We start from the raw sequence: 144,179 nt of genomic DNA on the forward strand, positions 1-144,179 counted from the left end.
CTTTACATGTTCTGTCCAATCAAAAATTTCGTCAAAAATCAGACCAAGATTTTTAGCAGTGTTATTCCTGGTAATGGGCAAATTGTTTATTTTGAGCTCGAACTTAGTATTTTTAATTAACGACCTTGAATAATTAGAACCAATGATTATGAAAGTGGATTTTTCTGGATTTATTTTAAGACCGTTAGATACACACCAGTTACTGACGCTGTTCAAGTCAGAATTTAGTGACTGAAGCTTATGTTCCAACGAAGCGTAATGATCTGAGAAATATAACTGGGTATCGTCTGCGTAAAAATGTGGAGTGAAGAATTTTATAACTTGCTGCAAATCTGCAGTGTAAAGGGTGAAGAGGAGGGGGCCTAATATCGATCCTTGCGGCACGCCTGCTTTCAGCGTTATAGGTTGAGACACGTGAGATGGTGAATTATGTAATACGACCCTTTGACGTCTGTTAAATAGATATGTTTGAAACCAGTTTAATGTTGAAGGAGAAAACTTGTAATATTTAAGTTTGGCTAATAATAAGTCATGCTGCACAGTGTCAAAAGCCTTACTGAGATCCAGAAGTACTAAAATAGTGACTTGCTGTTTATCAATGGCATAGAGAATATCATCCACAACTTTAGGAAGAGCAGTGGCTGTGCTGTGTTTCTCACGAAATCCGGATTGCAGCGGGGGCAGTAAATTATTCGTGTTAACGTAGTTTAACGTCTGCGAATGCACTATTTTCTCGAGTACTTTAGATAGCACAGGCAAAAGACTGATAGGCCTAAAGTCATTGTAAGAAGTGGCGATCTGCTTTTTCTGAAGTGGCAGGATTCGTGCTTCTTTCCACATTTCAGGAAAGACGCCACTGGAAAGAGAGGAGTTAATGACATGCGTTAGTGTAACCTGGCCGTGGAAACCTACAGCAACAACCACACATCACCCTGTGCCTGATTGAATGATCTCCCACTTCGGAAGATGGGAGTGAAGTCGGTAGGTAGACCCAGGCCCTCACAGGCTGTTGCTCCACAGTTACAGGAGAGCGAGCGGGAAATAAGCTCACAGACATCTATTTATTAACATTTATTGTTCATATATAAATTATAATTACCTCACCAACATTTCTCAGTTACACACGATGATTGTGAATATATGTTCATATCCCCTCTCTCCCCAATTCCTAAAGTTCATTTGTTATTTACATGATCGACAAAATATACATATCCACTTTGGTTCAAGTTTGCAGTTAGCATATCTCCACTCAAGTTTACAGAAAAGTTTTCATAACATATAGTTCAGAAATATTCAGCTTACATAGGAATCAATTACTCAAAATATAAAAAATTCTTTCTTAGGATACATATAAAATTGAAAGGATTTTTTTTTATGAATAGCAGGTACTTACTCGATTATCAAGCCATAATATGAAGATATTTACAAGAATTTTTCAAGTTTTAACTGTCTTCCTTCAAAATTATTAATTTGAAATATTCCTACTTTCGTTTAAGCCTTTATGTAAATTGCTAATGTAAACGATTACATGGTTTTTTTAACACATGAAATGGTTGTACATTTAAAAAAAATCATCCTATTGCTGTAATGCATTTCTAACTATCTACACTTTACTTTTCCTGAAAAATAGTTTTTCTACATAACACCCTAACCACAGCTACTGTCACAACTGAATGAATATTTTGTTAAAAGTCATGGAAAAGAAAATCAAGTTACAGAATAACATAAAACCTGAGAGAATACTGTAGTAAACTATCAGCTCAACTTCTAAAATACCAAATCTTTACACAACTGTCTCAGTTGCTTCTGGAATTATCTTCAGTTTTTATCTACACAGTATTATGTGAAAACAATTTTCTATTAATTTATATACTGAATGTGGTAACACAGACATTTGTAAAGAATTTATTATGGAAATAACAGAAAAACACTACAAATGGTACAACAAAGACAATATAATGCAAATCTGAATTCGTCACATCTGAATGTTCAACATTTTTCAACTTCCAACAAATACATTATTTTTAGAAACAAAAGGAAAGAGTTAATTTACTATTTAAAAACTTGAGGCGTCAGTACAAATATTTATCTTGAAAATAAACACAACGTTTATTTTTGTATGTTTAAGTTCACTGTCACTTGCCTGTTTATTAAACTGTCTCCATTGTGTACACCCAACGGCGAAAGAAACAGAGGCGAATTGTCCACCACCATTTTTATTCGGTCTGAATTACACAATGTGATGACAATGAATTGAAATAGAGACGTCAATAAGTAGAGAACAATGTCTGCTTCGGACCAACATAGTTTCATTCCTTAAAACAACACAGAATGTGGACAATTTGCCTACCATTATTTTTGCCGTTGACTGTACAATAATACCTTTCTCACTTTCATACATTTTTACAATAAATCTACCCATATTTTTAGAATTTTTCACTTTTGGAAACCTACTTCCTTGGGTATTACTTCATGTTGTACAGTAACTATTTCTTTCCAAGTTTACTATTCCACCCTCAGAGAGTCTACCGGAGAAGAGGGGGGGTCAAAGGGCTCCAATTGGATCCTTCAAGATAAACGAAAACTTTGGGAATGAAATTAACTTTTACATCAAATGCAGATTCTACATTTGCTACATGTAGGTGTAATAAAATGACTGACCTAGGGTTACCAGACACACATCATCTGCAGTAAATAATGCACGCTATTAGAACATGTTAGGAAATAATGTACAATTGACACATTTGCAGGTTTAAAAATTTAAGTAAAAAAAAAAGGAAAATGCTCCCATGCGTTTTGCACCACACCATGAAGGTGTATAGGGAGTGTGGAGTTAGGGCCCCACACTTTCTTGATCACGGCTTAAGGTGGGGGTGATGTGATCAGCACCATGCCCCTGGCTGTCTTTACCCTCCAGGTACCCACTTTATAATTAACATAACTTGAAATAATGTGAAACAATATATCCGTAACATAACGAAGTGGTTACAGAGGTTTTGTTACGACCTGCTTCATACTCAAAAGATTGATTGATTTGGTGTTTTAAGTCCACTTTATGCACAGTAAGGCTATCGGAACTGGACCTACAGTTTAAAGTTGGATCGGAACCACTTGTACCTCCACCGGGTATCGAACCCGGGACCCCTTCATTACAAGGCGACGATGCTACCACTGTGCCATGGAGGCTCAAGATATTGAATCAAGAATACTTTCATCGGTTTAAACCCCAAAACAAGAAATTCTGCTCAGGCACTGAACAGTTGCATCAACAGAATGTGGCCCAAAACTGAGTTCATTAATAACATGTTTTTGCAATGTCTGAATCGAAATAAATTTCACTTTTGAGTTTGCAAGTACAGTCCATAGACTTGTAACATCCATGATGAATTGCTGTTCTTTGTTCAACTGAATATTTTCTTAATTGAAATTATGTGATGGTCAAAATGTACGATATTTACAATTTATCAAATTCCTTCTGCATGCCGGACATAAGGCTAAAATGTAGGACATGTCTGAAAAAAAAAAAAGAACATCTTGTAACCCTAGACTGACCCATCTTCATCCCGAATCATTCTTTGCTGGCGACATTACTATCCATTCGTCCATTAAATTCACTGATATAACCCAAGTTTATCTACATGTTTTTGGTAGCATACTGGCAAAGTAAATTAACTTGCTGATAAGCCTTAGCATAAATTGGTTTCAGCTTGAAAAGTACAAGGATAACATTTGAAAAAAGTTATATTGTGTAAAACGCAATCTATGAATGTAGGAGGACCTGAATTCTTTAGCAGGATTCTTGAGATTATACATACTTAGAATTACTCGTGTAAAAATTTAAATCATATTTTATTAAAAACAATAATCAGTGTCTATAATTCCTTAAATTCTACCCATGCATCTTAATAAGTCTAAGAGATTTAATAGATATACTACATGCTACAACAAGTTAGTTCAAAAAATACTTTTTTTGTTTTTCAAGCTTCCGTTATAAATATTCAGCACATATTTTGGCACTCAGTGGTGTCCCTTCTATGAAACAACCTCTCTGCAGATTTCCACACAATTTTTAGTTTTAACTTTTGCTCCTAGGTGGTATAGGGCAAAAGGTTTAACCTGGCACGGCTCCCACCAAAACCTTCTCAGTCGTCTGCCACTGATTTCGGCACAAGCAAGCAAACATAGCGACAGGCCGGACTGCGAGCAGTCATTTGCGGGTGCAATTACAGATGTCTCCACCACCAGAACATTCACGCCCTTGACAACATGGCAACAAAGGACATGCGATGGAATCGGCGACCCCTGATAGGCAGAGGTCAAAGAACGTGCTGTCTCCAAGGCTTCTGCCAATGGTTGAAAACACTCACGTGACGCCCGGGAAAGTCTGCTAGCAGAAGGAAATCTATGGTTTGGCGCAAACTGTGCCAGCTTAAACCTTCTGCCCTACAAGCAATGACAACACTACCCCTTTTTAACCTATTAGCCACGTTATTTCTCCTTGTTTAAAAGAAATTGAAAAAAAAAATGTTAACGTGGAAGCAAAGGACATACATTTAACAAAACAATAATTTTTTACATTTAAATTACTACTGGGCATATTTAAACCTGAAAAAAAAAACTACACAATTTCGTTCTTTAAGCTGACTTACTGGAATGAAATATTTAAATCATTTTGGGAAGTGAATAGTACATTTATGCTATCAGTACAAAAGTTGATTTCAAATTGCATAAAATTCTGATTCTCTGCATTATTAGAAACAATCATTTTTTTTTTATTTAGAAATTACACTGTAACAGTTGGGCTGAAAAGTTCGTAGGCTGACTCATAGATGGCGTTACTAGAATTAAATCCATGTGATTTTTACTTAGTACTAACCTTCAAAAGATACGTGTATAAATTTCACAGCTGCCGGATAATTAGTTCGTGAGATATAGCATTGTGAGTGAAGCAGCTTTTGTTATTGTGAAAAAATGGATAAAAAAGAATTTCGTGTGTTAATAAAGCATTGCTTTTTGGCGAAAAAAATACTGTTGAAGCCAAGGCTTGGCTTGATAAACATTATTCGGACTCTGCACCAGGAAAATCAACCGTTGAGAAGTGGTTTGCTACATTTAAACGAGGTGAAATGAGCATCGAAGACGATGCACGCAGTGGATGCCCCAAAGAGAGTCCAATCGACAGTCAATCGACAGTCAGCCGAGTGGACTGCACATGATGAACCGAATCCAAAGGGTGGAAAGATGCAACAGTCGGCTGGCAAGGTTATGGCATCAGTATTCTGGGATGCGCACGGTATTATATTCATCGATTACCTCAAAAAGGGCCAGACCATCAACAGCGATTATTACATAGCGTTGTTGGAGCGTTTAAAGGATGAAATCACGAAAAAACGGCCCCATTTTTGAAGAAGAAAAAAGTGCTGTTTCATCAAGACAATGCACCGTGTCACAAATCAATGAAAACGATGGCAAAATTATATGAATTAGACTACGAATTGCTTCCCCATCCACCATATTCTCCAGATCTGGCCCCCAGTGACTTTTTCCTGTTTGCAGACCTTAAAAGAATGCTCGCTGGAAAGAAATTTAGCACTGATGAAGAGGTAATCGCCGAAACTGAGGCCTATTTTGAGGCTAACGAGAAATCGTACTATAAAAATGGCATCGAAAAATTGTATGACCGCTATAATCGTTGTATCGCCCTCGAAGGCAACTATATTGAATAATAAAATCGAATTTTGTCAAAAAAATATTTTTTACTATGTTAGCCTACGAACTTTTCAGCCCAACTGTTATATAGCAACAGAACATCTTTACATTAAATTTATTATGGGGTTTCTTTAAAAGATATAAAGAGGAGACATGCGACACTTCATAAGTTTAATACGTTTTTCACAAGTTCTTTTTAATGGGTTTGAATTAATTTTATCTTCTGTTGCTGTTGTATCTTTTTCGAGTTGCTATTTCACTTTATATCTCATGGAGCCGATTGCTGACTATTATTCCCTGGTTACATTCTGTTTTCTCTTCACACATGTTTTCATTCTTGCCTTCAACTATTTAATCCTTTGAGCACACCACTGATGATTGTTTGCATGGCTGTATAGTCCTAATGGCTCACTGACACGCATGTGTGTAAAACATAGTACATAATGTGGTGGAAAATTATTGGAGCTTTCACATTTAGTGCATATGAGATGTAGGAATGGAAAGAAAAAAATATCCAGAGTATTAATTTACAGTGGGCCTTCAATTATACAGGGTGTCCAGATTCAAATGCCATAATTTGATTTTTTAGAATGAACATACGAGACCATTTTGTTTCATATGCCAGGTGGTAGATGGTAGCATAACTGAAAATTTGAAATAGTTACAGGAAAGGAAGGTGACTTCTTTTTGTATTGCAGGTGGTGAAAGAATTCAAAGTAATAATTTGTCTCTATGTCTTAAGTTAGCAACCAATGCTGTGGGGGGTATGTAAAGACATAGTGTATTCATCCAAAGTGACAACTATGGCAGCGGTTCCCACAGTGTGCCATGTAATGTTCTAATATTTTCACTGAAATGACATAATATGTGTATTTAGTACTTTTTACACATAAAATGTTTCTGAATTTGAAATATGTGTTTACTTTTTTAACTTAAGGCAAGCAACCTAACCACGCTAACTGAGCGTTGCAACTGTTAGATAGACCTACATTCTGACTTGGGCACCACAGAAAAAATCTTGAAACACTAAGGGCATCGGGAAACTAAAAAGTTTAGGGACCCTTGAACTATGGAACAGTTTCGTGAAACGATTACAGTAGCCATTGGGACAGTCACACCACACATGCTACAGGCAACCTGACGGGAAATTGAGTACCGGCTGGACATCCTCCGTGCGACTCATGGGGTGCATGTAGAAATGTACTAATTACTACTTTGCTCACAGAAACTTTATGACTATATATTCATTGATGTATAATTCATTTGGATACATCAAATACATGTGGAGTTTAAGACAGTTGCCATTAGGGCATCTCAATTTGGACACCCTGTATGTTCTTCAGGGGACTGTAGATAAAGTGCTAGAAATGCAAGAAAAATCTAAAAACAGGATTCTCCTGTATTTATGTTTCCACTGAAGTTAATCTGGATGATACACATTGTTTGTAATGTTGAGTTTCGATCATATTTACTGGCATACTTGCGTGACATTCTTGGCCAAAAGAACTAATGGTGAATGGTAACAGAAAGTTATTAAAATAAAGCATTGTGAAAGTTTTGATATACATGGATGGATCAGAAGAAAAGGTTACAACAACAAATGATAAAAACAGTATGACCTGGTATGAATTGATGATGTATTCTAAGAAGGCTATACACACATGCACGTAATCGCCAAGGTGATCGAGACATTTATCAGACTGCTGGACCAAGTTGTTGATGTCGTCTTGGTTGAAATCATGTCCCTGCTCACTAAACCACTTTGTGGCAGCTGGCTGGACGTCATCATCGGACGACAACCGTGTTCCGGACAAGTGTGCTTTCAGCTGGGGAAAAGGAAAAGTGTCACTAGGGGCCAAGTCTGGGTTGTATGGGGGGTGATTCCACACTTCCCACCTCAAACATTGCAGCAACTGTGTGCAGTATGGCCAGTCAAATGACCTACACCATTTGCAACATGTCTACTGATAACAGTCTCACCATACACTTCCACGAATTGACGATAAATATCCGCTGCCGGAACATTCCTCGCCCACAAGAAGCGTATGCGCCACTTCCATGGCAGACCAATTCTGCAACCTTCTCGCCATTGCATCGGCTTTACGCCACTAACGGTAAACTTAAAGTTGGCCCTTTTGGGGCCAGAACTGTCCCTTTTGAGTACGTACTCAGCCCCAAAATTTAGCAAAAGCCCAAAGGGCTTTTTAGCCCTACAGAGGGAAATCTTGCTACAAATCTAGCCCTTTCAGTAATGAAATGTTTTTGGGTATTTTCAGTAAAGTAAACTCATAAGCCTAATAAGAAACATTGCAACACTGCGAAGAAGAATTCACTTAACCGACCCTCCTCTGCACCTGCAAGCTCGTCCTGCGACCCCTCCTGGGGAGCAGGTAGCAAGTGCACATTGTCACTTTATCTCCTTGTTTCTGGTTTTGGTATGCTGTGTAGTCCGATACGGATAACGTCGATTCCTGGAAATGCGAATCTTTGTTCAGTTGCCTTGAAAGTTCACAGAAATGCGGTGCGGAATCGACGAAGCGTTCATAACAGTGAGGTTCGACCAGAGACTAGTTCGTGCGTGCTTGAGTTTCAGAAATTTTGCACCAAAACACCGAAGAATTAAGAACCAGATTTTTTTTTAGTACGCAGCCGCACCTTTGTGAATCTAGCCCCTTCGATGTGAATTTTAGCTCCATTTTGGGTGCGATTTAGCGCGTTTGTCTCTCGTGCTGTTGGCAACACTGAAAGTTGTCGAAACTCGCCACGTGTATATGATGCCATCTGTTCCACCTCCGGGTAAACCAATTACTTACCTCCTATTTTGTGCATTCACAGAATACTTGTTGGAACCTTTTTTTCCGATCCATCCACGTATAAGGATAAAAATGAACGGATTAATGTAACATCTTGTTCTATTTAAAGTAACAAAAAATGTGAATATTATAAACATTAACGTAACTAGTTTATTTTCAGGAAAAGGGTGCAAATTGATTTATGTATACGTGAAATCAGAATTACCTGGGCAGGGGTTCAGACCACTAATTATGCCTATGAACTGGTTGCCTTATTTCTTCGCTTTCCATTTTGGGCTTTGAAAAACATACAAACTGTGGAAAATCCAACAATTTTCCTACTACAGTCAAGTAAAAAGACCACCCATACGTATGTGAACATCCTTCTATAGGGTGCACCCATTAAAATTGACTCACAGTAACAAGTTAAAAATATTCCATCACACATATATATATTGCCAAATGTTGTTATAAAGATCAATCACACATGAATGCTTGGACAAGCTACACAATTGCATCACATTATCTCGCGTGTGCCACATTAGTGTATGAAACGCCAATACTGGTATTGCAGAATAAAATTCAGGCCCTAATGAACAGTCAGGAACCTTCAAATGGTCATGTATTAAAAAAATAATAATTCTGTGGTTGTGTCTGCAATTTCTTACAAGGGCCAGTTCTAATTTGACATATCGTCGTGCCAATGCCAAAACCATGAATGTGCACATTTCAACTCTTTCACGTAGCATCACTACTTTTTGTTGATAGATTTATGTGATAACTTACATGTGAAGTTTTCGTTTAAAATAAAGTGTTTAAAATGTATTTGGGAAGGTTAAGGACGTAAGTTTTCGGTGTTTCGGAATTGCAAAATAACTCTAATTATGCCATTTTTCAGAATAACAACGAATTTTGCACTTTAACGCGAAAAATGCCACGAAATATGCAATATAAACTAGGGATAACACTTCTTTTGTTCAACAAGAACTATCTGAAGCGCTATTAGATTTGTCATTTCTAGTCAATTGAAATGAGACTGTCACGCTCGATTGCAATTTGGAGCAGACATGACTGAGAAGTGTTTAACCTCGTCCTGAAATAGAATTCTCTGCGGGATCTTCCCAGAGGGGAAATTTCAAGGAACGGGAAAATTTTCAGGGAGAAGCTTCTGTTTGTTTTGGGGAGTGGGGGGAAGAAGCATGCATGTGTGTGTGTGTGTACACAAAACGGTATTTTGAGGTTGCAGAGAATTTTTTAGGCATTGTCAGGGAAACGTAATGAGCATGATTGTGTTCAAAGATCTGGGTGTTATCATTCAAAAAATATTTCATATTTAGTGGCTGATGAGATGAAATAATTATCCAATTAGGTCATTTATTACAAAGCCATCTATTTTTTTTTGTCATTAAAACTAAAATTTGTCTCAATTTTCCAGAACCAAAACAATGTAAAAATAATTCAGATTATTTTAAATTAATAACACCGAATTGTGCCCTAAACTGCGAAAAATAACATCAAATTGCAGAAAAAAATAACACAAATTTAGGGGAAAATAAAACGAAAACTTCACGCCCCTACTCATATGGCCTACTAGGGACATATTTCACTGATGACATTTATTCAAACGTAAAACCTGTTTTTTCTTGCTGAGAACTATAATATTGCTTTTATCTGAAAAGTAAGATTACCAAATTCATAGTTTTGGCATTTGTGCGACGATATGCAATAGCAATTAATTCTGGAAATAACAGTGTACAGAGAGATTTTCACAATGCCAGGACATCCTGATCATCATTCCTTATCTTATTTTACTTCCCGCACACAATTATCAAAGGGTTTAAAAAGTAAAGTAGGGAATATACAGGAAAAAATAACTTTTACGATATAAATTAAACTTATCGCAATTAGAGAAAAAATTAATTGGGCATTTGTAATGTAGAATAGATTTCAAAGTACTGTTTACTATGTCCAATTTAACTTTAAAAAAAGTTCACATGTTTTATTCATTACAGCAACTACACCATATCTTCCCCATCTAAATTATTTAGAATTAATTCAAATATTAACATTAAAGATCTTAAGTACATCATTCCTAGCATACTTTGAATACAAAACACATGACCAGCTAAATTGTACTCGTCTCATTGCTACAAAAGTATATTTGCAATGTTCCTATTTAAATTAATAAACTTCAACAAATCCTCCTTCACAATTCTGAACTACATAAACACTTGACTAGTAAGAAACTTTTCTACTTAAATTATATTATCAAATGTATTTGATCAAATAAATGATGGTTTACAAAATTAGTTATTTATTGATTCTACCTAAAAGCATACTGGAGATTTTGCGACATGGAAATACTAGATTTACAAAGCCTATTTATTTTTTTTACAAAGCTAAGCAAGTGTATAATTAGTTCAAGAAATCGAACGTGGCATCTTCTCATAACCAAGCAACAATAATCATATCCATGCAGTTACCACAGAACACGCTAACATATAATAATTTGCAGAATAACTGTAATCTAATCACTACAACTACACAAGCATAGTACTATCCGATTGAAAATTACATGCTTCGTTGCCCTTTAATGTAGGAACTGGAATCACATTACTTAAAGCATGGCCATGAAAATAGGTGGCTCGGTGCTGGTGATACGTTTGGGAAAAGCAAAGAGCGAGCGAGACAAAAAGTCGCTGACTCCCGCACACAAGCTGCGTTGTTTAGTTCGAGTGTCAAACTGACCTATCTCCAGGGCACTTTTGTGTCATCCCTGATCTTTAGAGCAAATACTGTCAGTTTGTATTACATGGATTACAGAAACCAATTCTACAATGAGATCTTTCATTCTCTTAAACCTCTGAACACACCGTGGCAACAGTGCAAACTAATTTCATGGCCGTGCATTCAAGTGATCATTTTTTTGTTCTCGTCCTTACGGAATAGTGGCCATAGATGTTTTTGGGTCAATATATGAGTATGCTTGAAGGAAACTATGGAGATTATGAAATATTAGTGAAGATGCTACGAAAATGCATAAGACCCTGAGAGATTCCTTTTATGATCTGGTTTTGCCAAACATTTCATTTTCCATACACTCTTGCTCTGGGCACAAGTAGTCTGCAACCGATTCATTTAGAGCAGTGAAAGGTGATGTCGAAGATTATAAAATAATGGTTGAGCAAAGGGGCGACACAGCTTGCATTTTACTTTCTACACCGGTGCATCTAACTGGTAACCAAAGACAACAATATGCAACCACTTGGGTCTTCCCTGGGTAATGAACTTGGGTTGACTGACACCATAGCAAGCAGCTGACATATAGTTAGCATTCTCAAGTTCCAGGTGTGATACCAAGTGAAAGGCAAAGTTCCCCATGCATATAGCACCGTGCCACAAAGGCACATTTAAGGGATGTGAGGGTAAGACCCTACGCATTCTTGATCTATGACATTTTGGAGGTGGTGTGGTCAGCACCATGCTCCACCTGCCTTTACCTCCTCCTCCTTTTACGTAGAAAAGTAGCTAAGAGACGTAGTTGTATTTTCTGTGCAATATATGTTTCATATTCATTCTTACCTTAATGAAGATGAAGAAAAAAGCTCTGGTACACCCAACTGTCCATCGACATTTTCATTCGGTCTATATTACACAATATGGTGATGAATTGAAATAATGATGTCAATAAGCAGAGGGTATTTCTCGCTTCGAACCAACATAGTTTCATTCCTTAAAACAACACATGATGCAGAATGGAAAAGTAATGAAAAATGCGATGGACAATTTGGTTACCATTACCTTTGCCGTTGACTGTACATAAAAATACTAAGTGATTTTACACTAAGATAAGGCAATTTAGGGATATATACGGGCAGAAGTGGGCAAATACAGGGTGACAGTCGCCATGGTGCCTGAATTTTCAAATTCAGTTTTGCTAACTAAATTTTAAAATTGCAGTAATATAGTCGTTGAAGGGGGGAGGGGGGGGCACGGCGCCACCTGGAAAATAAATGTTTACCTAAAAATTATAATTTCACACACAATTTCATTTCAGTCACAGTAATTTATGTTAATTACTCTAGGGACGTTGAAGGAATATGTTTATTTCAGACTGAAGCAGTGTTTGAGAGGAGGCATCACTATTATGGTGAAAAAAAGTCTCCTTTGCCCCCCCCCTGGAAAAATTACCTTGCTTGCCCCTCCCTGGAATACTGTGGACGTTCATGGATATGACAGTCACAATATATTAGAATGTATTGCATAGTTACTCATGCCGTTAAGCCTTCTTCAGAAAGGCCACTCCAGCTCATAAATTAATTATGTCTAAGGTCACATTCCAAAATGTGTAGCGTTATCTTGGTTGGGTTCTTGGCTTTCTTAACCCGTATTTGATAAAAAAAATAAAAGAAAGGCTCCGGAGAAAAAATGGGAGCACCTGAATTATTTTTAGTTTTGTATACTCCAGCATTGGTGATTTGACCAAGAAATTGATACGAGGATGTGTCCCTATTGGCTGATACTGGAGTACTGATTAACCAGTTCCATCCCTAAATCTCTATATACGAGGTGTGGCTAGAAAGAAAACAGATTGATGTTGCTGTCGACAAACGGCAAGCACGTCCAAGGTCAAGCGATGAATGAGGGTATAACGTGATATCCTGCCTATCGACTGTGTGATTTCCCAGGGTGCGTGGCAATCAGTTCCGCTGTTGCTTGTGGATGAAGTGAACCGTACATCTGTGCTCCTTCGGAAAAATATTAAGTGTGAAAGTAGAACAGTGTATCGATGTGAAGTTTCTTATGAAACTCGGAAAATCCGCCATAGAAACTTATGGTTTGTTGGAGGAAGTATGCGGAGATGAGTGTTTATCATGCACGCAAGTGTTTGAGTGGTTTCATAGGTTTAAAGAGGGACGAGAAGTGATCGCGGACGACTCGCGTCCTGTACGGCCTTGCACGTCAAAAACGGAGTCAAACATTGCAAATGTCGATGAATTGATTTGAAAAGATAGTCGCTTGAGTATTCGAGATATTGCAAAACAACCAACATTATTACATTACCGTGCTGACGACTCTTTTTGAGCGACTAAGAAGATGACGACCTGATTTGTGGAAAAGCAAGGCGTGGATTCTTCATCAGGACAATGCTCCTGTCCACACGGCATTGTCAGTCAAGGCTTTCTTGGCCAAGCATGGGATCCCAGTGTTACAACCTCCACCCTATTTGCCGGATATCACCCCGTGCTACTTTTTTTTATTCCCAGAAGTCAAATCAGCACTGAAAGGAACCAGATTTACGACCGTAGAATGTGTGAAAACAAAAGCGACGGAGGTCATGAACATGGTTTCGGAAAATGATTTCCAGCACTGCTTCCAGCAATGGAAGATTTGTATGGAGCGATGTATCGATAGTGCAGGAGAGTACTTTGAAGAGGATAATGTTCGTATTGTACAAAATAACTAATAAAAGATTTTATAGCAACAGTCCGGTTTCTTTCTAGCCACACCTCATATATAAAAATGGATGTATGTGGGTGTGTATATATGTTTGTTCCGGCATAACTCTCGAATGCCTGGAGCAATTTCAACCAAACCTTTTACACGTATCACTTGCAATCTGGAAATAATATTTAGGGAGTAAGACACCCCTATGGGTAGGGTGGGAAGGGGTGACATGTAAAAATAATCCAAAACGACCAATAATAAATTCTGCACAAACAGACATCCGTGACTATGCAATCCCGCACAACGATAGTGTATCAGCATGGGGGGTGAGAGGGGGTGAAAAACCAAATGCCACAAATGACCTAGATTAGTGTCGAATCCATAGTTTTCAGAGTCGCTAAGCTAATTGGTGACATTCACGATCACATTTAAAATTAGTTACATTTTACACTATAGTTAGAATTCATTATTTTCCTGTCTGATACAAGATTGGGATAAATAAATACCCGGGCAATGCCGGGTAATCAGCCAGTATTAAATAAAAAGGGGAGATCTACAGGGTGTTCATAAAGTCCCGGTACCATTACACCGCACTCTCCTGATATCACACCCTTGGATTTTTTCTTCTGGGTGTATGTCAAATATTGTGTTTACCGCACTCCAAATCCAGATGTTGCTACTCTTCGAAGCATAACGGAGAGTATCCTAACTGTTGCCAGTGATATGCTGGGGCTTGTATGGGCAGAAGTGGATTACTGCCTTGATGTTTTGAGAGCAACTAGAGGGGCGCACATTGAGGTGTATGGCATATAAACGTGGAGAGTTGTTGCTCATTTTGCAATCAACAGCATTGTTGTATTGCATGTAGTTTCCGAGCAATGTTATTTTTGTAATGGTACCGGGACTTTATGAAAACCCTGTAGTTCTAACTGAAAGATATATAAAACAAGAATTATGGATCATTCAGCCAGTATTAATACCTTGCATACATTTGCAACTCTCACAAAAATTCCTTTTACTAATGCACCATTCTTGCCATCTATCAGGCAATAACATATTACAGCATACAAATTAGCTGATAAACAATACACAGATTATCAGCTGACAGCTTGAGCAAAGCAAAGCAATAGACAGTATAGAAGTAGTCATGCAAATATATGTGGAATTAGCTGAAATAATATTTGTGAAGGAATAAAAGTAGCAAGTCCTCATTATTACTTATTTGATCAAATAGACCTGATAAAAAATACATGATTAGTAATATCATTTACGGCAAGTTTAACTTCACACATGAGAAATTTTACAAAAGTTTTATGGACTACATTATTGAATATATACATATGTAATTTGTTCTTTTTGTGATTATCTGTCTGGCTTCCATGCAGAAAGAATGGAATAAAATAAATCTAATCTTAAAATTATCTGTGTGAAATAATTTTAAACATTATCGCTTCAACAATGTTGCTTTTTTAAAGAGACAGAGATAGCTCAAACCGTATGAAATTTTTATCTGTGTGAAAAAAAGCAGGGCGGCGTGAGTATAGGAATATTGTATGCATGTCACACGGGAAAATGGACTTCAGTTATGAAATAAATCTTTGGTACGGAACAAGAACATGCCATCGAGATTCCTGACATTTGTACAATCATGATGAGTTTCTACTTTTGTGGGAAATTTATTTACGATTATTGTTTCTAAGGGTCCTCCTCCACGGCCGTGTGGTCTAAGGTGCTGTGCTTTGGACTTTGACTGCGGAATGGCATGGGTTCGAGTCCACCAGGGTTTTTGGCCTGTGTATAGGACCGGTGGCAACCCACCATCGTGAGGAAATTGGGGAGCTACGAGTGAGCGACATAACCCGGTCTGGAAAATCTCCTACAGCGGCCGAGGGTTCGACGTGCTGACCCCACGTCACTCCATTACCGGTTAAAGATCTCCACTTCTCTATGTAAGATTGTGGGAGGGAGACTGGCAGTCGGGAGATACACGAAAGCCCTTCTAGGGCTGTAGAGCCACAAGCTTTATTGTTTCTAAGGGGAAAAAAAAGCTTATGACTGCATGAAAAACATTTCCTGATTAACACCTCCTGCCAAGAAAAGTCTGTTTAAGTCCACTTTTATGCAGATAGGGTAACTGGGATGGGACGCAAAGCTTAAAGTGTGACCCAAACTGCAAAGTGCCTCCACCAGGTTTCAAACATGGATTCCCTTGATTACAAGGTGGCAACATTAGCACTATGGGAGTGATAGGAGACTGCAACCATCTTTTTTACTGCAAAAATTGTTCTTTAATTACTTCTCTCTATTGCACAGGGCTCCATTCAGTAACATGTGGCAGGAACAGAACAGATTAACCACAGCCCATCAGTATGGGCCAATATATGCATATTGGTAGCATCACATAAAATTTTATCAATAGGATATATTTAAAAATAGCACGTTCCTCAACAAATAACAAAATTCCAACACTTTGATGTTATTTATGAACATAAAAGAATAATTCATATGTTCTGGTTTTGTAAAGTAAATGTCTAAATGCTCAGTTTCTTTATCATACCAATTCTAATCACACTGTTATGTACATTATTGTACATATGTACATCTTAATGAATCATTCATGTTCTTCAAGGAGCAGTCTGAATGTACTGATTACTGGATGTACAGTGGCGAAAAGAAATATTTCCGTCCACCATTGTACAACTAAGTATGTTTCTTAATGTAAAATTCTTGTGTTCTATAGATTTTGTGGAGATCTAAATAGCCAAAATCCTGCAGTAAGCTGGTACGCGGAAAGAATGGATTTCTTACCAAAAGTCTTGTATAACAGGATTCAAATATTGAAGATGTTCTCCGACATAATCTCACTCCTTTTTTGTTTGTTTGTTGTTTTTAAGTGATGCAGATAAACAAGGAGTACTGTATGTTTTTTAAAAGCTACAGATCTAAACCGCATTTGGTGCAACCTGCCACGCTTATCAATCATTGTAATTTCTAGCAGAGACCACGTGGCATTGTCCCTGTAGACCGACTGAACCCAGCTGTAGGTAAAGCTGAAACCAGGCTGCTCGTAAGATGTGCGGGAATGCACGAATTCAACACCATGCTTACAAGAAGACACAAACGAAACACATGGGAATTGGATCACAACGGCAACAACATCTGCGTAAGTGACTCTCTTTTGGATCCCATCTCCTCCTCGCTGCCTAGCAGACAGCTTTTTCCTCGTTCCTCATTAACACAGAAACTGTCGCTAGCGTGCGAAACGTGACAGGATGTAACAAACGCTGTTTAACGTTATGCGTTTTCATTTTCTTTTGTACCATGTAATGTGGTATGAAACTAAATTATATCTATAAATTTTAGGAACGAACATATGCCAAATAATGTATGAGCTATCTCTGTATAATACAACCTCTGCATGTTCACTTTCTGAATAAAAAAAACAGAAACAAAAAATATAACCAAACAACAAAATGTATCACAGTAATCCTCAAAGAAAAAACTTTGGCATAACACTAACATTACTAAAAAAAAAAAAAAGACAGAAATAAACCCTTAAGTAAAATATCTACTTCACAACTTTCAATATCTTACTTTTTTTCACTTCTCTGCGACTCCACCACTTTTGTAAAAATATATATTATTTAATTATCCATTCCGTTTACATAAGCACAAAAAAAATTGGTCATGAATCATTGATTTTGGCTGCACACTTCATCGCTTACAATTAGCAGAATTATACAAATATACACTTAATTGCTTCATAAAATAATATAATAATATTTGTCTCACCTGTGAGCTAAGTTAATGGACCTTATATATATATTTGTATACATAACAAAGTATTGTCCTTATATATACAAGTTTCTTCTTGACGCCATGGTAACTTTCACTCAATCACGCACAAAAATTGAATAAGACAAAATCTTATTATAGCAGCTTAAATTTCACTATCACATCCAACGTGCACATTTTCTCATGGCTGCTGGGGAGGGTAAATTTGTTGGTACCCGTGTCCAGTCTCCAGACTCTGGGTGCTATCCATGCTGTATCCCGTAATACTGTCGGGGCTTTGCAACGATGCAGCGTAAAGAGGATTCACGGGGGTGGTACCACTGTCAAACTGAGTACTGTCATATACACTATTGTTCTGCAAAAGGGAAAAGTTTTCAAGATTACATTAATTTTACATTAAAAAAGAGAGACAGATAATATCAGGGTTCTTATCAATATTGCATAACTGCCCTTCAAAATAAGACTTTCCCTGATGGTAACTCCAAGATGACGTCGAAAGCTTTGACAAACTTTTAAAGCTTTTCATATTATGCTCGCTTTGTGTGGGTTTTAACAAAAAAATATTTTCTCTCATTTTCAGTTGACAAGAGAATTTACTGAGGCTACGAAAGTAAAAACGACAAAGGAAGTGTCCCATCATTACAAAACGAATCAATATTTTCTCTGTTCCTGTACCAATGAAAAACTAATCATACACACGCTTTCTCTAAATACTTTGAACTTACCAGGAAAGTTATTAAAGTGTAAATCACCAACCCTGAGACCTTCTGTAAACAAACCGTCTCACCAATTTGATGTACCACTCCACGTCAGCTGATTAATGACCGCAATCATCTGCAGTTACACTCATAGTTCGCCGCAAATATTCATTTTATACCGTGCGTTCATTTCGATCTTCAGCCGAGAGATCGGGAGAAGCGTGGCGGGCGGCACTGACGGAGATGCCGACATTTGCGCCCTGTAATGCCCACTTATTTTTATGGACATATGCAGACATTTATATAAATATTGCAAAATGAGCACTAACCTGTGTTATAAGAGTATGGTTTTAATTTTAGTAGCTTAGTGGCTGTATGTGCTGATGATTTTGACACGCCCACCTCTTGTGAAACACGGCGTAGAGGTTTGTTTGGAGAACGTTCTAACGCTGCACCAATATCATCGAGTTTTGCTTCGGTTAGAATCCGTCGTTTTTGCTTAGGTGTTTTAAAATTTAACGATCTAGTTTCTCGTAATTTAAGGACAAGATGTCTAACCGTATCTCTGTGTGGAGGTGAAACGCCTGGGAATTTCTGTACAAATTGCCTACACACGTCTCGACACGAGTATTTTCACGTAAGTGTCATACATAAGAATTCTTTGTTCTAACGTGAACCTTGCAGCTGGCATTGCAATCGTTTCACTGACACAACACAAATACACACTGCAATAACACAAACAAGTAACGACAAGTAACCAATAATATCAATCTTGTGCACAGTACGAATCTAACACGCTCTTGGTTTACATCTGCTCGCCACTATATTCACAGCTCTGTCTCCATCTAGTCGCCAAGGAACAAAAAAACTCTAGCTCGGAGATTTCAGATTGCAAGGAAGCTCACGAAAACCATTGACTTTTAACGGTTTCGTCTGCAGCGTAATCTTGATACAGTGTTGCACATTCGAAACCTCCAAACGATCCCCATCGACACAAAACTCTTTCAAGGATATAAACTTAAGCAGGACGTTACTGGTCAAAACTATGATTAAAATGTTTTATTATCTGTGGCTCTTAAGATCGTTTCTAAAGCGTATTTATTTGTGTATATAAGAGCAGAACTTGGAATTACAGAATAACTTTTGCATGTTATAACACAGGTTAGTGCTCGTTTCTTGCAATATTTATATAAATGTCTGCATATGTCCATAAACATAAGTGGGCATTACAGGCCGCAAATGTCGACATCTCTGTCAGCGCCGCCCGCCATGCTTCTCCCGATCTCTCGGCTGAAGATTGAAATGAACGCATGGTATAAGAGCCTCTGAATGTGAGAACCCGTTCTCAAAACATCAGACAAATATGCAGCCGCATACATTGTTACTTTCCTCGTCATTCTCTCTTTCATAACTATTAAATCTGCAGACACTGACACACCACTGCACTGGGATACCAACTTAACCACTTCATTTACTGGTTTCTCAGGATACCACTGACAGAACGTTACATAAATATTGAGTAGAATCTGTTTCTCGCCCCTTTTCAAATTAAAACCAATACGTTGCTGACCAAGGCAGTTTATTAAGATAAAACACTTAACACGTAACGTTTCGACCCTGTATCAGGGTCTTCCTAAGACGAAGAACTCTGTGAGCCCTGTGCTGGCGGAATTAGTTATGAATGAATGGGAGAAGGAAGTGATAGTGAAAGGAGGAGATAAGTTAAGTCTGTTTTGTAGATATGTGGATGATTGTTTTGGGATATGGAAGGGAACAAAAAGGCAGCTGAGTAAGCTTGTTAAAGATGTAGAAGATGAGAAAGCAGGGATATTCCTTGAGCTCGAAACGGAACAGGAAGGAGCATTAAACTTCTTGGATATTGAGATGAAAAAGAAGAGAGGAATGGGGATTGTGGCTACATGGTATCAAAAGAAGTGTTCGGCAGGAGTGTTCTGCCACAAAAGAAGTGATGTGGGTGATGGAACTAAACGTAATTTTATAAGGAACATGGAAGACCGAATAAAGAAGATATGCACAGAGAAAGGGGAAGAAGAAACCAAGATTAATAGCCTGTGGGAACAACTAGAAGAGAATGGCTATGAAAAGAAAGACAGACACAACATCAACAGAAGAAGGAAAGAGATAAAAGAGAGAGGACTGGAAGAGAAGGAAGAAAAAGAAAAAGAGAGATAAAAAAAAAAAAATAAATAAAAAAAAAAAAAAAAGAGTTCTTCGTCTGAGGAAGACCCTGATACAGGGTCGAAACGTTACGTGTTAAGTGTTTTATCTTAATAAACTGCCTTGGTCAGCAACGTATTGGTTTTAATATGGAAAAAACAAGGCTTAATTATATTACCCTTTTCAAAGACTGTCCTTGCTGGTGCTTTGAAAACAAGCTCGGAGAACACGGGAGACCTTCCTGCATGCATAGAACTCTCAATGTTATATTTCTAAGGACAAGTCAGGCAATATTACTAAGTGGCACTACTTCGTTGCTGTTCACATGATTATTTTTAGAAAATAACCACTGTTATAAAATATCATTATGTACACAAATCTCTAAGCTCATTGAAAGTTACAATGCATATTCCTACAAAATGTGCACACTTATCTTGCCTTGCCATGTCACCAAGTTATTTTACGAAGTGCACTATATTTGGCGGAACAAAAATCGTTATTAGGATGCTTGTCAAAGTTTCCAACCGCAATAAATTTACGAACTTTCTTTGTCTTGTTTTGATCATCATCATCAATATATTTATTGGACTTACAGCATTGCATATGGCTGTTTATGCCCATTATATATTTTATTTACATAAGATAAATACAAAAGAAGAGCAATTGGGTAAACTGAGACGTCATTTGCGGCAGCGTATCCCATACTACAAATTGGCCGTTGTTTTACCTTACATAATGAATCCTGTAACTGCTGGATTTTCGTGAGTTTGCAATGCTTTCTGCATGCACGTGGTTTTGTTTACAGAAGGTCTCAGGGTTGGTGATTTGAACTTTAGAACTAGATTTTAAAAAATGAATAAATATCACTTCCTTGAAAAAATGAAGAGCGCTGTTTAGTTTCAAAAACCTTCAAAACAGAGATGAGGTTCTTGAAGATTAGGCACACACAGGAGATGTATTTTGTAGAATTTTCAGTGAAAAATGCAGGCTCAACCAGGACTCTAATCCGGGTCTGGCATACCGTGCCATTGCTCTGCCACTGAGCTACTGAGCCGGCCTGGCATCGCCAGGTACGAGGGACATTCCAAAAGTAAGTTTCGTCATTTATTTTCACAGGGAAGCTGTATTACAAAGTGAGAAAACACACTGCCATAATAAAAGACAATCTTTCCTGAATTCACAACGGGAGGAGCGAGAGCAGAGGAGCGATGGCGCATGCGCAGAATGCCGAACAATAGACATAAGCAGCAGACCGATGTGCCCGAGCTCATTCGAGTGCAAACCAGTATGGCAGAAAGACGTGTGCTGGCTCTTGAGTCGAGGGGTTTTGTTCTTGGACGACCTCACACAGAAAGAGTCACTGCAGAACACATTTGTCATCTGGGATGGGAGAGATTGAATCACCCGGCCTACAGCCCCGATCTTGCCCCATCAGACTTCCACCATTTTTTTCGGGACGTCACTTCGGAAGCAACGAATAGGTGCAACAGGCTGTGAAGTACTTCCTTAAATTGTTGGGCACAGAGAAGGGTTTCTTGAAATTGATTTCACAGTACGACAAATGTATCACTGTTGGTGGCGACTATGTGGAGAAATAGCCAATAGATTGTATTTTGTTATGACATCGTATTCTTCTGTTTGTAATGAAGCTTCCATGTAAAAAAACAAATGACGAAACTTACTTTCGGAAAGTCCCTCATAGAACAACGGCACAGTATGCCAGAACCGGACTTTACTACTGGTTGAGCCTTAATTTTTCGCTGAATATTCTACGAAGAGATGAGGCTGTAAATTGATTGGGTTTATTTTACTTCGCTTTTCTGCCACTTTTGGTTGAGGATGAGTGATGATATGATGAAGGGACACTCACAAAGAACACTGATGCCCAGGCAGGGATTTGAACCCACGATCCTTGTTATCATAAGGGAACGGAAGTTTAGGTAAATAAATGTTTTTTCTGCGATAAGACAGAGACCCTCGTTTTTGCCAAAATTCTGATCATAGCCTTATATGTCAACACAGCAAATTTTATTTTACATAAAAACACATTATTTTCCAGTTTTCCGTATGTAAATACATATTTTGCGAATTTTTATTTTACATACATAAAATCGCTCATTGACTTCAGCTACCTCGAAATCCTCCAAGGAAAAATGTTTATTCTCCGCACCTCTTTCATATCGAGAGTGCTAGGTTTGTTTTGTCTTTAAACACGCTCGCTGGCAGACTTTTGGCGCCTCGTCTACGATCCTACTGGGGGAAAATATTACCCAGATGAGGCAAACGCACAACGTAATGCAGAGCTTCGAGAGTGTTTCTGCTTTTGTCATGTTCTGATTCGGTGCTTGTGCAGCAGTAGGTGTTTTCTCGTACGATATGCCAAAAGTTAAGGCAAGTGTTTCATCTCGTTTGCAACAGTTCTGTAAAGAATATAAGGATGTGTTTTCAACTGATGGCAAAGTGTTATTTTGCCAACCGTGTGGTAAATCTATCGCAGCTGACCAACGTTCGCAAATTACGCAGCATTTAGGTAGCAACAAGCATGTTGTTGCTTCTTCACGTTTGAGCGGCAGACAGGCACTTATCGGGCAACAAACTCCATCTACTTCTGGGGAACCGTCGAAATTGTCCGCGTTTTCAATGGACTTGTGCAGAGCTTTTGTGTCCGCAGATATTCCACTGTTCAAATTAAAGAACCCTGATTTACGAAACTTTCTCTCGAAATATACGAACTTCGAACCGCCTGACGAATCAACGTTGCGAAAAACGTATCTGCACAGGTGTTACGAGCAAACCTTACAACATATTCGCTCACAATGTGCGAATCAAAATATTTGGGTATGTATTGACGAAACTACAGACTCCACCGGTAGAAAAGTGGGAAATGTGATTGTGGGAGTGCTACATAATGATGTAAATGTCTCAACGATAAATTATTTGCTAGTGTGTAGAGAGCTAGCTGGGGCTACACATGTAACGATAGCAAGGCTTTTTAACGAAGCAATGCAGCTATTGTGGCCGGAAGGCATAAAATTTGACAATGTTCTTCTCCTAGTGACAGATGCTGCAGCTTACATGACAAAAGCTGCAGTAGGCCTTGCCGTTAGCTACCCCAAAATGGTGCACGTTACATGTGTGGCTCATGCGTTGCATAGAATATGTGAAAAGATAAGAGCTCTTTATCCCAACGTCGATAAACTGGTTTCAAATGGGAAGAAAGTTTTTATCAAGTCGCCTAGAAGAATAGACATTTTTAAACAAAAATGTCCTGAGGTTCCCCTTCCCCCTACACCTGTAGTTACGCGGTGGGGCACTTGGTTGGATGCAGCTGTATATTATGCCCAGAACTTTGAAAATTTTGTATCTGTTGTAAACGATCTCGACAAAGAAGACACATCGTCTATAGAAATTCTGCAAGAACTGTTGAAGGATCCCTCCTTAAAAGTCGAATTGACATACATCTCAACAAACCTATCCTTTCTCTCTAATTCCATACGAAAGCTTGAATCGTCCGTGAACACTTTGGCAGCTTCCGTGGGTGAAGTCCGTATAGTAGAAACGAAACTGGAAGAACTCACTGGATCTAACTCACAAGTGCTAATGTCTAAATGTACGGAAATTTTTGGGAAAAACCAAGATTTTCAAACTTTGTGCCAAATTGCACGTGGTTTGGAAGGTGAAGTAGAGGAAGAAGAAGCTTTGGAAAACTTCAGCGTTAGTGACATTTCGTGCTTCAAATATGCAAGAATTGTTTCTTGTGACGTGGAGCGATCTTTCTCACAATATAAGATGCTGTTTAGAGATAATCGCCACAGATTTACAATGGAGAATTTGGAGAAAACTATGGTGATTCACTGCAACTCTTCCAAAAAATAGCTCGCTAAGAGGTAAGCATTTAGAAACTGATTTTAGATGTTTAAAATGCATGTAATATTTTGTTTTTGTTACCAAATGTTTTTCATTTTTGTCACATATTTTCCTGTTTTTATCACATATTTTCAACATTTATGACACATAAAAAATAAATATTTCTGAGTTTTTTAGCACATAAAGTTCCGTTCCCTAGTTATCATAGTATGCTGTGCTAACCACTCCACCACACAGGTCGGCATGATGTTGTAGAGATGGCTGTTGTTCCTTTAAGGGGGAGAGAGACAATTTCCCCTACGTCCTTCTCGCTGTGCCAGCTGCCAATCGCTGTTGCCAACTTCGCTCTTTTGGAGCCAGATCTGGCTTTTTTGTGCACTCGTTTGACTGTGAACTGTGGCACCACTGGCATTATAGTGGAGCACAAAGACCAACTTTTGCCATGAGTGTACATTTTGCATGTGACGTGATATTGTTTATTGGCTCTGTCACCCACCCCCCTCTTACCTCCCCAGCTACTTTTATATAGTGCCGTGGCCAAGGTGAAGATGACAATATTGTTATCCGGGAATCCTTTATTTTCGATTTCATATGAGCATCAGTGGATTAGTGAGATGGGTTATGCCACCAAATCTAGGCGGTTAAAATTAAGAATAAATTGCCATCGCTTTAAAGCTAACAGTAATAGCAGTGCCCCCACCCCTCTCACACCTAAAATTACCCTAGGAGGCACTTTATGCAGCCTTCGTTAATCTAGCTCCTTGAAAGTCATATTTAGCTCTATTAATGGTGACATTTAGCTGTTTTATGCACATCAGGTTTGGCAACACTGTCAGGATGGCCGTAGGAGGCAAGGAGAAATGCATTAGGCTTATGGGACCATTATTTTATTTGTTCTCTCGGGATTATCAAACATCCGATGACATAGACAAGTACATGAATGGAAAAAGGACACGTTGAACTATGTCATAGTAGAAGGAAAAGTCGAAACTCCGATTTGATTAGCCGTAACTTGAAGTTGATTTCCCATAAGGAATACATGGGATTCTGTAAATACTTATTAATCATATTTTTCAAACATCGTGTCTAGCTTACATGGATAGAAATTCTTACTCTCTTGCATACTAATCCCTTTTTTAAATAGCAGTGCCCAATCCGAGTATATTGAAATAAATCCACAACTGGTGCGTAATTATCCCTCTTCGCCTTAAAGAGATTTTCATGACTGGAACTGTATTATTGTAGCAGCCACTCTTCGAAACAACATTCGAATCCAGATTTCACTGTGATAAAAATGTATGACACACAGCTCTATATCTACATCCTTTTATATTTCATTCACAAATAAAATGTATCAGACCTTTTCTAGACACTCTGTATATATCAGCACATATTATTTCTGTGCAGTATCAACTTTGAACCATTTCTAACTTAATAAAAAAATCAGTTTGCATTGATACTGAAATACTAAATACAATTATTCACATCAATTTTTAATTAAGACAGCCGTAAATTGCTAATTACCTGGTAAATATAATCAGAGTCAGTCTTCAATGACGAAAATGACTGTTGATGTGGTAGTGACACGGTATCATCTTCCATGGTATCATCAACTTGGGTTTTATATGAAAACATTATGCTGGGCTGTGACACGCTACGGAGAAACAAACAAACACATGTTGTAAACATTTTAAACATGGGGAAAAAAACAGTCGCTTATTCTCCCATGATGCCTTGTTTACCGCTGATAAACAAACTTTTTCATGTATCGGGTTGTTACAATTAAAGTTACTCAACTCAGAGTCCTCTGTAGCCTGTTTGAGGCATCGTAGAACTCTGAAATTTGGTGAATCACCTATGCAGACCATGGTGAAGAGAATGGCGATGAAAAAAGTTCCATTTTTCGCCACCAGGTGAAAATGTGGTGCTACTGTATGTAGAAATTGCCAGACTTCTGTTTTTTTTTTACTTTAATACTTGCATTAGTTTTTTATTTCTATTATATCTAATAATATGTAATAAATATATATAAGATTTGTTGCGGCCAATTTTCAGAATACGCCACTGTAGGAACATTTTTTGAAAAGCTTCTTCTTCCCGACAATACTATTTAGACATTCTGTTAATAAGAGCTTCTACACTGTTACATGGCATTCTAAGCAATATGTGTCACAAATAATATACATGACATATGTATAATATACGAGGAGGTATCAAAAAGTTTTGCCTGTTGAGGTATAATTTTTTTAATAATGGAAACATTGAAACAATGAACATACATATAGTTTGATTGTAGTGTCCTCTACTCAGAGTTATCCTCCACACAGTTGCCATCATGTTCGATGCATTTGTGCCAGCGTTTTATCCAGCCCTCAACACCAGTGTGGAAAAATTCCACAGAATACTCCCTGCCCCACCGTTGAGAGCTGTTTTAACCTCCTGTAGGTCATCGAATCTCATGCCACGAAGCACAGATTTAGCTTAGACTTTATGCTATCCCAAACTCTCAATCATTGCATGTGCTGACCCATAGGACATGTGCACTGCATCAGAAATTTCCTGGATGATAATGCGTCTATCCTCTCGAATGAGCTCATCATCCCTGTGACGGTTGTCGTCGGTCAACAACGTTGATGGCCTGCCACTCCTTGTCATGTCCACACTTTCGGTTTCTCAAACTATGAACTTAACTACTTAAGTTTGAGCTAAGCCTGTGCTTCGTGGCATGAGATTCGATGACCTACAGGAGGTTAAAACAGCTCTCAACGGTGGGGCAGGGAGTATTCTGTGGAATTTTTCCACACTGGTGTTGAGGGCTGGATAAAACGCTGGCACAAATGCATCGAACGTGATGGCAACTGTGTGGAGGATAACTCTGAGTAGAGGACACTACAATCAAACTATATGTATGTTCATTGTTTCAATGTTTCCATTATTAAACAAATTATACCTCAACAGGCAAAACTTTTTGATACCCCCTCGTACAATATATATCTTTCATTAGGGACTGCTGATAGCAATATTCAATTAAATAACTTATTGGTTCATTATTTTCACGTAGTTTACAGTTATTACAAGCATAAGAAAACAGTTTTTCAGTGTGACGTTTCAGGAGAACACACGCTCCCTTCATCAGGACATTTATTTTCATTTTGACTAAAGATACAGTTATAACAATGGTTAGCAATTTTTTACAACAAAAAGAATCCGTTATATAATGGATGTTGTCAAAGTTACATTGTTGTAATATAGCAACTTAACTGTGAAAAGAAGCAGTCTGTTTTATTTTTATTTCAGATAAAAAAAAAAATATTTATTATTCACATTATTTTTTTATTCAAAATTATGAATCCCAAATATCATCAGGTAATTCAAAGTCATCATTGCTAACCATTGTTATAACTGTATCTTTAGTCAAAATGAAAAAAAAATGTCTGATACATACAAGAAAAACTCTTATTGGTTCATCTATGTTATTGTTAATTGATAGAGGCACATATTTTTGGTAAATAAAAAAGCAAAATTTTGGTACAAAAACCTAGTCAATTTAGAGTTCAAAAGCAGTAAATAAAATAAAATTTCAGTTATACCAGTGAAAATTTGGCATATAAAATGACATTTTGGTATTAAAAACATGAATATAATCCCAAATTTGATAAAAAACAACTGCACTTACTACACTATATCCCTTCTAATAACACATGTATGTCGTTATGATAATATTAAGTTTATTCCTGTATAAAGGGGTCCATTTTTGCTTCTCAAATATTTACAGCAGAATTAATCAATTTTCCGTGGACTGCATAACTCACAGGATAATTGTGACTTCAGAAAGTGTCGTGTCTGTAAATAACTCTAGAAATAAACTCTTAAATTTCGTGTTTAAGAGTCTATTTCGCATTTTGCAGTTCATTTCGCATCATTTCATGACAAAACAGGGTAGGAAAATGCACCTCACACCTTTCACAAACATGAAAAATCAACATTACAATGTGTCATTTCACATTTCGTGTTTTCGTCAAACATGCCTCTATTAATTGATATAAACATGTGACTGCAATGCATTTTGTCTTGGAAACAAAAATCTGTATTTAGACTCTTAGATTACAAAACTGAAGTCCATGAATTATAAATAATGTTTATATAGTTAGTAATAAAAGGAGACAATTGTGTACTAAGCTACAGGCTATTTATAGAAATATTGGATCAGTAATATTATCAACAAATTTACCATCAGTAATTTTCCAACAACATGTCCTACACATGCTACAGGATATTTCATATGGGTAACCCTTACCAGACAAGGACGGTCTATACCAGTTGTACAATTTCTGTTCAATAAGACGGGCGATGGGCATATCCTGCTGTTCACTATAAAATCCTATTGTGAATGAACGACAGGCTGATGTCTCTTGTGCACGTGTGCTGCAACCACCTCCCACAAATTCCAACCACTAGAGTCGTTTTCACGTTCAGAAGAGACAACGGCGCTTATGGAGAAACCGCACAGTGTTGCCAATACAGCGCTAGCTCATGTCGCCGGGAAATGATGACCTTCCTTCACAATGAAGGTGTTACATATTTTATATATATGATGATAATTATATGTAATTATTAATATTAATATTATACTGTGAACGTTACAGTTACCCTTTTTACTATGATCCATTGCGATCACTACACACGCGAGTGTAATGCACGAATATGACACTTCAGAAATCACTTAAAAAAGTAAAAATCACTGAGAGCTCACACAACTGAAAACACTTTTTCGGGAGAGGGAAAAAGTCTACAGACCAAAGCAGATCTCTCACTCAAGTAAGGAGACGCTGGCACATGGGTTAGATTCGAGTTGCAACCCAAACAAACAAATGAGTTATGGCCCACGTGAACTGATAAGGCGCGAATGACTCAAGCAAGGCATGTCATATTTCTATCTTCAAGCCCCATATTTTGTCACGTGTTGGAAAGCCTTTCAAAGGTTAATATGGTGTCTATGAATTTATGTGTACGTTGGAAACTGAAAGGTGATCTTCATTTCAGCATTAATGTCGACAGTAATCTAAACGAAAACAACGTGTATTTGCGACAGCACTAATGTTGCTCACAACAGCAGCATTGGAAATAATTGTCAATTATTAAATTTAAGTAATTTCAATTCTATTATAACAAACTGCATGAAGTTCATATTTTTACTGAATGGAAATAAAATAACAACTGGAAAACTTTGCGGTGATAGCCGGAATGCTGCGGTGAGTCGGCTCAAGATGGCCAGACAACGTCTCCTTACTTCGCGCGCGGTTCGGGTTAAAAAGAAACTCCAAATGCATGGAAGTAATATTTCTGGGAACCTTTGAGTTGTTATAAAAAATAATTTCATTATTTTCTCCACAACTTTGTCGATGGAAGTTTTTACTTGGAATTACAGAACAAAAAATGGCCAGCGACGACATTTTCTACTGCACGAATATAAAAAATCTCCACATACTTTATTTGAATATTTTTTAATGCAAATATGCTTTAAAGTATTGATAAATTCTGAGTACCACCGTCACCTATGACAATTAAAAAACAGTGTCAATTTTTTTCATAATTAAAGCTTCAATTTTACGGCATGTTTCAACGTTAGGAATGAAAACAATGTAAAAATTGTGTTTTCACAAAATTTGTGTTTTTAATTTATCTAAAATTATGTAAGCAAGTTACCAGTTTTTTGTGTTCACCATCGTATTCTCTACAAAATTTCCTGCAAAACTGCAGGTACCGATTTTACGTAAGCTAAATTTGTAAATCCAGAAATCTGACAACAGCGCGCTCGTATTTCCCATAAGAAAAGCATTGCCCATAAGAGTCCATTGTGTCTTCTGAACGTGAAAACGACTCTAGATGTCTTGTAGGGGCTTCAATCCTGAATTTTACTTGCACTTATGTCGAATTATGTGGTGCTTTTGTTTATACTTCACAGGGATTCTGCTTTAGATTTCCCATTTAGTAACGATTTCAAACCCAAGAGGAAGTCCCTTGTTTGTTTTTTCATCAATTATTTCTGTAGTTTCTTGTTTGTTTTTCATTAATTATTTCTGTATTATGTATTGAAATGTTTTCAGTAACTTTTATTACAATTTTCTCTTACTTCCAAAAAAAATTGTTTCAGAAAAATATCATAAATGTGAGAAAATTTATATGAAATGTAACATATTATACAGGGTGATCCATTTGGGTATGGATAAAATACAATGGATGTGAATTTTTTTGGTCAAATGTAATTACCTGAAAGGTGGGAGCTTTTAATTTTATACACTACTAACAGTTTGGTACAGTTTTCGGTTTTCTACATGACCTCCATTGCGAACTCTGCACAACTCATACCGGTGATTTAAGTCATTCCACGCCTGGTGATTCTGTTGAAAGCATGTGTGATTCTAAGTTTCAAATCATCAATGTCTGTGGGTTTCTGTGAATAGACAAGTGTCTTTAACAAAACCCCAGACGAAGAAGTCTGGAGGGGTTACATCTGGGGAGTTGGGAGGCCAAGCAATTGGTCCCCCATGGCCACACCAACGACGATTGAAATGTTTGTCAAGAAAATCACGAATCAGTTCAAACTTCATTGTTGCCAACACACTACAGCAAAACTCCAATGTTTCACTCACGAAAACACCAACATGAAAATTTCCCTACTATCACATTTACGTTTCTATTAATGTTTTATTTTATCCATACCCAAATGGATAACACTGTATATGTGTGGAAAAAGCATGTGATGTAGATTTCACAAAAAAATGTTAAATAATAACACAATTAGCACCTTATTTTCTGTGATTTTTTTTAAAATCCTGGGTAAAACTCTGCATTTTCAGGCTCCTCCAGAAAGGATTAAGTCAGTTGATTAACACACCCTGTTCCACTATTCCAATGGTCGCAAAGACAATATTGCCACCTCAATGACAACTTCCAATCTTTATAAAATCTTAATCAGAAACCAATTAAGTCTACAGCAATTAGAGCATATCCAACAATGCTTCAACACTGGATTTCTACTTACCTAAAAAACTCGCTGAGGAATGTATGGTACACAAGTGGAGTTAACAGTGTAAAGTACACACATGTTGTGATATCAACAACACAAAGGCCTCCTATGTAACCATAATTGAGCAGGCCACTGCCTATTGACTGTGTCAAGTCAAGTAGAACGAGGAACAGTATATACACGTAGAAGGAGCGTTTTGCTGGAATAAAAAATAAATGTAATGAAATAACTGTAGAAGGCAAAACTGTAAATAATATACAGGGTGTTCAGAAAATATTGTACCTATTTCTTCCCTTTCGTTAAAAGTGTTTTATTGTAAAATATGTGATGATCACAGTTCAAAACAGCTTACAGCATCAGTTTGGGTTTGATCCGCCAGAAAAGAACTTCATTAAGGAGAGAAGTTACAGTTACACACCAATTTATTTCAATATCACCCAAATGGACACTGCTACTAAAAACAAAAACCCTGGGTGTATCCAAGAGGATGAATTTCTCTCCATGTTGCAAATAGAAGTGTTTTTTTTTTAATGTTGATTATTAAGCTGGACACGATGTTTGAAAAATATGATGAATAAGAATTTTCGGAATCCCATGTATTCCTTACGGGGCATCAACTTCAACATCAAGTTACGGCTAATCAAATTGAAGTTTCGACTTTACGGCTGGTGAAATGCATCTTCAAACTGCCCTCTTCCTGTTGACATATTTTTCTATTCCATCGGAAGTTTTATGTTCCCAAGAGAACGAATCAAATCATTCTCCCATATCAAGACTTTTCTCCTTGCCTCCTGGCAGTGTTGCCAAACCTGATGCACATAAAAGAACTAAATTTCACATTAAATGGAGTTAAAACTCCCTTTTAAGGAGCTAGATTTACGAAGTCTGGATAAAGTGCCTCCTAGGGCAATCTTAGTTGTCAAGCTATTATCGTTAACTCTTAATTGATGACAATTTATTCTTAGTTTTCAACATCTAGATACGGCAGCATCGCCCATGGCAATAAGCCACCGATGGTCGTATGAAATTGAAAATAAAGAATTCCCTCATAACAATATTAAGATTTAAGATGGTGGACGCACCAGTCAGCTAAGAAAACTACTCCGACTCAATCTCTGAACCACCTGGGTACAACGCAAACATGTTTAGCAAAAAGTTTACCTAGACGTTATGTGTTTGCTCCTGTTCGTGGTGTGAACGTTGAAGTGGGATTACAAGTGTAGAAAGCGCAGATATAGAAGAAAACATGCCGAGTGGAAAAGGATCCCAACGAGGTGCGTCGAGCCACGCTGCGAGACGGGAAGGAGGCACACTTGTTCCCGACAGCAAGCTGCAGGTAAGCCCGAGGAAATTAACCGGTGCCGTGTGCGCTGGTGACCTTTCGGACACCATCAAACAGTGCGTCGAGGCTCAGATCAGTAGTGAATATCTTCAAAAATGTCTTGCTGACTTAATAGTCGAACGGGTAACTACTGCAGTGATCAAAGCGTTGAGTGACACAATCGAGTTTAATTCTGAAGCTGTCCATGACCTCCAAAAAAAATTCAACGCCCTTGAAAAGAACTGTCAGGAAATAAAGAAAGAACACGCCAAGGTAATAAATGACATGGAAAGTAAATTATCAAACTATGAGAAAAAGCTTCAAAGCCTTGCCAACAACCTGACGCTGAAGACAACTGAGCTGGAACAATATCAGAGAAGACAATCTCTCAGAATCTTTGGCATCAAGGAAAAAGAAGGGGAGAATACCGACTCAATCGCGGTTAATCTCTTCAAAGAAACTTTACAATTGAACATCACAGAGGAGCATATTTGCAGGGCCCACAGGGTGGGACGTCCATCCAAGAATCCAAGGACCATCATAGTAAAGTTCGTGAGTTTCACTGGTACTGAAAAACCGAAGGAAGCTAGCAGGAACGCCCATTGCCATTGCTGAGGAGCTCTGCAAGGAACGACTCGACCTGTTACAGAAAGCTAAGGACAAGTACGGGAATCGAAATGTTTGGACTGAGGACGGGAAGATCGTCATACAAACAGAGACGGAAAGGAAATACATAACAAGGTCCAAAGAACTCTAATGAGTGTTGCTGCAAGAGTGTGTGATAAGTTATGTGTATCTCAAGTGTGTTCCAGAGCGAGTAGTGAAAAACATATCCCATTCATTATTTCTTATTACTATTTCCTAATTATTATATTATAATCATTATTATTATTATTATTACACTATTAGATATATTAAGCCACCTGCAAGTTCGCTTTTCTTATAAAGTAGCTCTTATTTGCCACAATATTATTATATTTTTTTCTTTTCTTTTTATCTTCTTAAAAAACCTAATTTACGTAGCTTCAGTCTCCAAAGTACTTAAACCAGTTGCTATATCTCACGATCTAAAAATGTTCACTTTCTCCCAACCCTTGCTCGTGACAGTCCGCTGTCCACTTGCCGATGCTAGAAGCCTCCTCCCCCTCCCCCCCTTCAATGACAATAGCTTACCATTACGCGGAAAGGAGTGACCTGGAGGAGGGTGGGCGAGTTGAGGCCGCATTCCAAGAATTGGCCCCCTCTACAGCCAGCGCAGATGGCTTCGCAGACAACATTCACGCCTTCAGCAGAGGTTTACAAATATGCCACCTAAATACTCAAGGGCTACTGAACTCGTTCGATGAATTTAAGCATATCATGTCACCTGCTAATTTCGATGTAATAGGTATCACCGAATCGTGGCTAAAGCCCGGGATAAGTAATAACGTTGTGGAACTTCATGGTTACGAAATAGTAAGGAAAGATCGAACTCGATGCAACAGGGGTGGAATCTGCTTTTATATCAAAGAAAAGATTCGATGGAAAATAGAAATTGACAATTTTTAAAAACTAGACGAACAAATGGAAATATTAGTAGTCGAAATTTGTTGCAATAAAGAGAAAGTAGCTGTTGTGTTGGTGTACAGGCCGCCAAACATATCTTATACCACATTTAATAATTTGCATGATGTATTACAATTTACATTCGTAAACTACGACCATTATATTTGTATCCGCGATGTAAACGCAGATTTTTTAAAACCTAAAGAACCGGATACAAAATTACTGTCGGGTATAATTAAAGAACTAAACGGCATTCAAATTGTAAAAAAGCCAACGTGGAAAACTGCCACGTCGGAGTCCCTAATAGACGTTATAATCTGTTGTAAAAAGACAAAGGTTTTATACGTAAATCAACAGTCATTGCCAGGTATATCTGATCATGATACAGTGTATGCAGTATTTGAAGTTTATAATAGTGTAAAATAAATCGAAAACGAAATTTGTCCGTTACCGTGACTTCAAACAACTAGATATCAGCAAGTTCAATGAGGATCCAAAAAATTCAGCCTGGGAGGATATAGAGGGATGTGAGGACGTAAACAGCCAGGTCGAAATGATAAATGATGAAATACTATTGCTGGCGAACAAACACATCCCTGTTAAAAAGCGCAGAGTGACAAAGCCTCCCGCGCCATGGATAAACAATACCGTTCGTGAATTTTGGAAGTTTAGGGACTACTATCATTTGAAATACGTAAACACCGGGGATAACGATAGCCTTCTTAGCTGCAAATACTTTAAAAACAGAGGTAAAAAGATAGTGCGAAATAGCAAGTTTCACTATTATAAATCTGCAATCGATAAGAACATAAATAATGCCAAAGAAATGTGGGCGAAACTGCGTAAACATGGACTAATAGGTAGCAAATATGTCAGTCAATATATTCCCGAAAAAATACTAGATCCAAATAGCATTAATGACTATTTTATACAAGCTTCGCAAAGTGAAGTGGATCAGGATAGCCTGGAAAAAATTTGCAAAACATTTTTGACCCTCAAACCCCTAAATTCATGTACTAGAGTGACATCTCAAGACATACGGAAGGCATTCAGCAGGATACGTAGTAAAAAGCATGTGGAGACGATGGCATAAACTTAACCATTTTAAATTTATTACTTCCATTTTGCCTAAAGCATCCATCTGCTTTTCGGCCAAATCACAGCACCACAACAGCCATTCTGAAAGTTGCTGTACAAAAAGCCATCGATGAAAGCAAAATCACCTTACTTGTATGCCTTGATTTCTCAAAAGCATTCGATTGCGTGAACCATGAAGTTCTACTCGCTAAATTACACAGCATTGGGGTTAACGGCATATCCCATGATTGGTTTGCATCGTACCTTTCTGGCAGGAAGCAGCGTGTACAAATCAGAGGCAAAAATAACTGTTCCTGTGGGTGGTTAAACATTCGAAATGGAGTTCCCCAAGGAAGCATTCTTGGACCTCTCCTTTTCTCCATTTATGTAATGGACTTACATAAGAGCCTCTCGCATGCGCAGTATCACCAATATGCTGATGATACTTAGATATACGTACATACAAGGATAGAAGAGTTCTCAAATGCAGCATCACAACTACAAAATGACCTGAACGCCATAAGTGAATGGGCACAAACTAACTTACTAAAATTAAACCCAACCAAGTCAAAAGTTGTCATAATGGGAACGAAATTTCTGGTAAAAAAGCTTAGCCAAAACACAGATAACATGATTCTCCCCAAATTGAATAGCCATCCGTTAAACTTAGAAAATACAGTAAATACCCTTGGCGTTGTCATGGATACCCACATAGAATGGTCAGGTCATATTACAGAGCAGATGAAAAAAGCCAACAAATCTCTTCGAGCATTACATCACTTGAAAAATATTGTAGGCATAGAGGTTAAAAAAAAATTGTGCGAGAGTCTAGTTTTATCACGATTAATCTACGGAGCCACGGTTGCTTACAATGCAAGCAGCTCCATATCTAATAAACTACAAAAGCTACAAAATGCATGCATAAGATTCATTTACAAGCTGAAAATTTCGAAATACTTATTCAATTTGAATTGGCTTAACACCAAGAATCTCGCGAAATACCAATTATTAACTTTAACACACAAAGTACTAGGCAACAAACAGCATATCTCTTTGAAAAACTGAACACAAATTCGAGCAGACATGAACATGTAACACGACAAAAAAAATTATTGTCAGTCCCGGTACATAACACGACCACCTACGGAAAATCATTTACCGTAACTGCCACTAAAGAATGGAATTCCCTCCCAACCTCCCTAACATCCATAAGCTGTATCAAACAGTATCTACTGGCAAGGCAGCGAAATACTTAATCATGAGCAACTTTTCATTCATAAAAATACTCACTGTAACATTTGGCAACTCTGTGCATATAAATCTTATAATTTCATTATTTTATTTCACTTCATTATTATTATTATTAAATTTTTCATTGTTCCAGATTACTGAATATATATGTATATGTACTAAAACAAAAGCAAGAAACATTAGATACCTATGTTCAACAATTTATAGGCAAATCTTGTTTTCTTTTTCGTTATTATACATATACGCGTATATACCTATATATTTAATTCTACTTATTTGTATTGATATGTAATCCTTTTCATGTTTTTATTTTTTTCTCAATGTATACTCCTTATTCCATTGTATTAATCTTCCAGACAAGGGTCTGTTGCAAGAACGGCCCTAGAGGCCAGAACACGCCCTCTTCAATAAAGGCGATTTTATTATTATTATTATGTCAATTTCATGTCAAACACGGTGCTATAAAGAATTAGCTGGGGAGATAAGAGGGAATGAGGCGACGCAGCCAATATAACATCACGTTCAAAATGTATAATTATGACAAAAATTGGTCTATGTGGGCCGGAACCAGTGATGGCATCATAGTGGGGCAAGGAGGTGGGAGTCCCAGTTCACAGCCGAACGAGTGCACCAAAGAGCCAGATCTGGCTCCAAGGGAGCTAAGTTGGCACACTGCCACGGACGGAAGAGCTTGGGAAGGGTCCCATGGAGACTGTATCACATGCCCTTAAGCATTTACAATAACCCATGCTGCAAAAGCCCATTGAGAGGCCGGGCCTACCTACTGTAGATGGCAGGGATGCGGGTACAGAAATTTTGCTTCCTGGTGTACTTCACATCCAGTTTCCTTCATTTCCTGGAGTACTCCGACTTGCATAGGAGAATTCCACAGGAAACGGAGGTTGCAGAACTGGCTACTATACAGGGTGTCGCAAAACTCTTTCAACAACGCTTCGGTGCTGGTAGATATCATAAAAACAAGTAACTTTTCCCTATAAAGTTTACCTCGAAAGCGCTTAGTTTCTGCGCTATAAGCGCTTAAAATCTATCCTGTACGTATGCAACCCAAGCAGCAAATGCTTGCTCTGACATAACTACCAGGGGCGCATGGCAGGGTTGCCACTAGCTTTCCTCGTTAAGAGAGACGACTTGAAAACAACAACTTAAGAGTCTTGCCTGAGGAAAATCCAAAACATTAATGATACTTGCGATGTTGTAAGAAGCATTGACAGTATTTATAAGCTGACCAAGACAAATAATGGGCAGACTGAAATTCAAGATTGCTCATTCTAAAATATCTCCATAATTGATCGATTGATTTGGTTTATTTTAATTCGTTTTTCTGCCACCTTTGGCTAATCACGAAGATGAGGATGATATGATGAAGTAACAAATGACACCAATGTCTAGACCAGGATTTAACTCGAGATACCTGGTGCCGTAGCGAGCTGTGCTAACCACATCACCACGGAGTGTTTCGTGTATCATGCGATATCAACAATTGCAAAGGACACGTAAGGTAGGGGAAATCCACGAACGAACAAATGTAAACATGATGTGTTTGCTGCCTCGTTTCGAACACGCAGAGCTGCCCCCCGTGCCGGAGTGGTTAGCACATCGCGCTACAACGCCAAGGGTCCCGGGTTCGAATCCTAGCCTGGGCATGGATGTTTGTGAGTGTCCATTCATCAAATTCATCATATCATCACTCATCCCCATCTTTGCAAATTAACCTAAAGTGGCACAAGAAGCGAAGTAAAATAAAGCAAATCAATCAATCATTAAATTAAAAGAGCATTGCAATTATTTCCTTATGAGACGAACACGATTAGCAATAACACAGATAGGAATAAGTTTCTAATAAATAAATTGTAATAACATTACAGTCTACGTGTTCGAGACGAGGCAGCAAACACATCATGTTTACATTTGTTCGTTCGTGGATTTCCCCTATCTCATGTGTCCCTTGCAATTGTTGATATTCCATGATACACGAAACACTCTGTGGTGATGTGGTTAGCACAGCTCGTTACGGTGCCAGGTATCTCGGGTTTAAATCCTGGTCTAGACATTGGTGTCATTTGTTATTTCACCATATCATCCTCAGCTTTGCGATTAGCCAAAGGTGGCAGAAAAACGAATTAAAATAAACCAAATCAATCAATCAATTATGGAGATATTTTAGAATGAGTAATCTTGAATTACAGTCTGCCCATTATTTGTCTTGGTCAGCTTATAAATACTGTCAATGCTTCTTACAACATCGCAAGTATCATTAATGTTTTGGATTTTGCTCAGGCAAGACTCTCAAGTTGTTGTTCTCAAGTCGTCTCTCTTAACGAGGAAAGCTAGTGGCAACCCTGCCACGTGCCCGTGGCAGTTATGTCAGAGCAAGCATTTGCTGCGTTGGGTTGCATACATACAGGATAGATTTTAAGTGCTTATAGCGCAGAAACTAAGCGCTTTCGAGGTAAACTTTATAGGGAAAAGTTACTTGTTTTTATGATATCTACCAGCACCCAAGCGTTGTTGAAAGAGTTTTGTGACACCCTGTATAAGTCAAGGGTGCCCTGTAGCAGCCCTTTTTTTAGTTACATATCTTTGAGCATCATTGAGAGTAGCAACCAGTGCCGGCCCCAGGAAGCAAAGGTAAGTGGTGTGGCATCACTCAGCCACCTATCCTTCTCCTCCTATTATTATTATTCATCTATCTCTAGTAAACAGTCAACGTAATCTGCCTTCTTATTTCTCTTGAAGTGTAAGTGCCCTTTCGACGATGTAAGCTAAGCGATTTAAGCTACCGACTGCCGGCCTCACTCCCACCTGCTGAGGTGGGATATCCAACCAGTTACGAGGTGATGTGTGGTCAGCACGACGACCCCAGTCGTTGAATGTTTTGATGACCGAGTTACGCTACTCATTCATAGCTCTCCAATTTCCTCACGATGGTGGGTGGCCACCGGTCCCATACACAGGCCGAAAACTCAAGATAGATTCCCCCAGGAGACTTGAACCTGCGCAAGTCCCATAGTCGGAGCCCAAAGAATGACACCTTAGACCGCACAGCCACGCTGCGGGACACCATCACCCTTTACTCGTATTTTGGTTGATATTTCGACCATGCAGCTGATTACAAAATTCCTGTTTTTTTTTATTATCTTGATACTTTTCTGTTCGGTCTGGAACACTTACAGTTGGTTAAACGAAGCTTTGGCACATCATGTGGATGTAGCCCTCTCCCCTCGAGTCCAAAGTTACGTATGTAAGTTGGCGCGAATTTTAAATTCGTACACTTATTTGACAAAAGATGTTATAACTGGTAGACTATTTGACCAATCTACTTCAGGTAACTTTTGTTTTGCCGCTAAAACATCAGGGTATGCAACCGTGCAGAAATCAAAACACCAAAGCCAATAAGAGAGGTTGGGTGGGCCGCGGCCCCCAACTTTCAATGAAAAAAATCATAAAAATGGAGGTTGCCCCCCTTCCCCTGCTATTTTGGGAAGGGGACGCAAACTTTAGCCTTATTTTCAAAGAATGGTTCTTTATTAACCGAATCAAAGTCATTTCATTGTCCTGGGTGCATTACATTATCAAATATGTGAAACAAAATCCCCATTTTTATGATTTTTCCATTGAAAGTTGGGGGGCTATGGCCCGCCCAACCCCTCTTATTGGTTTGGCGTTTTGATTTCTGCACGGTTGCATGCCCTGATATTCTAGCTGCAAAACGAAAGTTACCGGAAGAAGATTGGTCAAATAGTCTACGAGATATAACATTTTTTGTCAAGTAAGTGTACGAATTTAAAATTCACGCCAAAGGCCTCGGCGAAACAGGGGTTACTTCCTGACGACCCCCTCGGCAGAGTAAAGGTTAAGCGTTGGTATACACAATTTCTGGAGAAAGGTGGCCTGTGTAATGGCATAACCAGTGGCCACCCATCATGTTTGGTGGAGGCAGTGGATAGAGTTCAGCAAGACTTCCAGTGCAGTCCCAAGAACGTGGTTCAAAAAGTGAGCCACGAGTTGTAGAACTCCCCTACTATACAGTATGGAATTTGCTCGGTCTTCAGTGTGAACATGCGGGAATAACGACTCCACGGACGTCAGCTGAAAGTAAACTTGTAACAAATGTTAACAAAACTTGGCATTTATTTATCTTCCTTTCATTGCAGAAAGCACACTGTATGGTGCTGAGAATAAAACTTTTGAAAAAGGTACACTCTTTCCTGGACACCCTGTACTTCAAAGTAATAAAAGCAAATATACAAAATTTTAACAAGAACGCTATTTATGTTTCAGGTTTTTAACGTGCTGCTTTCATATTTCTTGTTTTTTAGAAAAGAACACATGACATACTACTATGCCGACCCAGCCAGAGGCAGGAAATGGCAAAAGATGATGATGACATGAAAAACTACTACAGTAGGATAATTTCAGCTTCATCTAATTGTATATTAGAATATTAAGATTACTTACTTGGCAGGGCTAATCTCTCCCTCAATGAGGTCCACGGCAATATTAATATAGTAAGGTACACCTGGAAGGTAACGAGGATAATTATAGAAATAAAAACACAAAATGCAAAAATAACAGTATGTTAAGAATGGACTGAGATGAAATTTTTGCAGACTGTGACAAAGTGCAGATATAAAATATTGGGGATTCTACCAAAATGATGCAAAAATTGCAAATGTTCCATTAAAAATGGTAACCTCAAGTAATGTATGTAATCATGGGAATGCAATGGGTTTTGTCTTTAAAAAAGGAAAATGTAATTCACGACAGTTACTAAAAAAGTATACAAAATATACCGTCATGTATTCATAAAAATGCCAAATTGGTAGAACTTTGCATTAACCTATGGGCTATTTACAACTGAGTAACATCATATGTAATTTTAGATACGCAAAGTTGTCAAAAAACCAGGATGTTCAGAAAGTCACTGTGCACTTTCAACAGGTACTTGAAGTGAGGTAACAGTTGGGCTGAAAAGTTCGTAGGCTGACTCATAGATGGCGTTACTAGAATTAAATCCATGTGATTTTTACTTAGTACTAACCTTCAAAAGATACGTGTATAAATTTCACAGCTGCCGGATAATTAGTTCGTGAGATATAGCATTGTGAGTGAAGCAGCTTTTGTTATTGTGAAAAAATGGATAAAAAAGAATTTCGTGTGTTAATAAAGCATTGCCTTTTGGCGAAAAAAAATACTGTTGAAGCCAAGGCTTGGCTTGATAAACATTATTCGGACTCTGCACCAGGAAAATCAACCGTTGAGAAGTGGTTTGCTAAATTTAAACGAGGCGAAATGAGCATCGAAGACAATGCACGCAGTGGACGCCCCAAAGAGGCTGTTACCGACGAAAACATCAAAAAAGTCCACAAAATAATTTTAAATGATCGTAAAGTGAAGTTGGTCGAGATAGCTGAGACTTTAAAAATATCAAAGGAACGTGTTGGACATATTATGCATGAATATTTGAACATGCGAAAGCTGTGTGCAAAATGGGTGCCGCGCGTGCTCACAATCGATCAAAAGCAACAACGTTTTGATGATTCGGAGCAATGTTTAGCGATATTCAACCGTAATAAAATTGCTTCCCCATTCACCATATTCTCCAGATCTGGCCCCCAGTGACTTTTTCCTGTTTGCAGACCTTAAAAGAATGCTCGCTGGAAAGAAATTTAGCACTGATGAAGAGGTAATCGCCGAAACTCAGGCCTATTTTGAGGCTAAAGAGAAATCGTACTATAAAAATGGCATCGAAAAATTGTATGACCGCTATAATCGTTGTATCGCCCTCGATGGCAACTATATTGAATAATAAAATCGAATTTTGTCAAAAAAATATTTTTTACTATGTTAGCCTACGAACTTTTCAGCCCAACTGTTATCTACTGTCTTCACGGAAGGTGTATTCAACAAGAAACAATTGTTCATCAACTAAAAGAATCATATTGACCAAAAACTGAGCACTTCAACTACTGTAAAATGTTGCTCAACAGTGCAATTCAACTTTGATACTGACAACCAAGCTGCACCAGCACAGAGCTGTCTCTGTTAATCTGTGAATCTTAGTGTTGGAACCCATGCTTATGAGTTCTCGAGAGCAAATATAACTTGCAGAGTCCATTTTATGGAGTTTAGATGGTAAACTTCTATTGAGATAAAGCAGCACATACTTCAACTTTATACTGGTTCCTGGATCAGTTGCCATCCTTATACGAGGGTCATTCGGAAAGTAACTTCCGTTTGGGTATAAAAGAAACACCAGGACATTGTGAGAGTTGTTATTATATACAAACTGAAAGATACAACTCTAAGCTATTTTTCTACACAAGCACAATTTCTGTTGAGACACTTATCATATCAGCGAACAAGGTTTACAATACCCATGTCAAAGAAATCTGCCGCCTGTGCAGTCTGCAGTAACACTGTCCTTGAGCTCCTGGTCATTGTTGAAGTGCTGTGCCCCTAGCCACTTCTTCATTTGTGGAAAAAGGCGATAATCGCTAGGGGCCAAATCTGGGCTATAAGGAGGGTGGTCAAACAATTCCCACTGAAAATGTTGGAGAAGGTCCTTGGTTCGAGCAGAAGTATGAGGGTGAGTGTTATCATGCACGAGAACAATGCCAGAACTCAACATGCCACGTCGCCTGTTTTGAATTGCTCGTTGCAATTTCCTTCAAGGTTTCACAAAACACTTGGGCATTGATTGTTGTGCCTCGTTCCAGGAACTCCACCAACAGTATCCCTTTTCTGTCCCAAAACACAGTTGCCATGAGTTTTTTTCGTGGAAAATGTTTGTCTACACTTCACAGGCTTCCGCGGCGAAGAGGTGTGGCCCCACTCCATTGATTGTTTCTTTGTTTCCACATTCACGTAAGACACTCACGTCTCATCACCCCTGACAATGTGATCAAGAACTTCCTCACTGTCTTTACGGTAACGCGTAAGGAAGGTGAGCTCAAGGACAGTTTTACTGCATGGCTGAATGCACAGGCGGCAGATTTCTTTGACAAGGGTATTGTAAACCTTGTTCGCTGATATGATAAGTATCTCAACAGAAACGGTGCTTATGTAGAAAAATAGCTTAGAGTTGTCTCTTTCAGTTGTATATAATAAAAACTCTCACAATGTCCTGGTGTTTCTTTAATACCCAACAGAAATTACTTTCCAAATGACCCTCGTATGTAGCAGGAAGCAGTGCCAGGGCACCCCACATTGTCTTTTATCTTCAATTTTAACCTTTTTAACCCAACTTACCTTCCCATGTTTTAAACTTTGACTATTCTTGTCTTAACTCCTGAAGAAGCCACATGGTGGGGCAAAAGACAGAGTAAAATAAGTAAGTACATGACAAAACTGGACTTCAGCTAATTAATGATGATGATACTTACCAAAGTAAATACAACAGAACTTATGAACCAAAAGAGCATCCCCCCATGGCCAAAGAGATCATAATCCTTGGCATCAACGTGGAAACTATCGTCAGGCGACACGATTTCCAACACTCCTTGGGTGGTAGAAAAGGCCAACGAAATGAAGGAAGTGGCAAGCAGAACGTGGCGAATGCTGCTTCGACTATCTAGGTGGCCTGAAAGACAATACGATTGTGGTGAAGACAAGCATCACTATGTAATGAAACTACTACAGGGTGTTTCACTCACTCACGGACCCTGATTTTTACTTATATAAAGTAAACTATTGGTCACAATGCAATTAAATTTGCTTCAGACATCACAGCGGGTGTTGGAAGTCGCCATTAGCATCAATGCATGCCTGCACACGCTGTTTCCAGTTTCTATACCAAATATTGATGGAAGACTTAGCAGGAGGTTTCCGGACACCAAACTGTGCAATAAATTGTTGCTGGCACACCTTTATGGATTCCGTTTTCCAGTCCATGTGAACGATAAACACACCCAGTTCCACTGAGTATTGACTCATAACTGTAATGCATTGTTACTGTACTGTAATCACAAACCACTGATTGTAAGCACAAACTTTCAACCGAACCTGAACCACAAAGGTGCATCAACAATTAGCAGAATCAGCCAGACGCACACAAACACCCACGCAAGGACTAAACTCCGTACCAGCTAACTGTGGACCAGGCAACCGAGAACAAGTCTCTACGCAAGAAGTGATGTGAGACGACTCCACCAATGAACAGTGAGAGACACGCGATTGCGTAATGGGCAACGGGAGTTACCCAACTTCCTCCTTCTTACTGTAAGCGTTGCAAACTTTTGAAAACGATAATACTGAATGCACATTGCAAACGAACCGTACTTTTGTGTCCAGGTCCGTGCGATTGGTTTAAGAATTTCTTAGGGAATTAATAGGGATAAAACTGCAAGGGCAAATTTTGACAAGCTGTGCATTTAGCGTAAGGTATAAGGTCTGGTCCGTACATGTACGGTTAGGACCGCACGGTTGACAACGTTGTGCTTTCACCACTCGATTTTCTTCCTCCTCCTCTGCCGATATGCACGGCCCTGCTCCACAGTTAGCTGGGACAGGGTATAGAGACTGTGGTGCAATCTCCAATGACATCACTATGCTTCTCGCACACAAAGGTATGTCCATCGCAAATTTCATTACATTATAACCAATAGTTTGATTTTTATAAGCGAAAATCAGAGGCCAAGAGCAAGTAAAACACCGCGTACCACTGCATGCACACACTAACGCCTTTTGTTGTGTGATATTTGTTCTTTTACAACTGCCACCAAATAGCTCATTTAAGGTGCAGAGTTGATATATCATCCACTGAGGATGTAAATGTTCTACATCCATTTTTTACGACAGACCATTTAAAGTTTGACTTTGCATCGTGCTGAAACTTTGCATCATTGCAAAGGCTGATATGTTGAAGCCTCTCTAAAAAGAAGCAGTTACTTATTGAAATTTCAGATACGAGTGGGGTTCAACAAGTTTCCATATTCGTACAGAAATAATTCACGTAGGAACACAAACTTGTGTAAGTTGAATAGGTACAACCTTGTGTATGTTATATGCCAAATATGACTGCAGTTGAATAATTACTGTTTCCGTACCAGGTGCTTCAATGAATGAAGGTGTGACAGTGGACAAATTGGAATACAGAGCCGTGACCCAATTCCTCTATCTGCAAGGCAAAGCTTCCAAACAAATCCATGAGGAAATGTTTGCTGTATATGGTGAAGAGTGTCCATCCTGTAGTGTTGTTGCTGAAAGCAAAGAAAGTTCAAAACAGTGATTGCCCCCTTCCTAAAACAGCAAAGGTCAACAAAGTGTCTGCCAAGATGGTGATGTTATCAGTTTTTGAGATGAATGTGGTGTTATCCTAACGGATTACCTCCCGAAAGGCCACACAATTACTGGGGACTATTATGCAGACCTTCTGGCCAAATTGCATGAGAAATCCTCCATATTCCCCAGATATTGCACCTTTGGATTTCTTCCTCTTCCCTAATATGACGTTTTTGCGGGGCAAGCATTTTCAAGATGACAATGACGTCACATCTGTGTGGCTAAATGCCTATCTCCAGCATTTTACAAAGATGGTATTCGCAAATGTTTGCAATGCTGGGGAAAATGTGTAACATTGGGTGGTGACTGACATAATCTTTCTGCCCAGTTTCAACTTTCTTCGACATTTTGAACTAGGTGAATATGGAAACTTTTTGAACTCCCCTCGTAGAAGAATTGCAGACAACGGTAACTTTGATTCGAGAGTGCCAGTGCTATATCTGCCAGACAGAACACTGTAGATGTTCTGAAATGGAAATGAAACAATTTCATTATAAATTTGTCAAAGTGAAATAAATAAATTCAATCAATGAACTACTTTGATTCCACTATTATTCAAAAATTTTGTCTGTCAACAACAAAAGTAAGAACCAAAGTCCAGTACTACTTCTAAGCAGCTCTCACAAGTGACTGTGGTTGGTTGACGGAAATTGTCGTAAGGTTTCATTGGCTGTGGAAGTTTTCATTCTCGTGGCTGCTTCCAAATTTTGCTGATGATCCAAAAACACACTCAATATATCAATACTGGTTCTATGCAGGCATTAGACAATAGCAGGAATGAAACAATTACATCCTAAATAGACCACAGCCATAATATATTGATTTGTTTACAATTTGGAGATAACACATTTACATTCTCAATGGACGATATCAAAAGAATCCTATGTTTTGCACCAAAAACATGGGGGCACTTGACTTGTGTAATCACTTGTCCTTGCCACGTACCACACTACCAGGAACAACTGCCCATTGCGTGAAACAAGTGCTAACAGCTCCCAGATCAACTCTAGCAGGCAATAACATTGTTTTCCACCTGCACAATGCCATGTAAAAATAGCACAGCCAGTCTCAATCAATTTTGAGTGCCCCAAGTAGATACGAAGGTTGGGTCACAAGTCATGGCAATTACTTTTTTTTTAGCAAGAATGCAGGACCAGCACGAAGATTTGAAATATACAAATGGAAGAGGTCACTTTATGGAATTGAACAATGTATGAACAAGGAAGGACTTGTGTACCAAGGATTGGTGGTAGTGAAGTGTCAAATAAACCATTAAAGTAGTTCCGTTCTACATGTGTGTATTAGTCACAAGGCTACATTGTCAGTACGACAACAAAAGAGGTGCAACAAAGCAACCTACCAACCCTCAAAGTGCTCTCTGAGAGAGTCCACAACACGCTGCCAACGATGTGGAAGACTGTCTCACACTGAGAGGAAATTGTCATTGCCATGAAACGTGAGATGTCCCTACTCACACCTGATGAGGCAGATAGTATTCGATGCCACCCATATCATTGGCAGCATGTTGTGGGCACTCTTGGGGGACTACTTTGAGGGTTCATAGGATGCTCTGTTTGTGCATTTTTTGTTTTTGTACTGACAATGTAGCATTGTGACTAATACACACGTGTAGAATGAAACATTTTGAATGTGTTTTCTTTGGCACTGCATTACCAGCACTTGGTACAATGACCTGCCTTATTCAATTCCATAAAGTGTTCTCTTTCATTTGCATATTTCAATTTCTTGTGCCGGTCCTGCATTCTTGCGAAAAAAAAAATGTTGCCATGACTTATACCCCAGCCCTCATATATCAGAAAATTTTACTGAATAACTGATATGTCTATGCTGATCAAGTACTGATCGTTCCACCCCAAACATTGATTTTTAGACATTCCTCTAAATTATGGAATGGCAAAGTAAAAATAATACAAGCTATTATGTAACAGCTTAAATGTTATTAACAGGGAACAGATATATATTTAAATACATATTTATGTATGAAACTGAAATAAAGTTGAACCTGCTCCATATTTTTACATATTTTAGAACATTTCTCAACATATACTCCATATCCGCGCAATAACTACACGTCCCCATGTGACCGAAAGAGTTGGGAGAATTTCTTGCGAAAATCTGACAAATTTGAAATGCACTCACAACACTACTTACGATATTGAATGCAGTCTTAGTCAATATAAATCCATCTTAAGTGACAACAGAAGGAAATTCACATTCCTACACTTGTACAACAAAATTTTGTTATTAATTGATTTGGTATTTTAAGTCCACTTGATGCACAGTATGGGTAATCGGTCCTGGACCTACAGTTTCAAGTGGGATCCGAACCATTATGTGCCTCCACCAGGTATCGAACCCGGGACCCTTTGGGAAACAGAAAATGAAAACAGTTTTACAATTAATGTCAATGCAAGAAAACTGTATTTTATGTAACTTGTAGTGTCTTATATTATTTTAAAAAGTTCTTTTTCAATTTTAAGTCCATACATAACTCCATATTTTGGCAAAAATAGCTAAATCAGGAGTGTATATTCTAAGCTATCTGTGAAGCCTTGTAACCAATCTTGACGCACCCCTTATAAAAGTTGGCCCACCCTTGCTGGGGCAAAAAAGGGCGGCAAGAGACGTTAATGTCTTTTCTGGGGAACAGTTGATGAGTGTTGCAGAGAAGACAGTCCGAGTCAAGCATTGATATGGTTAGGATCCGTGTTACGTTGGTTATTGGTTTCGCGGGCTGTGAAAAACTGTGAGTGAACTATCGGCCTGTGCAGTATCTCCACCAGAACATGAGAAAAGGTTACTAAAGAAGAGAGGCTACATGTTTATTATGAACCAACGACAGGAGGATTAGAAGATTGAAGATGTCGAACTCTGTATCAGCAAGATTTGTACTTTCCCCCCAACTCCCCCTAAGTGTTCACCATTAGTGTTTTTCAGTGTGTTTATCGCCAAGTGAATTGAATACCTAAGTTGTTACATCAAAGACTTAAGTACTCAGTGAAGTAACCACTACGTTTGGTCTAATATCTCAACAAATTCACACCGGAAGCTGACTAATCTGTGTATTCCGGAATCGTTTGTAAACCACAGACGTCAGGTACCTGGGCCTTTAATAAATATTTCTAATACTGTACTTTGTGGTGTATGAATACTTAGATTCTTAAATATAAAAATTCACTGCTAATCTCCTTTTGTGTTATTGACGTTGTTCGGTGGCAGAATGAAACTTGCACTAGTAAAACCAAAGAAAAAACGATATAGCCTGAAGTCTAGAGAATAAAATACAAGAGAAAATCAATCAGAAATGGTAAATAAAACTATTCATATCAGTGAGATGATGATGGTGATTCTGGAGTTGGCAACCTGATTTCTTGTGAGTCGGCAACCTGATTTCCTATCAGTTGGCAACCTCATTTCCTATGAGTTGGCAACCTCATTTCCTATGAGTTGGCAACCTGATTACTTATGAGTTGGCAACCTGATTACTTACGAGTTGGCAACCTGATTACTTACGAGTTGGCAACCTGATTACTTACGAGTTGGCAACCTGATTACTTACGAGTTGGCAACCTGATTACTTACGAGTTGGCAACCTGATTACTTACGAGTTGGCAACCTGATTACTTACGAGTTGGCAACCTGATTACTTACGAGTTGGCAACCGGATTACTTACGAGTTGGCAACCTGATTACTTATGAGTTGGCAACCTGATTACTTAGAAGTTGGTAAACTTATTTCTATTCATAGCCCAGACCTTTGATTCAGTATACACCACTGAGCTAAATATGTATGTATGTACATATTTAGCACATTTTAACTACATATGAATCCATTCCCTGATTGTTCAAGCTTCAAATCAGTGTCTGTAATCAGACCTTGAGATATCTTGATATAAAGCGACGTAAACAATTTTTACGATCAGAAAATTAAGCTGCAAACTAGATTAACGGTGGGGAAAGTTAAAATACTTACCAAAAGCTAGGCCAAATATTACCACGCTCATTTCAGTTGCTAATAGGAAGAACCGCACTGTGACCCACAGCACTTTATCAGCATAATCTCCAACTGTGGTTGCAGCATTCACTGTCATGGACACAACACAACGAATAACACTTATCATGGCATTCGACAGCACCTGGAAACGATATTAAAAATCTGTTAGGAAAAAAAACTGAAGTCTTTGTTTGCCATGCTTCTGATTTTGCTGTTCGGAATTTCAAATGAACGAGACCTCTTGATTACAAGGGAATAAGTGGACTAAACTTGATACAACAATGTAGCATCTGGTTAAGCCAGCCCCTGTTGCTGTCCCAAGTCCCCTTTAGAAAAAGCTTTGATTATGTGGATATTTCCATATTGAATAATTGATGCCCAAAAGAAGGAGTGAAGGCGTAAGGAAACACATTTGTAATGAACGGAATATCATTTAAGCTGAGGGCAGGCCCGCAGAGATAGTTATGCTAACTCTGCGATAAAGGAAGTGCCGATGGTTATGCCATAGGTGCGCAATTATATTCATTTAGAGATTTGGTAATTTGGTCTATGCAGACACACATGGAAACGCTATGTAAAATATGTATATATATAACTACGTATAAAAAACCAATATATCCTACTAGAATGTTATGATTTAAAGAACAACGGTACTGTCCATTTAACCAGTTGTATATTCACTTGCTGTATATGTGTAAACGAACCAGGGACATAAAAATATAAATTATTATGGAAACCCTCCCCCCTTTTGTAATTCCGGCGAATATAATCTGCTCGCTTGGCACCCAATTTCAAACGAACATGAGAAATCTTGATTACAAGGGAATGACACGACAATAATGAAAGAACACTGGAAAAATGAAATTTTATTTGCAAAACGTTACTGGCAGGCCTCAGCCAATGTATCAGTATCGGGAAGTATCGGTTGAAATGTATCTACCGATACCAGCCGATATATTTCCGGCATATTAGTCTTTCACGGGGTCCACTAAAATGTAGAAACGACACTTCACAGTGTCAAAGTATCCTGGAAACTATGCAAATTTCAAACTTCACTTTTATTTTGCGCTAATTTGGCACAAAAAGCTGATTTTCTGATTACATAACATCTATTTAAATATTCTGATATAATTCTTTAATATTCTAAAGCAACTTTCTTGGTAAATTGATGCCAGGGTGCGAAATCGTGGCCTCAAAAATCCCCCCCAAAAAAATTCCAGGGGTGAGGGGGAGAGTTTTTGTTACAACAAACAAAAGAAAAGCAATTATTTTTAATTTCAAATAAACTGTACTAATAAGAATATCGAAAACATACACAAAATAGTTTAGTAGTGAGTGTTCAATGCTTTTTCTCTCAAGAGATCATTAACATATCTACATCAATACACACAATAAAAGTAAAACAATAATAACTATGAAATCTAACTGATTTATATTAACATAAAGCAAAAAATAATTAAAAACTTACCATAATAAAACCACATAAACTAATTCATTCATAAGTTATTAACATCTTTAACCAGTTAGTAAAGGAAGTATATTTTTAATTTAGTAATTTACTTTTAATGACATTATAAATATGTATATCGTATAATTTATATGTATGTTTGTGGGGGGGAAGGGGGTTTGTAGATTAAGATATTTCTCCCCCGTCCACTCTTAAATGATTTCGCACCCTGATTGATGCATATAATTGGAAAATAACATTTTCACACCAATATTGATCAATATTTTGAACATCTTGTTATCATTTCAATTTTTAAGTATTGGTATCAGTTCAAATCGGTAAGAGAATCAGCATTGGTTCAAAGTGATATGTGCTCAACCCTAGTTAACAGACATGCAAGTGAAAAGCTACGAATTCAAATGCATGAAACGATGGCTCAGCAATGACTCTTCATCTTGGATCAAATAACACAACTCATAACAGGAAATTGACTTATCTTGTTTTTTCCCTAAGATGATCAGATATTTAAAAACAACAAAACAGGACATTTTTATATTTATCTGAAGGGAAAATATACATATTTTAATATAAAAATGGTTTCGTCACAACTGTATGTTTGAGAAGTAACTAAATATATTAATACTGTGTAAATAACTTATATAATAATGGTGCTATGCATTGCACTCCAATAAAGCAGTCTTTTAGAATTAGAAGTCAATGAATGGATCTTCTTCAGTAGTTCCTTCTTTTCAAATAACATTTTGCACAAGTTTACACATGTGTGATTAAATTGATTGATTGAACTGCTTTATTTTACTTCGCTTCTTGTGCCAGGTTTGGCTAATTTGCAAAGATGAGGATGAGTAATGATATGATGAAATTGATGAATGGACACTCACAAACATCCATGTCCAGGCTGGGATTCGTAATCACGACGTGTGATTCAAGTTCACCTTATTAATCAACATAGCTTTCAAAGTTTGTACTGAAAGAGCGTTCCATGTAAACAAAGAAACTCCAATATGGCACACCGTTGACATTGATATGTGAAATAATTTATACCCAACAATCGCTAGGTGATATTTTTTCCAGCTTTTCCTAATATTTCTGGCTTTACATACTACATTTCGACAAGCCATTTTACGTTAAAAAAATTGAAACAGACTCAAAAAAAGGATCCGGTCACCTTAACCCCAACCCTTCATTTCTTTTCGTGCTCCTGGATCATAACTGTGCCTCCCCCATATCCTGCATTTAACCCCTTTCCTGTGTTTGGCATAATATTACACCCTTGTTCACTATAGCTTATTCTGTGTTTGGTGTAATATTACACCCGCGAACATCTCTCACTGAAGTAACCTGTGTTGAACGGAATAATAAGTTTTTTGTTGGTGAAAAATACGTTTTGCTATTAAAAAAAGAATGACCTCTTATTTAGTCACGATTTTCAGTCTCCACAAAGAAGAAGAAGAAGTAATAGTTCAGAGGAAAGTAAACTAATTTTGTGTTATGCTGACAAAGTGCAAACACGAGTTCGTTTGTCTGCCACGTTTACTCAGTTGCTATATGTACATTTGTTTTCGTGTTGGGTTATTTGAACTGTTGGTGATTTATTTTTGGCTTTTGAGTCTGAGAGTTTCTAATAGTATTGTCAAACAAGATTGCGAAATATTATTTTCCCTCATGCCTATTGAAGATATTGCAATGAAACTTGGCAGATAGGCGTATAGACCATACAGGGTGGCTCAATAAGTCACTTAACACCCCCAGTACAAGGCCACTGCGGCATGGAACGTGAAAATGGCGATGACCAATCGTTGCCTGGCCAAGGGGGAACCACATTGACGTCACCCGCATGGTTGGCAGCCATCTTGATGTCCGCCATCTTGAATTCAACTTCAGAAATTTAAATAGGAAGGGGGTCATGCGACATATCAAAATGGGCTAGAATTTCACCAGGAAAACAACTGTGACATTTGTTTTCACCTAACTTTAATTGTTGCAGAGTTAACAATACCACAAAGTTATGGCTCAATAAGTCACTTAACACCCCCAGTACAAGGCCACTGCGGCATGGAACGTGAAAATGGCGATGACCAATCGTTGCCTAGCCAAGGGGGAACCACACTGACGTCACCCGCATGGTCGGCAGCCATCTTGAATTCAACTTCAGAAATTTAAATGGGAAGGGGGTCGTGCGACATATCAAAATGGGCTAGAATTTCACCAGGAAAACAACTGTGACATTTGTTTTCACCTAACTTTAATTGTTGCAGAGTTAACAATACCACAAAGTTATGGCTCAATAAGTCACTTAACACCCCCAGTACAAGGCCACTGCGGCATGGAACGTGAAAATGGCGATGACCAATTGTTGCCTGGCCAAGGGGGAAACACACTGACGTCACCCGCATGGTCGGCAGCCATCTTGATGTCCGCCATCTTGAATTCAACTTCAGAAATTTAAATGGGAAGGGGGTCGTGCGACATATCAAAATGGGCTAGAATTTCACCAGGAAAACAACTGTGACATTTGTTTTCACCTAACTTTAAATTTAAGGGCGATTTCCTCATGGGAGAGTGACACGTCCTTTCCTTTTTGCTTAAATGTTTATTGTTCAAATAATTGTTAGTATGTGATTATGTGGTATTTATTGTTAGACCAATCACTGAAAATGTCCGGATATTGACTTACCGGTATGTACATATCTTGTAGTATTGGTTGGCATGGGAATTACGATTGTGTTTTGTCTTTACATAAAAGTTTAAAAGAGAGATGATGTGCATTGATCGTGTCAAGAGTAGCATATTTCCTTTTTCACTGATCTGAACGAAAATGCCACTAACACGTGAGGAACGGATTGCCATCATATTGATGTCAGGGGAGAGACATTGCCGCAGACTTCAATAACCGCAATCCTGGAAGACAACCGGTGTCACATGTGGCCGCCAGCCAGTTGCTGGCAAAGTTCCAAGATACTGGATCTGTGGATGACAAGCCGCGACATGGACGTCCGAAAACAGCCACGGATGAGGGTACTGCTGTAGCGGTGTTGGCATCATTTGCAAAGTCCCCAACCCGTAGCACACGGAGACTGGCGCTGGAAAGCGGTGTCAGCAGGGGTTCAATTCAAAGGATTGTACGTGACCACCACTGGCATCCGTATAAGATACAGCTGCAGCAGCACCTTAGTGAGGACGATCCAGACAGGCGTTTGTAGTTTTGTGAGTGGGCTATAGCACAACTGCAACGTGACCCTGCCGTCGGTAGCAAGATTCTGTTCAGTGACCAGGCTAATTTTTATGTGTTGGGAGAGGTGAATAAGCAAAATCTGCGGTACTGGTCACCCGAAAATCCACATTGGACAGATCCCAGCAAGGTGACGGGAGGCGGGAAGCTAATGGTGTGGTGTGATACTTGGGGTTCCCGACTTGTTGGTCCCTTTTTCATTGAGGGCAACTTAAATGCAGAGGGCTACTTGCTTCTGCTACGGGAGCAGATCTTACCATCCTTACTGTCCGAGGATGGGAGCTATCCTGAATGGTTCCAGCAAGATGGTGCTCCACCGCACTATGGGATGATAGTCCGTCAGTACCTGGATCAACAATTCCCTCACCACTGGATTGGTCGCCGAGGGACTGTGGAATGGCCTGCACGCTCACCTGACCTGACACCATTGGACTTTTACCTCTGGGGACACCTGAAAGCCATGGTGTATGCTACGAAAATCAGGGATCTGGCCCACTTGCGCACACGCATTGTGGATGCCTGTACTGCAATAACTCCTGAGGTTCTTCAGAATGTGGTAAGGTCATGGGAGAGACGATTACACGTGTGTGTTGCGCAAGAGGGACCTCATATTGAGCATATGTTATAACTTTGTGGTATTGTTAACTCTGCAACAATTAAAGTTGGGTGAAAACAAATGTCACAATTGTTTTCCTGGTGAAATTCTAGCCCATTTTGATATGTCGCACGACCCCCTTCCCATTTAAATTTCTGAAGTTGAATTCAACATGGCAGGCATCAAGATGGATGCCGACCATGCGGGTGACGTCAGTGTGGTTCCCCCTTGGCCAGGCAATGATTGGTCATCGCCATTTTCACGTTCCATGCCGCAGTGGCCTTGTACTGGGGGTGTTAAGTGACTTATTGAACCATAACTTTGTGGTATTGTTAACTCTGCAACAATTAAAGTTAGGTGAAAACAAATGTCACAGTTGTTTTCCTGGTGAAATTCTAGCCCATTTTGATATGTCGCACGACCATCTTACCCATTTAAATTTCTGAAGTTGAATTCAAGATGGCGGGCATCAAGATGGCTGCCGACCATGCGGGTGACGTCAATGTGGTTCCCCCTTGGCCTGATAACGATTGGTCATCGCCATTTTCACGTCCCATGCTGCAGTGGCCTTGTACTGGGGGTGTTAAGTGACTTACTGAGCCACCCTGTAGTATTTTTCAAGGTAGATTATAATTGGGTACCTATAACCAGGGCCGGTCCAAGGGGCCCCAAAGTTACCAAAGGGATTTTTCGGAGGAAAATTTCCAGAATTATCCCCGATTTCCCTTTCCTCATACATGATGTACACATGTGCATGGTACCATTTGAAAGCCTGTTCTATTCTGAAGAGAATGATATTCGGATGAATTGTACTGAAGCAGTAGCTACTTAAAAATATTAGTACGCAAACTCAGAAAAAAATACACAGAACGGGAAAATATTTTGTCAGAAAATTTCACAGGGAAGGGGTTAATTATACAGTGTGTCCCAAAATAATGTTTACACTCTTTGAAGTTTAACAGAGAAACTATTAAAAATAACTTGACTGGACATTTTGCATTTGAACCTGCACTGTCTATGTTGAGCATGTGATAGCACATAGGCCTTCTTTTGTTCTTAGTCCTGTCACACACTGCCAAGCGGTAGTCATTAGTGTACACAAAATAGCAGGTGAGAAATAGTTCTTTCGAGAAACGTAAGAAGAGTCGAATACCCATCCAGATCTCCTGATTTAACACAGTTAAATAAAACCTGTTGGGAAATGTGATGAATACTGTGTACGCCACTAAGCCAGAGACACTGAGTGATGTGGGGCATGCAGTTGAGACAACCTACGCTTCTCTTCCCGCAGAAACCGTAACTTCTGTTTATCGATCTGGGAACGACTTAAAATGACCTGACCCCCCTCCGATTTTCTTCATATTTGGCATACTCACTAATTGAGGCTTCCTAATCACGAATCTGAAGTTAAAAGTTGTTGGAAACGTCTAGAAATTGCAAAATAAGCAAAAATAAGAAGTTAGTTTTCGGAATGGAAACTGTCGATTTTCGCGAAATCTTTTGATTTACAAGGAAATATATATATTCCTGATACTACCGCGACACCAAATTTTAACTATGTTTGCCTAACCTAACCGAAACTAACCACACGTCAATGGTTTGCAATTTCTAGACGTTTCCTACAAATTTTAACTTCAGATTCGTCATTAGCAGGTGTCAATTAGTAAGTATGTCAAATATGAAGAAAATCGGAGAGGGGTTCGGTCATCTTAAGTAATACCTCGATCTGTTCAGATTGCATATAACATGCCAATGGTGGTCATTTTGAACATCTGCAACTTTAAGGAAAATGACACCACAAAACATTCGTGCTTGCTGTTATTAGTGTTCAAACACTATTTTGGGACAATCTGTATAGTAGATAATATGTACAGAATTAGAACTAAGAAGTGTTACATTAAAGATCATAAATAGCTATAAAAGACATATTACTTACAATTCCATAGAAGGTGAGGAATATTGGACTGCTCGTAGCCCTCAATTTCAGTCTTGCTCTGTTGAAACGAATGGCCAGGAAAAGAAGGAATAAAATATTCGGAACCAAGATTATCAAATCCCATATTCGTACCCTGAAAACAAAAAAAAAGCCTCGTTAAAAAGCATTTTAGGCACCTGTACTTTTGCACACCATAAGCTGACAGATCATTAACAATTCGCCACAGAACTATCTAAATTATCAATGTGTCTATGATACTAAGTATTTTCTAACCACTTTATGTTATAACATATTTTTAATTTGGCATTGGATCGTGTACTGGGGTGAGATCTTTACATATCTGATGAAAATAAAGCGTATTTTCACATATTTTACCAATTTCACGTTTTTACAACATTTTTCTTCAATTTTCTCGTAATAAGACTTATTTCTGTATAATTTCGTAATTGACTTGCATATACTCTGTTATTTTATAATTTTTCTTCATATATTTAGCGCAACTGATAGTTCATATTATCGATACCAGGATTAGGAAATTACAAATGAAGAATTTAAAAGCAGATGCAGTCTTTTCTTACCAACTAAAAATAGAACAATAATACCCCCCTTTTTTATCCCACCGACAATTAATAGTAATGCAAACATTATTGAGGGTAAATGTTCTCTCATTGTTGTGCAGGATTCTGGCTTCATTTAATACTGTACCCCACCCTAGTCGATCTTCCTTGGAAGATACTGAATCCCGTATTATGAGAAATTCGAAAGTATTGATGTGCATATTTTTGGATTTACTGGGAATATTTCTACCTTTTTCTGACATATTTTTCAATTTTATGACATTATCACATACATACAGGGTGACAAGAAATAACCCATACAAAGTTTGGCGTATCCTGCCAAGAATGTAGTGTACCGTAGCCAAATAATTGTTGTGTTATTGGATTCGCCATAGTCTTTTGTAACTGTACCTGTTGTTTCGGCTTCATAACGATCACTTTCTTTGTGTTTCATAATGTCAACCAAACGCAGTGCAATTTTGGAACTGTGACGTCAAGGAAAGCGTCAATGTGAAATTGTTCGTTTGCTGGGTGTGACAGTCTCAGGCACAGTTCGGCGATTCAAGGAGCTCGGCTATGAAGGCGACTGTCCCAGAAGAGGAAGAAAGCTTACCGTCAACACATCCCAGAACCGCAAAATCATCAAAAAGCGAGTTTAGCGAAATCTAAGGGTCTCCAAGAGAAAAGTCGCCCGTGAGATCGGGATCAACCGCGAATCGGTGCGGCAAATTGCGAAAAAGAACCTCAACCTCAAGGCGTACAAGCTCCGAAAAGTTCAGCTTCTCACGGACGAAAACAAGCGTCTGCGACTCAAAAGATGCCGCTCTCTGAAGCGCCGGGCCGCAGGTCAGCGATGGGAGCGCATTCTCTTCACAGATGAGAAGCTGTTCACCGTGCAGCAGGCGCACAACCACCGAAACGACAGGACCTGGTCTGCAGAACACCGCCAAAATCTGCAGTCGGTCATGGTGTGGGGCGGAATTTGCGCAAGCGGCAAGATTCCCATGGTTTTCGTGGATCAAGGGGTCAAAATCAACCGAGAAGTGTACCGCCGCGACATTCTCGAGAACATCGTCCTTCCTTGGGACCAGTAGCACTTCGGCGATATTCAATGGACATTCCAGCAAGACTCCGCTCCGGCCCACAGGGCGAAAATGATGCAAGCGTAGTGCAGAACCCATTTTCCGGACTTTATCGCATCGACGGAATGGCTGCCCTACTCGCCGGATCTCAACCCAATGGACTACAGTGTCTGGTCGATTTTAAAGCCAGGGTATGTGCTAAACGCCACCACAGTTTGGAGTCGCTGAAGCAATCGCTGCGTCATGAGTGGAACCGATTGTCGCCCGAGGACCTGCGGCCCATCGCCCAAAATTTCAAAGCCCGTTTGGATCTCTGTATCGCCGCCCAGAGAGGCCACTTCGAAACCGGCTGAACATCTTGTTCCTAAGGTCCCATGTCATTGTTCTTCAGTGTTTTGCTCAATTGTTTCGGTTTAATAAATTTATAATCACAAACATTAGTACGGGTTATTTCTTGTCACCCTGTATTTTACAGTTTTATGGGACAGAAAGTTCCGGGCCCTAGTCATAAGTACTAGGCCTGGACACAAAATTTGGATAATGGATATTAGTATTTCAAATTATCATTATCATTCCGGATGCAACGGATATTTCGAATATGGATATCAGATAGAAAATTATCCAGATTTGGCCACCCCTAATCTCAAAATTTATTGAAATCGTGTTTTAAGTTCACTTTATGCAGAGTAAGGCTAATTGGGAGTGGACCTACAGTTTAAAGTGGGATCCTGCCTCCACCAGGAATCGAACATGGGACCCCCTGATTACAAAGCAACAACGCTGACATTTCACCATTGGGGATGTTCACATCATTAATCGGAGCGAATTTACAATCCCGGGAGTATCTCCAATTTGTTTGAGATTCGGCATACTCACTAAATTTGGCCTCCAAATCACGAATCTGCAGTTAAAATTTGGCGGCCACGTCTAGAAATTGCAAAATAAGACAAAATAAGTGGGCCAACGGAGTAAACACCCTTGATTTATGAAGAAAACAACTATTTTTTGCAAGGATTACAATTACCCTTAATTTTTACTATGCTTGCCTAACTTAACCTAACCTTACCGTGAATGGTTTGTGGGGCAAACATTTTTTCCACCTTATGCAAGATGTCATTTTCTCAAATGAAAATCAACGCTCCATGCAATGGGTAGCGAACTTCACTTGTTCACATCATCTAACATGGCTACCATAATAGTGTATCGACAATAATAACATTAATATGTTCACGTAATTTCTGGAAGTGACCGCAGATTCTTGATTACAAGGCCAAAATTAGTGAGTATGCGTAATTTCAAAGCAATCGGAGGGAGATACTTCCGGTATTGTAAATATATAGCCTACCCATAAATCTAGAGAGCTTGGAATAATAGTTCATGTTGTGTTTGTTTTAAGACCACTTTATGCAGAGAAAGGCTAATAGGGACTGGACCTACAGTTTCAAGTGAGATCCAAACCGCTATGTGTGTCCAATGTGTATCGAATCCGAGACCCCTTGATTACAAGGCAACAATGTTACGAAAAGTGGCAGAAAAGCAAAGTAAAATAAATAAACAATAAACCATTATCTGAGCCACAGTATGTTACCAAAGTCCACTTCAAAATAAAAACGTGTAAATTACTGGGATTTCCATGTGGTCTTTAAGGGTTAATTAAAGAAAATTGTAAATATTTACTATCACCCCAACAGATTTCTTCATTTTTACAAAAGAAACTACTTACTGTAATAAGTTCCTGTAGCATTGTCTAACATCTGGAAGGTGTTTTCTGTCATGGGGGAATGTATCATAGCGAAAATTCATGTTCTTTTGATGAAAATTAATTCTCAGATCCCACAATAGCCCTTGGCATATACACCTTCGTAGATCATCACACGTCATGCTTGTGTTATGTTTATGTTCATTGGGGATGCAGTTTCCAACCTAGTGTGTTTCCAACCAAAAATCCGTTGAACCATTCATGATAACCCCAAGAAACATTACGTAAGGTTAGGCAAACATAGATAAACAAATTTTAACTATGTTTGCCTATCCTAACTAAACCTAACCTAACTAAATCTAATGTTACATAATGTGCCTTTGGGCTATTGTCAATGGTTCACCGCATTTTAACTATGTTTGTATTTTTTGGGTTAAGAATGTTGGAACCAGTGCATACCCAATGAAAATCAACAAAACACAAGCACGATAATCTACGAAGGTGTACGTGCCATATTGTGTCTTATGGAAGCGAAAAAACGAAAAGAAAAAGTACTCGTAATGTAAAAAATTGAAATTGCTTTCATCAAGAAAAAATTGAATACACCTTAAAGAATGTTCCGCGAAGCAGATAGGTAAGTACAAATGTTAAAAATGACGAAACAAAGAAGTTACATGTGTTTGTGGAATAGTAAATTTTTACCAAGAAAATCGGTAACGGTTCCGATTATTTTATGATTTCTCCTAGCACAAAGACGAATTATCGTAGAATTTTGGAAATCATTGTCACACGAAAGTTAAACCTTCCTTAAAGTAATGAGCACTCGAAAAAAGTTATTTACGTTGAAAGAAACAACTTGGAAATTACCTTACGCACTTTCGACAAACAACAGTAAATATCGTAGAAGCGTGGGAATGAATGTAGAAGTAAATGGGAACCTTAGTAGAATGCATTTAGGGACTTTATTTTAATGCTAAGGGAACCTAACCACGAAAGTATATATTGAACAAAACCTTAAGTAATCGCTAAAACTCCGCAGTATGTGTTAACAGACGTACATCGAAATTGAACCATGTAAAAATTGCATTCCTAGCATGATGAAATCGCAATAAAACAAAACAAACTTGGGCCAGAAAATCAATTACATTACCTTGAATTAGCTATCTCTATATACAAAATCCACTTGCAGAAAGATTCCTCTTCGATGGGTATGGCTGGCTGGGTAGAGTTTGGGTCAATTGGAGCTGGTGGCACATCAGTGGCCTCCGACATGTCGCTATCCCCCACCCCCAACATCAGCGTGGTGCACGATTACACTGATCCCTTCTGAAGCACAAACTGTATCCCAGTATCAAATGTCTAACAGTTACACTTCGGCACAATTGAAAATTCAGTCTCGGACATCCCTGCATTTGGAGATTCAGCAGAATACATAATCATGATCAATGTAGACAGGAACGCAATAACACATTTCCTTGCATGATGGACAGCCGTTAATTGATGAAATTCACTGAAAGAAAAAAACGCAAACCTTACAAATGAAATGGCAACTTATCATAAGATGTGTTGTGTTGTCCATTACATGTATGTGGTAAACATTTCAGGACCCTGAATAACCCAGATCACTCTGTATTTAATATGTTCGTTTGATTGTACTGTTGTAGTAAGTCCACTTTATGCACAGATAGGCTAATCGCAACTGGACATCCAGCTGAAAAAGTAAAACGGGTGTACAAAAATAGGTATTCATTTGCTTGCTTCCATTACGTTCGACTACGTGAACCAAATGTTGCATGATGTAACCCCCGGTCAATGTTTCCAAACCCGCCATTGTTTTGCCAGAACATAACAATTTTAACTATGTTTGCCTAACCTAACAGAACCTTGAATGCATGGTTCGTGGGCCTATCCGTGAATGGTTTGTGGGGCTATCTGTACATGGTTCGTAGGGTTATTGAACCCAGAAAAAAATACAAAATAGTAACATGAAAGTTGGTATTTTTCAGTGAAGAAGGTTGCAACACTGCAAACCCACTGATCATCGACAATGCTAGTCAAGATTTCTCAGCCATATCGTGTGTGAGAGGAACGAACAATTACTCGACATGTGGAAAAATGAAGCTATTTTCATGAAAGAAGCAAAAATCCCACCTTAAACAATGTTTCGCAATGCATAATAGGTAAGTACGAATGTAAAAAATGACGAAATGAACGAGTGAAATGTGCTTTCCCTATACCATACTGTTACCGAACGATTTACTAAAGAAGTTCTGATACCAAGCTCAGCATGTAAATTTCATTTTTTGACTTAATGCTGCATTATTTGTAAATTATTTGGTAACAGTTCGTTATATCGGAGACACATTAAAATCGGATATTTTGTGTTTTGCATGGTTCATACTTACCAATTGTGTATTGCAGAACATAGTTAAAGGTGCCATTATGCTTTTTACACGAAAGCAAACACAATTCTTCACATAGATAGTGGTTTGTGTTATTCCTTTTTCCGCTTACGTAACAAATAATATGGCGGGCAGAGGTTGACTAGTGTTGTAGGTATGCAGTGTTTCCAACCTTCTTCACCGAAAAATACCTACTATCGTGTTCGTCATGTATGCAAATTGTACATTATGCACGGGTAGCTGATGGATAGCCCCACGAACCATTTCCGATAAGGTTAGGTTAGGAAAGCATAGTATTTTAAAAAAAAGGGGGGTTGGAAACACTGACAGGGAGTTACGTCATCAAACGTATGCAGCATCCGGTTCACGTAGCAAAAGCAATGGCACTTGTGCGTCGGTGAGATATTTCTCTTAAAAAATACATGATTGCCGGGTCAAAGAGATTGCACGATGAAAGAAAATAACTCGACGAACGTTGGAAACCTTAGAGAAACTCATTTCCGTCAGTAGTTTCTTCTGTAAAAATGAAGAAATGTGTATCCGATATAACGAACCAATTATTTTATGTTGTAATTATATTTGTAAATTATTTTATGTTGTAATTACATCTCGATGATATTATTTCTACAAGTGCATTCACAACATGTGCAAACAAACAAGTTTTGTGAGTGTCAAACTTATACGAACGACTGATTGAATGCTAAATAGTTGTTTTTAACTTGAATACTAAATATTCTACATAATAATCTATATTCACATGGAGTAGCTTTATTGCTAGTGTTGGGAAATTCTGAAGTGTGTTTATAAATTATTAGCATAATTTTATTGCTTAATACCAGAAAAGTGTATGTCATATCCTACTTTTAAAAATAACTTGTAAGCAACGCATTTTCTCAAATGATTTCAACATGCAAAGATGATTAACATAATGTTTGAGTCCAACGATACAACCTGTTCCAAGAATCAAGTATATATACGCACCTCTGATCAAAATCTACATCCGTTTCAAGGGATCAACAATTCTCCAATACCTTGAAGGGCTCACATAAACTTACTAAATGACAATCACTGCTTTATAGTGTTTGGAAATAGTAAAATAAACCTATAAATAAACAAAAAGCTTTCCTAAGCGCTTCACAAAACTTCCATATACACTTGTACAACCTTCGATTTCCAGCTGTCAGATGTCGCTGTTATGAAAAGAGAAAGCTCAAATGCGAACAGTCACGTGAAGCAAGTGACGATCGGGGTGCGTCACGACAAATTCGTCTGCTGGTAGCAACTGTATCCATCAAGTTCAACGAAAACAAACAAGCAAGAAACTGAATCAAACACGAACGAGATCCATTCCCCATTTTATTTTCAATATCTGTCGGCGTCAAGGATGATTTTATTATCCTTCCTCCCCCATAAAAAAACAAGTATAGTAGCGAAGGGTTTCACTCACACCGAAGATTTTCAGAAAGGTTATGATCCCCAGCAACCCTCACTTGCACACGCCACTGGTCTTGTTTGCAGGGTTACCATGCATTCTCCTTTCAGATAATAAAAAAGAGCGTCCTGGAGGATTTTATTTTCAGCGTAAAAATGTCCGGGCTTTCTACAAATCCTTAACAATAACCCTCTCGATTCTTTCAATGACTTGGTTTATTTTACCTCGCTTATCTGCCACTTTTGGCTAATCGTGAAGATGAGGATATGTGATGATATGATGAAATTGATGAAGGGACATTTGGAAAGAACACCCATGACCTCAGGTCAGGATTCGAACCTGAGAAGCTGGCTTCCGAGGCGGAGTGGTTATCACAAAGTGCTACGACGCTAGAGGTCTCGGGTTCGAATCCCGGCCTGAGCATGGGTTTTCTTTGTGAGTGTCCCTTCATTAATTTCATCATATCATCACTCATCCTAATCTTCGCGATTAGCCACAAGTACCAGAAAAGCGAAGTAAAATCAAACAAATCAATCGAACCCGTGAACCCTTGGTCGTGCTAACCATTCTGCCACGGAGGCCGGCAATTGAACCTTCGGGATCTAAATGTGAGTTACAAATAATGTGCATAGGTATTTCAAGACATTAGCTCAGTGTTTAACTTATAACTAGAAACACTGTCCTTCCTTGTATGATTAAGACATTTCTTATCAACCATTCTTCTCAGAAAATATGGCTTCTTGACATGTTTCAAACGTTTAAGAGTCAAGCAATACATTATTTCCTCTATTCTGTACATTTTATGAATTGGAGTTGAGTCCGTCTGGTTCTCACAGGACGATATAATCCTTAAAGATTAAGATTAACAGTATTTCGATATTTGTTCATTCATAATCGTAAAAATGAAAACTTCATGTTTCGAACGAATGCTTTAGTGTTACGATCAATAATTGAAAAGCGTTTCTTTAACCTTAAAGTTAAAAACAATCTTCGAATTTGCAGTAGAACGTTTTCACACGAAACTCAACAGAGAACTTCCATTTCGTCATTGTATATTTCGAAAGAAGAGGAACTGTTTTTTGTGTAATTGTTTTTCGGATGTTCTTCCATTCACGCACGAATAACAACAGCTCACACGGCGTGAAACATCGAGATGTTTCGCTTTTTCGCTCTGTTTCTTGGATGGCTTCAGTCCTTCAAGCAGCGCCAACTCGGAAGTTTTCCTAAACCCGTATTTTCCTCGACTTCGCATTGGAGGAAAACACAGCTCTGACTCGGACGAGAAAATCAAGATTGAATGTGTCGAACAATGGCCATCAATAAATAAAGATGGCCGTGGTCGAAGTCATGTGGTAGGCTAGGCTTGGTTTTTAGACGCGACCACATGGAAAAAAACCTTCCGTCAAAAGCGTTCGCGCATCTTCCCTGCTGTTATCGGTGCTCGGGGCAGTGTTGCCAGGTCACACTTGAAAAATCGGGAGATTGTTCCTTGGGAAACCAGATCATCTGCTACAAAATCCGATGATCTAATAGTAGCGGATGAACAACGTTCTCGGGGGCGGCATAGGCGTGAGCACTGGGCGCAAGGGGACGTCCAAAGATTTTTTCCAGCGAGGATGAAACAATGTATTTTTAACAGGCGGGTAAACGAGGCATATTACCCCGTAATAATGTTGCCCTCTCAGAAAACACCACTTGAGTTTCAAATTATCACGTTCCTACATCCCTATTATAATAATTGATGTAAATTACTGTGACTGAAATCAACTCATACCTGTGAAATAATAGGTACTTTTATGTCAACATTCATTTTCCACAATCTTTCAAGTCGAATGCTAACAATAACAAATTAATTTGCCTTCTGCTGGTGATCGGTGTACAGCTATCGTTAGGGGTGGGCACGTGTCCTGCACCATAATGAGAAAATACATTACGTATGTGAAATATATTTGGTGAATTAGACAGCATGTCTTCCTCAATAATTCAAGATAGCAACGCTTATGCTAGGGTGCCACCTATCTTCCCCATCTGCTAGAAATACACACACACACACACACACACACACACACACACACATATACATACATGTATAAAATAATTTGCCCACGGTACGAAGTCAGTGTTCCTACCTAGTAAAGCAAGGCCGTTTCACTTTATTTGTGTCACTTCATCCTTGTCATCACTTCTTCATTCATCCTTGTTGTCGTACTTACCCGTAGATGCACAAAAGCGACGTAAAATAACTAAAATAGAAATAGATTTTCGGGTGGGATAAAATACAACCATATAAAAATAGTAATGTAGTAATAGTAATAAAATAATAATAATGTCCTAGCACAATTGAGTATCATTTGGCATAATTTCACAGTTCAAACAGCACTTTTCATGGCTGAGTGGAATTCCACTCTACATCTCCCTTCCATGTTCAAGTAGGATGAGCAGGAAACGTGTTTTTGAGCGGGCCGTTGGAGGTTCCATAGCAATAGTTTATTAAGGAATACTCCCGAGAAATCAATAGGTCTGGCAACACTGACGTGATGCGCGTTGAAGGCTTCTTCCCCCTTGTCCTTTCCCCCACCCGCCAGCGCGGTGAGGTTCTGCGCAGGTTCCTTTCCTTGTGGTTCCACTATACAAACATGTGTTTTATGAAACCGAACACTAGCGTACCCAGGATTTTTTTTTACGAGGGGAGGCTAGAATGTAAAGGTGGATAGGCTATTACATAGCTGCGTTCTGGAGGGACAGGATACATAACAACATATTTCATAACTAGTAATTTTAACTTTCGTCTTAAAGGTTGTTCAAGGACAAACATGAGCCGACTCTGTCCCGGGTTCGAATCCCGGACTGGGCATGGGCGTTCTCTTTGAGTATCCTTTCATTAATTTAATCATATCATCACTCATCCTCATCTCCGTGATTAGCCAAAAGCGGCAGAAGAGCGAAGTAAAATAAGCCAAATCAATTAGTCAATCAAAGACAACAATGGTAGTTGGAGTATATTTTAAGGGGGTTGCAATTATTACTGATTTTCTCAAATCTCTTTACTGCTTTCATTTGGAAATTGTCATTTCCTCAAAATTTCTTAAAGGGCTGTAGCCCCATCAGCTCCGCCCTGTGTACGCCAGTGGAACCGAATGTAGGTAAAATTATTCTACGCCGACCGCTTAAAAATTCAAACATTTCTAAGAAAGATGAGTTGAAACTTATTGGCACTAACAGTTTTTCTATTTTGTCTACTTTAGCTTGAATCTCTATTTAAAACGAATTGTGTATTATTATTATAAATTAAATTAAATTAAATTAAGATTAAATACAGCCCTTTCGTGCAATAGTGTGTGTTCCGTGTGTTCTTTTTATTTTAAATAATGTCACTCTCGAAACCTGGCACCAGTAGTACAGGTACCAAGGGGACAATAATACATTCACAAGGGAGAAATATTATTTTTAAAGTGTATTCGTACTTCAATTAGTCAATCAAAGACAACAATGGTAGTTGGAGTATATTTTAAGGGGGTTGCAATTATTACTGATTTTCTCAAATCTCTTTACTGCTTTCATTTGGAAATTGTCATTTCCTCAAAATTTCTTAAAGGGCTGTAGCCCCATCAGCTCCGCCCTGTGTACGCCAGTGGAACCGAATGTAGGTAAAATTATTCTACGCCGACCGCTTAAAAATTCAAACATTTCTAAGAAAGATGAGTTGAAACTTATTGGCACTAACAGTTTTTCTATTTTGTCTACTTTAGCTTGAATCTCTATTTAAAACGAATTGTGTATTATTATTATAAATTAAATTAAATTAAATTAAGATTAAATACAGCCCTTTCGTGCAATAGTGTGTGTTCCGTGTGTTCTTTTTATTTTAAATAATGTCACTCTCGAAACCTGGCACCAGTAGTACAGGTACCAAGGGGACAATAATACATCGGTGGCTCAGTCGGTAACGCGTCTGACTACCATGCTCAAGGTCCCGGGTTCGATCCCCGGCCGGTTCAAATCCGGGAACTTTTCTAAGGTTGGAAGCGGCCCCGGCGCCCACCCAGCGTCGAATAACATGGGTACCTGGGGGAAACCCTGGGGGGTAAAGGCGGTCAGGGGCGTGATGCTGATCACATCACCCCCCACTCATGACCGGATCAAGAAAGTGTGGGGCGTTACCCCCACACCCCCTATACGCCTTCATGGCGTGGTGCTATGCACAGGGGAGCACTTTACCTTTTTTTTACCTTTTATTCGTACTTCAAGGAATTGGCGTCGGAAGGAGTGCGTGCTGAAACAGTGTTTTAACATACTAGAGAACTTACGGTTAAAGCGTGTGGTGTAAGTGTTCATGCTGTGTCGCGTATTGTAAAACAGGGTAAAACATCTACCACATAAATCGGTAAACCCCTATTTAAATCTCGTGGGGAAACATGCCAGAAAACAGAAAAATATTACTAGCTTAGATGACTGTGCGTCATGAGGGAAAGAATTAATTACACTGGTTCCTCTACTTCTATGAGGTTAATAAAACGGTTGGGCTTCAAATATAAAAAAAAACAACGATGGGCGTAAATTTCTGTTAGAAAGGGCTATAGTTGCCTCGAGAATTAAATTTTTGAGAACAATGCACAACCTGAGAGCGGCTGGTGATAATCTTCGCACGTCGAAAAGCTTCAGGAAGAGGATTTTCACAATGAAGTGGCCCGAGACAGCATAGTGTAAAATCTAATCATTATCCTCCAGGAGAGTAACTCGGAAATGAGTGAAATCAGTGACTCGGAGACAGAGGATGACGAGGAGAGCGGTGATGAATAAATACCTTCAAGTTTCTTTCAGGTATGGGTTTCTCGTATATGCTACAGTGATATGATATTATAATCCTGTGTAGAAATATTCACTATATTATGTCACTGTACTCATAGTCATATATACTGTGCATGCATTATCAAAATTATGGACACATCGCGAATTTTCTGTCCTAGCCTTGCGCTAGCGCAGTAGCACTGGCTGGGTATTGGCCGAACTCATGTTCCTTCTAAAAGCGTACGCCGTATAGTATGAAAAATTATCACATGGGGTGTCACTTCTGATCACGCACGCAAGACCCTAAGGGTTGATCGTTGACTAACATAGCATTCTCGCTTGACAATTGACGTGTGTTGCACATGTCAGCACAGCTGTGACTCATTCTTCATCGGCACCAGTTTTGGCCCAGCTCTTGGCTTATTGTCAGCTAATCCAGTTTTTCATAACTTTAAAGCAACTGTACAACTGCAACATGCGACACAGGCACTAGGGAAGTCATTTTTTCCCCGCGGAGGGCCGAAATTATAAAAGTGGGTATCGCATATCTGCGTTCTAGCTAGAGGCGGAATACACCATAATATATTTCGTAATTACCTTCGTTTTAAAAGTTGTTCAAAGACAAAACTAGTAATGGGGATTATTTTAAGGATAGTTTGCATTTACCACTGTTTTCTCCGAGTTCTTTACTGCTGTCATTTGTATTTTTTTTTATTTTCTCAAAATTTCGGGACGGGCTGTAGCCCCATCAGCCCCACCCCTGCGTACGCCAGTGAACACAGTTTCTCTATGGTGTTGATTACGCACGTGACTTTTTCTTCGTTTCTCAAGCCTTCGAGGAGGTATTCGAGCAAAGTTTTCTCGCACCTAAGAAGGGGAATTCTCTCATAACTATCTTCGCAATTAGCCAAAACGGACAGAAGATCGAAGTAAAATAAATAAAATCAGCAACAAACAATAATCTTTCATATCTTTTCATAGGTTAAAGTTAGGTCCAATGCAAGTTCACCAGCGCATTACTTATGTAATTCTAACCTTTGTTCATTCATGGGAATGTTAAGGATGGATATTTACAAGAAAACAGTGTCGGAGGGCACGTGACCCATCGTTAAACCCTCTCCTCTCCCCCTCCCCAGGGATACACCACTGTAGGGCCATTCCACGAAAAGTGGTCCTACTCCATATTAATAACAAAATTAATTAATATGAAAATTATTATTGTTTTTAATTGTATTAAAGTTTAGATGTATGTGAATGCATATAATTTGCACATTTCACGAACAAAAGTTACTAGCATCTGCAGCCTATACGCTTCACCGACAAATGAAGTCAAAATTTGCTACGTGTCACGCATGCATTCACGCTTATCATCATACTCAAGTTTTTTTTTTCCATTTGTTAGTAGACTCGATAAAGTAGTTCATAATTCTATGGAATCAATTCGTTATGAATATTTTAATTCAATCTCTTGCCTAGAACCTTAAAATTTGCGTGTAAAATGTCACACACATAACGCTGGAATGCCCCTATAGGGAACACAGCAAACTTAGAATTTCGCTGTTGGCAACCTCTCAAAGTGAAGACGGGCCCTTGCTGGCAGCTTGCAACACCAATCCGGTTTTAAAAACCTTTATTTTTCTCAATCTTGACTTTCCAGAAACGAAATTGGTGATAAGCAGAGAGTATTACTGGTGGAAACACTGTTTCCTGATTAAATCTTTTCCGCAAAGCTTACCATCATTATAGAGCGAGAAAACCACTGAACTGAAACGGTTTATTCTGCCTGCCTCAAATCACACATTACATGATCCACGTTATTTCATTCCTCACATAAAAACGACAAATGTTCTCATGTTACGTTGACTGTTCCGTAGGTTTTATACGAGAGAGAGAAAAACAAGGAACAAGAATTATCCTCGAGTAGAATATAATTACTCTTGGCGCCTGTTAAAAAAGAGATTAAAGATTTCACGATTAACTGAGAATATTGCCTGTGCTCAGTGGCGTCTAAACGGAATTCTCGTTGGGCAAGACTTTCGTTAGCCGTGTTCATATGAAGATTTACTGTTAGTTTAGACGTCCGCAGCAAGGGAGGGGGGGTTGTAACTAGGCTACCCTAGGGCAGTAGCGGCTCGTGCCTAAAATAACAGGTGAAGAAGTATATTTATAGGCAATGAAAACAAATAGTAAGTGCCAGTGCCCCCCCCCCCAATTTAAAACGCCTTTTTTGTCTTCATCCGTCCATCTGGAAAATGGTGTCTGCAACAAATTACACACTAAGTCATTTACTGGGTTCATTGTAGAAACCACAGCTCAACACATGAACACAACACACGATAGGAAACGCGAAACACACACGCGGAACAAGATCTCGCGAGAACGCGAAGATTTTGCCACAAGCACTGGATGCGATGTTTTCTCCGACGAGAGAACTGATTCACGTAGAGGGCGACACCATGTTCAAGGCCAACGCTAGGTGACGTCACCGTTGCCATGACAACCGGCTAAGTCTTCCGCAACCTAGCGGTGTTTGCTCTTGGGTTGGGACGAACACAATACGTGCGTAGCGCCGAGCGGCGTGTTATTTGAGTATTATCGTGTGCGTTCTGCTGGGAAATAGTTTAATTTAATAAGCAAATGAAAAATGTCAATATTAATTTGAAAATTAGGTGAAAACATCTGCACTTGTTGCACTTGGCCAGCCGCCACTGCCCTAGGGGCCTAAAGTTCAGGGAGCGCACAAAAATGAAACGTTATGAAAGCAAGAAGGAAACAGTTGTAGGTGTGTCTCCTCTTGTTAAATCTAAGTGCATCGTTTTATCGAAGTTTAGTGAATAAATAATAATCAGATGTGTCTAGATTTTAAAGTTTACAAATGTTATTAATACAGAACATGCAATTAGTAGAAGTGAAGTACCATTTTAACGAAACTGTTAATAATAATATCGGCAGGGCCGAAAACAAAGGATAGCGTGGGGGGTGGGGGATGGGCAAATTTTACAAATCCCCGTTTCCCAGGATTGGTGATCGATAGGGCTCGGATAGTTATGCACTAAAAAGTGTAAAATATGCACTTTAAAAACCAGTTTAATTTATAAATGCTGTATATTACAAACTATGAAAGATTACATGCCAAGCAATGAATATGCATTATTCTGAATGCTCATTCGCTACACAGATTTTTTAAAAAAATTAATATGGTTCTGCGTTAAATGAAACACAATACATTACAGATCAAGATCATGATTGCATTTGATAACAACATGATGTCTCAAATTTTCGAACTTGAATCTCCTTCTGTTTTCAGCAAGAATAGTCTTATATTCAGAAAACACACGTTGCACTTCGCAAGATACAAGTGGACTGTATTCTAGGACAACAGAGTCGGACACATCAAGTTCCAGATAATCCACACGTTGTCCAGTAGCGAAGCGTAGTCTTACGAAGGAGGCAAGCAATGTTTCAGTACAACAAAACATGTAGTACAACGACATGCCGAGGGGAAAGATTCAAGGTTTATAGCCTCATTTACCCAGTCGCTGGATTTGTCAAAATATCGTAATAAAGTGACTGTACTAAAAATAAACCATATGATCCGCAAACGTCACATTTACTTTTTAAAAAAAATCCAGGTAACGTTATTCATATGATATTAAACGTTTTGCATATGCGAACTTTCCGCATACGACTAAAGGGAGACGGAATTTCTTACTTACTTATTAGTACCTTTATTTGTTCATTATTATTTAATATGGTCAAACGGTGACCAAACCGATTTAGATAAAAAAAATGGGAATCATTTGTTTATTTTACGCTGCATGATGTAATTTAGTATTTTTGGGCACCCTAAAAACCGCATTGGAGTAACTTAAACACTAAATAAAAAGTTAAACACAAACAATAAAAAATTCATTTCAAAGCAAAGAAACACATGCATAGACGATGTACTCACCACAATAAATTTCAAACTCTTGGTTCATTGGATGCCACCCTTTGGAAATGTCGCACAAAGCCCCTTGGGCTAACTTGTTTTTAAGTCCGGTAAATGCGGTGTTGGTATCTCTCTCGAGCTAAACGAAGCAATTTTCAATTGCTCAATAATACACCCGCACTTCACATCAACCGTTCCTAAATACGCGTTCATTCCGATAAATTCACAGCACAAAACACGAAGCAACAAACACTCACACTATCCCACGCGCTTTCCACAACTGCAAGCATCCACACAAGATCACTTTGAAAATCTCTGAAACAACAGAAAGTGATACCAACCTATTTCCTTAATTTTTTTTTATCCGTCACAAAAGATATATCAGTTTGGAGATAAAAATTACGCGGAGGAATCAGAATCATTTCAGCAGAACGAGTATGTACATTAATATTTACGTAATAAAGTGTCATTCAATGGCGTGCCCGGGGCGAAGGGGGGGGGGTGGATGGTAGACATAACCCCCTTTTGGCCCAGTATATCTAAGAAAAAACGTCAAAGGAAGGAAAAGATGACAAAATGGGGACCGTAAAAAGACCCTGGGAACACCACTTGCGTCATAATAATAGAACTTAAAACATATTCGGGCCTCCCCGATGGCGCAGTGGTAGTGTCGTCGCCTTGTAATCAAGGGGTTCCGGGTTCGATACCCGGTGGAGGCACAAGTGTTTCAGATACCATTTTAAACTGTAGGTCCAGTCCCGATTAGCCTTACTGTGCATAAAGTGGACTTAAAACAACAAATCAATCAATCAATCATTAAAACATATTCTTGTGCTCATAATATGCAGAATGTATACGATTTACTTCTATGCCATGTACAAATATCAGTAGATAGTTCTTTCTCAGATAGCTTTATTTTCACCCCAAGTTTTATTCAAAAGCAGTCAATTTATTGATTGTAAAATTTGTGAAAGAGCTCACTTGAATTACTGCGTAAATAATTTGGCAGTTGCAAACACTGGTAGCGGTCAACACTTCTGGCGTAATTTGAGCTGGACCGACCAGGAAGCAGGGTGCAGGACCAAGGTCCGTCCAATCTTCCCTCCCTCCCTGAGAAAACTCTTCACGGGGGTGCAGAAATTCCACTGCCCCAACTCCCAATGTCAACTTTTTTTTACGCGTTTTACATTTCGCGAAATCTAAATTAATTTGTAATATAATATGATATATATGGAATTTAGAACAGTGATAATAACTTCTTTTAGTTATTTTATGACTAACAATTATTATTATATTTGCGATCTTGTTTACGTGTTCATGAAGACAAATATTCGTTACTAGTTTTTGCTGGCTGGCAACGTACCCATAGATGAATCCTTCTGCTTTCGGTTGAACTCGGCTATTTTCGGGAATCACGCAAGCTCGGAAAGCACAGCTTTTTGTAGAAGCTTTGTGGACGGGTTCCACCAGAATTTCACGCTTCGCCATGTGACTCCTTCGGAGGCCTTATTTCCCCGCAGAACGGCTGCAAGCATTGAGGCTGGTGCTTGCTACAGAGCTGCTGGGGGAGTTTGCGGCCGAAATCGAGTGCGATGGAAACTAAATACGGTTAGAACATTAAGTACATTAAATGATATTCGAATTATGCAAGCAGTGCTTGCATTGCTTGTACTATATCTTCGCCTCTGACGTTGTCCATTTGTATGCGGAATCTTGCAAACTTTCAGCATTGTTGCATACCCATTACCCACTGTTCTTTTTCAATACTGCATCCAATTTCTGTACATACACAGGATCTTCAACCTGGGCGAGGGCCTCTTTAACATCTTCTATAATTATGATGCTTGTTTGAAGTTGTAACTTGTTTGAAGTTGTTGAAAGAAGAAAGACAGAGAAAAGATAAAGAAAAAAGAAGAGAAGCGTGGAGAAGAACAGTGTATGCTCGGCGTTGGTTGTGGGTTCAAAAATATGCACATCAACTTATTTTCATACAAATATGCACCTGCATATGAAATATGCATTTTAGTTAAAAATCCTTAAATATGCATTTGCATAAGCAATATGCAAAATGCATAATTATCCGAGCCCATAGTGATCGATATAATTTAGACGTCAAGGGGAAAGGCGGTGGTGACGTCAGTGTTATATTTGCAGTGTGGCAAACTCACTTCTCCAAATAATTAATATCGAATTAGGGAGAGAAATTAATAATTTTCTGGACTTCAAATTTACCTACTCATTCCATTCCCTTCGATGGCATAGTTCTGTACTATTTGTGAATTCGAAAATGACTTTAACATTCGTGGCTTTGTTCCTCTTGATGAAATCACAATGGTGGGGGCCGTGAAGCGAAAAGTTGATAAATGGGTCTGGTCAAAGCAAACTATTGTAGGTGGCCGCACCCCTGTTGTGTCCCCACGCTTTTGATGGGTAGTTGTTCTCCCATTTAAATACATGGGGAATTTGAAGCTGAACGTGTGCTATTACATTAAATTGCAAGTTTAATTTCATATTAACATCAGAAATTATGTCGGAACATGATAGATAAATAATCAGTGCTGTGAAACTAAGAATTTCAATAAGACGATCGTCAACAAAAGAAAAGATATCGGAACTCAAAAAAGCCTTAAAATTTGCACAGCACTTGTTTAGGTCACTTGCAATTTTCACAATTTAAGAGCTTTATTCTTCTGAAGCTGGTAAAAAATAATACATAATAATTCCACGCGACTATATTTATTTTTATAGTTGTTATTAATAATTGACTCCTTTTTTTACGTGATACGAGGGTGGATTGAAAAGTTCGTGGCCTGAGTAGGAAGGAAGCTTTTAATTTTAAGTTTCATACATTAGTTGCATAGCTATATCCTTTGGTAGTCACTGTGTAAAATTTCATTTCATTTAATTGCTCTATTGTTTCAGGTGAGGACTTTTAGTGGGCAGAAGTGACGGAAATTTGTGACATGGAGAAAATAGAACATCGCGCTGTCATTAAGTACCTGCATAAAAAGGGCTTAACACCACAGCAAATTCATACGGACATGGTAGAGACGCTTGGAGACTCCGCTCCCTCGTATTCCATGGTGAAAAAGTTGGTGGCTGAATTTAAGCGTGGAAGAAACAGCATTGAAGATGACCCCCGCAGTGGCAGGCCTGCAACGTCGACCACAACAGAAAATGTCAATAAAATTTGTGACCTGATTTTGAGTGACCGCAGAATCAAAATCCGTGAGTTAGCCGAGACTGTGGGTATTTCCTATGAGCGAGAACAAAACATTATCGTGAACGATTTAGGGTTTTCTAAGGTGTCTGCGAGATGGGTACCCAAGTTGCTTTCAGTTGAACACAAACGCACTCGACTCACCCTTTCCCGTGATTGTTTGGAACTGTTTGAAAGTGATCCGGAGGAGTTTATTGGCAGATTTGTGACTATGGACGAGACATGGGTGCACCATCATACACCGGAATCAAAACAACAATCAAAGCAATGGAAACGACAAGGATCTCCTACCCCAAAGAAATCCAAACAGGTTTTGTCAGCAAACAAGGTTATGGCATCAATTTTCTGGGATGCTAGGGGCGTTATCTTAATCGATTTCTTGGAAAAAGGAAAGACTATCAATTCTGAATACTACTGCACCCTGCTGCGACGTTTACGCGAGGAAATTAAAATTAAGAGGCCAGGAATGCTGCGAAGAAAGGTGTTGTTTCACCAGGATAATGCGCGCGTTCACACGTCCCTTGCATCCATGGCAGAAATTCATTCCTGTGGGTTCGAACTGTTGCCGCACCCATCCTATTCACCTGATCTGGCTCCTCGGACTTTCACCTGTTTGGAAACCTGAAAAAGTTTTTGGGGGGTCAGCGATTTTCTTCGGATGAAGAGATGAAAAGTGCTGTACTGGGGTATTTTGCAGACCTTGAGGAATCATTTTTTAAAAGTGGTATAGCAACGTTACCGGAGAGGTGGCGTAAATATATCTCCCTCGAGGGGGATTACGTGGAAAAATAAAACATAACTTATCCAAATATCTTCTCATTTTCTAGGTCAGGCCACGAACATTTCAATCCACCCTCGTATCATACTTTTCCTCATGGCTAGTAAATACACAGGTTCTCTATTTTATACATACACATTTATCGAGGAGTGTAGTTATTACAAAAAATATATATATATTCTGTTTCATGTCTCGCAACCTCTGGCTTTTTTATTTACAGGAATTATAATTTTAAAATTGTTGTAACCCAAAATAAAAAGAACGAGAATACGGGTGGCAAATGTCTGCTTAATACAAAGAAAACATATGTTAATATTAAGTTATCGGATAGGGAATAGTGTATAATAATAAATATCATGCGCTTACTCACTTAACAGAAGCGTGCGGTAAGGAAAGGCGGGGCAAGCGCCGCTTGCGTTGTTTTTTAAAACACTTTTGATATCTTAAGTCCGTGTTTTTCAATGCCTTTCTATACCTTAGAATGGAATTTATTTACTATAAGATATTTACATTACAGAATTTTCATTTCCCCTATTTCCTGTTCTATTGGCTTGAAACATAAACCGGCTGCACCCTTGACGACGTTGGGCGATGCGGTACGACTGACCGCGTTAGAGGAAGAGGACTGATCGCCTTTCTTCCCGCTTTTCGAGTGACTTATGCAGTTCTTGCATGGTCACTGTCCATTCCCGTTCACGAAGAAAAAAGGCCGAGGGCATGCAACACCAAGACCGCATCTGTCTTTGGCAAGGGTGTTGGAAAGAATTCGTCCACACGGGCCACAAGTGTTGCTAACTTCCAGAATTTTCTGCGTAAATGTAGCACCACCTCACGCGGTACGATTTTCATGTTTGAAACTCTATAGTAATTAACAAATTACATTATGAAGCTAGCCAGTGATCACCAGTCGTGTGCTATTTATAAGAAATAAAATCACAGCCGGTACTTGAACATATCCGTCATGTAGTCAGTTACTCGGAAATATGGAACACTGCAACTGCAGGCAGGGTGAAACGGAAGAAGCGTGGGTGCTGGGATGCGTGTTGTTTTTTACTGTGATATTGTGCTGTGTTTTTCTGTTCTTCGTGTAGTGTTTTTGTACCTGATGTAAAAGTATGATTCTACATTGAAAATTTCCGCCATGGTTGACATACCAGACGAGCCATCGATTTGCAGTGTTGCAGGTAAGGACTTGATTATTAGGGGCCTTCTTTCAAAACCATTCACTTCGAGAACATAAGGTGAAAGGGTGGAGCTTGTGAACCATGAGCGACCGTGTCCTGAATTGTTCATAACCAAACCAACTAAGAAAGATGGGAAAGTTTTCGTTAGGCAGTTTAAAACATCTCAGTACAACAATATTATCTGGTTATGTGGCAGCAATGATCTTAATAAATTATTTTGTTCGCCATGCGTTTTATTCAGTACAAATGTAGGACCATGGAACTCAGTGGCGTGCCCAAGGGGGGGGGGGTTGATGTGGGTTTTCGCCAAGTATTCCTAAAAAAGAACGTCAAAAGTAGGAAAATATGACAAAATGAGGGCTGACTACCAAGAAAAAGTACACATAACCCCTCCCTTTCGAAAACCCTGAGCACGCCACTGATGGAACTGTACAGGCTACGGTGAGTGACTTGAGCAATTTTTATAATGCAGTGCAAAGACATGAACGTTCGCAGAATCACATCTGCGCTTGCATTCAGTAACTGAAGACAAGTCATGATTCATAATTCTAGCCAAGTAAGAAACCGAAACCCGTCCGTTTATTTAATATCAAAACTTTATGCTAATAGGATGTTTCTTATTTTCAGGGTTAAAGAAGAACGTAATTTAATTTATAGTTGCCCTCAAGTGTCAGGTAAATCATAATTTTATTCATGGTTGGAATTTAAAAGTTATATCGGAAGGCTGTTTTCCTTCTTTAAAAACCGTGCAACGAAGATTTGATTTTACGGTATGTATGCACTTCACACACTCAAGCCCGATACGTCACCATTAAGCACATTATTGCAAGTAGGGATGTGTGTAGGCCTATATTATATTTGAAATTGTTATAATTAACCGAAACGAAAAATTCACCCATCGCTTGCCTATCACGAAAGGTCACGGCACGCCCCTGTCACTTAATACATTTTATTCTTTGTAATTTGGCGAGTTTCTCAGATTCCTACTCCCGCCGTTGAATTACACATACTTGCAAGTCGCAACAAGAGGAACCATAACGGCGTTGTGTAAACATTAACATTTTTGTATTATAGACCCAAGGCAGCTAGGGACGACCAAAATTACGTCAGGTTTAGTGCTTTTTGTGAATAAACATACTCGTATATTTAGCTTGTCTGAGCTACCCTGCCGTTGCGTTTTAATATATTAATTCTTAGGTTCAAGAGAATGTAATTTTCGGAAACTTATGACTTGCTATATAATCTTAAAGGTTTGCTAAACACATTTTTGTTATCGATTTACACGAGAAATTCTTACCTTCCTTGAAAATAACGTTTGAATAGCCATCCTATCGCGATCCAATGTAAAGCTTAGGGTAACCAGATGAACGAAATTCTTTAGGGACACAACATGGGCCTCTAGCGGAAAAGTTGGGCAGAACAGCCCCATTTTAACTGACTCATTTCCTTGCTGGTATGTGTCCACTCAACAGCTGATAGAGAGAACAATGCCATTCCCCATGAAAAAAAAAAAAGGTCGCGTGCTTAGTGGTTGACAACATTTCACATGGCAACGCCTGCATTGAAAGAAGCATTTGCAAAGTTCTGGTCAATTCATGGTCAGTAACGCTAATGATGTCATGGAAAAATGGAAAACAGAAGGCGAGGGGGCAGTTGCATCTAGTACAGTCTAGAACATTATGAAAAAGTATATTCGCGCTACAAGAGCGTTTATTTATCTAGTTTTACTTGTTTCCTGCCTGAGTGGAATTTAAGCTTGGAATTATTACCACGAAATTAATCACTCGATGCATATTTTAAGGTCAAATATGGTGTTTGAAAAACTATGAAATAATGGCCAAGTTTCTATTATGGGCATATCAATCGGAGGGGCAAGCGGGCACTTGCCCCTGGAAACCAATTGGTGAAATCTTTCATTTGGTTCATGGGGCTCTTTTTGCGTTCGAAAGTCAATTAAATGTTAATCCCTTTCCAAATAATTCAAAAGAGAACATTAAAATAATTTCGAAGTATATATTCTTTGCTTTCCCTGGGAAAGTATTGTTTGCCACCCTGGACAAAAATTGTGTTTTGCTGCCCTTGCAAAAATGTTTGATTTTAACCCCTATGGGGAAAAAATCTGAGGACGCCTATGGTTTCTACATTGGTATTTTTTTTTGGTAGCCAATAAAAATTAATAATCCTCGTAGCGGACTGTGAAAACCACTCACTACACCACGGACAGGCACGTAGCCAGGCGGAGGGCTCTGCGGGCTAGGGCCCCTCCGAAATCCTATAAATATATAATTGAAATAATGCATAGGGGTAATTTATTTACTTTCTTAACAGGATTACTTCAGGGCTTCTAACCTCCATTCGGGGCTGTCTAGTGACGTGCCTTGGTTGGAGAGTGCATCGGAATCTTGCCCGTTGTCCAGGGGAGTCAGTTCGCGACCCTGCATGTTATAAAAAAATAAGAAGTCCTGGTAAGAGTCCCAGTAATTATCACAAAACAGTAGGGGTGTGCGGGATCCCGAAAAGGTCGGGATCGGGAAATGACTTCCCGACTTTTCGGGATCCCGAGCGGTTGGGAGATGCCGAATGGTCAGTTTAAAAAGTTGTTAATTTTCGACGTTTTCTTCATTGCAAGTGTCTGGAACTTGTCGGAAATTGTTTGTTTTGGAAACTTCGAACATTTCCCGTCCCGAATGTCGGGATTAAAAAGAATTCCCGTCCCGATCCCATCCCGACCAAAAATATTCTGTATCGCCCACCCCTACAAAACAGCACAATGTCAAATGACGATCATCCTCCTTTGATGCTTAAAAAGATGATCACCCCTTGTTGATATTCAAATTAATTGATCAACCCGATGAACACACCAAAGGTATTGGATATTATTCGTGTCCCTTCATCAATTTGAACATATCATCTTCGCGATTAGTTAAAAGTGGCGGAAATGCGAGGTAAAATAACCAAATTAATGAACTAACCATAAATGACAATTCAAAATTACGCGATCACCTAATGAGACGATGTCCAACGAATGCCCTAACGCACTTTTTTTTTTACCCCTGCCCCTGCCCTAGATTTAGATGGCTGAATTCGACATATCTCCTCTTAACGATTGGGTCTATGAATGATCCCCGTGCCCCTATCAATACCTTTTAGTTATTGAAGCAGAAGAAAAATGTCAAGGGCGAAACTTGAACGCTCTTAACCTACTACGGAGTTTGCGGTCACGAGACCAAGAATCACGCGATGAGTCATCGACAGTCTGACACATGAAGGGAATTGTAAATTTCCCTCGGCCTTTAAAGAGTGGAAAATGTTTTTCTTCTTCCGTTGTGTAATTTATTCACTCTAGACGAATTGAAATTAAGATTTTAAAACTGACTTAGAAAAAATTAATATCCTCCTATCTATATTTAAAAATATATTGTACAGTCAACGGCAAAGGTAATGGTAGGCAAACTGTATTATGTTGAGCAGTTATTACCCTCTGATTATTGACGTCATTATTTCAATTCATTATCACCATATTCCGTAATATAGACCGAATGAAAATGGCGATGGACAATAGCCTACTGTTACTTTTGCCGTTGGGTGTACCAACGCAGATAATAAAAACCTAATGTCAACGACACTTTTAACATTTTGTGCGAAGTGTACAAGTTTCCGTCTGTTATTCCCTACACATTTCACCCATACCCATCCAAATCAAATTTATAATACTTATATGAATTAATATTTTATTTTATGAAAATAATAATTCTTCTACTGCTAATTTAGGGCCTCCTTATGGCGTACTCGTAACGTCGTAGCCAAGCTCGATACCCGGTGGAGGCACGTAGTGGTTCGGTGGACTTACAAAAAAAAAAAAAAAAAAAAAACCCTCTCACTTTAAACTGTACGCCCCGTCCCAATTAGCCTCTCATCCCCATCTTCGTAATTAGCCAAAAGTGGCACAAAAGCAAATCGATCAATCGATGAAGGGAAATTTCACTTGTAAAAGGGAAATCGTGCTTTCTGGTTATGGCAACACTGGTCATCGAAGACATGCAAACTGGCGCTTCTCATAACATGTCAACAGAGGTCGATAAACTATTTGCTTCATTCGATAATGACGCGCTTCAAAACAAACCAGTTCAGTAACACGAACTCAGTACGCAATGACATTTTTTTCACCTTCATTGTACTCAGTAGCGGATTAATAATCTCTCCTCAGAAGGAGTAGTGTTTGACAAGAAGTCTAAGATTGTTTTAGAGTACAATTTATGCTCAGACTGGATAGGGACTGGATCAACAGCTTAACTCGATCTTATACCTCTTGAACATTTCCCAGCCTCTGTGTAAAAGTCTACTGGGGTTAATCTGGTCAGGATTATTATTATTTCAAGAACCAATCAGCAGAAAGTTGTAATATTTTAACTGAGCACTGAAACAGGGTGTTTCTAAACAGTGGCGCAGGAACGTTTTTCATTTGGGGGGGTACAAAATTCAGCCGCCCATATATATATATATATATCCAATCAAGTGTCGCAATAATAATAATTAGGATAATTATATTTAATTAAATTAATATATTAATTAATTAAATATGTACATTAATTAATATTGTATTGTTATTATTACATGAATAGTAAAAGAATAGAAATATAACAGCAAGTATTCATTATCTAGCGTACGTGTAGTTAAGATCACCAAGATTTGCACAAAAACAACTGCCCTGGCAAGGAATTTAATGTCAGATAGAAAAAGAATTGAATATTTATTGAATAACAAAAAAAGGAGTTAGATCCAATTAACGAAAAGTAAAGTTCCTGATTAATATTTTATGGATATTATCATTAGTAGTGTGCCTAAATCTTTGGAATTCTTCAAAGCCGTATGAGCCAAATTCCTTGCCTTCCAATAAGTTCAGCGGAGAAAACCTTCGAGTATACAGGGTGCAGCAGAAATAACTCCCGGATTTCATTCGTGAATAACAAAGCAACGATAGATGTTATGCAAAATTTTATTTCACAGTTGGAAAGAACAAGGATTACCATTTTGTTTCCCATATGTACCGAGACAACTCCATGAACGCCCCTACTTTTTTGAGGAAGACGGCACGCAGTTAATGTAACGTCTGACCGTTATGTATGGATGTTACGCAACTTCCTGCAGCCGCAATCGAACGAACGTGGCAAATTGGCTGTGTGGTTCCAACCTGATGGTGGGACAGCACACACAGCATGCGTATCGATGAACGTGCTACGTGAAATGTTTCCAGAACGTCTGATCTCACTTCGAGGGACATTCCATGGCCAACTTGGGCCTCCCCGATGGCGCAGTGGTAGCGTTGTCGCCTTGTAATCAAGGGGTCCTGGGTTCGATACCCGGTGGAGGCACAAGTGGTTCGGATCCCACTTTAAACTGTAGGTCCAGTCCCGATTAGCCTTACTGTGCATAAAGTGGACTTAAAACAACAAATCAATCCAATCCATGGCCAACTCGTTCCCCCCGAGCTCGCACCCTGCGACTTCTTTCTGTGGGAGTAACTGGAGGCTAAAGTTTACGAAGGAAGGCCGAGGACAGCCAATGATCTGAAAGATGGTATCTGACAGGAAAGAGCGGCAATACCGACCAGACATGACTAGGAGGGTAATGCAGAACTTCAGGGCGAGAATTCAGAAATGCGTACACCGTGCAGATCGGCATTTGGACGATATCATTTTAAAACAAAGTCAACTATGTCACACAAAATGGTGACTTGTGGCGATTTCGTCCAAAAATAATTGGAACATTTTGTTCTTTGCAAATGTGTAATAAAATGGTAAACCTTATTCTTTCCAACTGTGCAATAAAGTTTTGCATAACATCTATCGTTGCTTTGTTATTCACAAATGAAATCCGGGAGATATTTCTGCCGCACCCTAACTTTGAATTGTTACGCTGTTCAAGCATGGTATTGGCATTGTGGAAATTGGGTATAACAAATGCTAAACAATTATGTTTTGATAAATTACTTTTACTACTTGGTAAGTCTTTTGGGGGGAAGGGGTCCGGACCCCCTGGACCCCCACAAAAACGTCCTTGATACCTTGGTATAATGTGAAGCCATGAGAAATGTTCTCTTTTAGAACAGCACACACGAATGTCATGTTATTTAATGCAAAATATGCATACATATTTTTCATTGTTTTTGTTAGAATTTAAGTTTAAAAAAAAAAAAACAAAAAAAAACAGATTTTAAAATCAGATAACAATTCTGAAACATATAAGGCTAAGCTCTGGACCTCATTCTGGGCTTATTTGGATTTCATGGAACGGAAAATCAGGAGTGAGGGGGATCTTGAGCCACCCCAACCAGGAATAATCATCTCCCACCCACTGGATATAGAAACTACATTATATAGAGTTCCACTTCAGTTCCGTTCATTCTAATTTTAAAAGTCCTATAGCTACTCATAAAAATATTTTTAAACAATTTATGGCAGATGTGTACCACATCCAATGCCTTTTAGAAGCCATGTATTTGGTATTTTCTCAGACATCTATAGGGTGTTGTATTAAAAAAGAAAAAAATGAGTTCAGATGGTTCCCAATCAACTCGTAAGAAGTCTAACTTTGAAATATTTGTGAAAAATTTGACAAATCATTTATTTGTGGTATAATTAGCTGTACCTAATGACGCTCTTCAAGTACTGAAAGTAATATCATTCGGTACATTTACAAAACCGAAATCCTTCAGCTCTCGGAAGTAGCAAGGAAAGCCATACGCTCAAAAGTATATTCTTTCTTTTCAATTTTTGGTGGACAATGTGAAGAGCCAGCCAAGGTTTATTTTTGTATGTAGTGGTATTAAATGCAGATACATACGTGTGTTTTAGGATGACATGCCAATTTCTCGTTTATGTGAAAAGGTAAATTTTAATGTAAGCAGAAGCATGTGCGCGTCACAGTTAAAGATTTTCGCATCTACAAAAAAATCCAAAACACATTCCCACCTCGCCGGACTCCGTGGCGGAGGGGTTAGCATAGCGCGCTATGACGCCTGAGGTCCCAGGTTCGAATCCTGGCCTGCCCATGGGTGTTATTTTTGAGTGTCCATCAATTTCATCATATCATCATCACTCATCCTCATCTTCGCGATTAGCCAAAAGTGGTAGAAATGCGAAGTAAAATAAACCAAATCAATCAATCAAATATTCCCATCTTACTCCCAGAGACCTTGTAAATCCAATCCAAAATCTACCAATAGAACCTGCAGTGAGTCTCATTTATCTCGTGCATTCATCTGACTAATGTAATTTTCTTACAATTTGACTTTAAGAGTTTAACATAAAATGGCGTTGTGTTTGTGTTGTATTCGATATCACAATTAGATTTTAAGCAATTAATGTCCAATTATAAGTATACCTAACACATAGGTAAAAAATAGTCACCCCTCTGATAAAATCGCACCTAGGAATGATGTCGCGATTCGATGATTCGAGAATTGTCACAGCCTCATCTCGTCTCCTGTGTGGTGAGGTCCTTCTCGTTCTTGTTTGTGTTTATTTTTCTTTCGGTTTCCACTCTGAAGTTATGAAAACTTATTCCAACTTCACCTCATTCTCAGATAGGCTAATCGGCACTCTATTTTTTTTAAAAAAAATATATATATATATCTTAATATATAGGTTTAAGTATAGTTTTCCAACACCCTCTTACAAATTTATGAAAAATATGGGTGAGGTACAGGAGTGCATTGTACCCCCCCCCCTCCAAGTTGGTCTGTCGTGTCTCGTCTCGTTCGTGTAAGTGTTCCGTTTTGGAAAATTCCATTATAAATATTCAAAAGAAAATGGGGTCAGTCATATACTCTTCTGAAAAGATTTGTATCTTATCTTCGAATCGACGCGACCACTGCTTTAGAAATGTGTACCCCCCCCCCCCTTTACGCAAAGCAGCAATCGTCTGCAGAGTAATTCTCCGAGAGTCAATCTGATTCCATCGTTCCACACACATTTTCAACAATTTTCATCTCCTTAAAGAGGTTTCCAAGAACTTAGGTCAATGAACTAACTACTAGTAGCAAGCACAATGTATACAAAGTATAATAAGTTTACAATTAAATGTTTTGAATTTCTGTGGTAAGGACTATAATGCTTAATATTTATAAACAATAATACATTTTTTTATTGGGCGAATTGATAATAGGTAATTTTAACAGTAGCACCTCCCGTCTGCTGTAAAAATTACCAAAGGGGGGTACAGGGGGTACAACTCGATTTACGGATTTAGGGGGATACAGTACCCCCCTTCAAAAATTTGCGGGGGTACAATGTACCCCTGTACCCCCCCCCCCCCGTTCCTGCGCCACTGTTTCTAAAGAACTGTTATCTGATATTTTTAATTAGTGTGAGAGAATTAAGCGTTTTGCTTTTAGGGAAGATGCTCACTCGGTAGCCTATTTGGGTTTCGTAGTTTATTTAACAATGGGCAGATCAAAGGCGCTGGTCTGGGAGCTTTTTCTAAAACGTCTGCACCCGACGACAATACGAACAAGTAAACAATGAGTTATTATAAAATAGAACTTCAGACGAGAAGTTCCGTAGCTAAGAATTTATATGCTAAGCTTTCAATTCAGTTTTCTTCGAGGGGGATAAAAACATCCCTGGTGGCAGGGATTGGCAAATTCTTCAGCTGGGGATAAAAAAAATGTTGGGGAATCCATGGCACCCCCCCCCCCCCGTTAATTTGCACAGTTTTTATTGCAACCATTAATAATTCTTAGAAATAAATTTTACTTGAAATATTTTAACCCTCCGTTAGGCGCGTGGGTGATAATTGTCCCCCACTATTTGTCGCAAGTTTGCACCACTGTGTGTTAATTATCGCAGTCGAGCGTTTCAGTAGCTGAAAGTTGATTGTTGGTGTTTGTTGTGGTGGCAGTAACGCACATCTGTTTCTCGCCTACAGTTAGTAAGAAATAAATTCTCTGCAGTAGCGTGTTTGGGTGACAGTCAAGCACGCGCCTATATACGTAACAAGTAAAATGTCAAAACGTCGGAAGACGAAGCCGACAAAAGACACGAATATAAATATATTTTACGGTTTTCGTTAATATATTTATTGATTTGGTTTATATTACTTCGTACTTCTGCCCCTTTTGGCTAAACGCTAAGGTTAAGATTGAGTGATGATATGATGAAAGGATCCAGGTCGGGATTCAAACACGGGAACTCTGGCATCATAGCATGGTGGGATAACCACTCCTCGACGGAGGTCGGTTTATGTTATTCGTTGATTGACTTGGTGTTTTAAGTCCACTTTATGCACAGTAAGTCTAACCGGGACTGGACCTACAGTTTAAAGTGGGATCCGAACCACTATGTTCATCCACCGGGTATCGAACCCGGGACCCCTTGATTACAAGGTGACAACGCTACCACTGTGCCATCAGGGAGGCCTTTATGGTATTCGTGTTACAGGCATTAAAACTACAAGGAAGTTGCGCTTAAAATGTAAGAGTTGGATGTCTGGAGAACATCTCAGACATTTGTGTAACTTGCTTGGAATCAGTGTAGTAATCATGAAAATACATTTTCGCTTATAGTACACTGAAAAATCAAAATTATAATCTGTAATTAACATTTTTGTTAAATAAGCGAAAGAATAAAACCCTGCATCTGAAAAAAAATTCACTTTCCTTATGCTGGATACATTTTAGTAAGTGGGTGACGCCCATCACCCACATGCCTAATTGTGCAACACAAACGTACATGCCTAACGCAGGGTTACACTTCTCAAACAACAGGTCTCTAGAAATTGTGACTACATTTACCCCATAAGCGTGTGGATCCAAATTGTGTCCAGCTGAGCGAGTTATACAATATTTAGGAATTATTTTCTAAATCAGCAACAATATTAATAGATACATTTTTTTTATGGGGTGCTGCGTCGATTCTTTTCCAAATATCCAAGGTATGAAGGTCAATCTCTCCTCCTTCCTCAATTATGATTGTATTTGTAAAGCAACTCTGAGGTACAAGCCTCAAATAAATGGGTACCTGGGGATAAACGTGACAAGCAAATGGTGTTGATCACATCACCTCAAAAATAACAGGTCTAGAATGCATGGGGGTTCTACTCCAACATAAACTAAATGTGCCTCATGGCACAGGGAACTTTTATCTTACCACCTCATCGATAACAGATCAAGTTTCTGTTGGCCTTGAAGAATGCATAAAATTTCTAATAGTTTGCATTAAGTACATTCTTGATTACACATGACCCTAAACAACTTTGTATAATGGTTTTAAGGATTGTAACATAACATTGTCATATGAATTTCTAACTATATTTTAGCTGACTTCTGTGGCAGAATGGTTATTGTAGCATCCTAAGATGCCAGGGGTTCCACATAGGGTTGTTAAAGGTCCAGGAATTTTAAATAAATTCAATTCCGGTCCAGGAGAGGAAATCAGCAAGAGTAGATGGGTTCTGGACCGTAAAGAACCTTTTTATCTGTAAAGTATTTCAATTCGGTCCAGGTCTTTTTTTTTTTTTTTTCAGATCAATTTAAATAGTCCAGGAACCTTCTTCCAATAAAACAAAACGCAACTTGTACCGAATTTAAATTGTGCAAGAAAGAAAGGTTCCAGTCCTACAGTGGAACCCATTAGAATTTATGGCTTCCTGGACTTTCAACGCTAGTACCAGGTTTGAATCCTAGCCTGGGCATTGGTTGTTTCATGTGACGACGTAATTTTTCTCGCGCGACCCACAAATAGTGGGTTGATTGATTGATTTGGGTTTTTAAGTCCACTTTATGCACAGTAAGGATAATCAAGACTAGACCTACAGTTTAAAGTGGGATACAAACAACTATGTGCCTCCATCAGGTATCAAACCCGGGACGTCTTAATTACAAGGGGACGACACTACCACTACAAAGGGTTGAGTTAGGATAAGAACAAAGTTTAAAACATGTGACGGTTAAAAAAGGTTAAAAGGAGAATGCAGAGTGCCCTGCCGCTGCTTCTTACTCCGCCTCCGGCTGGTGATTCGACTGCTTCCTTCACTTTGTCACCCTCTGAGGAACTCCTTTAAGGGCCAAAACAGGTGAAAATCAATTGAAGCAAGGTCTAAACTGCAAAGGGTGTGTGGCGATAACATTCAGCGATCACACCAGGTAGATCCCCCTATCCCACCAACCCAACATACAAATATTTTACCCACAGAAAGATGCATCCGTGTGCAAGGATCATGTTCCACCAATGTACAACTAAACAGTGTGCACCACTCAAATGCTTGAGGTTCACAATACTGTGAATTTCACTTTGTTTCAAGTCTTCACTCAAAAAATTTCATCGCAAAATGCTGCTCCATTTTGCACTCAAGGCCTGCCACCATCTTATTTAACATGCAACTTGCATTGCCCGCAACATTAGTGATCATGTGGTAATATAATAGTAAGACACTTGCCTTTTATAAGTACGAGGGTGGTTCAGCATGCTCCGCCCCTGACCCATTTCCATTGATAGTAGAGACCTGTAATTTTATATGTAACATTGTTCATTCTTTAGACTAATATCCACAAAGTTTCAAGAATTTACAACAATTTCTCTCTTTGTTACACGTTGATGATTAGTAAGAAATGTAGCCACATGTGATACAATGGAAAAATCTGAGGTCCGAGCAGTGATAAAATATTTACTCAAGAAAAATCTAACACCGAAAGACATCCACGCAGATATGGTGGGAACTCTTGGAGACTCTAGCAACTCATATGATCCAGTGAAGAGATGGTGCCGTGAATTTAAATGTGGTCGGCAGACCTGTGAAGATGAGCACGGTGGTGGCTCATCTGCAACGGTGACCACAGCAGAAACGATTACAAAAGTGCATGACATGATTTTGGCAGACCGGCGAGTGACTGTCCGCCATATAGCAGACACATGTGGCATCTCAACTGGAAGTGTGCATTCAATTTTTCATCATCATTTGTTAATGGAAAAAATTTCTGCACATTGGGTCCCGAGAATGCTGATGGTCAACCAAAAGAGGACACGTCGTGCGACAAGTCAGAACCTGTTGCGGACAATAAAGGCTGACAAGCCAAAGTTTCTGAAGAGATTTGTTACAATGGATGAAACGTGGGATCCCGAAAGTAAACGCCGAAGCATGCAATGGAAACACCCCCAAAGAAATTCAAGGTTCAGCCACCAAAGGGCAGAGTGATGGCATCTGTGTTCTGGGATGCAGAAGGAATCCTTTTGATAGATTATCTCCAACAGGGAAAGACAATCACAGGTGTTTATTTTGCAACCCTAATTGAAGAATTACGTACTGCCATCAAGGAGAAATGCCGCGGAATGTTCGCTCGTGGTGTGTTGTTCCATTGTGACAATGCTCCCGCCCGCACCTCCCAAGGTGCAGTGGCTGCAATTCATGCAGCAGGGTTTGAAATTGTCCCTCATGCCCCTTATTCTCCAGATCTGGCCCCCAGTGACTTCCACCTGTTCCCGAACATGAAGAAACACCTTTGTGGAAAACATTTTGCCAGTGATTCCGAGGTTATGGATGTTGTGAATGCTTGGTTGCAGGACCAACCAAAATCATTTTTTTCTGCTGGGATTGAAGCACTGGAAGGCCGATTGGAAAAGTGTGTTAATGTTGCAGGGGACTATGTTGAAAAGTGACAGTGATTTGGTTTTCCTACGAGGGTTCCTTCTATGTCAGGGGCGGAGCATGCTGAACCACCCTCGTATTTACATCTAAATGCATTTTGTTAATCTGAAAAATCAGTCTTGCTTTAGATATTCAGTTGATGCCTACAACCACGATTCCAGAATATTTATAATAGTAATAACGGCTGATAGCCCAACACCCTGGCAAGCTTTTGGCTCCAGCCATAGGACATGCAGAGGTTTTGGCTTGGGGAAGCGTAACAACTTTCACAAAATTTTAGCCCGAGTATAGGACTGGTACCCATCATCATGAGGAAATTGGGGAGCTTCGAATGAGTACCATTAACCCAGTTTATTGTGCTGACGTCACACTGTTAAGTGGTTGGATGTTCAGGCACCTCTACTGAGGCATGTTGGAGTTGAGACAGGCACTCGGTAGGGAGGCAATGAGCCTAATAGGCTGTTAGGACAAATAAAATTGCTGATAAAAAAATCCGCTGTACCGTTCATATCTCTTTATCATGTATACAAACTCGAAAAAATCTGTAGTTAAATACATAAAACAGAAACAACATTAAGTTTTCATCATCAACTGATCAATTATCTTTTTGGAATTATTATTGCAAGAGACTAGCTGTTAAAAGACACAAATTCCTACACATTACCCACCAGAGCTGACACTAGGGAGGGGTAACGAGGTGCCACAAGTAAATAAAACTGTTTGTGCATGATTTATTACAAGTTTATAATATGCCAGTGCTTCCAAAAAAGTAGATTATCTGGTTCAAATATTTCAATCCCACTTCGATACATAAAAAAAAATAGTTTGATATTGAACACACATTGAACACTTTGGCTCACTGGAAATGAAAATTTAGAAATTATTATTAGCCTCCCATAAATTCTTGGGATTTAACCTTCAACACCTTCTATTTGTTGCTATTAGGTAATATACAATGTATGAATAAGTTGTTTATAATTTGCAATGATGCTTAAATCCTAACTATATAGGATGTCTGTAATTCAGACTAACAAAGAGACCTGTGGAAAAAACTTATCATAAATCTGCATATATTGTATGCCCCATGGGCCACACACACCTGAAAAACAAGCTTAAGACGTATTTATACTCCCTGTGTCTAAAAAGTTCACTGAATGGCTCGATATATCGACACCAACATGAGTGAGACATGTCGAGAAGTGCCACCTAGTGTGGAGTACACGTGACCTGTCATGTAAACCTAGTGTGGGCAGTCAAATGTAGTGTCACAGTGCAATGGAGCAGCGAGTGCTGCTACAAATAGGGGAAAACTGCAACGGAGATGATTGAAATGTTGGTGCAAGTGTACAGGATGGAATATGTGAGCAGAAAATGTGTTCACAACTAGTTCAAACATTTTCGAGATGGTAAGGGAATGACTGAGGATGAGCCACGTTTAGGTTGCCCGTCGACAAGTAGAACCCCAGACATGATGGAACGAGATCGGCAACTGACTATGAGACTGATTGATTCTGGAGGAATTGGGCATTAGCAAGGACACAGTGCACACCATCGTCAGCGATGATTTGGGTAAGTAGAAAATTTGTTCCTGGTTTGTGCTGCTTAAGCTGACGAGCAGAAAGCAAAATGGATGAAAACCTCTGGAGATTTCATTACAATCTGTGATCAGGATCAATCTTTTCTGCGAACCAGTAACAAGGGATGCACAACCCAAAAACAGTTACTAACAAGAGTCTAAGATCAAGAGAACGTTGATCGATTTTCTTCGACATCCATATGGAAGTCGTTTCTGTAGGTCAAACCGTAACCACAACATTCTACGAGGAAGTTTTTGGGAGTGGTTGCTACGACGCATTTGGCATGTTCAGCAACAGTTGCACAGGACTGGGCAAAGGATGTTGCTGCACGATAATGTGCCTGCACTGTTTCGTTCCTGTACGCAAACTTTCTGCTCAGCGCAGCATACCTGTTCTTGATCATCCACCATACTCCTTTGATCTGCAACCTGCAGACTTCTTTCTGTTTCCCTGCCTGAGGAGAGTTACGAAAGGCACACATTTTGAACTGTATTGTGGCGGATGGGGATTATTTTGAAGGCCAATACAGGTGAATTTGTTTGTATCTTCTGATACAATTCACTGAACTTGTTAGACACAGGGTGTATAGTTTATCTCCAATAAAGTAATATAAATTATAGGAATTTTAAAGGGTGTTTTAATAGATAACCATCACAATTTTTCCCAAACTACAATTCCATGAGGATGAAATAAGACACATGTGTTTCCTTAAACTTTTTTTTTTAATGTCCAAAAATCACATTAAAACTTCTTGAAACTTTTCTTTGATTTTGCACCCTTGGCCACCTTCAAGACGACAAACCTCACGGTTTTGCTCAGAGGTCTGCACTCACCAACCGTCACGATGTCTCCAAGAGCAACATCCCTGGAAGTGGAAAAAAAATTGGAAATAATTAAGTCTTCTTAACGTTTAACTGACATGTGCAGTTATTCAGTTAATCATTAGCCAATAGACATTCAGTGAATTATTACACCAGCACAGAGGGGAAATCATTATTCCAAATAATTTAGAAGCTATACCCTGTCTCAGTTATGTCTGGAGCAAGACTGCGCATAGTGGCAGAGGAGGGGAAATTGAGTGGGCAGAGTGAAGCAGTGCACGCTGCTGAGAAACCTTGTAAATGAAATCACTTTCCCCCTCCTCCACACAATCCAGTTACTCTGTGTTCATTAGTAGAGCAATCTCACGTTACTACTTGTGCAGAGACTTGTTCTAGTTTGCCTGCTCCACAAATAGCTGGGACATAGTGTATAACACAGAATACAAGAAATTTCACTGCTGGTAATAAATGTTACGTGATTGTACCTTTTAATACAAAATGTGGTACTACATACTAAACATAGAATGGGAATATGATTATCTGGTAACATCACCTATAAACTTCAAAGGTGTACACTACGGATGGCCAAATCCTGATATCAGATATCATAATTATCCAGACATTCGGATTCTCAGAAATGTCCGGATAACAGAATGTGTGTGAAAATTATTCATGTTTCACAGGCTATCCAAATATTCCTTTATTCGTCATGCTCATATTTCACTCTATGGATTTTCCACATACCCTTAGGTCTCCACCACAGATGACTAAACTTCCTGAATCATGGCGCTTCAGTGGAATTTCAATTTTTTACATTTTACATTTGAATGTATGATGTGGGAAAGTTTAAAATCCGGGAACGTACAATGGGGTTGCACGTACTTTCAACATTTTTCCTACACACATGACAAGCTACCAACGTGGATAACTGTTTTATGAGCAATGACACAGTATGCCAGAGATCCAAGATTGAGTCCTGGTCGAGCCAGCATACTTCTCTCATTATGAATTATCGTAACTAACGAGATAATGTGATTAAGCAGTCTTACAAGTAAATAAAATGTTTTTTGACCTGACATTAGGTTTTCTTTATTCGCAAAGCCTATTGTAATTACGTTGGTTACACACATTAAGCAAATGATCGAACAACACAAATCCTTCATTTAATATTTGTTCTAAAAAATTCAGTACAACACAAAAATTCCCATTCTTTGAACGTTTAAAAAACATCCATGAGCATCTGAAATATTAACAAACAAAACTTCGACCTGACAAATTTCCACAGGTTAAATTAAATAATTCTCAATAACACTGCATTAGATCAGAAAAAAAGATTTTGCATAATTAAAAATTCAGAAAACCGTCAAATATCATCATATGCAACTACACATTTATCAGGGTAATGTGAAAGTATTCACAATAATATTGTTCTATTAAAGTGTGTTGGCATCAGAAGAATAAAATTGTGCTTCATTCAAAATTCAGAAGACCGTCGAATATTATCATATGCAACTACACTTTTCTGAGCGCAATGTGAAAGAATTCACAATAATATTGTTCTATTAAAGTAAGTGTGTTGGCATCAGTAAAATGAAAATGTGCTTCATTCAAAATTCAGAAGACCGTCAAATATCATCATATGCAACTACACTTTTCTGAGGGCAATGTGAAAGAATTCACAATAATAATATTGTTCTATTAAAGTGTGTTGGCATCAGAAGAATAAAATTGTGCTTCATTCAAAATTCAGAAGACCGTCGAATATCATCATATGCAACTACACTTTTCTGAGGGCAATGTGAAAGAATTCACAATAATATTGTTCTATTAAAGTAAGTGTGTTGGCATCAGTAAAATGAAAATGTGCTTCATTCAAAATTCAGAAGACCGTCAAATATCATCATATGCAACTACACTTTTCTGAGGGCAATGTGAAAGAATTCACAATAATATTGTTCTATTAAAGTAAGTGTGTTGGCATCAGTAAAATGAAAATGTTCTACATTCAAAATTCAGAAGACCGTCGAATATCATCATATGCAACTACACTTTTCTGAGGGCAATGTGAAAGAATTCACAATAATATTGTTCTATTAAAGTAAGTGTGTTGGCATCAGAAGAATAAAATTGTGCTTCATTCAAAATTCAGAAGACCGTCGAATATCATCATATGCAACTACACTTTTCTGAGGGCAATGTGAAAGAATTCACAATAATATTGTTCTATTAAAGTAAGTGTGTTGGCATCAGTAAAATGAAAATGTTCTACATTCAAAATTCAGAAGACCGTCGAATATCATCATATGCAACTACACTTTTCTGAGGGCAATGTGAAAGAATTCACAATAATATTGTTCTATTAAAGTAAGTGTGTTGGCATCAGTAAAATGAAAATGTTCTACATTCAAAATTCAGAAGACCGTCGAATATCATCATATGCAACTACACTTTTCTGAGGGCAATGTGAAAGAATTCACAATAATATTGTTCTATTAAAGTAAGTGTGTTGGCATCAGTAAAATGAAAATGTTCTACATTCAAAATTCAGAAGACCGTCAAATATCATCATATGCAACTACACTTTTCTGAGGGCAATGTGAAAGAATTCACAATAATATTGTTCTATTAAAGTAAGTGTGTTGGCATCAGTAAAATGAAAATGTTCTACATTCAAAATTCAGAAGACCGTCGAATATCATCATATGCAACTACACTTTTCTGAGGGCAATGTGAAAGAATTCACAATAATATTGTTCTATTAAAGTAAGTGTGTTGGCATCAGTAAAATGAAAATGTGCTTCATTCAAAATTCAGAAGACCGTCAAATATCATCATATGCAACTACACTTTTCTGAGGGCAATGTGAAAGAATTCACAATAATATTGTTCTATTAAAGTAAGTGTGTTGGCATCAGTAAAATGAAAATGTTCTACATTCAAAATTCAGAAGACCGTCGAATATCATCATATGCAACTACACTTTTCTGAGGGCAATGTGAAAGAATTCACAATAATATTGTTCTATTAAAGTAAGTGTGTTGGCATCAGAAGAATAAAATTGTGCTTCATTCAAAATTCAGAAGACCGTCGAATATCATCATATGCAACTACACTTTTCTGAGGGCAATGTGAAAGAATTCACAATAATATTGTTCTATTAAAGTAAGTGTGTTGGCATCAGTAAAATGAAAATGTTCTACATTCAAAATTCAGAAGACCGTCGAATATCATCATATGCAACTACACTTTTCTGAGGGCAATGTGAAAGAATTCACAATAATATTGTTCTATTAAAGTAAGTGTGTTGGCATCAGTAAAATGAAAATGTTCTACATTCAAAATTCAGAAGACCGTCGAATATCATCATATGCAACTACACTTTTCTGAGGGCAATGTGAAAGAATTCACAATAATATTGTTCTATTAAAGTAAGTGTGTTGGCATCAGTAAAATGAAAATGTTCTACATTCAAAATTCAGAAGACCGTCGAATATCATCATATGCAACTACACTTTTCTGAGGGCAATGTGAAAGAATTCACAATAATATTGTTCTATTAAAGTAAGTGTGTTGGCAACAGTAAAAGGAAAATGTGCTTCATTCAAAATTCAGAAGACCGTTGAATATCATCATATGCAACTACACTTTTCTGAGGGCAATGTGAAAGAATTCACAATAATATTGTTCTATTAAAGTAAGTGTGTTGGCATCAGTAAAATGAAAATGTTCTACATTCAAAATTCAGAAGACCGTCGAATATCATCATATGCAACTACACTTTTCTGAGGGCAATGTGAAAGAATTCACAATAATATTGTTCTATTAAAGTAAGTGTGTTGGCATCAGAAGAATAAAATTGTGCTTCATTCAAAATTCAGAAGACCGTCGAATATCATCATATGCAACTACACTTTTCTGAGGGCAATGTGAAAGAATTCACAATAATATTGTTCTATTAAAGTACGTGTGTTGGCATCAGTAAAAGGAAAATGTGCTTCATTCAAAATTCAGAAGACCGTTGAATATCATCATATGCAACTACACTTTTCTGAGGGCAATGTGAAAGAATTCACAATAATATTGTTCTATTAAAGTAAGTGTGTTGGCATCAGTAAAATGAAAATGTTCTACATTCAAAATTCAGAAGACCGTCGAATATCATCATATGCAACTACACTTTTCTGAGGGCAATGTGAAAGAATTCACAATAATATTGTTCTATTAAAGTAAGTGTGTTGGCATCAGAAGAATAAAATTGTGCTTCATTCAAAATTCAGAAGACCGTCGAATATCATCATATGCAACTACACTTTTCTGAGGGCAATGTGAAAGAATTCACAATAATATTGTTCTATTAAAGTACGTGTGTTGGCATCAGTAAAAGGAAAATGTGCTTCATTCAAAATTCAGAAGACCGTTGAATATCATCATATGCAACTACACTTTTCTGAGGGCAATGTGAAAGAATTCACAATAATATTGTTCTATTAAAGTAAGTGTGTTGGCATCAGTAAAATGAAAATGTTCTACATTCAAAATTCAGAAGACCGTCGAATATCATCATATGCAACTACACTTTTCTGAGGGCAATGTGAAAGAATTCACAATAATATTGTTCTATTAAAGTAAGTGTGTTGGCATCAGAAGAATAAAATTGTGCTTCATTCAAAATTCAGAAGACCGTCGAATATCATCATATGCAACTACACTTTTCTGAGGGCAATGTGAAAGAATTCACAATAATATTGTTCTATTAAAGTAAGTGTGTTGGCATCAGTAAAATGAAAATGTTCTACATTCAAAATTCAGAAGACCGTCGAATATCATCATATGCAACAACACTTTTCTGAGGGCAATGTGAAAGAATTCACAATAATATTGTTCTATTAAAGTAAGTGTGTTGGCATCAGTAAAATGAAAATGTTCTACATTCAAAATTCAGAAGACCGTCGAATATCATCATATGCAACTACACTTTTCTGAGGGCAATGTGAAAGAATTCACAATAATATTGTTCTATTAAAGTAAGTGTGTTGGCAACAGTAAAAGGAAAATGTGCTTCATTCAAAATTCAGAAGACCGTTGAATATCATCATATGCAACTACACTTTTCTGAGGGCAATGTGAAAGAATTCACAATAATATTGTTCTATTAAAGTAAGTGTGTTGGCATCAGTAAAATGAAAATGTTCTACATTCAAAATTCAGAAGACCGTCGAATATCATCATATGCAACTACACTTTTCTGAGGGCAATGTGAAAGAATTCACAATAATATTGTTCTATTAAAGTAAGTGTGTTGGCATCAGAAGAATAAAATTGTGCTTCATTCAAAATTCAGAAGACCGTCGAATATCATCATATGCAACTACACTTTTCTGAGGGCAATGTGAAAGAATTCACAATAATATTGTTCTATTAAAGTACGTGTGTTGGCATCAGTAAAAGGAAAATGTGCTTCATTCAAAATTCAGAAGACCGTTGAATATCATCATATGCAACTACACTTTTCTGAGGGCAATGTGAAAGAATTCACAATAATATTGTTCTATTAAAGTAAGTGTGTTGGCATCAGTAAAATGAAAATGTTCTACATTCAAAATTCAGAAGACCGTCGAATATCATCATATGCAACTACACTTTTCTGAGGGCAATGTGAAAGAATTCACAATAATATTGTTCTATTAAAGTAAGTGTGTTGGCATCAGAAGAATAAAATTGTGCTTCATTCAAAATTCAGAAGACCGTCGAATATCATCATATGCAACTACACTTTTCTGAGGGCAATGTGAAAGAATTCACAATAATATTGTTCTATTAAAGTACGTGTGTTGGCATCAGTAAAAGGAAAATGTGCTTCATTCAAAATTCAGAAGACCGTCGAATATCATCATATGCAACTACACTTTTCTGAGGGCAATGTGAAAGAATTCACAATAATATTGTTCTATTAAAGTAAGTGTGTTGGCATCAGTAAAATGAAAATGTTCTACATTCAAAATTCAGAAGACCGTCAAATATCATCATATGCAACTACACTTTTCTGAGGGCAATGTGAAAGAATTCACAATAATATTGTTCTATTAAAGTAAGTGTGTTGGCATCAGAAGAATAAAATTGTGCTTCATTCAAAATTCAGAAGACCATCGAATATCATCATATGCAACTACACTTTTCTGAGGGCAATGTGAAAGAATTCACAATAATATTGTTCTATTAAAGTGTGTTGGCATCAGTAAAATGAAAATGTGCTTCATTCAAAATTCAGAAGACCGTCGAATATCATCATATGCAACTACACTTTTCTGAGGGCAATGTGAAAGAATTCACAATAATATTGTTCTATTAAAGTAAGTGTGTTGGCATCAGCAGAATAAAATTGTGCTTCATTCAAAATTCAGAAGACCGTCGAATATCATCATATGCAACTACACTTTTCTGAGGGCAATGTGAAAGAATTCACAATAATATTGTTCTATTAAAGTAAGTGTGTTGGCATCAGAAGAATAAAATTGTGCTTCATTCAAAATTCAGAAGACCGTCGAATATCATCATATGCAACTACACTTTTCTGAGGGCAATGTGAAAGAATTCACAATAATATTGTTCTATTAAAGTAAGTGTGTTGGCATCAGTAAAATGAAAATGTGCTTCATTCAAAATTCAAAAGACCATCGAATATCATCATATGCAAATTCACTTTTCTGAGGGCAATGTGAAAGAATTCACAATAATATTGTTCTATTAAAGTAAGTGTGTTGGCATCAGTAAAATGAAAATGTTCTACATTCAAAATTCAGAAGACCGTCGAATATCATCATATGCAACTACACTTTTCTGAGGGCAATGTGAAAGAATTCACAATAATATTGTTCTATTAAAGTAAGTGTGTTGGCATCAGAAGAATAAAATTGTGCTTCATTCAAAATTCAGAAGACCGTCGAATATCATCATATGCAACTACACTTTTCTGAGGGCAATGTGAAAGAATTCACAATAATATTGTTCTATTAAAGTAAGTGTGTTGGCATCAGTAAAATGAAAATGTTCTACATTCAAAATTCAGAAGACCGTCGAATATCATCATATGCAACTACACTTTTCTGAGGGCAATGTGAAAGAATTCACAATAATATTGTTCTATTAAAGTAAGTGTGTTGGCATCAGTAAAATGAAAATGTGCTTCATTCAAAATTCAAAAGACCGTCGAATATCATCATATGCAAATTCACTTTTCTGAGGGCAATGTGAAAGAATTCACAATAATATTGTTCTATTAAAGTAAGTGTGTTGGCATCAGTAAAATGAAAATGTTCTACATTCAAAATTCAGAAGACCGTCGAATATCATCATATGCAACTTCACTTTTCTGAGGGCAATGTGAAAGAATTCACAATAATATTGTTCTATTAAAGTAAGTGTGTTGGCATCAGAAGAATAAAATTGTGCTTCATTCAAAATTCAGAAGACCGTCGAATATCATCATATGCAACTACACTTTTCTGAGGGCAATGTGAAAGAATTCACAATAATATTGTTCTATTAAAGTAAGTGTGTTGGCATCAGTAAAATGAAAATGTTCTACATTCAAAATTCAGAAGACCGTCGAATATCATCATATGCAACTACACTTTTCTGAGGGCAATGTGAAAGAATTCACAATAATATTGTTCTATTAAAGTAAGTGTGTTGGCATCAGTAAAATGAAAATGTTCTACATTCAAAATTCAGAAGACCGTCGAATATCATCATATGCAACTACACTTTTCTGAGGGCAATGTGAAAGAATTCACAATAATATTGTTCTATTAAAGTAAGTGTGTTGGCATCAGTAAAATGAAAATGTGCTTCATTCAAAATTCAGAAGACCGTCGAATATCATCATATGCAACTACACTTTTCTGAGGGCAATGTGAAAGAATTCACAATAATATTGTTCTATTAAAGTAAGTGTGTTGGCATCAGTAAAATGAAAATGTTCTACATTCAAAATTCAGAAGACCGTCGAATATCATCATATGCAACTACACTTTTCTGAGGGCAATGTGAAAGAATTCACAATAATATTGTTCTATTAAAGTAAGTGTGTTGGCATCAGAAGAATAAAATTGTGCTTCATTCAAAATTCAGAAGACCATCGAATATCATCATATGCAACTACACTTTTCTGAGGGCAATGTGAAAGAATTCACAATAATATTGTTCTATTAAAGTAAGTGTGTTGGCATCAGTAAAATGAAAATGTGCTTCATTCAAAATTCAGAAGACCGTCGAATATCATCATATGCAACTACACTTTTCTGAGGGCAATGTGAAAGAATTCACAATAATATTGTTCTATTAAAGTTAGTGATGTGGCCTCGGTGGCTGTCGGTAACACATCTGACTACCATGCTAAAGGTCCCGGCTTCAATCCCCGGCCGGTTCATATCCGGGAACTTTTCTAATGATGGAAGCGGCCCCGGGCACCCACCCAGCGTCGAATAACATGGGTACCTGGGGGGTAAAGGCGGTCAGGGGCATGGTGTTGATCACATCACCCCCACTCAGAACCGGATCAAGAAAGTGTGGGTCATTACCACCTATACGCCTTCATGGCATGCTGCTAAGCACAGGGGAACACTTTACTTTCACTTTACTTTTTATTAAAGTAAGTGTGTTGGCATCAGAAGAATAAAATTGTGCTTCATTCAAAATTCAGAAGACCGTCGAATATCATCATATGCAACTACACATTTATCAGGAAAATGTGAAAAAAAAAAAAATATTGTTCTATTAAAGCAAGTGTGTTGGCATCAGTAAGATAAAATTACGCTTCATCAAAAATTCAGAAGACCGTCGAATATCCTCATATGCAATTACACTTTCTTCAGGGTATATAATAGACAATAACATTAGTTTATTAAAATGTGTGTGTTGGCATAAAAAAAAAATTGTGCTTCATTCAAAATTGAGAAGACCGTCGAATATCATATGCAACTACACTTTTCTCACGGTATATAATAGACAATAATATTAGCATATTAAAATGTGTGTGTTGGCAAAAAAATAAAATTGTGCTTCATTCAAAATTCAGAAGACCATCTAATATCATCAAATTTAACTACACTTTTCTCAGGGAAATTTCAAACAATTCATAATAATATTGTTCTATTAAAGTAAGTGTGCAGGCATCAGTAAAATAAAATTGTGCTTCATTCAAAATTCAGAAGACCGATGAATATAATCATATGCAACTACACATTTACCAGGGTAATGTGAAAGAATTCACAAAAATATTGTTCTATTAAAGTAAGTGTGTTGGCAAGAGTAAGATAAAATTGTGCTCCATTCAAAATTCAGAAGACCATCAAATATCATCATATGCTACCACAATTTTTGCAGGGTGTATGGGTAATTCTAAAAGAAAAAATGATAGAAACTTTCTCTAGCTCTCATTAAAATGATTTAAAAATATTTAGGAACATCAAAATAATTTTAAAAATATAATATCTTAGTTGAGAAAATTTAAAAAAAATGATTTTTGATTTATTTTACTTCGACTCTTGGCTTATTTGCGAAGATGGAGATGAAATTGATGAATGCACACTCAAACATCAATGCCCAGGCCAGGATTTGAACCCGGGACCCCTGGCATCATAGGGCGATTTACTAAACACTCCGGCACGGGGGCCGGCAGAGAAAATTTTAAAAATATAATGTCCCAGGGGAACTTTCCACTCGGTGGACACTGGTAAAAGGTCTCATAAAAATCCACACATTGCATCACTATTCAATCCACATCAAGAAATTGGAGAGAAGGGATGCTATTGTGATTTGAAGAGACAGTTGGGGGTGTTGGAATTGCCTTTTGTGCGAAATTTGTGGGATTAAGTTAAAAGGTTCCAACTTTGTTGAGACCACATTTCCACTCCATGGACAACCCTCTCGAGGTGAGGAATTTTGCAAACCATTCATTAATACAGTTTGAGTTATAAACTTTATATACAGAGCTCAGCTGAAAATATATGTTTGCTAACTTGAATTTCCATGAAGTAATACAACAACAAAAAAAAAAAAAAAAAAATTTGTCCCCTACGTGGACATGTCCACAGAAACAGAGGAAAATTTCATGTTTTAATCATTTGTTGAATCGAAATTAATAAAACTAAACTATTTGTAATTTTAGGCTCACATATTCTTTTAACGTGAGTTTTTGTACATTTCAATATTCTATTGCTTTCTTGCATCTCTTGTTCACCAAATGAGTAATTTAACTTATTGATGAGTAAACTTGTTATTGTTACTACCATCTTTTCTTTTTACAAAAAAGTGAAACTTGCCATCCTAGTAGGCCCCTAATTACTATACTGCAATTTTATGAATTATGTGTAAACAATTTCTGTGAATCACGTCTCATGTAACTCATTTCTGCTCCTCCACTCTGTGGACAAGCCAGTTTTACAAATTTTAATTTTCTGATTAACTAGGGGCAAATGATCTTGGTACGCAGAGCAATAAGATTTCTTTGGGCAAAAAATTTGTAAGCGGCAGACATTCATCGTGAATGTGGTACGACAATCACTTATGAAATTTACTGTAACACTTTGCAGGAATGAGAAGAGTCATCCACAACAAACGTTGCGTTGTTGTGTTCGTGCATGACAACGCTCACTCTCACACTGCTGGGCGAACACAAGACCTTTCACGCCAATTCAAATGGTACGGTTTTTTATCATCCCCGTACATCCCAGACTTGACTCCTTCTGATTTCTATCTGTTCACTCGCATGAAGAAGTGGCTTCTTCCAAGTTACCATCATCCCTGTTAAGTTTAGTACTCCTCCCTATGCAAATATTCACGGCTTCATAAACATTTCTACCCAATTTATTTTCCTCTTTCCTGATGACCTCTCTTTTTACGATTTTATGTCCACTTTTAATAATATGTTCTGATAGCCCCATTTTGGGGACTCCCTCTCTGATATCATCATGCTCCCCATCTCACGAGCATGATTCTTCCCATCTGCCCGATATACTCCCTGCCACATTCGCATTCTATCCTGGATACACCTTTTTGTCCATCTGGGTTTTCCTTCCCCCTTCAACACTTTCAATATTCTGTGAAACGTTTTTCTATTGGTAAAAAAGATGAAGAAAATAAACGATATGACACAGTTCAGCGTCAAAAACTCTGTGGAGGTTAAAAAATCTATTGAAAGGTTAGAAATTGAGAACGAAGATGAAATTAGTAGTTTCGACGTGGTCAATTTGTACCCAAGTGTACGCAGAGAGAAAGCAGGTGATTGTCTGCAGAGAGAAAGCAGGTGATTGTCTACAGAGATGGTTACTGGAAAATGGGATTGACATTTTGACAGCTTGGGAATATGTTAGGTGTTCACCCTTGTAACGGGATATAAATATTTTTATGTCCACGATAGGATTTATAGACAGAAAAAAGGGTTGGCAATGGGGAACCCGATATCAGGTATTGTAGCCTGCATTATGTAGAAAAAACTGCTTTGGAGCAAACATTGGGGGTAACATTAAATTATATGGGAGGTACGTCGACGATATATTAATAATAGGAAAGAAAAGAGAGCTCAATATTGTTTTTGAAGAATTAGGAAAACGGGACGAAAGGATTGATTTTACCAGGGAAAACCTCGTTGACGGTAAGATCAATTTCTTGGATCTTAGTATTACAAAAACATATAAAGACAGGCGTATACCATAAACCGTTAGCCGGGGACTTGTATATAAACAAAAAATCAGACCATCCCAGGAAAATAAAGACAAATGTTTTTTCTCAATTCTTTTATTAGGGCAGGAAGATTATACAATGAAGGGGAAAAAAAAAGAAAAGGAAGTACGAGGTTTATTTTTTAATTAGGGGCCGTTTTGCACTCACATTGGCAACACTGCATGCTTGACATTTTTCACATGTGTGTTAAGTTACCCACATGCCTTGCACGTAAACAGAGGCCATTTGCACATTGTGAAATGCTTGGTGTGTTGTGGTGGACAATGGAAGTGGTGCAGGTGATTGAAAATCCCGCCGAGTGTGAGATACGATCAGTGATCAGGTTTTTAACCATGAAAAATGTGAAAGCGGCAGACATTTATCGCCAGTTACGTGAGGTGTATGGTGAGAATGTCATTGTTGAAGGCAAAGTGCGTAAGTGGGTACGTCTGTTTAAGGCCGGTCGCATGAATGTTCATGACGAACCACAATCAGGATGCCCCTCAATCATAACGGACTCATTGGTGCATGATGATGAGAGCGTGATATGAGCCAACCACCGTTTGACAGTGTTTCTGCTGAATGGACAAACAGTTAATGCGGCCGTGTATTGCAATGCTCTCAAGAAACTTCGCCGAGCAATACAGAATAAACGACGAGGAATGCTGTCTTCCGATATCATGTTGCTGCACGACAACTCACGGGCCACACAGTCGCTCATCGACTCATTTGGCTGGGAGCGGATGGACCACCCTTCGTACAGTCCTGATCTTGCCCCTAACGATTATCACCTATTCCTCCACTTGAAGATTTTCCTCGATGGGAAGCGATTCAACAGCGCCGATGAAGCCAAGCAGACAGTGATGGATTGGCTGTCTGACCTGGCGGCATATTTCTTTGATGAGGGTCTACAAAAGCTCATTTACCACTACAGTAAGTGTCTCAACAACTATGGGAACTACATTGAGAAGTAGCTGAATGTACATACGAACAGCCACAGAGGGAATTACATTTCTTCCTTTGCATGTTTTAGTTTCATTTCAAAATGACCCCTAATTAAAAATAAACATCGTAGAACGGATAATAGGAGGTGGGGGGGGGGAAGGTACATGAACCAAGAAATGAATAGAATAGCTAGGAAAGCACAGAAGATCATCAAGAGGGAGATTAGTAATGACATTAATGGGAAAACAAGGGAAGAAGGGGAAGAGAAAAAGGAAACAAAGTTAGTTTTGTCGGAATTCCATATTATAAAGGGGTATCTGGAAAAATAGAAAAGACTGTAAAGGAATACGGGGTTAGATGTGGGATGAAGCCTTCCCCAGAATATAAAAAGGGAGGAAGTTAAACCCAGATGGACAAAAAGGTGTATACAGGATAGAATGTGAATGTGGCAGGGAGTATATCGGGCAGACTGGAAGAAGCATGCATGTGCGATGGGGAGAGTATCACAGGGAGAGTCCGCAAAACTGGGCTATCTGAACATACGAGGGTCATTCGGAAAGTAACCGCTCTTTGGCTGTAAATAGAAAACCCACATAGCTACAACAAATTTCTACTTTACATCTGAAAGGTACAACTGTCCTCTATTTTTCAACATAGTCGCCATGTCAATTCAAGTGTTTCACCAAATTAAAAATCCCTTCTGCATAAAACTTGGCCGGCTGGGTATTCAACCAACCTGTCACAGCATTTTAAAGATCCTCATTGTCAGCGAAGTGCACCAAGCCACTTCTTCATGCGAGAAAATCAGAAGGAGCCAAGTCTGGGATGTACGGGGATGATAAAAAAACGTACCATTTGAATTGGCGTAAAAAGATCTTGTGTTCGCCCAGCAGTGTGAGAGCGAGCGTTGTCATGTACGAACACAACAACGCGACGTTTGTTCTGGATGGTTCTTCTCATTTCTGCAAAGTGTTACAGTAAACTTCAGAAGTGATTGTCGTACCACATTCATGATGGATGTCTGCCGCTTACAGATTTTTTGCCCAAAGAAATCTTATCGCTCTGCGTACCTCACATTTTGCGGGATTTTTCGATGGCAGCAACACATTTTGTGATGTCATAACCAGCACACGCGCGCCACAAAGATGCTCTCACTAGCACAGCTGGAAGCGTACTGAATCACAGATTGCGTGACGTAACAACGGTTGCGATCTGCCAGCTACAATGGCGGTTACTTTCCGAATGACCCTCGTATTATTAAAAGTGGACATAAATTGTAAAGAGAGGTCATCAGGAAAGAGGAAAATAAATTGGGTAGAAATGTTTATGAAGCCGCGAATATTTGTATAGGGAGGAGTACTAAACTTAACAGGGATGATGGCAACTTGGGAGAAGGGTGGGTTAGACGTATCAAAAAATGGGATAAGGCAATGAAAACCGAACCTAAGATCAGCTTTCATGTTACTCCAGAGGTCATCAGAGCAGCAGGTGAGGAACGAGAATTTACGTTAGAATGGTGACATAATAGGAGGGAAAGGGGGATTGAATAGGAGGAGAAGCAGCTTTCACCTCATATCAGATTGGTGTTGTTCACCAGTGGTGGCCTTGCAAATGACGTGGGTTTTTATCGGTTTCAAGTGTTCCCATTTTTAAGTGATTTTAATCGAAATAGGTGGTTTGTCTTTACGGGATTTTTAAAATATGAAGTTTTCTTTTAAAATTAGGAATGTGTCAGGGAAAGTGTTTTCAACCCTACCCTCAACCTAATCCTCTTTTAACATTGCACTATGTTCAGTGTTTAGGAAAATATTTACGAACCTGATAAATGGGGCAGTAAGACCCTGAAACGTTCCAAAAAAGCTTCATACTCACTCACGTAAGCAGTGTTAAATTTAACTTTATACAATTTAACATTATTTTATTTAATAGTGAGTAATACATCCATTGTTACTATGGGTTAAATTGAAGATAAAAGTCTGTAACTCGTCAACCACTGCATCTTTTTGAACAATTGAAATCATAAATGTAAGAATGAGTAAAACCATTAAGCAGGGGGCAAAGGCCCCCCTTGTTTTTTTTCCCCCAAAGTTGCAGCACATATCCTCGTAGAGTGGCCTTTTGTCCTTCTTCCCTCCATATTTGGTCCATCTAGCATCCATAGGGCTGATGCTAGAAATGAAATTCTGGACACTGTGTAGAAGCTGGCAACACTACCACATTATATTATTATTTCTTAGTCAAGAAGTATCACTCTTGATTATAACAAACCTTGTACAGTAGTAGGAATGTACCACCGCTACATACTACATATTTTTTTTCATTCACTGTGATCTATTGAGGGAGAGGGGGGGGGGGGGCACAAGAATTTAGAAAAAAAAATTCAACTTTCCCTAACAGTAATTATTGGGACGCAAATGTATAAATTTTACTTCTGCTAAGGAAAAAAAAGGAAGAAAAAAACATCTGTCTACGACACTTAGTTTTAGAGTTAACGATTTTTTTTATATTTTGCAGTAAGTTTGAAAGGTGCGCACTTCAAATGGTGCTGGCTCAGTTCAAAAGGCAGGCACAGGAGATGTCTGGCTTCTAAAGGTTAAAATAAGTGTATGGCATCAGGAAATTAAGATTGTGCTTCATTCAAAATTCAGAATACGCTGATCATCATCATATGCAACTACCTCTTCACAAGGTATATAATTGATAGAGGCACATAATTTTGGTAAATAAAATTATATTTCGGTGTTATAGCGGTGAAAAATTGGCTGAAAAGTGGTATAAAAAAACATTTTCGTTTTAAAATTGTGAATATAATACTAAATTTGATTAAAAACTACACTTGGTACTCAAAATTAATATTTCACTTCTAAAAGCACATTTATGGAGTTTTCAGAGTATTAAGTTTATTTCTGTGTAAAGGAGTCCATTTGTGCTTCTACAATATTAACAGCAGAATTAATCAATTTTCCCTGAATTGCATAACTCTCAGGATAATTCAGACCTCGGAAGATGTCGCGTCGGTAAATAAACCCTAATTTTTTTGTGTTTAAGAATTTATTTCACACAGTTCATATCGCATTATTTCGTGAGAAAACATGGTAGCAAATGAAATCTCTCACCTTTCAAAATCATGAAAAATTAACATTACAATGTGTTATTTTGCATTTCGCTTTTGACGAAAAAACGAAATTTCAAAAAAACCATTGTGGTGTTAATTTTTCATGTTTTTGAAAGGTGTGTGGTGAATTTTCCTACCCTGTTTTGTCACGAAATAATGAGAAATGGACTGCAAAATAGACTCAAACACAAAATTTAGTTTATTTACTAACGCGATACTTTCTGAAGTCAGAATTATCCTGAGAGTTATGCAATTCACGGAAAATTGATTAATTCTGCTGTAAATATTTGAGAAGCAAAAATGGGCCCCTTTATACAGGAATAAGCTTAATATTGTGGTAACGACATAAATGTGCTATTAGAAGAGATATTTATTTTGTGTAGTAAGTGCAGTTTTTAAGTCAAATACTGCTTTTCACCGCTATAGCAGCGAAAATTTTATTTTATTTACCGCTTTTGAACCTGAAATTGACTCTTTTTGTACCAAAATTTTCCTTTTTTATTCCCTAAAAATATGTGAATCTAACAATAACCTACACCTTTCTAAAGTTATATGATAAATTGAAAAATATATCACATTAAAAAAGGAATGCAATATTCAGAAGTCCTTTGAATATCATCAAATACTACTACCCTTTTATCAGGGCATTTTAAATAATTCGTAATGATATTGTTACAGTGAAACACAGACATTAGATTATCTCTAATAATAAACTGAAGCTTGATGGTCCCAAAATAGCACAATATTATAAGTTTCCTTAACGTTAAATTTGCATGCATTTTAAAATCTTTCAATTTGGTTCCCTGTAAAAGAAAATGTAAAATCAAGTTCTCATTGTATTTCAGAAAATGTAGTGTGGCCACATGCAAAATTGATGGATACCATCACATGATGTTACTATTTTCTTATGGCTTTTCAAATAATACATAATGGTATTATGGTGGCCGCGGTGGCTCAGTCGGTAACGCGTCTGACTACCATGCTCAAGGTCCCGGGTTCGATTTCCGGCTGGTTCAAATCCGGGAACTTTTCTAACGGTGGAAGCGGCCCCGGCGCCTACCCAGCGTTGAATAACATGGGTACCTGGGGGAAACCCTGTGGGGTAAAGGCGGTCAGGGGCGTGATGCTGATCACATCACCCCCACTCACGACCGGATCAAGAAAGTGTGGGGCGTTACCCCCACACCCCCTATATGCCTTCATGGCAAGGTGCTATGCACAGGGGAACACTTTACCTTTTACCTTTACATAATGGTATTGGTATATTGGAATGAGTGTAATAAGTGTGTTGGCATCAGATATAAAATTGTCCTTCATGCAAAATTCAGAAGACCGTCGAATATCATCATATGCCACCATATTTTTTTAAAACCCTTAAAAAACAAGTTTTCATGTAGTTCTGGAATATATTGTGGCCCAGGTAATGTTACGACTGCTACATGAGTCCTTAGGCATGTCATTAGTGATTAGTAGAAGCACATATTTTTGGTAAATAAAAAAGCAAAATTTCGGTACAAAAGCAGAGTTGATTTCAGGTTCAAAAGTGGTAAATAAAATAAAATTTTGGTGTTATAGCGGTGAATAATCACATCAAAAGTGCTATATAAAATGACATTTTGGGTTTAAAATTGTGACTATAATCCTAAATTTGATTTAAAAACTGAACTTATTACACAAAATAAACTTACCCCTTCTAATAGCACATTTACGTATGTAGTTATCAGAGTATTAAATTTATTCCTGGGTAAAGTGGTCCATTTTTGCTTCTAAATATTTACAGCAGAATTAATCAATTTCCCGTGAATTGCATAACTCACAGGATACTTCAGACTTCAGAAAGTGTCGCGTCGGTATATAAACGGTAAATTTCGTGTTTAAGAGTCTATTTCGCAGTTAATTTCGTGACGAAACTGGGTAGAAAAATGCACCTCACACCTTTCAGAAACATGAAAAATGAACATTACAGCATGTTATTTCATATTTCGTGTTTTCGTCAAAAATGAAATTTGCATGCCTCTAGTAATTAGTAAAGTTTAATTCATTCCGAGAGAGGGGACTGTCCTGAAAATTATGTGAAATATTTTGTCAGCATGTTTGTCTCATGTTTGACGCTTTCAAACAAGTTACTTTCTACTTGTTCCGTATGTATATCCTATGAAGGATGCTGTGTAAATTCATATGTACAATATTTTACTTACATGCTGTAAACTTAAACATATTTTTGAAATACTGTATTTACTCATGTATAATGCACACTTTTTTCCAAAATTTTTGCTCCCAAAAACTGTGATGCATATTATGCACGGAATAATTCAGACAGCCAACATGAAACCGTACAGGGTCATTCCATGACTTTGGGACACATGCAATGATTTTTCATGTTTACGGAATCCTATCATGTTATATATTGTTGTAAGCTTAAATCCTGCAGTTTCTGAATATGGCAACAGTATTCCATTCAAGATAACGACACTAATGTGAAATGCAGTTGAAATAAGTTCATCACAAAATGAAAGAACGTTCTTATTTCTATGGTGCTTTGGATAAAAGAAAACAATAATTAAAATGTATTACTGGCCAATATATGGAGTGTGTATATTCCTTAATGGACGAAATCTTGCGCTCCTACCTGCTAGTTTGAAGGTCCTGAATGTGCTCTTATAAATGTTATATTAGTCAAGGAAAAAGTATATACCAGGCTGTCCCAGAAGTCCTGCACCATCAGCACACTGAGCTCCAAGATGTGAAGTTTGCGAGGATAGGTTGTGCCACCAGTGAAAGGCTGTTGGCAGGCATAGAGGACAGATTCGTGGGATGAAGTGAAGGCACGCACAGCATGTGTAGCGAGAGTTCTCGTGAAGTTAAAGTGGGCACGATGAGTGAGGACCATATTGCACTTGGTGCAGTGCGAAGGAAATTTGTCGTGTGGAGAACGAAGAAGTGGTGATTCGATCGACAGCTTCACGTTGGTTTAAAAAAGAATCGCTTCAGGTGATTTACGCCTCGCGGACAACGCCCGCACGGGGTGACCTCCGATGGACATTAACGAGTCTCTGCAGGATGCTGTGAATGGTACACCACAATCCAGCACACGTGTGTTAGCAAGAGTGGTTGGGGCATCCAAATCGACAGTAAACCGTCGCTTGCATGACATGGATTACACCAATAAACAGCACCGACAAAGTCCGCAAGAACTGACAGAGGTGCAGGCTCAGCTCAGAGTTGCAATTTGCCAGACATTGCTACAAAACCCGCATGATCTTCGTTTTTGGAGGAGGATTGTGACAGAAGACGAGAAGTGGGTGTTTCTGAAAACCCTGATACACGTAAACAATGGGTAAAAAGAAGACAGGAGGTCATCGCCCTTGTGAAACAGGACAGATTTGGGAAAAAGCTCATGCTGAGTGTGTGGTGGAATATTAACGGGATTGTCCATTATAAGTTTGTTCCAGAAGGTCATGCTGAAACAGGTTAACTGTATTCTGAACAATTACGGCCGAATGTATGCCATTCTGAACGGGAAATACCCGGCATTAACGAGGAGGAAGAGGTTACAGCTGCAAAATGACAATGCTCCCAGTCACCGGTCTCGAAGAGTGACCAACACCCTGGCTGAGCTTGACGGGTTTGAGTTGTTACATCATCCTGCCTATAGTCTGGATGTTGCACCATCGGATTACGGTTTGTTTCGCTCTCTTTCACATTTCCTGCATGGTCGGCACTTCAATTCAAACAATTCATATGATGAGGTAAATTCTGCCTGTCGTGAGTTTTTCAATTCTAAACCTGCCACCTGGTATCGCCATCAGATTGAACTGTTGTCGCAGAGATGGGTGAAGGTAATTGAACATGGAGGCCTGTACTTTGCTGAATAAAGTCTGTCTTTGTTTCTGATATTCTGCGTTTCATTCTCGCCCATGTATGGTGCAGGACTTCTGGGACAGCCTGGTATTTTGAAGTTATTTTAGACAAATTAAAAAAGGAATGAGCAAAAACACGTACAAAAGTTTGAAGGCCATTTCACACGATTTTTCACTTTGTAATGGAATGTTCTGCGACACCAAGAAAAGCAGTGCAACTCTGGCGGAATTCGAGCATGCACCTTCCGTCACATGGGATGCATATCAGCAGTATTTGTTGGGCGAGAAATAATAGAAAATAACTTCCTGGACACTGAAAATCCATAATTTAATTTTGATCTTGCTTTCTACTATTACAGAATAAATAAGGTGGTTCAAGAGTGAAAGCTTTGGGTTGCTAAACACAGTGGAAGAAGAGGGGGGAGGTGGCATGGGTTGGAGACTTATTGTTTACGCAAGAGGATATTCTCCTCTTGGTCCACAAGCAACAGGTGACTCACTGAATAGGTATGATGTTATTCACTCTTGATCAGCATAGCAAAAGCTCTACGACCTACAACTAAGGAAGCCATTTCTTGAAACTGGATTGTACTGCGAACTATATATGAGATATAATTTTTTGTACATTTTACCCATTAAAAACCAGGGCGCGCTCTACACACACGTAAATACAGTATTACTATCCTTCCTTGCCGGATGAAGGCAACCAGTACATACATGCTCTCTCTAGCCATCCATCCCAAGCAAAAAAGCCAATGTGTGGCTGAACTTTTATCGAAGAGCCTTCTCCTACTGTTGCAGAGAAGAGGATCTACGAGAGGAGATAGCCACCATCACTGAAATAGGCCTGAAACACAGCTACACAGAGGCACAACTTTCCACTTGGTGCAGTAAAGCAGAAATACAGGTCAGACACCCTAACCAACCACAATCAACCTTCAGCGGCCAATATAAATGGTTTGCCTTCTCCTACCATTCCACCACTTCGAACTGCATATCCAAAGGGTAACAGTTTCATACATCAGACACATATTTCTTCATCTTTACAGAATAAACTACTTACGGAAATGAGTTTCACTAAGGTTTCCAACGTTAGTCGAGGTATTTTCTTTCATCAGGGTATCTATTTGATCGGGAAATCATGTCAGTGTTTAGAACCTATTTTTTTTAACTATGCTTGCCTAACCTAACCTTATCGGAATGGTTTGTGATGATATCCATCAGCTACCCGTGCATAATGTACAATTTGCACACGTTACGAACACGATAGTAGGGATTTTTCGGTGAAGAAGGTTGGAAACACTGACATTCGAAAACAAAAGAAGCGATATCATTCGCAAAGTAAGCGATATCAGACCGTTACGTGCGTTCGGTAGCACTTAGAAAAATGTGTTATTTTAGTAGAAAAAGTGTGTTTTTGTGTAAAAAGCATAATGGCACCTTGAACTAAGTTCCGCAATACACATTTGGTAAGTACGAACCATGCGAAACACAAAATATCCAATTTTAATGTGTCTCCGATCTATGAAACTGTTACCTATCCAAAGCCCTTTTCCCATATTACATTAAAATAGCACACAAACCCAATTCCAAAATAGCTGATTGATAAACAAACACAAACGGTACTTCCTCTCCCCCCTTGATAACCCAGGTGTATACAATGCAGAGTGTGAATGCAATGACATTACATTTGCAGGTCCATCAGATCTGTCAATGAAAGAATCCAACAGCACCTAACAGATGCAAGAAAAGCTCAACCCACTACTGGACTTGCTAAACATATCAAATACAATAGGCATAAAATTCAAAAGGTTCAAGTCAAACACACTGCCCACACGCTCATACACACCAAAATCAAGGAAATGCATGCCATACATGGGCGTCCGGAAGGGGGGGCAAGGGGGGGCCGTGGCCCCCCCCCTGGAAAACGAAAGTCATCAAAAAATTACATATTTCACACACATAATTTAATTTCAGCCACAATAATGTGTGTTAATTATTGCACGAACATGATAAATTCAAATTTAAGCAATGTTTTTTGAGGGATGAACACTATTATTGGGGAAAATATGCCATGTTGGCCCCCCCTGGAAAAAAATACCTTCCTTGCCCCTCCCTGGAAAAAATCCTGTGGACGTCCATGATGCCATAATGCACTTCCCGCACGAGCTAAACATCGATAGCGGACAAGTGCACCACACTTGGATTCCACTACTACAACAGTCATCGCCTGGAAATAGCAGATGACACAGACCCAGACGCACAGTTAACAACAGCGCACCTAGCGGCAGCCAGAGAACTACAAACAAAAGACGCACGCCAAGCAACAGTACAGCAAGTTCCAACAAGGATGGTGGCATTGGCCACTGAAATTAATAGAACGAATAAGAAAAAAAACAGTTTCGCGGATAAAGTGAGTACTATATGAAGAAATAAACAAATATTGCAATTGGGGATATTTTTTTTGGACCAAAGTGTATTATGTCAAAAATAGCCCGAAAGAGTTTTCAACATGAAAAGCTACATTTCCTGACACACACAGAAAAAAAATATTGAGGCAAATCCTTATGGCATACAGTATTGCATAAAACTATAAAATAAATCTCCAAGTTCAGCTCACCAAATGCTTTCCAAAAGTTGGCACCACTATATATATTTTAAAAGCTAGCAAGTAGTCACTGACCTCACACCAACAGGAAAAAGGATGAGAATTGGACTAAGTCTTCTACATCAAGTCATTTTGGCTACTGATCATAGATTTCCTTTCTACACACACGTAAATATGTTCATGAACTTTTGGCAATATAAATTAACATATTCAAAACTTCATGCAGAATACTTTAATTACCTGAAACAAGGGGACAGGTGAACAGGCATGTTTCTGTGTCTCTTCTCAAATCTGTTGTACTTCCTGACGTAATGCAAGTAGTCCCGCCGAATGACGATTGTTCTCTGCATCTTCATCTTCTTCACAATTCCTGTCAGAATACGGCCACGGACAGACACATTGCCAGTGAATGGGCACTTCTTGTCAATGTATGTCCCATCAATAGCCTGGTCAAAAAAAGTAGAATTATTAGCAAGCCTGGACCATTTTATGCATAACAGTGTGCTGGACACAGTTGCAATGGTATACTTAGCCATAATGGTTGACCTAAAGTGTTAGCGGTTCAGCTTTGCGAGGATATAATTACTGTTAGTCACACGTTCCCAAGGTTAATTATTTATCTTCACAAAGTCCCACAATATGAAGAAAAATAACATCATAATGAGCATGCCAATTAGTCTTAAGAAATTCATTTCTTACATAAGTAAATACCACCGTCACCTTTCACAAATGTGGTGGCATGTCATCAAAATTGATTGGCGTAATACAATATTTTTGACAAGTAACAAGTATTTGATATTTACTCATTTTAAGTGGTGAAGTTGAACTGTCTTATTTGCTACAAATTTACATAAAAGTTCACTCCCATTTTTCCCATAAGCAATATGATTTACATAGCAGTTGAGAAATACCGATTTATAACAGTGATTCTTTAGAGCCAACTACACACATCAAAAAATGTTTGGAAACACCCCAGTTGACCAGTGAAATATGGAACGGTGCCTGGCATGTGACTCATCGTAGATGTCAGTCAAGACGTTTCCAGCAGAGCAGACAGAAATAGCAGCGCCACCGTGCAGCGTGGGTGGAAATAGTGCAACTCACAACCAGTCCGAGCTGTCAGTATGGTAAGACGCATTGTGTTTCCGTGTGTTGCAGTTAGTGAAACGCACGTGCCTGGGTAGAAAAATGTCTCCAGTAATGATATCAGAATACAATCATGTTCGAATTGTCACCTTAGTGGAGGAAGGTTAATCTTATCGTCAAGTTGGCCAACGAGTGGGTGCGAGTGTACCTACCCTGTCCAAACGTGGAAACGGTATGTGGAGACTGGAGGCGTCGTCGAATAGTCCTCACAGTGGTCACCCCCTTTCATCCACCCTAGCATAAGACCGTTATGTCCAAATTCGTGCCCAGAGAAACCTCGAACACATTGCTGCAGACCTCAGAAATGACATGTTCAGAGTGACAGGTGTATATGTGACCCCACAAACTATTCACAATCGGCTCCATAATGAACGGTTGCATGCATGACATCCCTGGAGAGCACCCCCGTTAACCACGACACGCCATAGTGTGCGATATCGTGGGCTCAACAACACCACAACTGGGACATTCAGCAATGGTCCAGTGTTCTCATTACTGATGAATACCACCTTTGTTTGCGACCTGATAAAGAATATGTATGTGGCGTGAGTCAGGTAGCATTGCTTGAGCTCGGTATGTGTTGGAGCGGCATCAACAGGGAGGTGGCTTAATCATGTTTTGGGGTGGTATCATGATGGGACGTCCTACACCACTGATTGCTGTCCAAGGGTCTATGAATGCTGTCACATATCGGGGACTGTATTTTGGAACGTTTTGTTGCATCTTTTCATTTTTCTGTGGGAGATGCTTTCGTGTTGCAGGATGCTTATTGCCACAGGGCACGGATTGTAGGGGCGTTCATCAACAATGCAGGTATCACTCAAATGGACTGGCCCCCATTTTCTCCAGACATGAACCCCGTGGAACATGTATGGGACAAGCTGAAAAGGGTTTTCATTGACAACCTCATCAATGATATGCCACGAGGTGTGTACAAGGAGGCGTTACTCACTACTGAGATGGACGATGTGCTTTGCAGAGCTCAGGTCATGTGCTGTCTCTTTTTGTTCGCCATAACAGCATACTTTGTTCTTTCGTCTGTCACTTGACTGGGAATGTCATGTTGTTTCACTATGCTGTGGTCAAAGGTTTCCATAAATACACTATTCATTTTTCATGACTCCTATAGCTTGTTTTCTTTCTCTAATACCAGTACTGTGGTTGTTTCCAAACTTTTTTTGATGTGCGCAAAATGACTTTTAGAATACATTCTATAGGCAATGTAAAAAGGGGATGAACTTCCCTGAACTTTACTTATAATGTACCCCACATGACATGGCTGATTCCCCTCACACTACAACATTCAATCAACCATGGGCCAAATACAGAGGTTGTTTCCGATCTATGGTCACGAAATTGCACATCTTGTGCAGCACCAACAAGAGGGAAAAGAACAAAGCTGCAAGTCATATGGGCACTTTGGACCATTGACTGTGCGTGACAGGTGTGGTCAGTGTGTATCGGGAAGAATGCCGCCAAAATTCAGTGCATATTGGGAAGGTTACATAACTGCACTTTCCAACGTAAACTACAGTTATAGTGCCATTATAAAACTCTGCAAGGATTAACTGTGTCCAAAAAATGGAATATCACGGGTGTTGAAAGAGGAAGGTAAGGCGAGGTGTGGGATGATTCCTGTGGGGCAGAAACAGGCCAACTCCCAGCCTGCAACTAGCCACACACCACCTATAATTTGGGAAGTCAGGATGCTGGTCACCCGGGAGAATCCAGCCACACAGACAAGTATCGCGAACCGGCTACAAACATCACTGAAGACAGTGCACACCATCATTCACCGTGATTTCGGTTTGGAAAAGTGACACACCAACTGTCGAAAGCTTTAGGAGCAGAACCTGTCAGGTGAAAAGTGGAAGTATGTTGTTACATTGGACGAGGCATATGTTTATCTTGATGACTGTCACAAGCTACCTGCAATTTTTTATCGATCCACAGGTTCGAGGGACTTTCAGAGACGGTGCACTGAATGTAAGGAAAGTTTTGGCACAAGTTTCATGATCATTGCTGGATACTTGTACAATGGTAAGCTGACCATACATCGTGTTGCCAAAAATATGAAGGTTAATTCAGATTATCATCAGGCTAACGTCCTGACACACGTTTATCGCCATGACATTCCCCATCTCTTGTGTGGGTGCATCAATACAAGACGTCAAGTCGCACAACCTGCCTCTTCCTCCAACTAATGGCAGAAGAAAACTGGAATGTGTGCCATTCCTTTTATAGCCATTCCAGTGCAGTCACCTGATGACACACCGTTTGCGCCTTCGGCCTACTGAAACGAGCCTTGTCTCAGAGGAGACCCCACACCAATGAAGGGCTATGGAAAGCCTGTCAGGAGGAATGGTTGAGGCTGGGCATGACTACACTTCGTGCTAGTCTCCTACAGTGGAAACTTCGCAATTGCCAAGATGCAGGGACTCCAAATAGAGCACCCTCGATGGTGGCAACATGGTTTCTCTTAAGGTAGGTGCAGTTTGAAATCGTTACCATACACCAGAAACAACCTCTGTAGAATTAATCTTAACATAGGAGACTAAGACAAAACGCACATACCCAAGATTACACCATTCCACACACACGAGAGACTAATACAATTTGAAAAACATGCAATTATAACCAACACAACTGTAAAGTGACAGAGAATCCTTTAACTGCAAACTACCATTGTTCAGGGTGTGGCAGCATTTAAAGTGTAATTTAAGGTCTCAATTATACAGGGCGAACAAACTTCAGGAGGTGATTCCTGACAGGAAAAGGAACAAAAAAGTTCATATCAACATATGTCTGGAAACGCATATTTGCCAAGGTAGATGGCACTGAAGAATGACATCATCCTCTCGTAACAACACTCACAGTGTGCTTTTTTGTGTTGTAGATTGTGTGATTAGAGCTATGCGGAAGCACCGTGGTCCGTTATTCATACCAGGAACAAGCAGAGATGGTTTTCGTATACGGTCAAGTAGATGGAAACGGTCGAGGCGCCGTACGGATTTATCGAGCCACGTACCCGGACAGACAGCACCGCTGGGGCCTTTCATACAGGCAAACACGGAGGGTGGCCGCTGCATGTGCGTACACCACATCTGGAGGAACATGTGCTACACGAGATTGAGAACAACACCATTAGAAGCTCCAGGTAAGTGGCCCGCCAGCATGGTGTAAGCCAAGCGACGGTGTTGTGTATCCTGCATGAAAACCACTACAATCCCCTAGAACATGTGTAGGGATTATCACCAGCGGATTTTCCTCCAAGGGAACGGTTTTGTCGCTGGTTTTTGCAACAGGCCACCACCATTTTGGGATTTCTGTCGTCAGTCCTCTTCACCGATGAAGCGACCTTTGGTAGAGATGGCATCGTCAATCTACACAATCGTCTTCTGTGGGCTACAGCCAATCCTCGGGAAATGGTTGAATCGTCTAATCAGCAACGGTTCAGCATCAATGTTTGGGCAGGGATTATTGGCGACCACCTACTTGGACCATTTGTTCTTCCACAACGCCTTAACGGACAGATATATCTGGCTCTTCTGCTTCAGAATGTGCCTTTGGCAATGCGACAGGTAATGTGGCTGATGCATGATGGAGCGCCAGCCCACTTTCGCATTATTCTTCGTTAACACCTCAACATCATCTTCCCCAGAAGATGGATCGGACGAGGAGGCCCTGTGGCATGGCCCGCTCGATCGCCGGACTAAAAAAACCCTTGTTTTCTACTTGTGGGGGCATCTGAAAAGTGTTGTGTAAGATGAGCCAGTTCCTGATGTGTAGACCCTTGAAGAGCGTGTCCGTGTAGGCTGTGACGCTATTCGGGTACAGGCTTGAACATTCGAATGAGTGAGACAATCTATGATGCGACGTGTGGACGGTTGCATTGCAACCCATGTTGTAACATGGATGAAAGTCATGCCACATAATGTCTACCGGTACTAATTGCTTCATTGCAGGCTCACCGTCCGTTTCCGGACATATGTTGATATGAACTTTTTTGTTCTTTTACCTGTCAGGAATCACCTCCTGAAACTTGTCCCAATAGTTTCTGTTCACCCTGTATATGGAAAAACGTATTATTAAGTGACCCCAGTACCTATTGTACAGAGGAAACAACTGAAGCACAGTCTACTGCACATGACAATTCATGCACAGTATAATGATGTTGTTGCCCACAGTAATATCCTACTAAAATTACGCTAAGAATGCTGCCATGCCCTGTACAAAACTTACCCATTTGCAGATGCTTAGAAAGAAAGAACTTGGTTTATCCCAGTTTATTAGCATTATTAGATACCAAAATCTTATATGTAGGGCTGAAAAGTTATGAAAAATCAGTTTCAAGGTTTGGTTAGATAGGTTGCGTTGGACTGGACCTACAGTTTAAAAATTGAATCTAAACCACTGTGCCTCCACCAGAGGCTTAAACGTGGGTCACCTTGATTACAAAGCAGCAGCAGTAACACTGTCCTCAAGGATATTGTTTGAAATTCAATGTTCAATCTTTTTACTTCCTTCAACTCTCTTCTTGATGTGGCACAAACAGTGGAACTCTACATATTTCACAACGACTGTAGCTTTAAAAATGACAAGATGGTAAAATTCCTGGCAAAATTTTAAACTGCATATGCAATGTAGTGTTCATCTAATTAGAAAAAGTATTCGATATTCCCTTCACTTACTTTTGCTTCGTTAACGTCATTATTCAAATAACAGTCAATCCATAATGTTAAATAACTTCATTGGCCTTATAATTTAGAACTACTAAAAACAGAAAACTTTGTAGAAAGAATTTGACATGGGGAAGACTACCTGTTATGTATCAAGTTTGAGCTGTATTTACCATGAACATACAATATGCTCCACTGACATACCAGTTTATTGGTTATTAGCATTTCAATTAAATTTTATCACAAAATTATATCAACATAGCATTCACAATTTCTGTAAATAAAAAAACATGTGGTCTGATCATGATGAAATTTAAATATGATGCAGGTAGAAAGATTTTAAATACAATTTTTAATTTTCACATTTTTTCAATCAGCCACAAAATTTGTACAAATTGTTTTCTTAGTATTGGAGAAGCAAGGTAAAGGGCTCCCCTGTGCATGGCACCACGGCATGAAGGCGTATAGGGGGTGTGAGGTAATGCCCCACACTTTCTTGATCCGGTCGTGAGTGGGGGTGATGTGATCAGCATCACGCCCCTGACCACCTTTACCCCCCAGGGTTTCCCCCAGGTACCCATGTTATTCAACGCTGGGTGGCCGCCGGGCCGCTTCCATCGTTAGAAAAGTTCCGGATTTGAACCGGCCAGGGATCGACCCCGGGACCTTTAGCATGGTAGTCAGACACGTTACCGACTGAGCCACCGCAGCTGCCGACCATGCAGGTGACGTCAATGTGGTTCCCCCTTGGCCAGGCAACGATTGGTCATCACCAATTTCATGTTCCATGCCGTAGTGGTCTTGTACTGGGGGTGTTAAGTGACTTATTGAGCCACCCTGTAAACCAAACACTAAAAGCAGAGCCGTGGCGTGACTTTTTCAAAAGTGTTACCCGCCATCACACGTTATCATCTCCACCCTACCCCCCGCCAAAAAAATGTGCCTTTCATCTAGATTTTTGTTCTTTCATTCTTCTTTTGCAATCCGCTCAATGATTAAGCCACAATCTCTTCTAGAAAGAACCATCGCTCATAAGAGAGTTACCGCGAAAATCCACTGAATAGTGGTCGACCCTGGTCTCTTTGCAAAGAGGTGGAAAGGGGAAGAAGAAAAACACATTTCTCGGGACAGGTTGACGTTTGTGCAGTGAGCAGACAACAAAATTCCCCTCCTCCAGCGGTGGAAGGGAAGTCCAGATGTACATACTACTGTTGCCAACTTAGACTTTTGGATCAAAGTTTGTCCAAATCACATCAAGTACTTATATTTTTGTCTATTACGAGGGACATTCCGAAAGTAAGTTTCGTCATTTTTTTTCACACGGAAGCTGTATTACAAAGCGAGAAAACATGTTGCCATAACAAAAGATAATCATTCTTGAATTCACGACGGGAGGAGCGATGGCGCATGCGCAGAGTGCCGAAGAATAGAGATAAGCAGCAGACCGACGTGGCCGAGCTCATTAGAGTGCAAACCAGTATGGCAGAAAGACGTGAGCTGGAAACGTGGTCACAAATGGAAATGTGGCACGCTAATGCCACACACTAAGCAAATTGAAGTCCGCCATTCGATGCAAGAGACCAGGGTTCTTAAGTCGAGGGGTTTTGTTCTTGGACGACAATGAAAGACCCCACACAGGAATGGTTACTGCAAGACACATTCGTCGTCTGGGATGGGAGAGATTGAATCACCCGGTCTACAGCCCCGATCTTGCCCCATCAGACATCCATCCAACTTTTTCCTGCGTTCAAGTCAGCACTATACTTTGGAAGCAACGAAGAGGTGCAACAAACTGTGAAGAACTTCCTTAAATCGCTGGGCACCAATTTTTACCAGGAGGATTTGTTGAAATCATGGGCATCCGGAAGGGGGTGCCGTGGCCCCCCCCTGGAAAATAAAAGTCAACCAAAAATTATGTATTTCACACATAAAATTTCATTTTAGCCACAATAATATGTGTTAATTATTGCATGAACACCATAAATTCAAATTTAAGCAATGTTTTTTTAGGGAAGAACATTCTTTTGGGGGAAATTGTGACTTGTTTGCCCCCCCCCCCCTGGAAAAAAATACCTTCCTTGCCCCTCCCTGGAGAAAACCCTGCGGACGTCCATGGTTGAAATTTATTTCACAGTACGAGAAATGTATCAATGTCGGTGGCGACTATGTGGAAAAATAGCCAAAAGATTGTATTTTGTTATGATATTTTATTCTTCTGTTTGTAATGAAGTTTCCCTGTGAAAAAAAATATTATGAAACTTACTTTCGGAACGTCCCTCGTATATAAATGGCCTCAGTTGAAGTTAAATCCAGTTTTGGCTTTGCAGTCTAGCTCTTGTTGCTTCAGAGAAATAGTATCCCTGTTTTAGGTCGGACTTAGCTCTTTTCTGGAAATCCATTGTGACAAATCTTGCTGATCCGGGGCCCCTAAACAGGCAAATGAATAACCCCCTAGCACACTTGCCTCTTAAGCATTTGAAACCTTTCCTCTTGTTGCCTACAGCCTGCCTCTTCACTTTAGTCAGCTGCAGCAAAAATGTCCTCTGCAATGCTGTCAGTTAACGTATTTAACAATGTGTTATCTTATTGAAAAAACTTTTTAATTTCTTTACATTTTGATGTTACCGGAACGCCACGCCTTTGACTAAAAGGTATTAAAATAATTCCACGCACGTAATATTTTGGACCAGAAAACAACCTGATACACTGTGACGGAAGTCATTACTATTTATCAATTTAAAAATTTTTAAAAAAGGGCAGATCACTGTCAGGAAACAAGAAACATAATACAACAAAAGAAGAAAATGCATTTCAACTATTGCAACTAAAAGAGGGTTAAATGCTTTCATGTGGAAGAATAGAGATTATCTCAGGGTACCAACTATGCAAGTTCTGTAAAGATTTGCAATGTTGTATTGCTACTTGTCATCCACGACTCAGGCCACAGCACTTTCATTCCTAAAGAGAAGGGATTGGTCTCTGAAGACCTTTCCAGAACTCGCTAGTCTGCAACCTTAGAGAGTCCCTTAGCCCTTACATTGGTTAGTTAAATAGCAGGGCTGAACCAATAGCAATGCATCGATACCGGCCGATACCAGTGGTATAGATATAAGAAAATATCGGTTGGATTCTATTCAGCAATACCGACCAATACTCTTCTGGTGTCTTGACCATTCTTCCAGTCCACAAAAAACCGAACAACACTTTCACAGTGTCTAAATATCTTGGAAGATATGGAAATTTCAAAGTTTTCATTGACTCTGTGTGACGTGAAAAAACTGTATTTGTGATTACTTAATGGGTGTATTTACGAGGGGCGTTCAAGTCAATCGGGGACTTATTTTTTTCCAGGTTTAAATAGACACCTAGGCTGGAGGTTTTGTATGCAGTAGGACCTGGCAACTGTGTGCCGTTACTGGTAGGCGACGCTTATTTCCCGCGCTTCTGCATAGGCCGTTATTCAAGATGGCGGACAACAGTGTGGACGTCTACATGGAACAGCGTGTTGTGATGAAGTTTTTAAGTGAACAAGGACAGAAAACCTGCTGAAATTTACAGAAGACTTCAGGCTCAGTACGGTGATGAGACACACTGTCGCAGTAAGACATTTGAATAGTGTAAGCGCTTCAAAGATGGCCGTATCTTTATTACTGACGATCCCGGTCATGGTGGATCACAGCCCACGCCAGTCATTCCTGGGAACATTCAGCGCGTGGAGCAGCTGATCCTGGACAATCGTCGCATAACCTGTCGTGAAATTGCAAGTATCAATACTATACTATCAACATTGAGTATTACTGCAGTGTTCTGCGTGATGTGCATAAGAGTTTATGGAAGAAACGTCCGGGTTTCATCACAAAGGGTGTTCTCTTTTTGCAAGACAATGCACGACAGCATACCGCTCAACGCACATTCCAAACATTCCAGGAAATCGGCTGGGAGATATTACCACACCCCCCTATAGTCCTGACTTAGCGCCAAGTGATTTTCACCTGTTTGGAACCCTGAAGGAATTCCTTAGAGGAAAACATTTCAACACTGGTGATAGGGATGAAGTGAAGAATGCTGTCCTACAATGGTTCAGCTGTAATGATAAATCTTTCTATGCCGAAGCATTCCAGGCGTTAGTTAAACGCTGGGATAAGTGTATAACTGTAGCAGGAGGTTATGTGGAAAAGTAAATCCAGTTACCATACTTTGAAATTTGTTCTTCTATTTGTTTTAAAAAAAAGTCCCCGATTGACTTGAACGACCCTCGTATATTCAGAACATTTTGAAGAAAAAGTCTGGTAAAGTGATGCTTATAATTCGAATCGAATTCTCACCGATTGATATTTTGAATGACCTTTAATTGTTACAATTTTCAAGCATTGTTATTGGTCGGTATCTGTAATGGTATTGGTAAAGCCCTTGTAAATAGCTTCTTCCCCTCACAATTCTTATACTGAAAGTGTTAGTATTTGGTTCATACTAAATACAAACGAAAAGCCCCACGGTTAAATAACCCTTGCACACAAGCCCTTCACCAGACATCACGCCGATAGATCCAGAATAATCCCATCACCAACGGACTGCCACCATGGTTAGTCACCAGCCCCAGGAACATATACAAAGTGAAACAAACCTCTCGCGGAGTCTTGAATCCAAGCCCTACATTCTTATGGTACCTGAGCGGTTTCTTCTTGAGATGTGCTTTCCTGTTTAAATTCACGGTCGGTTGCCTCTGAAAACCCCTCTCTGTCTGTACGGTAGAAAAAGCAAACGTTAGTAATCACACTGAGACAGACATAATCAAATTGGTCATCCGCTTACCTCTCGTGGAGTTTTGAAACCAAGACCCACGTTACGGGTGTAACGAAGGGATCTCTTCTTCTTGCCCACCCCTTTCTTACGATTTAAGAAAACTGTGGGCTGCTTTTGAAATGAGCGTTCACCCTGAAAAGTATCATCATGGAAATGAAATGTATTAACATAAGCCTGCGAATGAACAATATTACAAAACCCTACATGGCAGTTCTACACCAATGTTTTCATTAAACCACATTTGTTCCAAACTGTCACTTTTCCCACGCGATTGCTCATTAATTTCTGTGGAAGACATGAGGAAAATGTCCTAAATTCTTAATTGCCATTCAAGAAGCACATTTTGTGCAATTATCATGTTAGTGGTTAGTGTTCTGTATGGACATTTGTGCATCCCATGTTCATTTGCAGCCTGGCTTCTCCCAACAGCAACAGCATGTGATTTTTCTGCTAGAAAGAGCAATGTTCAGAGAGTAGGGAGAGGGAACTGTGACAGCTTATGGCAAATGTAGTTTAATAACACAAACACAAATTTTGTATGTACTAGGGATGGATTAATATGAATATTTTTGTAACAAGTTCCATTAAGAAGCTATGCGGTTCATGCATAAAAAAAAGGTGAGTGTGTGTGTTGCACTAAGGCCAACGGTATATTTAACAGGCTAGTAAAAAAAATATAAGGAATTTGAAAAAATTGCTACACAGGCATGTATGTACAGTTCACAAGTTTACTTCGTTAACGTCGAAGACTAAAGAAACCAGCCGCCACAAACGTGTGTGGGGTAAATAGCGGGCAAGTTGTCATTCTGCTCGTCTACTCCACATGGAGTCTCAGTCAAATGACTGCGGATAAGCTGTTGCCGTACTTCGCAACTTCAATGTGGAGACCGTGGGAAAGTTCTTGTGCACGGAGGGACACGGTGGCGTAGAGTAGATGTGCGGCAACACTTTGCGTTGATTGTTGGAGCTGGTGGGCACGCTCTGTGGACTTCAAAGCCAGCCGGTCGTTAACATAGCTAGCAGGTCGACTTTAACAGTGATATTAGTCATGTATTTACATTTATTGGTTAAAATTGAATGAAGATTTTTTAAAAATGTTTTGGGTTTTACAGGTAACCATTCCTAATTTATTTATTTATTACCCATGCTACTATGATATTCCAGAAACATGCTTTCTTTCAATTCTCTACTTGATTGGTTATTTCACTGTTGATCAAATCAGATCCATTTGCTTGCACATGTTCATATTTATCGTATAAGTTCATAAATTTGAAACAGAACTCTCAAACAAGAGGTACAAAATTGAGTGTGTTCATGACACTCGTACACCCATGTTAAAGTGGAAAATATTGCATTGCTTGTAAAGATTGTATTTAATTTTCACTTGTCTTCTTGACTTTGTGCGTGTACACAACATATATTTTACAAATAACTGTCAAAGTGCTCTGGGATGTGGCTAAATTGGAAGAATACTGGTCTCACAGACACAAGTGGCTGACATGTACATTTACAAGTATAGATGTATACTTCTTGATTATGGTTTTATCTGCTCAACAGTGGTAGATTTTATGGTAAGACTGCAGAATATGAGCTGCTTAGGAGGAACGCGGTTCATAATTTTTTGGTAATGTTTTGTAGTTAGTAATCGGGAAAAGTAAGTTTGAAGGTGCGGAAATTTCTTTTTCTTTGAAAAAAACAACTAGAAATACGTATCCAGGTTGGGCGCTCTTGGAAGGAAAAAGTGACATGGTGGCGCACATTCCTGCACAAATCTAGTGAAAGCAAAAATTGCCTACGTTATTAGGTAGCTAGGTTTAGTTGTCGTAGCCTGAATAATAATTTGTCATTGTATTGATGCAAATGAAACCTAACCTAACCTTGTAGGCATTCCTCGTCGAAATAATGAAAGTGTGCGTAAACAATATGGACGAGAACAAATAGAGAAATGCATTGCTTTTTTGTAGCAGGAAAAACATTTTTCATTTTATTTATGCTATTGGAACCCAACCTAACCTTGTAGGCATTCCTCATCTGAAATAATGAAAGAAACTGTGCATGTGTGGGTGGAATCCAGAGCGACAAATCAACTCTAATTCAGCGAAATGAAGGGTCTCACTTATTGCATAACACTTGAGCAACCTTGTGTTCTGACATCACAGGAAAAAGCATTTTTATTTTAGGCTAGCTTGGTTTAGTTCTCTTAGCCCAAAGAGTAATTTTTCATTGTATTTATGCTAATGGAACCTAACCTAACAGGCCTAATGTAACCTCATAGGCATTCCTCGTCTGACGTCGGAACACAAGGTAGAAAACCTCTTGTGTGGAGAGGAAGACCCCGAAACAAATGAAAGCAACTGTGCATAAACAATATGGACGCAAACGAATGCAGAAATGCAATGCTTTTAGCAGCAGGAAAAACATTTTTACGTGCAATAATATAATAGCAATCGGAAAAGTAACACCGGAAAATGTAAGTAGAAGGTACGTACTATCAGGGAAAAAGCAGCCCATGTTCTGCAGTGAGACCGATTTTGTGATAGGTTAAATGATGTCAGAATTTGCACAGATTTTGTTTGGGGGAGAAGATATTTGTGTGTGTGTATACAATTACGTTTTGTGAATTATCTGAATTAATAACATAATGGGAACGACTTGAGATGACCGGACCCCTCTCCGATTTTCTTCACTGTGGGTAGCCCCACAAACCATCATGGGGACGAGGTTAGGTTCCATTAGCACTAACATACAAGCATGAATTAACGGTGAAATAACTTGACCGATGAGAGAGAACACTTGTACAACTTATCATAAGTCGGTAAAAATTTACTATCCTTCGGACACCTCTATTTTTTTGGTTTCGTCAATTTTTGACATTGATACTTACGTATCTGCTTCGCGGAACATTCCTGAAGGTGTATTAACGTTGTTTTGATGAAATTAATTGCAATTTTTCACATTACCAGAACATCTTTCTGGTAGGTGTTTTCCCTTGCCTGAGACACAATATCGCGAGTACACCTTCCTACATAATTGCGCGTCCGGCTTCTCTTTTGCCAAATTTTTGACATTCAAACTTACGTATCTGCTTTCGCGGAACATTCCTGAACGTGTATTGACGTTGGTTTGATGAAAGTAAGAGCAATTTTTCACCTTACGACTACTTCTTCCTCCTACCTTTCCGTTAGCCTCACACACAACATGGCGCGCACACCTTCGTAAATAATAACGCGTAGGAATGACGCATCGGCCTTGTTTTTTCTCGATTTTCAATTGTTATGCAGTGTTTCAACCTTCGGAACCCAAGAAATGCCCGTCGACAAACTTAATCAGATCTATTTCTTTTTAACTTTATTTTTCGCGTTCTGACACCAAATTTTAACTATGTATCCCAACCTAACTCAACTAACCTATCCACCCACCAATGGTTCGTGGGGTTAGCGCCAATGGTTTGTGGGGCTAGCGCCAATGGTTCGTGGGGCTATCTTTTTCACTATTGAAACCTTTGCGTGGCCTACTAACCTATCCACGTGCCAATGGTTCGTGGGGCTATCTTTTTCACTATTGAAACCTTTGCGTGGCCTACTAACCTATCCACGCGCCAATGGTTCGTGGGGCTAGCGCCAATGGTTCGTTGGGCTATCTTTTTCACTATTGAAACCTTTGCGTGGCCCTACTAACCTATCCACGTGCCAATGGTTCGTGGGGCTAGCGCCAATGGTTCGTGGGGCTAGCGCCAATGGTTCGTGGGGCTATCTTTTTAACTATTGAAACCTTTGCGTGGCCCTACTAACCTATCCACGCGCCAATTGTTCGTGGGGCTAGCGCCAATGGTTTGTCCACACCCGGCACAAACTTTACAACACACCCACCACACGTCATTCTCCAAACCCTCGATCCACAGTTCTAACTCTCGTCGCAAACGCAGGGAGTTCGAAACACTGGATACCAACAAAACACAATCACGACACGTCATGATAGTCACGACGGTGTATGAAGGTGATGGTGTATGAAGGTGTACGAACTTCATGGTATACGCAGATGTACGCGCCAAACGCTATCTCTGTCGGAGAATTAATTTTCAACGAACAACATGAATTTCAGCTATGAAACATTGCAACATCACACAAAACACCTTCCAGATGTTCGACAATGCTACAGGAACTTGTTACGGTAATTAGTCTCTTCTGTACAAATAAATAAATGTGTCCGAAGGATAGTAAATTAGTACCGAAAATTGTACCCAATTGTGTATTGCGGAACATAGTTCAAGGTGCCATTATGCTTTTTAAACGAAAACAAACACTTTCTACTAAAATAAGCCATTGTGTCTCCGATATACGGAACTGGTAATAAATATTCAATCCAGGATGCACATTATCAAATATGAAACAAATACATGTAAGCACATACTTACAGTACAAACTGCATTCCAAGTTTTCTTTGACACCCATAAGAACTATTTACTCTGTGGTAACAATGTCAAAATGCAGTACAGAGAGAGAACTGGTATGCAATTTTTGAAAATACATAAGCAGCATGTATAAAAAATTTTCTACATGGTGGGCATGGAAGGACGAAGTCACGACAAGCAGTTTCAGGTTTCCCACAAAATGCAAATTACTGTTCTACAATAACATGCTCGAATTTGGCATACCCATATTTATGTAACATTCTATGCTCTCCCTCATGCACGCTGTGTGGGAAAACTGGGAAGATTCGTAAACAGAAAAAAATGGCCTCATAGTAATCATGACATATTTGCATGTGTACGGATATAGTCAATCTGGGTTATATGGTGGTAGGAACAAAAGAAAATTGAATCGTGTGCAAACAATCATCGTGGAGAAATATACAAGGGGATGCTTTTACACATGAGGCAAGAAGAACCACCATGTGCTGCAAAATACGTTGGCCAACTTCGGCACAATAACGGTAAAGTGGAAAGAAAACTGGTCTAACATTATAAGAAAATGCTCTCATATTATAGTATTTGCCTACATATATAACTAAAATTTTACTACAAGCACATAAAAATACATTTATATCTTATACCTGATCCGCCATGGTTAACTTTTTCTGGTACACCACCACGCGTAAAGAGCAGCAACTTTTCTATTGGATCCGGAAGTAACACTGAATAATGACGTCATATCCGCCCATTGCGAGATCCATTCTAGAATCGAATCAGGCCAAAATCGCAATAATATACGCCGACGAGTCTGATGCCACGCAGATTTGTTCAAGATTTTGGAAGTAATTAGTTTAACTAGGTTCGATGTTGGTTTGCATTACTTATCAGGGAGAAATTATGGTAATCGAGGATGGCTATGGTCAAAAGGTTGGCAGTCAGGAGGAGGTTGAGGGGGGCGGGGCCCACGGCCAGCTAATATGGATAACCCCCATGAAATGGATGTCTCCGTCAGCACAGATGTGTCCTTAGAGAATTTTGTTCATTATTTGGATTCCTGAAGCTTTAAATTATAGACTGTTCGAGAGTAAGCTCTGAAATTATATTAAAAAAATGCAATTTTACAGACATGTTGGCCGTGGCGGCCGCTTATAAGGACGATACGGACGCTGCACTACCGGCAGTGACGTGCGGTGATGTCGACACTTGGAGTAGCAATCAGTGGTGTGCCCAAGGGAGGTTGGTGTGGGTCAAAATCCCCCTTCCCTTTTAGGGCCCAGTATTCCTAAAAATAGAACGTCAAAGAAAGGAAAGGATTGCAAAATGAGGAAGGACTAATGAAAAGAAGCACGTGTTAATCCCACCCACTTTCGAAAATCCAAAACATGTTGATTTGACTATTAAGCCAGAGAACCCGGGTTCGAACCCCGACCTGGGCATGGGTGTTATTTGTGTTTGTCCCTTCATCAATTTTATCGTACCATCTTGACGATTAGCCAAAAATGTAAGAAAAACGAAGAAAAACAAACCAAATGAAACAATTAATGATTTGATTTATGCTACTTAGCGTCGCTGTCACATTTGGTTAATCGCGAAGATGGTACAATACAATTAATGAAGAGACAAAGACAAAAAAACACCAATGCCGAGGTCGGGGTCCGAACCCGGAACTCCTGGTGTCATGGCGTGCAGTGATAACCACTAACCCGCGGTTGGTTTATTTGGTGTTTAAGTCCACCTTATGTACATAAAAGCTAATCGGGACTGGACCCACAGTTTAAAATGGGATCCAAACCACTATGTGCGTCCACCTGGTACTGATCAGGGGCCATTTGCACTCCCCCACGGAGGTTGGCCGACAACAAAGATGAGTGGAAAGCTCTAACTATTCGGATACTTGGGTATCGGTAAAGCAAACTGCGTATTTACTCAGTGGTACGTAAATTTCAATTGGATTTTTTAAACACCATAGCTATTTGCATATGATTAACGTTTTTCCAAAAAATTGCATTGCTTGATTTCCCTAATTTCTAGTAAACGCCCTCCCTTGCCCGGGAAAACAAAAGCTACCACTACATAGATAGAGGCGGCAAAATCTCCCTCGGACAAGTGAAAGTGCTTAACGGTCCAGGTTGAGTTCGTGTATAGGGACGGTGACCAACAGTGCATAGCGATTAGCCATGTAAAAAAAACACATATACTTTCTATTACCACTCCTTTTCCTGTAGCCGGGAAGCGGCTAGCAGCATACCTGAAAATCACGGGTAGCGACGTACGTTTGAAATGATATTGCCCCAAATTAACATAAAAAATAAAAAGTATATTCTATTCATAACAAGGAAAAAAAGATCAATTTAGTACATTTCCCCTCTTGCACTCACACACATTCACTCACAGATTCAATCTTTTTGGGGCGCATCAACAAAAATAATACATAAAATGCACAGATTTTTGACTACGAGGCCTAATTATTGCATTCGCATTTACTTCTACATTGACTTTTGTCTAATCAGGTCATTTGTGAATTTGCTCCAGTGCTACTTCAAATCACTAGCCAGCCCTTACTTAAGTTCGCCTTTAAAAAATAGGTCGGTGCGGTGACAATACATTATTTGTCCAGAATAAACAAAAGCGTCTCAATAGCAATTACGCTCACGTGGGCGGCCGTTTTTCCTTTTACTTGGCCTCACGTGGTCCTAAACATAACAATAACCTCCGTTGAGTGACGCAAACATATACTCTCTAGCAGGCGGGACTTCAACACTTCGCCGCGACGAGCAAATAATATTACCAGGCAAATACTTTAACAAATAATCACATACGCGACCTGACCTAGCTAGCAGTGACACAGCGCTGACACATATTAAACTGAACAAACCTCAAATAGATAAAACAATTAAGCGGGCGGCGTTTTATTCTAGCAGTACGCACTTCAATCAAATTAAAAAAAGGAGCATAAACAACAATGAATTTAAGAACATTAAAAAAAATCACATGAAATGAGTGAAATTGACCTGAGACAATTAAATACCAATATTAAGCGCAACGGGAGTTTGGTATGAAGTTTCGAGTTGTGTGGGCGTTTTCAAAACGTCGACGAATTTCTAGGGCATTCTCTAAATATCAATCGAGCCGGTACGTGTTCACATTCATACAGATAAATACGTTTACCATCTCTCTGGTTCCACGGCGCATCCTGGTGTCCTCGCAGGCGATTGAAATCACTTAAAATGCACACGTCAGATTTTCCTATTCTTCTTTGGTTGCGACGACGAGGAGGTGAAGAGCGTTCATGCATCTTGTTCCTCGGCGGATCAGTGACGAAGGGTCGTCGGCGTCGCTCGAGGACGTCAAGGATCTCGGCGTCTCTTCCTCTCGGGGTCGGTGAGCATCTCTGTGGTCAGGCGTGATTCAGACGTCGCATCTGGGCGGTGGACGGTCGTTCATGGGTCGTCGGCGTCTTCTTCATCACCGTTGGGCGATCTCAAGCGCCGGGACGTCGACATGGCAGCGTTCGACATCTCTCCCTCCCTCCGTGGCGGCTGGTAGGCATCAGGTGGCGTAGCTCGGGTTTTCAGCATAATGTAGGCATTAGTCGTGGTGTCTCGTTTGGCGTAGGGGCGAACCGAGGGTGACCCCTCTCCTCTCTTCTTCCGTTAGCCAGCCATGATTTTTGATGTTCCTTGTTTCACAAAAAACATAAACTGCATAAGATTATAACGGAAACACAGTCTCGCTTCGACTTCCTCCAGCGATTGAGGTAAGCACACTCGTATCGACTTACTGCCTGTCACACACTGATGTTCACGAAACAAAACTAAGTCCACGGTATACGGAGATGTAGCATGGAGGTGCTCTCGCTACAAGAATCGCGGTAAACTGTGTGTCGAAAATGGCAGGTCCTTCGTTTTATCCGGATTTCGAAAAAGGACGCTTGACGGTCGTTGAAGGGACGCTTCCTGAGAGGTCATTCCACTTCGCTCCATTGTCTCCCAGCCTGGACAGGGCCGTGCTTCTGGTATGGTACCTTCGGATTAAGCCGCCGTCAGCCTGGCGCCCACAGCTCAACTGCAAATTTGTGCCCATAAACTGATCGATTATAACCAATTCGATCTGGCATCCGTAATTCTTGCTTGATTGCGACGAATCTCCACACACCCGTCCTTGCATACATGTTGCTGCGCTGGTAAAAGTTTCACTTCAGTCCGACCGCTCGAACCCGAGATATTTAAATGGTTGTCGTTAAGGTCGAATTTCCTACGTTTCAGACGAAAAACGTGACCTTTCTGGTGCTCGCTCGTCAGACTCGCGACTCCCTTTCTTTCTCCCGTTGGCTTGGCAGATGAAATATATACAAACAAATAAAAACACTCAATACCTTGATTGAACACATTTTTCAGCGCTATGGATTAGAATAATAATAATAATAACGAGGCAGGCCGACGATAAATCTGTCACATTTTTCATCTCATGATCTCGTTACCGAAGGTTCCGGGTTCGAGCCCTGGCCTGTGCATGAGTGTTCCTTTGTAACCACTTTTCATCCGTTTAATTTAATCATCGTTCATCGTCATGGCAGAAGTTAGGTAAAGTGATGGAAAAGCAACGCTAAAGAAAGGAAAAAGAAAATACAAATAATTTCCTCCCAGTGCATCTGCAGAGCACTGTGAAATCAGGATTCCAGAGTTTATGATTGTCCCTCCTGACTTCCATAAGCTCATTAGCTACTTATCGCGATTAAATCTATACAGCTAGAAAAAGTGATGGAAGGTGGCAAAAATTAAATATATTAGAGGGGATGAACAGGTAACAAAACACAGTTTTTTGTAGTTTCTTCAACAATATTCATTTGGTTTTTTAGTTCTGGGACATTTTACATTCCAAATTATTTCATTATTCACTGCAGAGTACAACACATAGGAACAAGAATGCGCGCTCGTCACGGGTTCGAATCCCGGCCAGAATTGTTCTTTGTGAGGTCCCTTCATCAATTTCATTATATCATCACTCATCCTCATTTTCGCGATAACCAAATGTGGCAGAAAGGTGAAGTAAAATAAACCAAACCAACAACAACAATTAGAACGCGCGTTTTCTTGCTCAAATTAATACATCTGTATTTATGACTGTTTAGATTACCCATTTTTTATGGGAAGCCAAATTATTAGTATATTTAAATAAAACACTACTAAAACGAGAGCGAGAGAGAGCCTGAGCAAATATTTGTTATTTAATCATTATATATTCCATATTTGAAAAAAAGAAAAGAAACAATAACATTTTTGTCTACACATAATACAAGTACGTTCCCATTCATATACAAATAAAACTACATCCCATATTATACATACATATTGTACAACGTTTAAAAGGTTGTGTAAATACAGAGAACATAAGTACTGCAGAAAATTTTCCCCTGAGTTCTTTAGTGAATTTACAAAGGATTGGAATGGAAACCTAACCCCTATCTGTCCTATAGAAGATAAGACTGGAGGACCTGAAACCACGGGCTTTCAACCATGCGATCGGGGGGCGAGGGGGCAAGGGAGGTACAGGCAGAAATCTTCCCTTTCCCTTCGGGCGGTTGTCTATAACTGGATCTGGTAAGGCGGAAGAAGAGCCAGCCAGCTAGGGTATTCAGCCTTGCCAGCTGATCACATCGAGGGACGAGAAGCGCGTGGAAAGAAATGTTGCATATTGACGGTGTTAAAGGCGGAGCTACTGCGGATCATGCGCACTCGTCTGTTTCCCCTCGAATATCCGGTTACGCTTACGGTGCTATGGACGTTAATATGAAAGGGCAAAGTGGAGATTCTTTTACAAGGAAATAGGGTGTCAGCTGTGTAGCATATGGTTGCACAGTTCGATCGGGAACAAATTTATTGAGTCAAGTATTAGTTCGTAGGTTTCCGAAGGACATAGAGAGACGAAACCTGTTGATACAAGCAGAACGAAGAAAGGATTGGTACACGGAAATGATTTGCCCGACTTGCATTTTGTTACAAGCATGTTGATCTTTTATCTGCGTATTGTGTTGTGGTGAAAAGCACACCTCTTAGTGACCGAAGCGACACAGGCCCATTTAGGCTATAAATAAGGGTACATATGCGATATCGTCCGAACGGATTTCTTCAAACTTACAGGAGAAACTACTTACTGAAATGAGTTTCTGTAGCATTGTCGAAGTTCTTAGAGGTATTTTCTTTCGCGGAAACTGAAAACTTCACCATAGAATGCTGCAGAACAAGAAATAATCACTTTTTATGTAAGGAACTTGCATTTTCTGAAATTATGCCGTTGTTTCCATTATGTACCTGCAGATGGCGCGAGCGTCAAAAGTCACGCGGTCTCGCCAGTGTTTCCAAACGTGCCTATCTCTTACGAGATTTTTTAAAACTATGCTTACCTAACCCAACCCAGCCTAACCTAACCTTGCCGGAAATTGTCCGTGGGGCTATCGTGAATGTTTTTTGGGGCTATCCATCAATGATTTGTGGGGCTATCGTGAATGGTTTTTTGGGGCTATCCGTCAATGATTTGTGATGACATAATGAACACGAAAGTAAGTAATTTTCGGTGAAGAAGGTTGAAACGCTGCATACCCACTCCAAATCGCCAAAACACAAGCACGACGCGTCATGGCCGTAGGCAAGAAACATTTTCGGGGGGGTTCATTCATAATTGTTCCCATGGGCGTCGCCAGAAATTTGAATAATAGAAATAATAACAATAATTATACAATAATAATTAAAATTACATAATCATAAAACAATTTTATTCCAAAATAATAATAATAATCATTATTATTATTATTATATCCTTAAGGGGGCTTACTCAATTCAGCAGATGAGTGAATATCGAGCACAAGTTTTTTTTTTTTTTACGTTTCGTACAGTGTGTACTGAAATGCACAATTATTATACTTTGTTATCAAATTTTAAGATACCTTCAAGAAAAAGCTCTAAAATTTAGATGGAAATTTTAGTCATAAAGTTTTTGTTGTTTGACTTTAAAATTAAATTTTTGGAATTTTGAAAAGTGTGGAACCAGTTACTCTCTTTAAAAGCTTAGCCTGGTGCATGGATTGGAACCTCAATCGCGAACGTAATGCGCTACGAAACTGGAGATCCTAGGTTTGAACTCCTATCAAGGGGGATTTTCAACTTTATCGGATTGGGAATTTAAAAGTTGGAAAGGGAATTTTGGGTCAATCATAAGGGAATTTTCAGTGTATATTCCTTGTGACGCAGGAACTAAACTGGAAAGAGGACAGCATAAATGAAAATGAAGGGGTCATGGGTGGTCTGCAATTCCGAGAATAAATCCTGTTTCACTCAACTTTCAGAATTCCAAATGGATGAAAATTCTAGCTCTATCGTTTCAACATTGTCTCCTTGTATTTGTGTGATGCTTCGAAAAAAGAATTGAAAATAGTTACAGATTTTGGTTTCTGAACTTCCATTAAACCAACATGTCAGATGTTTCGGAGGGGAGGGTTGAACCCTACAAACTCCCCTCTAAATACGGCCATGCGACGCGAGATGATTCATAACGAGTGCACGCCATATTGTCTGTTACTCAAGCGGAACAAGGAATACAAATAATGACTCGTAATATGAAAAGTTGGCACTATTTTATGGAAAAAGGCATAACTTCACCTTAAAGAATCTTCTGCAATGCAGAATAGGTAAGTATCGATGCTAAAATTAACGAAATAAACGAGTGGGACGTGTTCGGGCGATATCGCATATTTACCAAAATGATATTTTGATAAAGTACAATGAAACTGATGGGACATTTGACTCTCTCGGTGGTATCTCCACCTTGACGAAAGCTACGGCCGGGTGAACTCCTGGAAGTTGAAGTGATCTTACAGTATTCTCTAAGGAAGGAAAGACTGCTCAAGGATACTTAAGAAACATGGCACAGAACAAAACATTTTTTTTGTTTTTTTTTGCAATATATTAACAATAGTTTCTTAGATGTAAACAACAAATTCCTTTATTTCACAATCGTTGCCTCGTTGCCTGGCAATTGATTGTTTGTTTCTATTCAATAAAAAAAACCTATAAAAGACGCACGACAGTACGTTAAATTCACAGAGGGCCTCGGAAGGGGCAGCACGCGAACGAGCTCCATTTACTTGTAGTACCACATTCATGAAATGACAAAAAAACATTATAGGAATATTGTACTATTTTTGTACAATTTTGTACACCAAATCAAAAATTTTGTACAAGTCAAATAACCGAGAAAAATCAAAATCAAAAGTGGTACTACAAGTAAATGCTGTAGTACCACTTTCTAGAATCCCAAAATAAACAGTGCAGGAATTTTGTACTATTTTTGTACAATTTTGTACACCAAATCAAAAATTTTGTACAAGTCAAATAACCGAGAAGAATCAAAATCAAAAGTGGTACTACAAGTAAATGCTTTAGTACATTTTAGAGAAACCGAATATAAACAGTGCAGGAATTTTGTACTATTTTTGTACAATTTTGTACACCAAATCAAAAATTTTGTACAAGTCAAATAACCGAGAAAAATCAAAATCAAAAGTGGTACTACAAGTAAATGCTTTAGTACATTTTCGAGAATCCGAAAATAAACAGTGCAGGAATTTTGTACTATTTTTGTACAATTTTGTACACCAAATCAAAAATTTTGTACAAGTCAAATAACCGAGAAAAATCAAAATCAAAAGTGGTACTACAAGTAAATGCTGTAGTACCACTTTCTAGAATTCCAAAATAAACAGTGCAGGAATTTTGTACTATTTTTGTACAATTTTGTACACCAAATCAAAAATTTTGTACAAGTCAAATAACCGAGAAAAATCAAAATCAAAAGTGGTACTACAAGTAAATGCTTTAGTACATTTTAGAGAAACCGAATATAAACAGTGCAGGAATTTTGTACTATTTTTGTACAATTTTGTACACCAAATCAAAAATTTTGTACAAGTCAAATAACCGAGAAAAATCAAAATCAAAAGTGGTACTACAAGTAAATGCTTTAGAACATTTTCGAGAATCCGAAAATAAACAGTGCAGGAATTTTGTACTATTTTTGTACAATTTTGTACAACAAATCAAAAATTTTGTACAAGTCAAATAACCGAGAAAAATCAAAATCAAAAGTGGTACTACAAGTAAATGCTGTAGTACCACTTTCTAGAATTCCAAAATAAACAGTCCAGGAATTTTGTACTATTTTTGTACAATTTTGTACACCAAATCAAAAATTTTGTACAAGTCAAATAACCGAGAAAAATCAAAATCAAAAGTGGTACTACAAGTAAATGCTGTAGTACCACTTTCTAGAATCCCAAAATAAACAGTGCAGGAATTTTGTACTATTTTTGTACAATTTTGTACACCAAATCAAAAATTTTGTACAAGTCAAATAACCGAGAAAAATCAAAATCAAAAGTGGTACTACAAGTAAATGCTGTAGTACCACTTTCTAGAATTCCAAAATAAACAGTGCAGGAATTTTGTACTATTTTTGTACAATTTTGTACACCAAATCAAAAATTTTGTACAAGTCAAATAACCGAGAAAAATCAAAATCAAAAGTGGTACTACAAGTAAATGCTTTAGTACATTTTAGAGAAACCGAATATAAACAGTGCAGGAATTTTGTACTATTTTTGTACAATTTTGTACACCAAATCAAAAATTTTGTACAAGTCAAATAACCGAGAAAAATCAAAATCAAAAGTGGTACTACAAGTAAATGCTTTAGAACATTTTCGAGAATCCGAAAATAAACAGTGCAGGAATTTTGTACTATTTTTGTACAATTTTGTACAACAAATCAAAAATTTTGTACAAGTCAAATAACCGAGAAAAATCAAAATCAAAAGTGGTACTACAAGTAAATGCTGTAGTACCACTTTCTAGAATTCCAAAATAAACAGTCCAGGAATTTTGTACTATTTTTGTACAATTTTGTACACCAAATCAAAAATTTTGTACAAGTCAAATAACCGAGAAAAATCAAAATCAAAAGTGGTACTACAAGTAAATGCTGTAGTACCACTTTCTAGAATCCCAAAATAAACAGTGCAGGAATTTTGTACTATTTTTGTACAATTTTGTACACCAAATCAAAAATTTTGTACAAGTCAAATAACCGAGAAAAATCAAAATCAAAAGTGGTACTACAAGTAAATGCTTTAGTACATTTTCGAGAATCCGAAAATAAACAGTGCAGGAATTTTGTACTATTTTTGTACAATTTTGTACACCAAATCAAAAATTTTGTACAAGTCAAATAACCTAGAAAAATCAAAATCAAAAGTGGTACTACAAGTAAATGCTTTAGTACATTTTTGAGAATCCGAAAATAAACAGTGCAGGAATTTTGTACTATTTTTGTACAATTTTGTACACCAAATCAAAAATTTTGTACAAGTCAAATAACCGAGAAAAATCAAAATCAAAAGTGGTACTACAAGTAAATGCTTTAGTACATTTTCGAGAATCCGAAAATAAACAGTGCAGGAATTTTGTACTATTTTTGTACAATTTTGTACACCAAATCAAAAATTTTGTACAAGTCAAATAACCGAGAAAAATCAAAATCAAAAGTGGTACTACAAGTAAATGCTTTAGTACATTTTCGAGAATCCGACAATAAACAGTGCAGGAATTTTGTACTATTTTTGTACAATTTTGTACACCAAATAAAAATTTTGTACAAGTCAAATAACCGAGAAAAATCAAAATCAAAAATGGTACTACAAGTAAATGCTTTAGTACATTTTCGAGAATCCGAAAATAAACAGTGCAGGAATTTTGTACTATTTTTGTACAATTTTGTACACCAAATCAAAAATTTTGTACAAGTCAAATAACCGAGAAAAATCAAAATCAAAAGTGGTACTACAAGTAAATGCTTTAGTACATTTTCGAGAATCCGAAAATAAACAGTGCAGGAATTTTGTACTATTTTTGTACAATTTTGTACACCAAATCAAAAATTTTGTACAAGTCAAATAACCGAGAAAAATCAAAATCAAAAGTGGTACTACAAGTAAATGCTTTAGTACATTTTCGAGAATCCGACAATAAACAGTGCAGGAATTTTGTACTATTTTTGTACAATTTTGTACACCAAATCAAAAATTTTGTACAAGTCAAATAACCGAGAAAAATCAAAATCAAAATCAAAAGTGGTACTACAAGTAAATGCTTTAGTACATTTTCGAGAATCCGAAAATAAACAGTGCAGGAATTTTGTACTATTTTTGTACAATTTTGTACACCAAATCAAAAATTTTGTACAAGTCAAATAACCGAGAAAAATCAAAATCAAAAGTGGTACTACAAGTAAATGCTTTAGTACATTTTCGAGAATCCGAAAATAAACAGTGCAGGAATTTTGTACTATTTTTGTACAATTTTGTACACCAAATCAAAATTTTTGTACAAGTCAAATAACCGAGAGAGATCAAAATCAAAAGTGGTACTACAAGTAAATGCTTTAGTACATTTTCGAGAATCCGAAAATAAACAGTGCAGGAATTTTGTACTATTTTTGTACAATTTTGTACACCAAATCAAAACATTTGTACAAGTCAAATAACCGAGAAAAATCAAAATCAAAAGTGGTACTACAAGTAAATGCTTTAGTACATTTTCGAGAATCCGACAATAAACAGTGCAGGAATATTGTACTATTTTTGTGCAATTTTGTACACCAAATCAAAAATTTTGTACAAGTCAAATAACCGAGAAAAATCAAAATCAAAAGTGGTACTACAAGTAAATGCTGTAGTACATTTTCGAGAATCCGAAAATAAACAGTGCAGGAATTTTGTACTATTTTTGTACAATTTTGTACACCAAATCAAAAATTTTGTACAAGTCAAATAACCGAGAAAAATCAAAATCAAAAGTGGTACTACAAGTAAATGCTTTAGTACATTTTCGAGAATCCGAAAATAAACAGTGCAGGAATTTTGTACTATTTTTGTACAATTTTGTACACCAAATCAAAAATTTTGTACAAGTCAAATAACCGAGAAAAATCAAAATCAAAAATGGTACTAAAAGTAAATGCTTTAGTACATTTTCGAGAATCCGAAAATAAACAGTGCAGGAATTTTGTACTATTTTTGTACAATTTTGTACAACAAATCAAAAATTTTTTACAAGTCAAATAACCGAGAAAAATCAAAATCAAAAGTGGTACTACAAGTAAATGCTGTAGTACCACTTTCTAGAATTCTAAAATAAACAGTGCAGGAATTTTGTACTATTTTTGTACAATTTTGTACACCAAATCAAAAATTTTGTACAAGTCAAATAACCGAGAAAAATCAAAATCAAAAGTGTTACTACAAGTAAATGCTATAGTACATTTTCGAGAATCCGAAAATAAACAGTGCAGGAATTTTGTACTATTTTTGTACAATTTTGTACACCAAATCAAAAATTTTGTACAAGTCAAATAACGGAGAAAAATCAAAATCAAAAGTGGTACTACAAGTAAATGCTTTAGTACATTTTAGAGAAACCGAATATAAACAGTGCAGGAATTTTGTACTATTTTTGTACAATTTTGTACACCAAATCAAAAATTTTGTACAAGTCAAATAACCGAGAAAAATCAAAATCAAAAGTGGTACTACAAGTAAATGCTGTAGTACCACTTTCTAGAATCCCAAAATAAACAGTGCAGGAATTTTGTACTATTTTTGTACAATTTTGTACACCAAATCAAAAATTTTGTACAAGTCAAATAACCGAGAAAAATCAAAATCAAAAGTGGTACTACAAGTAAATGCTTTAGTACATTTTAGAGAAACCGAATATAAACAGTGCAGGAATTTTGTACTATTTTTGTACAATTTTGTACACCAAATCAAAAATTTTGTACAAGTCAAATAACCGAGAAAAATCAAAATCAAAAGTGGTACTACAAGTAAATGCTTTAGTACATTTTCGAGAATCCGAAAATAAACAGTGCAGGAATTTTGTACTATTTTTGTACAATTTTGTACACCAAATCAAAAATTTTGTACAAGTCAAATAACCGAGAAAAATCAAAATCAAAAGTGGTACTACAAGTAAATGCTGTAGTACCACTTTCTAGAATTCCAAAATAAACAGTGCAGGAATTTTGTACTATTTTTGTACAATTTTGTACACCAAATCAAAAATTTTGTACAAGTCAAATAACCGAGAAGAATCAAAATCAAAAGTGGTACTACAAGTAAATGCTTTAGTACATTTTAGAGAAACCGAATATAAACAGTGCAGGAATTTTGTACTATTTTTGTACAATTTTGTACACCAAATCAAAAATTTTGTACAAGTCAAATAACCGAGAAAAATCAAAATCAAAAGTGGTACTACAAGTAAATGCTTTAGAACATTTTCGAGAATCCGAAAATAAACAGTGCAGGAATTTTGTACTATTTTTGTACAATTTTGTAAAACAAATCAAAAATTTTGTACAAGTCAAATAACCGAGAAAAATCAAAATCAAAAGTGGTACTACAAGTAAATG

At 38.5% G+C, this 144,179-nt stretch overlaps 2 protein-coding genes across 3 annotated transcripts; both read right to left on the reverse strand.

Moving 5' to 3' along the window:
- Nucleotides 1–1,067: 1,067 nt before the first annotated feature.
- LOC145981886 (transmembrane protein adipocyte-associated 1 homolog) lies at nucleotides 1,068–64,168 on the reverse strand. Its single transcript, XM_083115371.1, has 9 exons — nucleotides 63,979–64,168; nucleotides 61,746–62,105; nucleotides 57,258–57,390; nucleotides 50,009–50,171; nucleotides 44,118–44,314; nucleotides 41,191–41,251; nucleotides 31,533–31,716; nucleotides 26,012–26,141; nucleotides 1,068–18,099 (listed from the first exon to the last, which is right to left on the reverse strand). The coding sequence occupies exons 2-9, from the start codon at nucleotides 61,889–61,891 to the stop codon at nucleotides 17,926–17,928; spliced, it is 1,188 nt and encodes a 395-aa protein (XP_082971497.1). The 5' UTR covers nucleotides 61,892–62,105; nucleotides 63,979–64,168; the 3' UTR covers nucleotides 1,068–17,925.
- A 29,084-nt stretch (nucleotides 64,169–93,252) lies between these two features.
- Nucleotides 93,253–131,411, reverse strand: RpS11 (ribosomal protein S11). 2 transcript variants are annotated; one of them, XM_083115616.1, is made up of 4 exons: nucleotides 131,300–131,411; nucleotides 126,069–126,185; nucleotides 115,860–116,065; nucleotides 93,253–93,414 (listed from the first exon to the last, which is right to left on the reverse strand). In XM_083115616.1, the coding sequence occupies exons 1-4, from the start codon at nucleotides 131,309–131,311 to the stop codon at nucleotides 93,291–93,293; spliced, it is 459 nt and encodes a 152-aa protein (XP_082971742.1). In that variant the 5' UTR covers nucleotides 131,312–131,411; the 3' UTR covers nucleotides 93,253–93,290. The 2 variants fall into 2 exon arrangements, with proteins under 2 accessions (XP_082971742.1, XP_082971741.1); XM_083115615.1 differs by lacking the exon at nucleotides 126,069–126,185 and adding an exon at nucleotides 126,257–126,379 and having other exon boundaries at nucleotides 131,300–131,373.
- Between the last annotated feature and the right edge of the window lie 12,768 nt (nucleotides 131,412–144,179).

Source organism: Lepisma saccharinum, chromosome 30 (genome assembly GCF_977018435.1).
Source record: "Lepisma saccharinum chromosome 30, izLepSacc3.1, whole genome shotgun sequence".
NCBI classification, from domain to species: Eukaryota; Metazoa; Arthropoda; class Insecta; order Zygentoma; family Lepismatidae; genus Lepisma; species Lepisma saccharinum.

Bases quoted from the DNA above. Each gene is read 5' to 3' on its own strand.
- LOC145981886 (XM_083115371.1), bottom strand. From the start codon at position 61,891: ATGTTGGGGGTGGGGGATAGCGACATGTCGGAGGCCACTGATGTGCCA. The intron at 31,717-41,190 runs GTAAGTAATCTT...TTTTTATTCCAG, and splicing joins GGAGAGATTAGCCCTGCCAA to CAAAACGCTCCTTCTACGTG. The intron at 26,142-31,532 runs GTAAGTAGAAAT...GTTTCTCCGTAG, and splicing joins TTCCTCAGCGAGTTTTTTAG to CGTGTCACAGCCCAGCATAA.
- RpS11 (XM_083115615.1), bottom strand. The intron at 116,066-126,256 runs GTAAGCGGATGA...TTTTTTGACCAG, and splicing joins GTTTCAAAACTCCACGAGAG to GCTATTGATGGGACATACAT. The intron at 93,415-115,859 runs GTAATTAAAGTA...TTCCACTTCCAG, and splicing joins CACCTGTCCCCTTGTTTCAG to GGATGTTGCTCTTGGAGACA.